This window comes from Moschus berezovskii, chromosome X (assembly GCF_049115385.1).
Source record: "Moschus berezovskii isolate FMDL1 chromosome X, NW_MosBer_1.0, whole genome shotgun sequence".
Lineage (NCBI taxonomy): Eukaryota > Metazoa > Chordata > Mammalia > Artiodactyla > Moschidae > Moschus > Moschus berezovskii.
Window position 1 is genome coordinate 115,383,700 of NC_142488.1, and position 144,179 is coordinate 115,527,878.

At 37.8% G+C, this 144,179-nt stretch overlaps 1 protein-coding gene across 1 annotated transcript; it reads right to left on the reverse strand.

Moving 5' to 3' along the window:
- Nucleotides 1-9,401: 9,401 nt before the first annotated feature.
- Nucleotides 9,402-94,507, reverse strand: LOC148773438 (teneurin-1-like). The gene is made up of 3 exons (XM_088834300.1): nt 94,234-94,507; nt 11,375-11,635; nt 9,402-9,568 (listed from the first exon to the last, which is right to left on the reverse strand). Exons 1-3 carry the CDS (start codon nt 94,448-94,450, stop codon nt 9,402-9,404), a joined length of 645 nt encoding a protein of 214 aa, XP_088690426.1. The 5' UTR covers nt 94,451-94,507.
- Between the last annotated feature and the right edge of the window lie 49,672 nt (nt 94,508-144,179).

The window sequence follows — 144,179 nt, forward strand, 5'->3', positions numbered from 1 at the left end:
AGATATGTTACATCTTAACTAGTATACTTAAAATACTATTTAATTAAGACTTGGTAACATGGAACATGCCTGTTTTAATTCAACCAAAATATCAAGTTTCATGGGTCGTTACAAAGCAGGAGTTCCCAACCTGTGGGATCTAATGCCTGATGACCTGAGGTGGAGCTGATGTAATAATAATAGAAATAAAGTGAAAGTGAAAGTCGCTCAATCGTGTCCACTCTTTGCTACCCCATGGACTATACAGTCCATGGAATTCTCGAGGCTAGAATACTGGAGTGGGTAGCCTTTCCCTTCTCCAGGGGATTTTCCCAACCCAGGGATCAAACCCAGGCCTCTCGCACTGCAGGCGGATCCTTTACCAGCTGAGTCACAATAGAAATAAAGTGCACAATAAATGTAATGCATCTGAATCATCCCTGAATCAACTGCCTTCCCCCAACCCTGTCCATGGAAAAATTATCTTCCAAGAAACTAGTTCCTGCTGCCAAAAAGGTAATTGCTGTTATAAAGGAACATGAGGTACTGTAAGCAAATTAACATGTTTTGGATTTTCTGTTTGCATCTATCATCTCCATATACTTCCATAAGCTATAAAATATAGATGGTTGAATTTGATCACTTAAAAATATAAAGCTCTATACCTACAAATACAAATGTACCATATGAACCTATTTCAAAAGGCGAATAACTAACTAGGAAAAATGCATAATATGTGTTCAAGGTTTTTTTTTTACCCTTTATATATAAAAAGTTCTTGAAAATTAATTAGCATGAAAACCTGTATTACACATATAGAATGGATAAACAGCAAGGTATACTGTATAACACAGAGAACACTATTCAATATCTTGGTACAAACCATAATGGAAAAGAATACAAAAAAGAATGTATGTATGTGGTGGCTCAGATGGTACAGAATCCGCCTGCAATGCAGCAGACCTGGGTCTGATCCCTGGCTTGGGAAGATCCCTTGGAGGAAAGCATGGCAACCCACTCCAGTATTCTTGCCTGGAGAATCCACATGGACAAAGGAGTCTGGCGGGCTAGAGTCCATGGGGTCACAAAGAGTTGGACACTACTGAGCAACTAAGCACACCTGTGTATAACTGAGTCATTTTAGTGTAGCATTGTAAATCAACTGTACTTCAATTAAAAATTAATTAAAAATGAAATATAAAAATATGAATAGAAAAATGGGTAAAGGATATCAACAGACATTTTAGAAAAAAAGTATATGGTCTATTAATATACAAAAAGATGCCCAAGTTCACTCAGTTAAATCACAGAATAATAGCACAAAATACCACATTTCATGTAGCAGATTGGGATATTTCATTCATTGCCAGTGTTGATAATGATACAGGAGAACACATGCATTGGTAGTGCTATATATAGCACTTCTAGGAAGAAAAATTGGTTTTGTAAAGGGGAATTTTGTATTATCTATAAAAATTGCTAAATGTACATATCCTTGGCCTATCACTTCTACTTCTAAGAAATTATCCAACAGCTGTGCAAAAACATGTGTGCAAAGATGTTAAGTACAGCATTGTTTTCAATATTAAAGCACTGGAAACTCAGATTTCCACAAACATAAGCCTACCTAAATAAAAAATGATACATAGAAAAGCAGAATACTATACAGCTATTAAAAAGAATAAGGCAGATCTATACTACAAACATGGGGAAATATCCACGATATAATCTTTAGTAGAAAAAAGTTATTGATTTTTTTTATATTATGCTATCCCATTTGTATATGTACAGAACATTTGGGGGGAATTATACATATTATACTGTTAATACTGGTTACCTCTCAAGAATGTCTTGATAATTTCTTGTCTTGCTGATACAATTGGAAGTCCTATCTGTGTATTTCCCAAAGTTATAATATTACCTAAAAGACATATTCCAGTTGATAATTTTTATTTTCTTGCATGTGGAGGCTGGAATATTTGTAATCCTGTGACTTCTATATTTTATACAGAAGCATAAAGAAGGATTTTTTCACTTTAAACATGTTTTTACTGTTTTAATTTTTAAAACATCAGCTGATATTACTTTAATACTAAAAAAAGTGGTCAAAATTACCTACTGAAAAGGAAAATATGAGCTTGTTATATTTAACTTTATAATGACTTGAAATTTCAATATCATCAAATCTGTTCTCAATTGTAAGAGTATCACAGTCATCCCAGAAGTGTCTCACCCACACATCAAGTAATCCCAATGACTTACATTCTTCCTCTGATCATGTAATGTTTTCAAAGGAGCCATTACAAAGTCAACTGCACTGTCTTATACATGTCTAATGGGTCCAACAGAGCCATTAGGATGTCAGTTATATGGCAGGGCTTCTGCCAAAGCTATTACCAAGTCATTGCATTGTTTCACACACTTCCTTTGACATTCAGATGGTTCCTGAGGAACTGTTTACATTGCTGTGGAAGTGTCCTGTATAACTTACACTAGCAGGGGAAAACAAAAAAGCAAAAGAAAAAAATGTAAAATAAACAAATTCCTTCTGTTAATTGCACATGAATGGTCCCACATGGTCAAACATCAGAAGGAATAACTCCTTATTTTGGCATAAACTATTATATGTCATTCAAGAAACTCAGGTATTAGGCTAGCTATTTTTTCACCACTCCTGATGTTCTGATGGAGCAATTCAGGTTCTGAGAATGACAAATGCATGGCTATGATGGTATGGTGTTTATTGGTAGCACATGGTATATTACCAGGTTTCTGCCGTATGCACTAAGAAGCAATGGGGAGTAGTAGTAATGGATTTTTTGGCTATCATGGGATTGTATCAGATAATCTACTACCTGTAAAGTTCCAAGCAGAGCATAGGGAGCTCAGCTGCCCAACAGTCATGGAAATCAACAAGGCCTCTGAGTAGTTGAAATCCCAGCTCTATCTTAAGGGGCTACTCCAATGACAATAGGAAATACAATAGTGCAGATTTAACCCTCAGCCAGGTCTGAAGTGCTTCACTGAATTTCCTCTCAGTCACCTCTACTCAGCAGAACAAGATTGTTGGCTATTAAAATGATATATGGGCTTCTCTGGTGGCCCAGATGGTAAAGAATCTGCCTTCAATGCGAGAGACCTGGGTTTGATCCCTGGGTCAGGAAGATCCCCTGGAGAAGGAAATGGCAACCCATTCCAGTATTCTTGCCTGGAGAATTCCATGGACAGAGGAACCTGGTGGGCTACAGTCTATGGAATCACAAAGAGTCGGACAGGACTGAGAGACTAACACTTTCACCTTCACTTTCAAAATGATATATTATTTAAGGTAAAAAATGTGCAAGGAAATGAGGTTGGCTGAATTCTGCTAGACTAGAGTTTCCTGGGATACTAGATGTTTCAGAAGCCACATTGCATGCCTGGTAAATCCTTGATAAAAGAGACTTCACCCTGGAGCATCTACCCCACAATACATGCATAATAAATTCTTGTTGTGTAACAGATAACCACCGGAGAAGGCAATGGCACCCCACTCCAGTACTCTTGCCTGGAAAATCCCATGGATGGAGGAGCCTGGTGGGCTGCAGTCCATGGGGTCGCTGAGGGTTGGACATGACTGAGCGACTTCATTTTCACTTTTCGATTTCATGCATTGGAGAAGGAAATGAAAACCTACGCCAGTGTTCTTGCCTGGAGAATCCCAGGGACGGGGGAGCCTGGTGGACTGCTGTCTATGGGGTTGCACAGAGTTGGACACGACTGAAGCGACTTAGCAGCAGCAACAGATAACCACAACTAAGATGTATTGAGCATTTAATATATAACAGGCGAACTGTAAGGTGCTATATATTCATTTTCTCATTTAATCCTCAAACACAAAAACAGAAATAGGTAATGTTTCCATTTGACGGACAAGCAAACTGAGACCTGGAAAGCTTTAGTTACCTGTTCAAGGACACACAGGAGTTAAGATGCAGAACCAGGGCACAAACGTAGGACTATCTTACACCACAATCCATTTTCTTAATCACTCACCATCAGAACAATGTTTAGATTGCACTAATATAATAATTTTTACTTTGATAAATGATTTCACATCCCTTGTGTCCTCATAGCAAGCTGCACATATTTTTTATTATGGTACTAAACTGTATTACAGTTAGCCTTTATTGTCTCCAGCGGACTTCTTTGGGTATATATGCCCACTTGACTCTGAATACCTGCATTGCAAACTGCTCCAAGAATCCAGTGGGTGGGTTCCCCAAAAGCAACATGTGTATTGCTTACTTTACTCCTTGGTTGTAGCTGATGGGACCAGTGGTACACATCTGACTCAAGCTGGAAAAAGTATTCTGTCTCACTGGAATTTAGAAAGGGCACTGAAAAATATCCAGTTAATCTCAACTTCTTTCCTGAACATAAGAAATATAAACTGGGGAACTGTATGAGGTTTTATGCTTGCCTTGTGGATGGAGATTTAGAGAAAGTAAATCTACAGAGACAGGACTGAAGGAAATGGATTCAGAAGCAAGAGGCAATTCTTCTAATCTAGTTCCTTCTTTTGTCCTGGTTCCATGAAGCATTCACATGCCCCTTTTTATAAATTTCTTTTTTAGGTTTAAGTTAGCTCAGTTGGTTTCTGTTACCTGCAATAACAACACTAAGGAATAATAAACAATTCTAATTCACAGGGCATCATTCTTGTCCTCTAGACTGTAATTCTAGAGAGAGTGAAAATTGTGTAGTGGTCATCTTTTATATATCCCCAGTCTCCAATATGGACTTCCCTTGTGGCTCAGTTGGTAAAGAATCCGCCTGCAATGAGGGAGGCTTGGGTTTGATCCCTGGGTTGGGAAGATCCCCTGGAGGAGGGCATGGCAATCCACTCCAGTATTCTTGCCTGGAGAATCCCCATGGACAGAGGAGCCTGGAGGGCTGCAGTCCATGGAGTCACAAAGAGTCAGACACGACTGAGTGACTAGGCCCAGCACAGCAGTCTCCAATACAAAGCCTGGCAAAGAGTAGTTGCTCAGTAAATACTGCTTATACAGAAATATCATTAACAACAAGAGTATAGCCATAGTAATTTCTTTGTGACATAGTTCATTAAAGGTTAAAAATGCCTTTCTTTAACTATTTCCTTCTATTTAGCACCTTGATAACACTTTCACATTTTCTAATCCAAATGTTTCATTTAGGCCACATGTGAAAAACATATTCCTGGAAATTGATTACTCAAATTTAGCTGCTAATGTAGTTTTTTTCTCCAACTTAACATAGAGTCAAATATCATTATTGAGGAACACTCTAACCACTGACGTTAATGCTCAAGTAGGCCTGCTGAGTTCTTCTAAGAAAAGCCCACTGTATCGCCTGTCAGAGGTAGAGTCGTGTGTTAGATGACAAGAGGTTTGACCCACTGTAGCGTTTCTATTCGGAGAAGGCAATGGCAAGCCACTCCAGTACTCTTGCCTAGAAAATCCCATGGACGGAGGAGCCTGGTAGGCTGCAGTCCATGGCGTCGCTAAGGGTCGGACACGACTGAGCGATTTCACTTTCACACATTGGAGAAGGAAATGGCAACCCACTCCAGTGTTCTTGCCTGGAGAATCCCAGGGACAGGGGAGCCTGGTGGGCTTCCATCTATGGGGTCACACAGAGTCGGACACGACTGAAGTGACTTAAGCAGCAGCAGCAGCAGCAGCGTTTCTATTAAGGGCTTCCCAGGTGGCATAGTTGGTAAAGAATCCGCCTGCCAATGTAGGAGATGCAAGGAATGTGGGTTTGATCCCCGGGTTAGGAAAATCTCCTGGGGAAGGGAATGGCTACCCACTCCAGTATTCTTGCCTGGAGATTCCTATGGACAGAAGAGCCTTGCGGGGTACAGTTCATGGGGTCACAAAGAGTTGGACACAACTGAGCAACTGAACATGCATGCAACATTTCTGTTTAGAGAAGAATTACAAAATATATTATCTCTCAGTTTTAACTTTTCCCTGAGAGTAAAGCATGGTGGTGGTGGTGGTTTAGTTGCTGTCGTGTCCAACTCTTGCAACCCCATGGACTGTAGCCTGCCAGGCTCCTCTGTCCATGGGATTTCCCAGGCAAAAATTCTGGAGTGGGTTGCCATGTCCTTCTCCCTAGGGAAATTCCCAATTTAGGGATCAAACCTGCATCTCCTACATACTATAGCCAGTTTCCTGCACTGCCGGTGGATTCTTTACTGACTGACCTACCAGGAAAGCCCAAAGAGTAAAGTATATTCTTCATTTTTTAGTACCTATCGTTCTCGAGATTCAGTGGCTAAGTACTGAAGAAAAAACGGTGAATAAACCAGGCTCTGTCTTCAGGTAGCTTCCCGAGTAGTACTTATTAAAAACCATTTTGAAGACAGAAGATAAACAACTCAAGTATGAGCCTGCAATGAATAACTACACTGGTAGTAACGTGAAATAGGAGTAGAAAAGGGGTAAAATGAACAAAGCATTATGACTGATATCAAAGTTTCCTGCTTATGGGCCTCAGGATGAAGCTAATTTGAGTAAATCTGCCATTTTCCTAACAGATGATTAAGCATCAACACACAACAAAGGGTGTGTTTTTGAGGATGTTTTTGAGGAAATGGAAATAAAGTGCATTCGTGTTCTGACTGTCCTCTGAAAACCAAGAAACCCACATTTTCTTCTGTTACCTGCTGCTCTCCCTTCCCTGTACTTCAGACCTCTCAGTTGGTTTCATTCGGAAAGTAAAGGTTATTTATTTTAATTTTTCATGGCTTAAAGCATATCAGAAACTTCAATTCAATTAAGGGTAACCAAACAGAGTTTACAAAAGTGAGAAAAAAATATAAATATTTTGAAAGGCTTGACCAATTAATTAAATGAAAGAAATAAGTCCTTACAGACATAATTTCAGAAATATAAGTAGAAAATGTAAGTCATAATAGCCTAGGATGAATAGAATTCAAAGTGTCTTTGAAATCACATCTCAAATCTTTCCCAGTTGAAAAACCTACTCAAATTAACAAATTCCCCTACTTTCACTTCTCTCCCAAATTTATAGGAGTGAAGCTTAAATCATCCTAAATAAACCCCATGATATTATATCATTGCATCACCAATAATCTAAAAATCAGAATATAAAGGAAGACAGAAACAAAATAAAATGTCATTGACACTAACTGAAGCACATTGATGGAGTGGCATGGAGTCTTAGGTTGTGAAGTATATAAATCCTAAAAAGTTTAAACTATTTTACTCTTTTCAAACATAGTATATACAAACTCAAATTACTGGAATAGATTCCCTGCTAGGCCTGCTTTCATGAATGCATGAGATCAATGAGAAATAAATATCAATATTTGCACACAAACATTAAGTTCAATTCATTGAAAATAACTTGTTTTTTCAAATTAACATGCTTTTAGAAAAACCATTTACACTCTCATCTCAACTCAAACCTCCTCTGTAAGAATCTATGGAAATGCTGAAGGCAGGCCAGGCCTGGTTATCACTGATTGAAAATTTATGGAATCTAAATTGGTAAAATCTTACACTAAGTCATAAATAAGATTCCAAATTGTATACTCCTTACTAAAAATTGCTAGCAGGAGCAGAGTAAAACTTACAGAACACTATCTGAGTAAAGTTGTTCATGTCTTATATTCATACATGATTCAAAGGAGCTAAAAAGTCTGGCTATTTGGAAAACAATCAATTGTATTTAGCTAACTTATTTCTAAATTGCTGTTTTAATGCTTCCTCCTATGTAAAATGCTGAAACAATAGAATCATTCTATAGATGGGTCATGAGGATGAAATGAGATAAAGATATTAAAAGTGTATTTGGAAATTGTGAAGTACTGATCAATAAGAATAATGAACATTCTGACTAACTTATATGATACAAGTGCTATCCTTTATATACATTCATTTATTCAATGATCACAAAATCTTAGAGGTAGATAGTAATATCCTCCCGGTTTTACAGATGATGAAATTCAGGTACAGAAACATTATACAACTTTCCCAACATCACACAGCTGGGATTTAAATCTAAGCTGGGACTTAAATCTAAGTCTGGCTTCACAGTACAAACTGTTTATCACTATGCTCTATTGAAATCCTCTCTGGAGGTGTACATTGGGCCAAAAGAGGCTGGCATTTAAACTTGTTTTTAGCAGACTGGATCACTTTTTACCTTGGCAGTCCTGCCCAATTTTGTGGTACCCTATCCAATTCCTGAAATAAACCAAAGGGAAACAAACCTATGAAGAAAAAGACAGGACACATATCCTTTACTCCTGAGTCTTCCAACTCGGTCTCAGTAAATACTGTTACATGACCAAGGTAGATGGCTGATTAGACGGAAGGCAAAATGAAGCTGCACAGCCCCAAACATTCCCGAAAGTTCCTAAAACCTCCAAGGGATATGGCCCATGAACACAGTACATATAGTGGTCATCACAGTAAGCAGTTCTCATGGTGGGGGAGGATAATGTGCATTTTGATAAAACTGGTTCTAATACATCTTCCCCCTGATACATTTCCCCCAGTTGCTAACAAATTTTGAGTCATTGCCCTGTGGTCAGATATGAGGGTTCCCCATCTCACAAAGTACTTGATTTTCATCAAAATCATTTATAACTATTGTTTTAAGTATCCCTCTGCAAAGGGGCAAAGCCAGTGAGCACAATGAAGACAAAAGTAAAAGGATACCAGTGTCCCCTCACTGAAGAATGACAACACATCTACAGAAAAGAATGAATGGCATCTCCTTCATTTGAAGGTGTTATTTGATAGAGACAGGGGTGTAGTGTGATTCTTAAGCCAAGCCAGAGCATTGGAAGGAAAAGCCCAAGGCCATTTGCTAGGTGGCATTGTAAAGTTATGACAGTATCTGAACTATACTACTACTAAGTCACTTCAGTTGTGTCCGACTCTGTGTGACCCCATAGATGGAAGCCCACCAGGCTCCCCAGTCCCTGGGATTCTCCAGGCAAGAACACTGGAGTGGGTTGCCATTTCCTTCTCCAATGTGTGAAAGTGAAAAGTGAAAGTGAAGTCGCTCAGTTGTGTCCGACCCTTAGCAACCCCACGGACTAAAACCTACCAGGCTCCTCCATCCATGGGATTTTCTAGGCAAGAATACTGGAGTGGCTTGCCATCTGTCCTCTATACAAGGGGTCAAATTTAATCATCAAAATTAGACAAAACTGCAAGCACAGAAACCTGAGGTTTAGCATAGTATACTAAATCAATGGCTGGAGTCATGCAAATTCTCTATTTGACCTTAAATGTTGTCTTTGTCCTCAGCTCCTCCCTCACCTCCTCACTGTTACCATCAACACACACCCATGAATTCTTCCAGAGGAAAACAAACCAACAAGCTATCAATAAACTAATCTTTGACAGGTTAATGAATCAGGCCTGCATGTTGTTTATCAGATGGGCAGGGTTGAACTGTGCAGGCTGGTTGTCAGAATGGGGTGAGGTTAAAAACAATTTGTCATCAAATATTTGGAAACACTTGCCTTGAGTAGACCCAGCTTGAGGCTCCATGTCACAGCAAACAGGAGAGAATTTAAAACCTGTAATAGCAAATATTTTTTACTAATTAATCCTTGTCCAACTCATCTGGGATTTTTCAATCTTTACTCTTCGTCCAGTAGTATTTTTTAAATAACAGATTCAATCAAAATACGATTCACATACCATAATGTTCACACTCTTAAAGTGGCTTTTAGTATTTTCAGAGTTGTGGAATTATTACCACTATCTAATTCCAGAGTAGTTTCATCACCCCAGAAGAAACCCCAGACCTAGGGTCTTGCAGGAGTAGAAGAACGGTTGAGCCTAGGGGGAACTCTTCCTTTTGTGAGGCATGAGGGCTTCCTAGGTGGCTCAGTGGTAAAGAATCTGCCTGCCAATGCAGGAGATGTGGGTTCTATCCCTGGGTTGGGAAGATCCCCTGGAGTAGGAAATGGCAACCCACTCCAGTATTCTTGTCTGGAAAATTCCATGGACAGAGAAGACTGGTGGGCTACAGTCCATGGGGTTGTACAAAGTCAGACATGACTGTGGACTTATGCATGTGCGTGGGGAGTGAGATAAGGGAGAACAAGAAGTCTTGGAAATAGAGGAGCCTCTCAATTACCTGATTTCACATAAATTTGGTTGTTATTTTTCTGGTTTGACAGTTAAAGCCCAGAAAACTGTAGGGACCAGAGCAGGGTTTCAAACATCCATGCTACTGCTCCTTCACTTACATGAATATGCATGACAGAGCTCAAGTATGTTCCCTTCTCACTTCCACACTTTACCTCCTCTATACTCTTGGTCAAACTCAGCATTGCATATATACATACATGAAAATAAACCTAAAAAATCCAGACCCTCAAGGATATTTGGTGAAATTACAAAGTGTAATGGCCTCTCATTTAGGAAATGATATTCTAACTAGTGGACAAATGTCATTCCTGATTATATCTTTGTAGCCAATGTACCCTCTGGGCTGAGGGAGGCAGAGGAGGACAGAACAGAAAGAACTGCAGGTACAGGGCTGCTGGCTACCTCTCTGGTACCTGAGAAAATACTAATTAGCCACTGCTGACAGACCAGGTCCCCAGTGCTGGGACCTATGAAATGTAGACAAACTGAATGATGAGAAGAGTAGATTAATGTGTTTAATAAGCATCAACGTGATTTCTGTGAAAGGACTTTATTCTTTCGTAGGGATAGAAAAGCAGGAAACAAAACAAATTAACCTCTTCCCAACAAATCAAAGTGACAAAAACTTTTCCATTTCTAAAAGTTGTAAGAAAATAATACATAATAATAATTTAATGATGCTGCCCTTGTTACTTATTGTCTGGCTGATGCTAATTCACTTTGTTTTTTTTTTAAATCATTTCAGCTTAATCTGGTTACTTTTCCTTTGTCTGTACACTTGACAGGTTAATCTGAATCAAAATAGAAAACACATACAGAATAGGCTTGGCTATACAGCTGTTCGCCTCATTGTTCATATATTGATACAAAGTCAAAATATATGAAATGAGTACTTCTAAAATAAATATCACTAGTATTTTACTGGAAAATAAAGATGAAAATAAAAGGTGAGTAATGAATAAGATATGCACAATATTGCTGATGATATAAGATTGATTTCCCTTGGGGGAACCACCAGAAATAAAAAGTACTTTATTTATTATTGTAAATGAATATGTCTATTTGCCTGATACTTAGGTACATGCCTTGTCCATGGGACCCTGCATTTTCATTTGGTATAGGAAATGAAAGATAGGCAGATATAAGGAAGGAAAAACAAATCAAAGGCTAAAACCTGCATTCTCTCTGGGTTTTCCATAAACTATTAATATAGATGGTTATATTACCGTTCTCTCCATCAGACTTCCTTTCATGGTCAGTGTCAGTCAAGGACAATGCGGAGTTGGCCCGGCTGGACAAACAGGAACTATGCTCTGATTTCATCCCCCGGATCCACATTCTCAGTGCATGGTCAGGGGAGGCAGCGCCTTCTGTCTCTGTGTCCACATCAGATCCCATCTCTAGTTGGTAGCCATGCCGGGAAACACTGTGCATGTCTGTCTGGTAGCCAGAGCACAGAGTGTGAGGAGTCTCACAGAATTCCATCTCTGAGAAGAAACAAAGTTCAGAGGAAAAATTTAGAAGGAAACAGAAATACCTGGTCAAATTCTACTTTTTTTGTCCTTATGTTCCCCTCCTCCATTGCTAGTATTTATGTCTTTGCAAAGTTAGAATTCTGGCCATTTTATTTATGGTAGCTAGGATTCTGTTCTTATTTTGTGTTTCTGTAGCTTAAAATTATGCTCCTGTTGATTCTTACAAGGTTCTGGAAAAAGCATGCCCAAAATAGCTTTATAGCTACAATTTTAGATTACACAAATGTAATGAAATAAGTGAGTATCGGGGAGTATAAAGTGTAGAGAGATGTCCTTTAAAAGATATTTCTCTTCTAGGAAGAATATATATGATCGTCAGAGCACTCCTATGCTTAAAATATTAAAATTATTGCCTTTTCTAAGTATTTCATATACCTTAGAGTTAAGAATACATAATTCAATGTGAAAACTGTGAGGAAAAAGCACTAAGATTAAATATACTTTTCAAAAGTATTTTTCCCAAACACATTAGTCTAAACTCTAAAATTATGAGTACTTAATATCACTATTTCCCATTGTCTCCAAAGAATATTGAGGCTGACTTTATTCTAGTTATTCTGTTTCATTCATTCTTTCAAGAAATACATAAAATCTTTCAATTGTACATTATACCTCAGCAGTGCTTTGAGGCTTGGATCCCCCCGACACCGCCGCCCCACCACCAAACTTCCCCTAAGCCTTAGAATCATAAAATATTTAGGATCTTAGAGATGATATAATGAATCCCCTCTGTCCACAGTTGAGGAAAATAAAGTCCAGAGGATAGACAGCACTGTCCATAGCGAATGTCAGGTAGCAACAGAGCCGTTTTTCCTAGAACATCTGCAACTGATGTCTGCTAACTCCAGTGTTCCTGCCTGGAGAATCCCAGGGACAGGGGAGCCTGGTGGGCTGCCGTCTATGGGGTCGCACAGAGTCGGACACGACTGAAGTAACTTAGCAGCAGCAGCAGCAACACCAAGGAAGCGCCATCAACTTACTGCGTGGATATCAGGCATTCATTCAGTTTTATAGTCAATTTTGCATTCAATTATGGCAAAGTGTCAAAAACGGGGAAAGATGCTTTAACAGACCTTAATAAGTTAATGAAAAATGACCACATGCCAAGACATATCATCTGAAATGTCCATGTAATACTTAGATAAGGTAATCCGGGGATGTTGTACACTATATGGGATTTTCTCAGACTGACATCAGAGACAGGGTATGTCATTTGGCCAGGAAGAAGCTTAACTGAGTGCATCTAATCCTTAGCACGTATCAATAAAATGCAAACCCTAAAATGAATTCAATTCTTTGAACACAGAAAGTGCTAGAATTTAGACTGACCATATTTAGACCAATTTAAACTGACTCTTCTAGAAAGACGAGTACAGAATACAAACAGGGTTTTTAAATGGCTATTTTTTGTGTGTGACATGTAATTGTCAAACAAGGGTTTAACAAATCAAATCTTAATGCTTATTCAATAGCCATTAGGTGCCCAGCACGGTGTTCTGTGAAACATGTTGCAGGCAAATAAAGCTACTATATTGTATTAGGGAAAGTAAATTATAAATTTTTTCAGGGTTATTCATCACTGTTGAGGATGTTGCTTATGATTTTTGTGATGAATGTCTTTAAGAGTAATTCTGTTTTTCTACCAAAATTTTCTAAATTCCAAAGGAGTGATGTTTTAAAAAATAGGCATGGTTTCCACATCACACACAAAACCATATGAAACTTGGCTTTTCCTCAACATAAGGCTAAAAGTAAAAATCCATATTTCCCAATATAAATCTTAGTGATCTAGAAAATTGTGATCAGTTAGTATTCATGCCTCTTAATTTCACAAAGCTATCCAATCCTGTGTAGTTGTTGCTGCAGAAACCTTGTCATGAAACTGTCAGCTTGGAGCTATAGGAAAGGAAGTTAATCTAGGCCTGCATTCACAACTTCCTTCCTTCCCCTAGACTACTGGTTCCCAAACTTCTGCATGCTTCAGAATCACCTGGAAGGTTTGTCATGACATAGGTTGCTGTGCCAGCCATCCCCCACCCTGTTTCAATGTCTCATTCAGCTGCCCTGAGGTAGAGCTAAAGAATCTACATTTCTCACAAGTTTGCAAGTAAAGGCTTATGCTATTTGTCCAGGGACCATACTTTGAAAACTTCTCCCCTACAGTTTTCTTAGAAATCAGTGGGAGCTAGGAAAATGGGAGAAGTCAGAGAGCAATCTTACTGTGGCATTACCAAAGATTTTGCAAGAACTCAAATTCTATTTGGACACCAGCAAGAAAGTTATTGAACTGAATTACTCTGAAGTGCCCCCCTCCCATCTGTTTGCATGGATTCAGGGCACTAATTAGGGAATTTACTTTTAAAAGCACAAAACTGCATTTATTTTCACTCATACAATGATATATGAGATGTGACTTTCCAAAGATTTTAATATACACATCTGAGTCATATTAAAGACATTCATTGGAAAAGGATGAGCAAATAAAAATAGACAGCTAATTTGTCACTTCAAATAATAAAATAATAGAAAAGTTCTTTTAAAATAACCACTGATGGATGTAAGCAGAATCCCTCTTTGTTAAAGTGATTTCCCCCCCCATTCAAAAAGAAACTTGAACATGGATTTGTTCCCATCTAAGGAAATGTGGTATCATATGATAAAAAATTATGTAAGATTTCTATTGGAACAATGATTTGACTGCAAAGACTAAACACCACATTCCCTAAACACAGTCAGATAAAAGTATACTTCCTTATCAATATGTAACTTTCAAAAGTAACAATCCAAGTAAGCTATCAGTTGCTTGTTTTCTGATGATAAAGAAAAAAGTTAAATAAATAAGTAAAGAAAGAAAAGGAAAAGTTTCACTTCTTTACAGTAAGTGATATTCATTGAACAGCCTCACTTCCCTTTCTTGAAATCAATGTTACCATTGTAAATTATTTCCTTAAAAATACAAATGTCTTGGTGATATTCAAAATTCCCATAGGATGTACTTTCTATAAAAGCACTTACAAGGTACCATAAGTGGATGTTTTTAGCCTTGCACATATAACCTTGTTACCTAAAATACTACTTTTTCCCAAGAGAAGATAAAGTTCAATTGGATTTAGTATAGATCTATTCTTACCAAAATGCTAACCACAAGAGAAATGTAAGTACAATCTTAGAATGTCTAAGATGTAAATGGATAGACTAGCAACATGAGAAACAACATCAGGAGTAAACAGACAAAGATGATCCCAAATGAATGATGTATGTAGGCCTCATGAACATGTATTTAATTCTGATTGAAAGGAAAAACTATTTTGCAGCCTTGTAGGAGACAAATCTGAGCAGATTAATAAAGAGTTGAAATCAGTTTTTAAAATGGGCAAGAGATTCAAAGAGATACTTCATAGAAAAAGATAAAGGAAGGAACAAACAAATGAAAAGATGCTCAACATCATTAGTCATTAGGAAAGTGCAAACTAAAACTATAATGAGATACCACTACACACTTACCAGAATGGTTAAAAAGTTCTGACCACATCAGCTGTGGAGCAACTACATACACTGCTGGTAAGAAAGTCAAATGGTACAATCATTTTGGAAAATAATCTGGCAGCTTCCTAAAGAGGTAAAGCTAAATTTAACAGGAGAACAAGGTACTTTGGGACATTTATCACAAAGAAATAAAAATTATTGTCCACACAAATATCTATATGAGGTTGTTCAGATACTTTACTTAGTAACAGCTAAGAATTAGAAACAACCCAAGTGTCCATGAATAGCTAATAGGATGAATCATCTGTGGTATGTGCATACTGTGGAATACTACTCAGTCAAAAAAAAGAACATTTGATATATAATAAGATGCATGGACCTCAAAATAATTATGGTGAGTGAAAAAAAAAGACCAACAGAAGGTATGTACACTGCATGTTTCCATTTAAATAAAATTCTATAAATGCAAACCTACCTGCAGTGATAGAAAGCCGATCAGTGGTTATGTCTAGGGGAAGAAAGTAAGGGAGAAATAGAGAAAAGAGGGGCACAAGGATAACTTTGGGATATCTAAACATCTGCCATCTTGACTGTGGCAATATTTACACATGTGTATGCTCCAGTGTTCTTGCCTGGAGAATCCCAGGGACAGGGGAGCCTGGTGGGCTGCCGTCTATGGGGTCGCACAGAGTCAGATGTGACTGAAGCAAATTAGCAGCAGCAGCAGCAGCATGCATACCAAAGTTTATCATATTGTACACTTTACGTTTGTGTAGTTTATTGTACTTCAATTATACCTCTATACTTATTGTTGTTTTCAGTGCACTGTACTCCATAAGATGGGCTTCCGAGGTGGCTCAGTGGTAAAGAATCCACCTGCCAAGCAGGAGACATGGGTTCAATCCCTGGGTCGGAAAGATTCCTTGGAGGAGGAAATGGTAACTCACTTCAGTACCCTTGCCTGGAAAATCCAATGGACAGAGAAGGCTAGTCGGCTGTAGTCCATGCAGTTGCAAAAGAGTTGGACATGACATAGGGACTAAACAACAACAACGATAAGCCCATAAGATAGAAAGAGAGTTAAGAGACTGAAGAACCCCTTAGTTTTCACAAGTGGAGCCAAGGGTCTCTGAGCCAGAAGGAGGCTCAGCTTTTTTCCTCAGAGTGGTAGAAAATACATGTAATGATGAACAAAAAGGTATTCAAAATGCTGTTTTGCTTATTTATAAGCTAAGAGGCACTCAAGGCTAAGTGACTCATGATTTGTCATTGGTCTTCTTGGCAGCATGTTCTTCGTAAGGAGCATAAGTTGAAAGTTAGTTTTAGAGGGGAAACTAAAGATGAAACTGATCACTGATGAGCTTTCAGCACCTAAGGGAACATTCTGTAGTTGGGAATCATGAGACTAAGTTGAGTGGATCTGGCATGAAGAATCACTATCAGTTCAGTTCATTTCAGTCGCTCAGTTGTGTCCAACTCTTTGCGACCCCATGAATCGCAGCACACCAGGCCTCCTTGTCTATCACCAACTCCCGGAGTTCACTCAAACTCATGTCCATCGAGTCGGTGATGCCATCCAGCCATCTCATTCTCTGTCATCCCCTTCTTCTCCTGCCCCCAATCCCTCCCAACATCAGAGTCTTTTCCAGTGAGTCAACTCTTCACATGAGGTGGCCAAAGTATTGGAGCTTCAGCATCAGTCTTTCCAATGAACACCCAGGACTGATCTCCTTTAGGATGGACTGGTTGGATCTCCTTGCAGTCCAAGGGACTTGCAAGAGTCTTCTCCAACACCGCAGTTCAAAAACATCAATTCTTCAGCGATCAGCTTTCTTCACAGTCCAACTCTCACATCCTTACACGACCACTGGAAAAACCATAGCCTTGACTAGATGGACCTTGGTTGGCAAAGTAATGTCTCTGCTTTTTAATATGCTATCTAGGTTGGTCACTATAGGCCTCTATTAATGCTAATGAGTTAATAATTTTTAAAAAATTCAATAATGTACTGAATAAAATGAACTACTATATATTCTTTATAAATCTAGGGATTGATCTTCAGGTGTTCAGCCTGAAGAAGCCATTTATCAAAACTTGAAAGAGAAAGTAATAGTTATTTATATCAGCATTTTTCTAGAAATGCCATTTCTGAGTTTCTGATAAACTCAAGTCTTTATTTTTCTTTCAATTCTACCTATCCACACTTCCTCTAAAAATGGAGCTTTAGGACATCACACTCCAAATAAATCATTGGAAGTCAAAAAGCATGATAAATCTTAGCCATAACCTGAGTGATTTGGAATATAACTTCCAAAGAATTTACTCTACTTCCAAAATAAAAAAGAGAGAGAGGTCATAAAATTATTATCCTTAATTACTGTAATTCATAACAAGCCTTATGGACTATATGCAAAGACAGGTGTTATTAATTAGCCATGTGATTTTTAGTTAAGTCACTTGCCTGGAAAATCCCATGGATGGCAGAGCCTGGTGGGCTGCAGTCCATGGGGTCGCTAAGAGTCAGACATGACTGAGTGACTTCACTTTCACTTTTCACTTTCATGCATTGGTGAAGGAAATGGCAACCCACTCCAGTATTCTTGCCTGGAGAATCCCAAGGATGGAGGAGCCTGGTGGGCTGCCATCTATGGGGTTGCACACGACTGAAGCAACTTAGCAGCAATATCTTGGGGCCTCAGTTTCCTCATTTGCAAAATGTTCAGGTCCAACTAGAAATAAATCTCTAGGTAAACTCTCTTGTAATAAAATTCTGTTAACTATAACTTAAGTCTGTTAGTGCAAAATGTCAAATGGTTAATATTTTCAAATGGGAAAAGTATTAGTGGTTTTATTGGTCAAGGTGCTATTCATATTTCTACTGTGAAGGATAATCAGTCACATTAGCTAAGTAAGATCTTGTCATGATTACAAGTCTTACTATGTTAAAGTATTGATACAGCCTAGGTATCCATTGTGAATTGTAAGATTATTGATAAACAGAGTACATAAACTATATCATGTAAAAAATCAATCTAGTAAATAGTTCCTCATGAAACATGAAATCATCAGTTTATGAACGCGGCTATTACAAAAATTATTCTATGGCAATGCATTGGAAATCCCATGGACAAAGGAGCTTGGCAGGCTACAGTCCATGGGGGTCATAAGAGTTGAACACGATTTAGCGACTAACCCATCACCACTCTATGGCACAGTGAATAAAAATTTACACAATTAAAAAATACTACACAGCCACTTAATAATTCATTACTGGCTCTAGGGAAAATTTCAATGAGTTATTACAGTCTTCAGCAAGAAATGGGAAGAAGGGAAGGAAGGATAGAAAAAAAAAGAGGGAGAGAGGGAAGAAGGAAGGAAGGCAGAAGGAAGGGAGGAAGAGAGATGGGGAGGGAGAGAAGAAGGTAGAAAGGAGCAACACCAGACAGCAGGCAAATAATTTTCACAACTGGGTACCATTTATATTTCTCAGTCTCGGGACTTTGAAAGGAAAATGATATCAAATTGTCAAACAAATCAGTTCATATAAGTTTACTTAAACACAGTTCTGCTGAACACCCACTCAATTTCAAGTCAAGAAAACAAAACAAAATAGACTTCTCTGATATCTCTTAGTCTTCGAAAATTAGCCTAATTTAACATCTTCACTTACTTTGTGAAAAAGCTTTATCAAATCCACAGTACTACACTAGGCCCTGAACAGAGTGAGTTAACAGGACCATTTCATGTCCTTTGGCAAGTTTCACAGAGAGCCTTTTTAAAGGTCCAAATGACAACAGAGTAATGAAGGTACACCACCCAGACCTGACCTTTATTTTTCTGCTCAGGCCACATCAGCCTTTTCTAGGGCACAGGAGTAATAGATGGAATGGTCCCACAAGCAAGTCTGGAGCCTGTCGATATCAGAGGACTTAAATAACTAAGCTTCCTGAAGCCTAGTCTCCCCACCTCACAGCTCCAAATGCACTCATTATCTCGGTACTCAGGACCTACCAATTTTGCCTTATTTAATTTTCAAGATTTCTCCATCTTGTCAGTGTAGTGAAAAAAAAAAGGCAAAAAACCTGGGCAGAATTAAAAGCCTAAAGTATGAACATTCATGCTTTGTGACCGATATTGGCTCACTGGAGCCATCCCAGAACACAGTTAAAAGACCATGTTAATGTTAGAAAGGATGCACTCCAAAGTATAGTAAGTTGTGAATGTATAAACATGGCTCAAACCAGAGAAGGGCAGAATTATGACATAATTCTTGGAGATGAGGTAGGAAGATGAGGATGTGAGGTATGAACTTGTAAGAAATCAAAAGGGACTTCAATCTTATTTAGACAGACATGAAAAGATCCTCCAGCAACCTAAGAAGGAAGGAAATATGATGTGGGAATAAACAATTTCTGTTTACTTCCCTGAACAAATATTCATCTTAGTGCAGGGTCCAGCTTAGACTGTACTCACAGAAAATGTGAGAATTTTACCTGAAGCTAATTTAGTTACCACAACAAAAAAGATGAGGCATGTTTTACAGCCTTCATGACAAGAGTCTAGAAAAAGATTCAGGGACTAGAAAAGATAGTGGGAGATCCTGGACTTCAATGGAAGTTTAGATCAATGAGAACCTGGGCAGGTTCCCTTTATTTCCACATTTCACATGAGACAGAGACTTCCTGGCCTAAATGAGAAATTTTCAGGGCTACTGAACACTGAAAATGCATGGTGCTCAATGGCTCTAAAAATTTCTCATTTCTTACCTATGCTGGTCCAATTTTCTGTCTATTCATATCACTTTGGAGCCTGAATCCTTATTGACCATTGTGGTCTTCCATGTATACTTTTGTATTTTCATTATGTTCACTAAGGATGTGAAGCTGTTTGTTTATTGTGTGTACTTTGTATGTATGCATGTGTGTGTGTGTATTAAACTGCATTAATCTGCAGCACAATACCATCTAAAGAAGTGAGAACAGTGAGCTAAGAGTTAAACGACTGGTTAAAACACTTACAAATACTTCAAACACATACTCTTTTTTTAAATTTATTTTAATTGGAGGCTAATTACTTTACAATATTGTATTGGTTTTGCCATACATTGACATGGAGCTGCCACGGGTATACATGTATTCCCCATCCTGAACCCCCTTCCCACTTCCCTCCCCATCGCATCCCTCTGGGTCATCCGAGTGCACCAGCTCCGAGCACCCTGTATCATACATCGAGCCTGGACTGGCGCTTCATTTCACATATGATAATATACACGTTTCAATGCCATTCTCCCAAATCATCCCACCCTTGCCCTCTCCCACAGAGTACCAAAGACTGTTCTATACAACTGAGTCTCTTTTGCTGTCTCGCATACAGGGTTATTGTTACCATCTTTCTAAATTCCATATATCTGCTTTAGTATAATGTATTGGTGTTTTCCTTTCTGGTTTACTTCACTCTGTGTAATTGGCTCCAGTTTCATCCACTTCATTAGAACTGATTCAAATGTATTCTTTTCAATGGCTGAGTAATATTCCATTCTGTATATGTATCACAACTTTCTTATCCATTCTTCTGCTAATGGACATTTAAGTTGCTTCCATGTCCTGGCTATTGTAAACAGTGCTGCAATGAACATTGGGGTGCATGAGTGTCTTTCAATTCTGGTTTCCTCGGTGTGTATGCCCAGCACTGGGATTGCTGGGTCGTATGGCAGTTCTATTTCCAGTTTTTTAAGGACTCTCCACACTGTTCTCCATAGTGGTTGTACTAGTTTGCATTCCCACCAACAGTGTCAGAGGGTTCCCTTTTCTCCACACCCTCTCCAGCATTTATTGCTTGTAGACTTTTGGATAGCAGCCATTCTTACTGGCGTGAAATGGTATCTCATTGTGGTTTTGATTTGCATTTCTCTGATAAAGAGTGATGTTGAGCATCTTTTCATGTGTTTGTTAGCCATCTTATGTCTTCTTTGGAGAAATGTCTGTTTAGTTCTTTGGCCCATTTTTTTTTTACTGGGTCTTTTATTTCTGGAATTGAGCTGCAGGAGTTGCTTGTATATTTTTGAGATTAATTCTTTGTTCGTTGCTTTGTTTGCTAGTATTTTCTCCCATTCTGAAGACTGTTTTGTCCCCTTGCTTGTAGTTTCCTTTGTTGTTGCAGAAGCTTTTAATTTTAATTGGATCCCATTTGTTTATTTTTGCTTTTATTTCCAATATTCTGGGAGGTGGGTCATGGAGGATCCTGCTGTGATTTATGTCAGAGACTGTTTTCCCTATGTTCTCCTCTAGGAGTTTTATAGTTTCTGGTCTTACGTTTAGATCTTTAATCCATTTTGAATTTATTTTTGTGTATGGTGTTAGAAAGTGTTCTAGTTTCATTCTTCTACAAGTGGTTGACCAGTTTTCCCAGCACCACTTGTTAAAGAGATTGTCTTTTCTCCATGGAATATTCTTGCCTCTTTTGTCAAAGATAAGGTGTCCATAGGTGTGTGGATTTATCTCTGGGCTTTCTATTTTGTTCCATTGATCTATATTTCTGTCTTTGTGCCAGTACCATACTGTCTTGATGACTATGGCTTTGTAGTAGAGCCTGAAGTCAGGCAGGTTGATTCCTCCAGTTCCATTCTTCTTACTCAAGATTGCTTTGGCTATTCAAAGTTTTTTGTATTTCCATAGAAACTGTGAAGTCATTTGTTCTAGTTCTTTGAAAAATACCGTGGGTAGCTTGATAGGAATTGCATTGAATCTACAGATTGCTTTAGGTAGTATACTCATTTTCACTATATTGATTCTTCCGATCCATGAACATGGTATATTTCTCCATCTATTAGTGTCCTCTCTGATTTCTTTCACCAGTGTTTTATAGTTTTCTATATATAGGTCTTTTGTTTCTTTAGGTAGATATATTCCTAAATATTTTATTCTTTACGTTGCAATCGTGAATGGAATTTTTTCCTTAATTTCTTTCTGTTTTCTCATTGTTAGTGTATAAGAATGCAAGGGATTTCTGTGTGTTGATTTTATATCCTGCAACTTTACTATATTCATTAATTAGCTCTAGTAATTTTCTTCTGGAGTCTTTAGGGCTTTCTATGTAGAGGATCCGGAAAAGGCAATGGCAAGCCACTCCAGTACTATTGCCAAGAAAATCCCATGGATGGAGGAGCCTGGTAGGCTGCAGTCCGTGGGGTCGCTAAGGGTCGGACACAACTGAGCGACTTCACTTTCACTTTTCACTTTCACACATTGGAGAAGGAAATGGCAACCCACTCCAGTGTTCTTGCCTGGAGAATCCCAGGGACGGGGGAGCCTGGTGGGCTTCCATCTATGGGGTCACACAGAGTCGGACACGACTGAAGTGACTTAGCAGCAGCATGTAGAGGATCACGTCATCTGCAAACAGTGAGAGTTTTACTTCTTCTTTTCCAATTTGGATTCCTTTTATTTCTCCCTCTTCTGTGATTGCTGTGGCCAAAACTATGTTGAACGGTAGTGGTGAGAGTAGGCACCCTTGTCTTGTTCCTCACTTTAGGGGAAATGGTTTCCATTTGTCACCATTGAGGATAATGTTTGCTGGGGGTTTGTCATATATAGCTTTTATTATGTTGAGGTATATTCCTTCTATTCCTGCTTTCTGGAAGGTTTTTATCATAAATGGATGTTGAATTTTGTCAAAGGCTTTCTCTGCATCTATTGAGATAATCATATGGTTTCTATCTTTCAATTTGTTAATGTGGTGTATTACATTGATTGATTTGCAGATATTGAAGAATTGCATCCCTGGGATAAAGCCCACTTGGTCATGATGTCTGATCTTTTTAATGTGTTGTTGGATTCTGATTGCTAGAATTTTGTTAAGGACTTTTGCCTCTATGTTCATCAGTGATACTGGCTTGTAGTTTTCTTTTTTGTGGCACCTTTGTCAGGTTTTGGTATTAGGGTGATGGTGGCCTCATAGAATGAGTTTGGAAGTTTACCTTCCTCAGCAATTTTCTGGAAGAGTTTGAGTAGGATAGGTGTTAGCTCTTCTCTAAATTTTTGGTAGAATTCAGCTGTGAAGCTGTCCGGTCCTGGGCTTTTGTTAGCTGGAAGATTTCTGATTACAGTTTCAATTTCTGTGCTTCTGATGGGCCTGTTAAGATTTTCTATTTCTTCCTGGTTCAGTTTTGGAAAGTTGTACTTTTCTAAGAATTTGTCCATTTCTTCCAAGTTGTCCATTTTACTGGCATATAATTGCTGATAGTAATCTCTCATGATCCTTTGTATTTCTGTGTTGTCTGTTGTGATCTCTCCATATTTTCTAATTTTGTTGATTTGATTTTGAATCTGGCTAATGGACTGTCAATTTTATTTATCTTCTCAAAGAACCAGCTTTTGGCTTTGTTGATTTTTGCTATGGTCTCTTTTGTTTCTTTTGCATTTATTTCTGCCCTAATTTTTAAGATTTCTTTCCTTTGACTAACACTGAGGTTCTTCATGTTTTCCTTTTCTAGTTACTTTAGGTGTGCTGCTGCTGCTGCTGCTGCTAGGTCACTTCAGTCGGGTCCGACTCTGTGTGACGCCATAGACGGCAGCCCACCAGGCTCCGCCATCCCTGGGATTCTCCAGGCAAGAACACTGGAGTGGGTTGCCATTTCCTTCTCCAATGCGTGAAAGTGAAAATTGAAAGTGAAGTCGCTCAGTCATGTCCGACTAGTAGCGACCCCATGGACTGTAGCCCACCAGGCTCCTCTGTCCATGGGATTTTCTAGGCAAGAGTACTGGAGTGGCTTGCCATTGCCTTCTCCATGCTTTAGGTGTAGGGTTAGGTTATTTAGTTGACTTTTTTCTTATTTCGTGAGGTAAGCCTGTATTGCTATGAACCTTCCCCCAGCACTGCTTTTACAGTGTCCCATAGGTTTTGGCTTGTTGTGTTTTCATTTTCATTCATTTCTATGCATATTTTGATTTCTTTTTTGATATCTTCTGTGATTTGTTGCTTATTCAGCAGTATGTTGTTCAGCCTCCATATGTTGGTATTTTTAATAGTTTTTCTCCTCTAATCGACATCTAATTTTACTGCATTGTGGTCAGAAAAGATGCTTGGAATGATTTCAATTTTTTTGAATTTACCAAGGTTAGATTTATGGCCCAGGATGTGATCTATCCTGGAAAAGGTTCCCTGTGCACTTGAGAAAAAGGTGAAATTCATTGTTTTGGGGTGCAATGTCCTATAGAGATCTATTAGGTCTAACTGGTCTATTGTATCATTTAAAGTTTGTGTTTCCTTGTTAATTTTCTATTTAGTTGATCTATACATAGGTGTGAGTCACGTATTAAAATCTCCCACTATTATTGTGTTTTTGTTAATTTCCCCTTTCATACTTGTTAGCATTTGCCTTATATATTGTGGCACTACTATATTGGGTGCATATATATTTATAATTGTCATATCTTCTTCTTGGATTGATCCTTTGATCATTATGTAGTGTCCTTCTTTGTCTCTTTTCACAGCCTTTGTTTAAAAGTCTATTTTATTTGATATGAGTATTGCTACTCCTGCTTTCTTTAAGTCTCTATTTACATGGAATACCTTTTTCCAGCCCTTCACTTTCAGTCTGTATGTGTCCCTCGTTTTGAGGTGGGTCTCTTGTAGACAACATATATAGGGGTCTTGTTTTGTATCCATTCAGCCAGTCTTTGTCTTTTGGTTGGGGCATTCAACCCATTTACATTTAAGGTAGTTATTGATAAGTATGATCCCGTTGCCATTTACTTTCTTGTTTTGGGTTCGAGTTTATACACCCTTTCTGTGTTTCCTGTCTAGAGAAGATCCTTTAACATTTGTTGGAGAGCTGGTTTGGTGGTGCTGAATTCTCTCAGCTTTTGCTTGTCTGTAAAGCTTTTGATTTCTCTTTCATATTTGAATGAGATCCTTGCTGGGTACAGTAATCTAGGCTGTAGGTTTTTTTCTTTCATCACTTTAAGTATGTCCTGCCATTCCCTTCTGGCCTGAAGAGTTTCTATTGAAAGATCAGCTGTTATGCTTACAGGAATCACCTTGTGTGTTATTTGTTGTTTTTCCCTTGCTGCTTATACTCTTAAAGGCAAACATTGTGACCTCTGTAACATTCTACTCTAATCTGTAAGCATTTATTTTGTGACAATTTGTGAAGAAATCAAGAGAGAACTGTGCACTAGAGTCACTGTCCACAAAGAACTACTGAGTAAATGGCATTCTGCTCCATTAAGGGATTCTTATCACCATCTTTCAAAGATGACCTATTTATTTTTGCCTCAGTATCTTTGGACATCTTGTGTCAACCACCTAGAATATGTCCCTGTGATTTTTCACCAGTTTAATTTCTAATATCTATCCTGGGTCAGTACCTTCACAAACTATTCTCCAACTTTCTCCCTCCTGACAATAACCTTATACCCTTCCTTACAGCAGTTCTAATCTTTACTACATGACTTTTATATTCTTTCTCTGTATGCATATTTTCTGTATTACCTGCTGAATTAGACCTCCTGACCCTAGTGTTTCCTAAATTTTTAGAATCTCCCAAAATCAAATGAGATAACTTCTGCAAAGTGTTGTATGATCTATGAGTGAAAGTCATTCAGCTGTGTCCAACTCTTTGCAATCCCATGGACCATACAGTTCATGGAATTCTCTAGGCCAGAATACTGGAGTGGGTAGCCTTTCCCTTCTCCCAGGGATTTTCCCAACCCAGGGATCGAACCCAGATCTCCCACATTGCAGGCAGATGGTTTACCAGCTGAGCCACAAGGGAAGCCCATGGTCTATGAAGGGCCATATAAATAAAAGGTAGTATTGCCATCCCTTCAGGCCTTAGAACAACTCTAGACAAGGAGTGATTAAAAAATAACAAAAAATTTAAAGTCAGTAGTTAATATAAAAGCAGTCTTGAAAAGGTTAAATTGTTTAATAAAATTCTGACACATACAAATTGGTTTTGTTCAACATAAAACAAGGCTGACCACTGCAAATTTAAAAATTGCTATTTTGGTATACAAGCTGTGAATTTCAAATAATCAGTGCTCTAGAAATTTGGCAAAAAGAGGATAGCAACCCACATGCCAAGGATTTAGTAAAAGAAAAAAAAACAATTTATAGCAGTGTTAAACTAATGGGGAACAAGTTCTCTGTATTGCTTTCCGATTGAAATAGTCTCACAAAGAAAGTTGTCCTCACTATTATTTTTGGATTAAGAATTGGAAAATGAATTCCTATTAAAATTCTTCAAAATACACACTAGGGTGTAGATCTGGGAAGTCTTTGATCAAACCAGTCACAAAGCACTGATAGAAGATGATCTTTCAGTTGACTTGAGTCAAAACTTCTGCTCTTACCCATCAGTTCCATCCTACATACCATATACAAATGACCACCTTGACAAGTTTATAGAGTATACTGGAGTGTGCAGGTGGCTCCTCTGAGAGACTGTTTTCATGAACTGAGAGATGTTTTTTTTTTGTTTGTTTTCAAAGAGAGAAGTAGTTGTCCAAATGGGCAAAAGTTGTGGAAAGAGCTTTTAGAATTCTCATTCAGTTCAGTTCAGTTAGTCGCTCAGTCGTGTCTGACTCTGCAACCCCATGAATCACAGCACGCCAGGCCTCCCTGTCCATCACCAACTCCCCCAGTTCACTCAAACTCAAGTCCATCAAGTCGGTGATGCCATCCAGCCATCTCATTCTCTGTCGTCACCTTCTCCTCCTGCCCCCAATCCCTCCCAGCATCAGAGTCTTTTCCAGTGAGTCAACTCGTCGCATGAGGTGGCCAAAGTATTGGAGTTTCAGCTTTAGCATCAGTCCTTCCAATGAACACCCAGGACTGATCTCCTTTAGAATGGACTGGTTGGATCTCCTTGCAGTCCAAGGGACTCTCAAGAGTCTTCTCCAGCACCACAGTTCAAAAGCATCAATTCTTCGGCAATCAGCTTTCTTCACAGTCCAACTCTCACATCCATACATGACCACTGGAAAAACCATAGCCTTGACTAGACGGACCTTGGTTGGCAAAGTAATGTCTTTGCTTTTTAATATACTATCTAGGTTGGTCATAACTTTCCTTCCAAGGAGTAAGCGTCTTTTAATTTCATGGCTGCAGTCAGCATCTGCAGTGATTTTGGAGCCCCACAAAATAAAGTCTGACACTTTTTCCACTGTTTCCCCATCTATTTCCCATGAAGTGATGGGACCGGATGCCATGATCTTTGTTTTCTGAATGTTGAGCTTCAAGCCAACCTTTTCACTCTCCTCTTTCACTTTCATCAAGAAGCTCTTTAGTTCCTCTTCACTTTCTGCCATAAGGGTGGTGTCATCTGCATATCTGAGGTTATTGATATTTCTCCCGGCAAACTTGATTCCAGCTTGTGCTTCTTCCAGCCCAGCGTTCCTCATGATGTACTCTGCATATAAGTTAAATAAGCAGGGTGACGATATACAAACTTGACATACTCCTTTTCCTATTTGGAACCAGTCTGTTGTTCCATGTCCAGTTCTAACTGTTGCTTCAGGCAGGTTTTAGAAAAGGCAGAGCAACCAGAGATCAAATTGCCAATATCCGCTGGATCATGGAGAAAGCAAGAGAGTTCCAGAAAAACATCTATTTCTGCTTCATTGACTATGCCAAAGCCTTTGACTGTGTGGATCACAATAAAATGGAAAATTCTGAAATAGATGGGAATACCAGACCACCTGACCTGCCTCTTGAGAAACTTGTTTGCAGGTCAGGAAGCAACAGTTAGAACTGGACATGGAACAACAGACTGGTTCCAAATAGGAAAAGGAGTAGGTCAAGGTTGTATATTGTCATCCCTGCTTATTTAACTTATATGCAGAGTACATCATGAGGAATGCTGGGCTGGAAGAAGCACAAGCTGGAATCAAGATTGCCGGGAGAAATAGCAATAACCTCAGATATGCAGATGACACCACCCTTATGGCAGAAAGTGAAGAGGAACTCAAAGGCCTCTTGATGAAAGTGAAAGAGGAGAGTGAAAAGGTTGGCTTGAAGCTCAACATTCAGAAAACAAAGATCGTGGCATCTAGTCCCATCACTTCATGGGAAATAGATGGGGAAACAGTGGAAACAGTGTCAGACTTTATTTTGTGGGGCTCCAAAATCACTGCAGATGCTGACTGCAGCCATGAAATTAAAAGACGCTTACTCCTTGGAAGGAAAGTTATGACCAACTTAGATAGTATATTAAAAAGCAGAGACATTACTTTGCCAACCAAGGTCCGTCTAGTCAAGGCTATGGTTTTTCCAGTGGTCATGTATGGATGTGAGAGTTGGACTGTGAAGAAAGCTGATTGCCGAAGAATTGATGCTTTTGAACTGTGGTGCTGGAGAAGACTCTTGAGAGTCCCTTGGACTGCAAGGAGATCCAACCAGTCCATTCTAAAGGAGATCAGTCCTGGGTGTTCATTGGAAGAACTGATGCTAAATTGAAACTCCAATACTTTGGCCACCTCATGCGACGAGTTGACTCACTGGAAAAGACTCTGATGCTGGGAGGGATTGGGGGCGGGAGGAGAAGGTGACGACAGAGAATGAGATGGCTGGATGGCATCACCAACTCGATGGACATGAGTTTGAGTGAACTCCGGGAGTTGGTGATCGACAGGAAGGCCTGGCGTGCTGTGATTCATGGGGTTGCAAAGAGTCGAACACGACTGAGTGACTAACTGAACTGATTAAGTATTCTTAGGTGTGAAGTGAAGTGAAAGTCACTCAATCGTGTCTGACTCTTTGCGACCCCATGGACTGTCCATGGAATTCTCCAGGCCAGAATACTGGAATGGGTAGCAGTTCCCTTCTCCAGGGGATCTTCCCAACCCAGGGATCAAATCCAGGTCTCCCACATTGCAGGCTGATTCTTGACCAGTTGAGCCACTAGGGAAACCCCCATGTCTTATAATGTTATACATACTTTTAGATAACTATTTACCCAATAGACATGAAATCACGTATTCATACAAAGACATGTACACAAATGCTCACAGCATTTTTATTCGTAATAGTCAAAAGTTAGAAATAGCTCAAATAGCCATCAACAGATGCATAACTGCATACTTCATAGAGTGGACTACTGTTGTTCTTCAGTTGCTAAGTCATGTCTTAATCTTTTCAACCCCATGGACTGTAGCATGCCAGGTTCCTCTGTCCTCCACTATCAGCTGGAGCAGCTGGAGTTTGTTCAAATTTTGTCCATTGAGTTGGTGATGCTATTTAGCCATCTCATCCTCTGCCACCCCCTTCTCCCTTTACCTTCAATCTCTCCCAGCATCACGGTCTTTTCAATGAGTCAGCTCTTCACATTAACTGGCCAAAGTATTGGAGCTTCTATTGAGCCATAAAAAGGAATAAACCATTGATATATGCAAAAACATGGATAAATATCAAACTATCTGAGTTTTTTTAAGGGTCGATAAGTCTACATACTCTATGCTTTCATTTATTCAAAACTCTACAAAATGCAAACAAATCTATTGTCACAGAAAGCAAATCCCAGGTGGCCTGGAGTGGAGATTGTTGGGAGTGGTAGAGGGAAAAGCATCATAGAGTGGCAAGAGAAAACTTTGAGAGGTTACTGATATATTCATTATGATGCTTGTGGTGTTTTCATGGGTCAAAATTTGCCAAATTTTACAGTATAAATATGTACAATTTATTATATATTAATTATACGTTGTGAAGAAAGCTGATTGCCGAAGAATTGATGTTTTTGAACTGTGGTGTTGGAGAAGACTCTTGAGAGTCCCTTGGACTGCAAGGAGATCCAACCAGTCCATTCTAAAGGAGATCAATCCTGGGTGTTCATTGGAAGGACTGATGCTAAAGCTGAAACTCCAATACTTTGGCCACCTCATGCAACGAGTTGACTCACTGGAAAAGACTCTGATGCTGGGAAAGGTTGGGGACGGGAGGAGAAGGGGACAACAGAGAATGAGATGGCTGGATGGCATCACCGACTCTGTGGACATGAGTTTGAGTGAACTCCGGGAGTTGGTGATGGACAGGGAGGCCTGGTGTGCTGTGATTCATGGGGTCGCGGAGAGTCGGACAGGGCTGAGCGACTGAACTGAACTGAAGCTAGGTTCTAGAAAATGGAGAAGAAAAGAGTGTTTCCTTTGCCTAATATAAATTTCCCAGTTGAATACTGGGAGCAATGAAACAAAGTAACAACTGATAAGACTGAAAAACCCATTTGTGTTTACAAACTGCCATAAGTGAAGGAAATGGCAGATGAATTTCTCTTGACTTGCCTTCCATTTTTCCTTCACCCTGGTAAAATCAGATGGGTTTCAATTCTGGACATTAAAATTCCTGAATGCTTTGATTGTCACAGACATGTAAAAATGATCAACAAATTAGGTTCAATCCTAATGTGCCAGGAAAGATTCATGGGCCAATCTGGGCTCAACAACAGAGTACTATGACAAATCAGGTGGACTCAATACTAGTGACACACATTTGCCATTCCCACCTTAACAGGTTAGTTGCCTTTATTTTATTCTATAGCTATAGATTTCTGATATAATCCTGACTAACTATTCCATCCAAATGCATGTTCTTTGTTGCAAAGAAGACTAGAAGAGAAGATATGATTAATTCAGTGCAGATGCAGCCCTACTCTTTAAACAACACACAAAAGCTACCTCTCACTAATGGGAGGTTATAATGTCCCCTTTGTTTACCACCAATTTCTGCAAGGGCTCTTTAGTAGCATCGTGTATATATATTCAATGGTAGAATGGGTTATTACCCAGAAACAGTTGCACAGTAGTCAAATACTCTAGTAATCAGAGCCAGTCTTGACCTCATTCTGAAGTACTAATAGAATTATTAGTACTGAACTAATAGAATTATTTTTGAGAGTTGTGTTTACATTACAATCCTACCTGTACAAACTCTTATTTAGAAAGAAAAGCCGTTCTCTATTTGCTGTGGAAATTGGGAAACTACCTGATTTATGAGGAAATTCATTTGTAGTTGATAAAGTACAAGGTTTCAGACTTAACCACTTGGACCAGCAATTCTGATTTCAAACCACACATTCTCCAGTCCTAGGGCACAAGCTGATGGAACTCAAGCTACATAGGGACATGCAGTAATTTCTTTGTTTGTTTTCTTTTTTTTTTTTGGTTTTACATATTGGGGAAGAAAGTACATCTGAGGCAGGAGATAGATGGGCCTCAGGCTGAGTAGCTGGGATCTGTCTCCTGTGGACAGAAACTCCAAGACAAAGATAATGACAGGAGCAAGGAGATAAAGACATCACATATTTCCCGTTCCTGAGGTCAAGGAGACCTCCCAAACTACACATGTGCAGAAAGGATCCTCAGGGGTCAGAGAAGGGATGGGGTGCCAGAGCATACTATGTTACATCAACTTCCTAAACACCCTTGCAGGAGAATTCATCTTGGCTAAAAGATGCTGGTGCACACAGGGGAGGGCCCCGAGTGAGACCAAATAATGGACTCAATGCAGGCAAATCAAGATGACAGGCCAGAGGGAACCCAGAAGAACTGCCTCCATATAAGTGATTCAATCTACCACAAAGGCACGACTCTCTCTGAGCCCACCTATGTGTGCTTTTTTTCCTCAGAGTAAACACTTTACTTGTTTCACCACTTTCCATCTCTTTGTTGAAAATCCTTTTTCCAAAGTAGATGTGCCAGGGCCTTGTCACCAGCCACTGGCAATTGTGGTCTAGTCACTAGGATCCGGCCCTCTCACTGCCATGGCCTGGCTTCAATCACTGGACAGGGAATTGAGATCCTGCTTCGAGGGGCCATAGACAGAGGGCACCCGAGATCACATCCAGATATGAATTTAGCATCTTCAACACACCAGGCCCTAAGACACATTATTTCTCACAGTATGTTCTGTGAGAAAAGGTATTATTGTCCCTATCCTCCAAACAAAGCAACTGAAGCTCAAAGAGAGTATATGTAAATTGTCCAAGACTACATAGATATCAAGTGGCAAGGTCAACTTCGAACAGTTATAAGACTGAGTCCTAATCACCTTATATAGCATATGAAATTCTAAGTAGCACATTCGAATGCACAGCCTACCTTTCCTCATTGGTACAATGTACATGTGGCTCATGCTAGAACTTTCTGTTTCTTGCCTTCCTAGGTTTCATTCAGTCCGCTTCTGTTTCCATCTGGATTTTCACAGCCAGTTGCCAAAACACTTTGAGGGATATGGCAGCTGGGAGAAAATGGGCATTTCCTTTGTCACTGACAGTATGAAAAAAAGATCCTTAAACTATGCATATATTTACTCACTGTTCTTATAAGAGGTTAATGTATTTTTACAACTTCTTTTGAAGTATTATTTCACTTTGTACTGATTCTTATGGATGCACTTCATCACCATCATGTCACTTTGACTCACTGAAAATAACAGTGATATTTTAGAGCACATTCCATGCTTCCTGACAACACAAACAATATCTGGGTCTACAGGCAGACAAAAGAAAATGTTGGCCTCTCCTGTGTTCAGATCCCTAGCTCATAGCAGCTGCCTTGAGGAGTTTTGAAGTTATTTAACATTTACAAAAATGAGAAGAATATTATTCATTGGGAAATGTGTGTTGGGGTATTACTTCAGCACATTATCACCCAGCCAGAGGAGACAATCAGATCAAAACTAGGGCATTTCCTGTTTACAAGGTAACATTACCATTTCAGGCTAAATAGATTGAGCCTAAATCTGTGATATACATTCAGAACTTAACATGTATCACAGCATTCAGAAAATGGCTTTGAGTTCAAAATACTCTAAAATTTTTGATTAAATGTTGCAGAAGTTTCTCTTTATTTTAAATTTATCAAGGAGGTATGAAATTAGATAAAGGCACACTTCTCTTTAGTGATCATTTAGTGCTAACACTGCAGGCAATTTCTACAAAATGCGTTTTCCAAAACCTCTTAAAGCTAGAAAGCAAATACAAACAGCAACAATAACATTAGTGCTTTTGAACTGGAAACTTCTATGGCCCATTTCCTTATTAACGCTGCCCTAAACATTTAACCCAAACAAGCAAATGAACATTTCAGGCACTTAAAAAACAATGCTCAATCTATATAAACAATTGCAATTGTGTTCATTTTACAGATTTTGGAAAGATGTGTGGGTGAATCAGTCTATGAGAATTGCCCAAGGACATTAATGATATAAGGACAGATGTAACACGAGTGGACACAATGCCTGAACAGTTGACTCCATCCAATCCCCAAATCATCATTTTTGGGGGAAAAAGATCCCACACAAACTGCTTGGTGAATATTCATTTTTGACATAGTTACTGGCTCTTTCACTGGTTCCAAGGTTTGTCCTAGACACAATTCTAAGTTAGGTCTCTTCCTTCTGTCTACCCACTTGCCCCTGAGCCTCCCCTACTTCATACCCAGCATCCATTATTTTTATGGTGTCACCTCCTTGACTAGAACTTTAACTCCATTTGTTTATTCTCTCTTTCTTTTTCAACTGTTCCTTTTTTGTGGACAGATTCCTCAGAGCAGAGCACAGTGCTAGCAAATCTGATAAAATGAAGCCAGGTTTATTTAGTACATTTACTTTCTCCAAACTCATGCCAAACTATATACTATCATTTTTACTAGAACACTCCCACTTTTAGTTTTCATACACTCAATTCATAAAATAAGCATTATTAAGCACCAACTGTATGATATGCACTATGATAGGATTCCGTCAGATAAGAAAGAATGGGAAAGACATGACCTCTCCCCTTGAAGGGCTGACAATCTAGTGCCAGCCTGGAAAATGATGACAGGACAAGGAGGAAGTCCCATGAAAAATTTATGCATAAAGGACTGTGGAGTCCCAGGGACATGAGGGACTCACCCTGCCTGGAAGATTGAAAATGGCTTCAGAGAAGAGTTGCACCTTAAAAAATGATGAATGTGACTCTGGAAAGTTAAAAACATGGTTAAGATCATTTCTATCAGAGAGAATCACATGTTTAAAGGCAATGGTCTATGTAAGGAAACGGTAAATTCAAAGAATAGCAAATTATTTGCTGTGTCTATGCCATAAGTGAAATTCTCCAAGCTAGGTTTCAGCATTATGAAAACTTCCAGATGTACAAGCTGGATTTAGAAAAGGCAGAGGAACCACTGATCAAATTGCCAACATCCACAGGATCATACAAAAAGCACGAGAATTCCAGAAAAACATTTATTTCTGCTCATTGAATACAGTAAAGCCTTTGAATATGTGAATTACAACAAACTGTGGAAAATTATTAAAGAGATGGTAATACCAGACCACGTTACCTGTCTCTTGAGAAACCCATGTGTGTCAAGAAGCAACAGTTAGAACTAGACATGGAACAATGGACTAGTTCAAAATTGGGAAAGGAGTATGTAAAGGTGGTATAGTCACCCTGCTTATTTAACTTACATGCAGAATATATCATGTGAAATGTTGGACTGGATGAATCACATCATGTGAACTGTTGGACTGGATGAATCACAAGCTGGAATTGAGATTGCTGGGAGAAATATCAATAACCTCAGATATGCAGATGCCACCACCGTAATGGCAGAAAGCAAAGAGAAACTAAAGAGCCTCTTGATGAGGGTGAAAAAAGAGAGTGAAAAAGCTGGCTTAAAACTCAAGATTCAAAAAGCGAAAATCATGGCATATGGTCCTATCACTTCATGGCAAATAGATGGGGAAAAATGGGACAGTGGCAGATTTTATTTTCTTGGGCTCCAAAATCACTGTGGACAGTGACTGTAGCCATGACATTAAAAGATGCTCCTTGAAGAAAAGCAATGACAAACCTAGACAGCATATTAAAAAGCAGAGACATCATTTTGCCTAAGGTCCGTATAGTCAAAGCAATGGTTTTAAAGTAGTCATACATGGATGTGAGAGTTGGACCATAAAGAAGGCTGAGGGATGAAGAATTAATACTTTTGAACTATGGTGTTGGAGAAGACTCTTGAGAGTCCCTTGGACAGCAAGATCAAACCAGTCAACCCTAAAAGAAATTAACCCTGAATATTCATTGGAAGGACTGATACTGAAGCTAAAACTCCAATACTTTGGCCACCTGATGCAAAGAGCTGACTTGTTAGAAAAGACCTTGATGTTGAAAAAGATTGAGGGCAGTAGGAGAAGGGGCAACAGAGGATGAAATGGTTGGATGGCATCACCGACTCAATAGACATGAGTCTGAGCAAACTCCAGGAAATAATGAAGGACAAGAAAGCCTGGTATGGTGCAGTCCATGGGTCACAAAGAGTTGGACAGGACTTAGTAACTGAACAACAACATGCTATGGGTATATGGGTTGAGAGGCTAGTTTGCAAAAGACCTTTCTTGCCTCAAATTATAACCCACTCTGCCTACTGTTCCTTATATGTAAGGGTGCCAGAATCATTATACACAATCAAATTTTAAGAACTTTTCAGAAGTCTATGAAACATCCTGGAAATTCTGGAGTTCTGAATCTTCCTCCAGAATGTAAGAAAATACATTTTTAAAGCAATTATATATTAACCATATAATGCGGCAAGTATTTTTACAGGTACTAGTAAAAAATCAATGAACAATACAGAGAAAAATCCCTGCCATTATGGGGCTCACATTCTACTTGGAATAAATTTGTAATAATGGTGTTCAGACCAAACTCAGTATAAGAATTACATAGATTTTCATCTGTACATTAATCTGTGTATTACTCTGGCTATTTCATCTGGGTATTCATTCAAGGTCCTTCCAGAGGTTTCATTAAACCTTGTCTACATGAAAGCAGTGACGTGCTGGAATTTAGCTTCTTGTAATACCTGAATCTACTCTGTGGAAACAATGTCTTCTGTGTATCCTCTGTCAGGGAGGTTGAGGACCTTGGGAAGCTAGGCTGAAGATGTGCTACATTTGACCCTGCTACATGTGTTCGGCTTGCTTCCAGAGAGATTTTTGGCTAAATACTTAAGAGGTCAAAATAATCTTGAGGGCAGGGGATGAAGGGGGAGGCCAGCCTTCAGTGACCGGGACTTGGTAGGGAGGACGAAGAGAAAAACTGAATTAATCCACAGTTTATCTATAGAATGATAAGCCTATCACTGTTCTACTTCATGCTATATAATCAATAATAATTTAAAAATCCCCATTCTGGATAGGATGTCCTACATAAATACCAAACAATATTTGCTCTAAAAGTTTCAAGTCTGCTCAGGGTTATTTAAAACAGTCAAATTGTGAACAGTTTAATTTTAGCATTAGGTTAAAATTACAGAAAGATAACTTTCACTCATCTAGGAAATCAGTTTTACTTCTTAGCCTACATAAAATTCAAATGGGCCTTAGGAGAGGTGTGAAAAGAAAACTGGTAAGGCCATTGGAATTCTAATTATTCATATATGAAATATATATATATATATATATAAAATCTACTGGTATATTTAAAATGCCACTGGATTTCAAATTCACAATTCAATAAAGAAGCCCTTTACAATAAGAATTAGTAGAACAATTTAAGTATTAACTTGGACTCATCGGTATGTAAAAAAATTAGAAAAACATTTATCATATTTTTTTTACTACAACTATTCATGTAAAAGAGATACTGGGTTTTTATAAGGAGAGGTAGCAACTTATGTCTACAATACAGTTATATAAATTCCTAACATGATTTCACACATAAATATTTCATTAATATAAATAAGGAAAAAAAGCCCACATTTTCCACCTACAATTCTTCATGTTAAAAAAGAAATATCCTAGTTCTCTTGGTAAGGTGACAGAAAACTATTAAGTCTTTGCACATACATTAATGGGGGGAGGGGTGACTAGGGCACCATTAAAGCAATTGGAACAAGCAATTTATAAAAAGCACCTCTTACTAGTTTGAAGAGTTAATATATTTCTCTCCTCTGAAATGAATGATTTCTTTTTAGTTGTTAGCAACATAAAAACCAGTACATAGCAGGCATTACGAGCAATGGGTCATCTTAATAAAAATGATTAATAGGTACGTATTTATATACATATATCCACATGCGCACACAACACACACAATGTGATTTCCAGCCATACCTTAACTTATGCTTTCTGAAACACAAGAGATTGCCTCCACTAGAATGTTGTGGTCCACTGGAGAAGGGAATGGCAAACCACTTCAGTATACTTGCCTTGAGAACCCCATGAACAGTATGAAAAGGCAAAATGATAGGATACTGAATGAGGAACTCTCCAGGTCGGTAGGTGCCCAGTATGCTACTGGAGATCAGTGGAGAAATACCTCCAGAAAGAATGAAGGGATGGAGCCAAAGCAAAAACAATACCCAGTTGTGGATGTGACTGGTGATAGAAGCAAGGTCCAGTGATGTAAAGAGCAATATTGCATAGGAACCTGGAATGTTAGGTCCATGAATCAAGGCAAATTGGAAGTGGTCAAACAGGAGATGGCAAGAGCGAACGTCGACATTCTAGGAATCAGTGAACTGAAATGGACTGGAATGGGTGAATTTAACTCAGATGACCATTATATCTACTACTGTGGGCAAGAATCCCTTAGAAGTAATGGAGTAGCCATCATGGTCAACAAAAGAGTCTGAAATGCAGTACTTGGATGCAATCTCAAAAATGAAAGAATGATCTCTGTTCATTTCCAAGGCAAACCAATCAATATTACAGTAATCCAAGCCTATGCCTCAACCAGTAACGCTGAAGAAGCCGAATTTGAACGGTTCTATGAAGACCTACAAGACCTTTTAGAACTAACACCCAAAAAAGATGTCCTTTTCATTATAGGGGACTGGAATGCAAAAATAGGAAGTCAAGAAACAACTGGAGTAACATGCAAATTTGGCCTTGGAGCATGGAATGAAGCAGGGCAAAGGTTAACAGAGTTTTGCCAAGAGAAAACACTAGTCATAGCAAACACCCTCTTTCAACAACACAAAAGAAGACTGTACACATGGACATCACCAGATGGTCAACACCGAAACAGATTGATTACATTCTTTGCAGCCAAAGATGGAGAAGCTGTATACAGTTAGCAAAAATAAATCCAGGAGCTGACTGTGGCTCAGATCATGAACTCCTTATTGCCAAATTCAGACTGAAATTGAAGAAAGTAGGTAAAACCACTAGATCATTCAGATATGACCTAAATCAAATTCCTTATGATTATACACTGGAAGTGAGAAATAGATTTAAGGGACTAGATCTGATAGAGGGCCTGATAAACTATGGATGGAGGTTCGTGACATTGTACAGGAGACAGGGATCAAGATAATCCCCATGGAAAAGAAATGCAAAAAAGCAAAATGGCTGTCTGGGGAGGCCTTAACAAATAGCTGTGAAAAGAAGACAAGTGAAAAGCAAAGGAGAAAAGGAAAGATATAAGCATCTGAATGCAGAGTTCCAAAGAATAGCAAGGAGAGATAAGAAAGCCTTTCTCAGGGATCAGTGCAAAGAAATAGAGGAAAACAACAGAATAGGAAAGATTAGAGATCTCTTCAAAAAAATTAGAGTTACCATGGGAACACTTCATGCAAAGATGGGCTCGATAAAGGACAGAAATGGTGTGGACCTAACAGAAGCAGAAGATATTAAGAAGAGGTGACAAGAATACACAGAAGAACTGTACAAAAAAGATATTCACGACAAAGATAATCATTGATGGTGTGATCACTCACCTAGAGCCAGACATCTTGGAATGTGAAATCAAGTGGGCCTTAGAAACCATCACTACGAACAAAGCTAGTGGAGGTGATGGAATTCCAGTTAAGCTATTTCAAATTCTGAAAGATGATACTGTGAAAGTGCTGCACTCAATATGCCAGCAAATTTGGAAAACTCAGCAGTGGCCACAGGACTGGAAAGGTCAGTTTTCATTCGAATCCCAAAGAAAGGCAATACCAAAGAATGCTCAAACTACTGCACAATTGCACTCATCTCACACGCTAGTAAAGTCATGCTCAAAATTCTCCAAGCCAGGCTTCAGCAATACATGAATCGTGAACTTCCAGATATTCAAGCTGCTTTTAGAAAAGGCAGAGGAACCAGAGATCAAATTGCCAATATCCGCTGGATCATGCAGAAAGCAAGAGAGTTCCAGAAAAAACATCTATTTCTGCTTTGACTATGTCAAAGCTTTTGATTGTGTGGATCACAATAAACTGTGGAAAATTCTGAAAGAGATGGGAATACCAGACCACCTGACCTGCCTCTTGAGAAACCTATATGCAGGTCAGGAAGCAACAGTTAGAACTAGACATGGAACAACAGACGGGTTCCAAATAGGAAAAGGAGTACGTCAAGGCTTGAATTGTCACCCTGCTTATTTAACTTATATGCAGAGTACATCATGAGGAACGCTGGGCTGGAAGAAGCACAAGCTGGAATCAAGACTGCCGGGAGAAATATCAATAACCTCAGATATGCAGATGACACCACCCTTATGGCAGAAACTGAAGAGGAACTCAAAAGCCTCTTGATGAAAGTGAAAGAGGAGAGTGAAAAAGTTGGCTTGAAATCAACATTCAGAAAACAAAGATCATGGCATCTGGTCCCATTACTTCATGGGAAATAGATGGGGAAACAGTGGAAAGTGTCAGACTTTATTTTGTGGGGCTCCAAAATCACTGCAGATGCTGACTGCGGCCATGAAATTAAAAGACACTTACTCCTTGGAAGGAAAGTTTTGACCAGCCTAGACAGCATATTAAAATGCAGAGACATTACTTTGCCAACAAAGGTCCATCTAGTCAAGGCTATGGTTTTTCCCCTGGTCATGTATGATGTGAGAGTTGGACTGTGAAGAAAGCTGATCGCCGAAGAATTGATGGTTTTGAACTGTGGTGCTGGAGAAGACTCTTGAGAGCCCCTTGGACTGCAAGGAGATCCAACCAGTCCATTCTAAAGGAGATCAGTCTTGGATGTTCATTGGAAGGACTGATGCTAACGCTGAAACTCCAATACTTTGGCCACCTCATGCGAAGAGTTGACTCACTGCAAAAGACTCTGATGCTGGGAGTAATTGGGGGCAGGAGAAGAAGGGGATGACGGAGAATGAGATGGCTGGATGGCATCACCGACTCGATGGACATGAGTTTGAGTGAACTCCGTGAGTTGGTGATGGACAGGGAGGCCTGGTGTGCTGTGATTCATGGGGTCGCAAAGAGTCAGACACGACTGAGTGAATGAACCGAGAATGTTCTCTAAAATCAGGAGCCAAGCTCCATCCAGGGATAAAGATGACAAGTTGATGACTGATCTTCATTGGATGTCATAGAACCTTCTGATCCCTACCAAAATAACAACAATAATAACAACAACAATAACAAACCATCATTCTAATGCTTGAAAATGAAAGTGGTAGTCGCTCAGTTGTGTCCACCCCTTTGTGACCCCACAGACTGTAGCCTGCCAGGCTCCTCTGTCCATGGAATTCTCAAGGCAAATATACTAGAGAGGGTAGTCATTCCCTAACCCAGGGATCAAACCCAGGTCTCCTGCATCTCCTGCATTGGCAGGCAGATTCTTTACCACTGAGCCACCTGGGAAGCCTTATTCTAAGCTTACCATGTGACAAACACTATGCTATATACTTTGCATATATTATGCATTTAATCCTAACAATAACCCTCTGAGACAGGTATTAGTATTATCATGAATTAACAAATGAGGAAACTGAGAAGAGGTTAAAATACTTGACTATAGCCACCACTTCTAGTAAGAGGTGAAGTTAAATTTCAAATCCCAGTCATCTGTATTTAACTCCTGTTCCTTCTAACACCTGTCCCCCAATGGCTCAGCAGTAAAGAATTTGCCTGCAATGCAGGAGATGCGGGAGACATGGGTTCAACCACTGGGTTGGAAAGATCACCTGGAGAAGAGAACAACTACTTACTCCACTATTCTTGCCCGGAGAATTCCATGGGCAGAGGAACCTGACAGGCTGTGGTCCATGGGTTCGCAAAGAGTTGGACACTACTGAAGCGACTGAGCATACACACACACATGCATGCACACACTTCTAACTGTATACTCAGTCAGTCAGTCAGTTCAGTCGCTCAGTCGTGTCCGACTCTTTGCGACCCCATGAATCACAGCACGGCAGGCCTCCCTGTCCATCACCAACTCCCGGAGTTCACTCAAACTCATGTGCATCGAGTCGGTGATGCCATCCAGGCATCTCATTCTCTGTCGTCCCCGTCTCCTCCCACCCCCAATCCCTCCTAGCATCAGAGTCTTTTCCAGTGAGTCAACTCGTCACATGAGATGGCCAAAGTACTGGAGTTTCAGCTTTAGCATCATGGAGGCCTTACAAATAGCTGTGAAAAGAAGAGAAGTGAAAAGCAAAGGAGAAAAGGAAAGATATAAGCATCTGAATGCAGAGTTTCAACGAATAGCAAGGAGAGATAAGAAAGCCTTCCTCAGCGATCAATGCAAAGAAATAGAGGAAAACAACAGAATAGGAAAAACAAGAGATCTTTTCAAGAAAATTAGAGATATCAAAGGAACATTTCATGCAAAGATGGGCTCAATAAAGGACAGAAATGGTATGGACCTAACAGAAGCAGAAGATATTAAGAAGAGGTGGCAAGAATACACAGAAAAACTGTACAAAAAAGATCTTCACGACGAAGATAATCACGATGGCGTGATCACTCACCTGGAGCCAGACATCTTGGAATGTGAACTGTATACTACCGAGTAGCAAAAAAGGTTATGAATTCACTTTGTTACAGGTAAAATGAACTCTTAGTATATGGAAAGCTAGTGGTGGTAGCAAAGGATAGTCGAAGCTAACATAGTCTCTAATATTAAGAAACTTAATTTCAAATTAGAGATATAAGATATAACTACATACACATGGTAGAATATACAACTGGAGCCTAATGAACGGTCCAGATAATAAGTACTAGGAGAGCATGGAGGAGAGAATGGTCAGAAAAATGGGTTAGTGACATTTTATGGTGATGGTAGATTAAGCTAGGATTTAATGAATGGGTAGGTTTGAAAGAGTAGAGGGAAGAGTTTAGACTCAATTCTGTGCTCCATATTCGTATATTCAACTATTCATCAGTCATCTAACTTAGCTATGTAAAGTGAAAGTGAAAGTGAAGTCGCTCAGTGGTATCTGACTCTTTGCAACTCCATGGACTGTAGCCTACCACACTTCTCTGTCTATGGGATTTTCCAGGCAAGAGTACTGGAGTGGGTTGCCATTTCCTTCTCCAGAGGATCTTCCCGACCCAGGGATCGAACCCAGGTCTTCCGCATTGTAGGCAGATGCTTTACCATCTGAGCCACAAGGTAAGTCCTATGTAAAAGCTACCTTAAATACGAAGAAAATGTGCAAAGCTAATATGACTATCATTGCCTCCAAATCCAACCCTCCTTTTGCCACTGCATTTTAGTTTCTTGTGTATAAACCTGAGACCTAGACCAAGGAGTCTTCCTGCCAACCCCAGATTCAACACATCAAATCTGGTCATTTTTATCTCTTAATTATACCTTGAACCTATCCAGTTCTTTCCTTTCCACTTTCAACAATCCCTGGTTTAAATGAATGCAATAACCTAACTGGTCCCCTTGCTTCTAATCTTGTTCCCCTTCTAATACATTCTCTGCATAGCCAAAAAACATATGATAAAATTAACCTCATCTCCCCTTGTCAATACTTTCCTGTAATGTTCAGGGTAAATCTCAAAGTCCTTAATATACTGTTCAAAGCCTCTATATGACCTGGCTTGCTATTTCTCTACCCTCTTTCTCTCTTCCTCTAGCAATACTGCACTTCTTCCACTTTTTCATCCTCCTCTTCACCTCATGATATATGTGCATACTGTTCCCTCTTTTCCTTCTCATTGCTTTACTCCTTACCTGGTTAAGTCCTTCTTCTCTATGAGATGATAGCTCACTTCTTTGGCCTTTCAACCTGGATGAGATCCTTCTTTCTTCATAGCACTTATCACAATGATAATTTCAGGATTATTTACATAATTATGCAATGACCGTCTAAAATGACCAGAATGTGAATTCCTTGAGAATAGCGACCATGACTGTCTTAATCATCATTGTATATAGCCATTTCAAAAATAACTTTTTATACAAAGAAGCATCAATATATATTTGGTGAATAAAGGAATGCATTGGGAATGCATACTAAGCTAAGACAGTAGTATAAGCAGACAGTGGGAATGAGAATGCCAGACCTAGGGAATTGATGATAGCCCGAGAGTAGCTTCAACACATAGTTCTTTGCTCAGGAAAATAACCAGCTTTTCTGGATTATAGAATTCATACAGAGGGTAAAGAGAAACTAAAGAGCCTCTTGATGAGGATGAAAGAGGAGAGTGAAAAAGCTGGCTTAATATTCAATATTCAGAAAACTAAGATCATGGTATCTGATTTCATAACTTCAAGGCAAATAGAAGGGGAAAAAGTGACAGGGAATAGAAAGGGAATTGGTGACAGACTTTATTTCTTAGGCTTCAAAATCACTGCAGACAATGACTGCAGCCATGAAATTAAAAGATGCTTGCTCCTTGGAAAGAAATCTATGGCAAACCTAGACAGTACATTAAAAAAGCAGAGACATTACTTTGCCAACAAACCAGTCAAGCTATGGTTTTTCCAGTACTCATGTAAGGATGTGAGAGACGGACCATAAAGAAGGCTGAGCACCAAAGAATTGATGCTTTCAAACTGTGGTGCTGGAGAAGACTTTTCAGAGTCCCTTGGACAGTCAGGAGATCAAACCAATTAATCCTAAAGGAAATCAACCCTGAATATTCATTGGAAAGACTGATGCTGAAGCTCTAATACTTTGGCCACCTGATGCAAAGAGCCGACTCATTGGGAAAGGCCCTGATACTGGGAAAGATTGAGGGTAGGAGGAGAAGGGGGCCACAGAGGATAAGATGGTTGGATGGCATCACCAACTCAATGTACATGAATTTGAGCAAACTCTGGGAGATAGTGAAGGACAGGGAAGCTTGGTGTGCTGCAGTCCATGTGGCTGCAAAGACTGGGACATGACTTAGTGGCTGAACAACAACAACGTAAACAGTGAAAGGGCTTCTCAGGTGGTGCAGTGGCAAAAAGTTCACCTGCCAATGCAGGAGACAAAGGAGATGAGGGTTCAATCCTTGGGTCAAGAAGAATACCCTGGAGAAAGAAATGTTAACTCACTCCCGTATTCCTGCCTAGAAAATCCCATGAACAGAAGAGCCTGGTGGGCTACAGTCCATGGGGTCACAAAGAATCAAACACAACTGACCATGAACAACACAAAATAGAGGGTGAAAAGAAAGATGATACTGTGAAGGAAGATTGTGAAGGATCTTAATAAGGTAAGTATTTCAGAATTTATTCTATAGGCAATAATAGAGAACAACTGAAGGCTTGAGGTGGTTCAGACCTGCCTCTTGGTTATCTGTTGCTCTCACGATTGCTTGTGTGTTCTCCATTTTAGCCAGGAGTGTCCAAATATCTGGCCTTACCTTCAGTATATATGGACCAGCTGTGTTTGGAGACATTCCTACCCAATGGAACTGCCACATGTTTGAATGACTGACTCACTGATTTCCCCAGTGACCATATCTATCTATAGTCTCACTTCTTTAAGGAAACCGTTCTTTTTACCACTATTTCAGAGTTCTGATTGAAAAAAAGAAGCTCCTATCTGTTTTGCAGTCTTAGCCACAGTGACTGTTTAAGAGGTGGACACCTGATCTAGTCTGGGACTTAGGCCAGGCCAATCCACATGTCCTCAGGTTTTCTTTTTTTTTTTAATGTTTATTGCAAGTAGGTAGAAGAGACCCTTTCCTCTTAGTCTGCCACATAGGTTGACAGCCCAGAGCAGTCAGCACTGGCCAGATGTACTGACCAGATTTCCAATTTGTACAAAATGAAGGTGATATGCAGAGAGAGAGCTAGGCATAAGAAGGAGTCTTGATAGTGCTCAAGTCAATGTTTTCAGCCTGTGTACTAGCTTTCCTTAAGACCACGTCCACCTTGTTGAATGGATACTAGCCAATAAAAATTTGTCTTCTCTTAAGCTAGTTGGCATTGGGTTTCCATCATTGCAATCAGAGTCCTGATTGCTAAAAAATATTCAGGGGAAATAGGCATAGAGTTGGATTTGGGAAACGTCTTCATGGTCAAGTCTCTGCTAATGGATGTTTGTATCCCATCCCTTATCCCCACACAAATTTACTGGCTCTTGTTTTTTTACTTGAATTTTTAACTGTCCTTGGGTATATCACCTATACATCAGGACCAAGGGGAGAGCCTGGTCCATAATCAGTGCCTTATAACTATCTATTGAATTGAACTCTGATAGATTCCTCCTGTAGATTTTTAATCTTCTTATTATTTCAACTCCAATAAGCCTGGTTGATGAGCTTGTTCTGCTAGTTGACCACACTATCCTGCTGCCTTCTAATATGATCTTACTCTGGACACCCCTGTCTAACTTATTCACCATTTGCTTCCTTCTAGTACATTCAATCAGAGAAGGCAATGGCAAGCCACTCCAGTACTATTGCCTAGAAAATCCCATGGATGGAGGAGCCTGGTAGGCTGCAGTCCGTGGGGTCGCTAAGGGTCGGACACGACTGAGCAGCTTCACTTTCAATTTTCACTTTCCACTTTCACACATTGGAGAAGGAAATGGCAACCCACTCCAGTGTTCTTGCCTGGAGAATCCCAGGGATGGGGGAGCCTGGTGGGCTTCCGTCTATGGGGTCACACAGAGTCGGACACGACTGAAGTGACTTAGCAGCAGTAGCAGTAGCAGTACATTCAATGGCTCATCTGACTCTCTCAGCTTTATCAAGAAAAATTAAGTCACTTGGTTCAACACTACTCTGTAGTAGCCAAGTCATGTATATGCTCAGGGCTCTCTGCTGCTGCTGCTGCTAAGTCACTTCAGTAGTGTCCGACTCTGTGTGACCCCATAGACGGAAGCCCACCAGGTTCCCCCGTCCCTGGGATTCTCCAGGCAAGAACACTGGAGTGGGTTGCCATTTCCTTCTCTAATGTGTGAAAGTGAAGTCGCTCAGTCGTGTCCGACCCTTAGTGACCCCACAGACTGCAGCCTACCAGGCTCCTCCATCCATGGGATTTTCTAGGCAAGAGTACTGGAGTAGCTTGCCATTGCCTTCTCCGCAGGGCTCTCTATACTCTGACATTAGCTCTGCCCCTAGGAATGAAACAGAAAGGGAATATCAAGCTTATAAGATCTGGTCTCAAAATCTCAAACCAACTTTCTGATGCTGGTTTCTCAGTTAAAGTTAACCAAACAGAAAACTTGTCTACATTTTTCCTTCTTTCTATCCAAACTCTTTGGACTGAGTTTCATATCCTGGCTTGGGCTGTCTCTGAAGTATAGGAATTAATGTTTACATGTAAGAATTTAGGAAGAGGAAGACATCTCAATGAAGATATTGAGAACTTGAGTCAGAGAGTAGCCAATTTTCTAACAGAAGCAAGGAAAAGTGTCATGTTGGGGTTCTAAGCATGAAGAGAAATTCTAAGAAAAATATACTGCCCATTAGCTATTCAGCCAAGTGAAAGAGGTCTTACTCAACTCAATGTCAAGGAAGAGATCGGAACTGACATTCAGTAAGGGTCTATTTTGTGCTAAGAAAGAGTTTTATATATATATATATATTTCACATTTAAAGATATAATCATCACAATGACTCAGAGAGGTACCCATTATTAACTTTATTTTACACACGAGAGAACATGGTTAAGCTAAGTACCCTGGCATTGTCAATTTTTAAAAATGGAGCTACAATTTGATCACATATCTATTTGTGATATGAACAGACTCTGAAGTCTGTTCCTGCCTAGCCTGAATAAGCCAAACCTTCAAGTACCTACACTTCAACAACTATTCAGTATTTGAATATTGTCCTTAAATTCAAGTAATTTTTTTTTTTTTGCATAGAAAGACCCTGTATACAAGACAGCAAAAGAGACACAGATGTGTCTTTTTTCGACTCTGTGGGAGAGGGCGAGGGTGGGATGATTTGGGAGAATGGCATTGAAACATGTATATTATCATATGTGAATTGAATCGCCAGTCCAGGTTTGATGCATGATATGGGATGCTCGGGGCTGGTGTACTGGGATGAACCAGAGGGATGGGATGGGGAGGGAAGTGGGAGGGGGGTTCAAGATGGGGAACGCATGTACACCCAGGGCAGATACATGTCAATGTATGGCAAGACCAATATAATACTTTAAAGTAATTAGCCTCCAATTAAAATAAATTAAAAAACAATTAAAAGTTGATAAAAAAAAAAGAAAGACCAACCTCTCTGTATTTGTCTGTTGAAAGTTAAAATCACTTTTCAAGGTTTACTTCAAATTGTCTCATTTCAAAGTTTTGGTCTAACCAATTAGTGTTGTAACTAGAGTTTTATTTTACTCATTACTAAATAGTCATTATTAAATGCCTTATAGTTTTTCTCTGTTTTGTCTCTTTCTTCTATTACCAGAGAGTCATAGAGTGAAGGCTTAAGAATGTTTCTCAGATATCTCACAGAAAAGGAGTCATTTTAAAAAGACTTTCAATAATTGAAGGTTGAATTTTTATAAGAAAATATGGTTAACTCTGAATCAATCCAAAATATGGATTTTACATGAATTCCTCACTCTCTAAGCATCATGTTAACTGATATATATATGATAAGTTCTGCAACTCATCTCTCACCTCTCAATACTATATCATGGACTTTTTCCATGTCAGGATATATGTATCTGCTTTTTTTAATTTTGTTGTTGTTCAGTGGCCAAGTCATGTCCAACTCTTTGCAACCCCATGGACTGTAGCACACCAGGATCCCCTGTCCTTCACTATCCTGGAGTTTACTCAAATTTATATCCATTGAGTTAGTAATACTACCTAACCATTTCATCCTCTGCCACCAATACTTGCAAGGAATTCCATTATCTGATGATATCATAATTTATTAACCAGACTTTCATGTTTAGCTTGTTTTGAAGTATTTACTATTACAATCAAGGTTCAATCACTATCCTTATACACACATCTTTCTGCACTCTTGCTATTTTTATGTAAGTTAAACTCCTGAAAACCTGATTGCTGGTCACAGCACATATGCCTTTTAAGATTTGTTAGATTCTGCCAAGTTATGCTATGAAAGATTATTCTAACTCACATTCCTACCCAACAGTGTGCCCAAGCGCCACCTTCCTTACGTCCTTAGAAACAGTAGATTTTATCAGCCATCTTTTTGTTCCTTTTGCCAAATATGAAGGTAAAAATGCTATTTCATTCTTATTTGCATTTTATTTATATGTATTTACATTTGTATTCTTTTTATTTGAGTGTCTTTTTATATATTTATTGGTAATACGTAATTCTTTCATTTGTGTATGGAATGTTCTAGCCTGTTTCATTGTAGATGTGCCAAATATTATCTCAGCCTATTGCTTCTCCTTGTTGCTTGTGTGTGTTAGTCGCTCAATCCTGTCCGACTCTTTGGGAGCCAATGGACTGTAGCCCGACAGGTTCCTCTGTCCATGGAATTCTCCAGGCAAGAATACTGGAGTGGGTTGCCATTCCCTTCTCCAGGGGATCGTCCCGAGCCAGGGACTGAACCCAGGTCGCCTGCATTACAGGCAGATTCTTTACTGTCTGAGCCACCAGGGAAGCCCTGGTGCTTGTTGCTTATGCATGTTCAATTTTTACGTCATCAAATCTGCCCATTTTTGTCCTTTATAGGTTCTGGGTCTCATGCTTCACTTAGGAAGGCCTTCTATGTAACAGGATTATTTTTACACATTTTCCCTTTAACCCCACCTTCCCTTCATTAATGACTGAATTATTCTAGCAACTGAGGCTCTGACTCCATCAAGAGAGATCTACTCACCAAGAGCCATTGCTGCTTATTTCTCTTTCTCAGTCCACTTATACTATACGTTTTTTTTTATTACCTAAAAATTTATCATTATAATGATTCAAACAATACAGATGTTCATAAAGACAAAATGAATTAATAGGTCCTTCTCTGCCTCCTCCAATCCCATTACAAGGCAACTGATATTCATCATAGAGTGAGTGGCTATCTTTCCTTACCTTTCTGTAGGCCAATAAACATATAAATATATAGACACATATGAAAAGACTTTCCTCTTATTTTTATGTAAATGAGATAGTTTATAAATTATATTATATTTGTTTATTTTACTTAATGATATAAGATGGGAATGTATGAGAGTGATGTGTGTGTGTGTGTGTGTGTGCCAAGTCACTTCAATCTTTGCGACTCCCTGGACCACAGCCTGCTAGGCTCCTCTGTCCACGGGATTCTCCAGGCAAGAATACTGGAGTGGGTTGCCATGCCCTCCTCCAGGGGATCTTCCCCACCCAGGGACTGAACCTCAGTCTGCTATGTCTCTTGCATTGCAGACAGACTCTTTACCACTAGCGTCACCTGGGGAGCCCATGAGAGTAATATACTTTATGAATTCAGGCATGTCCTTAAACATCTCTCTCTCTACAGATCGAACAGGTGAATGCTATCCTGATTGAGTTATAATAAGATGCTTGGATTGAAGTCTTTTTTCCTTGGAAATTTCTAGATGCTATTATATTCTAGCTTCTATGATAGAGATGAGGAAACCAATACTGTCTTAATTTTTTCCTGTGTAGATAAGAAAAATACCCAATATCTCTAGATAAGAGATAACCAATACCTGTCTTAATTTTTTTCTTTGCTATTTCTGCCAGAAAACCTGCAAGATTTTCTCATTATTTTTGGAGTTCAGGAAATTTATCAATGTATGTTTAAGTGTAAAACAAAGAACTTATTTTCTATACATCTTTTTGTGGAGACAACTTTTAGCTTTTAAATTCTTTAAATAATTTTAGCTAGCTATGTATGACTACTTTCATGTGATATATGTATTTTTTCTTTTTCTGTTCCCCTGAGTTGCAAGTTGCTTCCAATATTTCCTTAAATTCATTTAATGCCTTAACATTTCCTTTGTGATGTTTTTAACCACACCCTTAGGTTTTTATATGAAGTAATCTCAGTTTTGTTTATTTTTGAAAAATTTTAAATGCTTAGACTTCATTTTTGATACAAAAATTATTTATTAAAAATATTTTATGGTTACAAGATTCTATTTTTTAAAATATTTTTATTGTCCATTTCTAAACTTTATAAATTTCATCAGAGAATGTTACCTGTCAGTTCGCTACTTGGGAATTGATCAAGGTTTTTCCTATGGCAAAGTACACAGTCAGTTTTTGTAAAGGGCCCAGGGCATAAGACATGAATGTGCATTCTTTTCCACTGGAGTATACAATTATATGTATTTGTCAAAATATTAGGCCAAGTTTCTTAATTATGTTATTCAAATACATTGTATTATTTTTGCCACCTATTTTTCAAATTCTGACAGCTCTATTCCACAACTGTCTTTGTAGTTTTACCAAATGCTTCACATATCATTCAAATAGTTAATATAATAAATATTTATTCAATAAATGAATACATGTAGGTTCTATTTCAAGCTTTTGGCCTTAAATACCACTTTATTTGATATTGGTTTCTCTCCACTCACTATTTATTGGAAGTTTTCTTGCACCTCTTTTTCCATTCCTTTATTTTAAAACATTGTCACCATTTTGTTTAATGTTTCTCTCTTATATGTGTTCCTAGTTAAAATGTTATAAATCTGTGTGTTTTATTCTGGGAATAAGAGATATCAGTTCAGTTCAGTTCAGTTCAGTCGCTCAGTCGTGTCCGACTCTCCGCGACCCCATGAATCACAGCACGCCAGGCCTCCCTGTCCATCACCAACTCCCGGAGTTCACTCAAACTCATGTCCACAGAGTCGGTGATGCCATCCAGCCATCTCATTCTCAGCTCACTTTTATTATTGTGAAAATCCCAATGTTTTAATCAGTGTAATAATTAGTATTCATTATATTTGTTGTTGGCAGAATAATGGCCCCTCCAAAGATGTCTATGTCCTAATCCCCAGAACCTGTAAATATATTAGGATTCATGGCAAAGGGGAATTAATATCTCAGATGGAATTAAGGTTGCTAATCAACTGACCTTAAAATAGGGAGACCATCCTGGATTACCTAAGTGTATCTAATGTAATCTCAAGGCCCTTAAAAATAGAAGTGAGGCAGAAAAGGAGACAAACGGAGACAGAACGTTGGAAAAAGGATCAAAGAGACTTAATTTTGCTACTTTTGAAGGTGGAGGAAGGGGCCATGAACCAAGGAATGTGAAGAGCCTTCAGAAGCTGGAAAAGGCAAGGAATCAGATTATCTTCTAGAAGTTTTAAAGAGAAACATGGCATTGCCAATACCCTGATGCTAGCCCAGTGAGACTTATTTAAAACTTCTGACTTCCAGAACTGTAAGATAACAGATTTTTATTGTTTAAACCCAGTAAGTTTGTGGTGATTTATTACAGCAGCAAGAGAAAACTAATACAATATTTTAAAACGCAGATAACAGTATGTTTCCAAATAACTGGGGGCAGAGGGGAGGGGCTGTTGGGATAATTAGAAAATGTCAATTCAAGAATTAAATAAGGATATTAATATTCATCTTTGTTATTTATTCTTTCCATTTCCCTATTTAATTTTTTTTAATTAAAAAATTTATTGGAAGATAATTGCTTTACAATATTGTGCTGGTTTCTGCCATACATCAAAATGAATCAGCCACAGGTATACATACGTCTTTACCATCTTGAACCTCCCTCCTATTCCCCACCCCGTCTCACCCCTCTAGGTTGTCACAGAGCACTGGGTTGAACTCCCTGTGTCACACAGCAAATTTAATATGGCTTTTCCTCCCTTATCTTCTGCTTCACAGCAATTTGTAACTTTACTGGTATCTTTATTTAATAGTATATATCAATCCAAATAAACAAAAGATTTCAGTTATAGTGGCCCATTCCTCAAACAGTAATACTAATGGGAGTTTTACTATCTTTTTAATGTATAACCAACACATAACATTAGGGTTAGTCCCACAGACAGAGTAACAGGAAATTGGTGAAATCTAACCTTATTTTACTTTCACATCCCCATTTTACTGTCCCTTTCCTTTATCCCTAACCAAGGATAGACTGTCCAAGGCTCTCCACCAAAGCCATCCCAGACATGACCTTCCTGGTGACTCTCTTATATCTGGACCCAATTGTTCTCTCTCCCCTGAAGAGTTACCTGTTCTGTGTCCTGCATCTCCAAGGACTTGCTCTATGCTCCATAACACTTTGGCATGCAAACCAATGAAAGATTTCATCCTGTTAATGAAGCCTAGATTTAGAAAAGACAGAGGAACAGAGATCAAATTGCCAACATCTGTTGTATCATCAAAAAAGCAAGAGAGTTCCAGAAAAATATCTATTTCTGCTTCATCGACTATGCCAAAGCCTTTGGCTGTGTGGATCACAACAAACTGTGGAAAATTCTTAAAGAGATGGGAATACCAGACAGCCTGACCTGCCTCCTGAGAAATCTGTATGCAGGTCAAGAAGCAACAGTTAGAACTGGACATGAAACAACAGATTGGTTCCAAATTGGGAAAGGAGTAGGTGAAAGCTGTATATTGTCACCCTGCTTATTTAACTTATATGCAGAGTACATCATGAGAAATGCGGGACTGGGCCTCTCCTTTGGGGTCAGCCCACCTTCATGCCTCCAGGGTGTACTTTCCTTTGCTTGCTGAATAAAATTCTGAACTGTAACAGAGCTGTAACACTGGTCTGCTGTTTCAAATCTTTGCTGCGGCAAGAAAATTTCACACTCCCTCAGTATATCTGGTGCCTTTTCTTGGATTTAACCTGGCTGAAACAACCTTGGTTCAGACCCCGTGAGGTGGAGGCCAAGCCCAGCAGAAGCCCAACAAGGCAAAAGCTCTCTCTGTGGAAGCTGAATGTGAAGAAAAACCAGCGCAGCAGAAGGAACAAGAAACTCAGCGTGCTGGAAACCAGGACAGCAAAAACAAACTCAGCAGAAAGCTCACATGGCTCAGCCTCAGATTCCAGACCTCCAGTTAAGGTCAACAAGCTATAATATGCAGTGCCAGTTCCACAAGGATATATAAAACTACACCCGACCATGGAAAATATCATTCACCCTTAGATGGACACTGCTATACGGACTCTGAGACTTGAGACTCGCAAGAGCAGAGGGGAGTGGGGGGGTGTGGCAGAGGGAGTGGGGAATGCCCCTAGCTGACCCAGCTCAGCAGGAAGTAGCCAGAGAGACCTCGACACCCCTACTCCAAAGGAATTGTGTTTCCCATCTATTGAGGGGGGAATGTTAGGTAGTTAGTATAGGAAAAAGGAGTCCAAAATGGTGGTGTCTAAAAGACAAAGAAAGGGAAAAGCCTTCAAAAACGAGAATGAAAGAATATGTGCAGACCGGAATGAAAACTTCAGGTGAAACAAAAAAGCCCTCTTCATGGCTAGCCCAATTTGCACAGGGCAGGCTCACGGTGGGGAGGAGATAAACTTATAAAAGGAGGAAGCCAAGATGGATTGAGGCCTCTCCTTTGGGGTTGGCCCACCTTCATGCCTTGAGGGTGTACTTTCCTTTGCTTGCCAAATAAAACCCTGAGCTGTAAGGAGCTGTAAAAAAAAAAAAAAAAAGAAAGAAAGAAAACAAACAAATGCTGGACTGGATGAAGCACAAGTTGGAATTAAGATTGCCAGGAGAAATATCAATTACCTCAGATATGCAGATGACAGCATCCTTATGGCAGAAAGTGAAGAAGAACTAAGGAGCCTCTTGATGAAAGTAAAAGAGGAGAATGAAAAAGTTGGATTAAAACTCAACATTCAGAAAACTAAGATCATGGCATCTGGTCCCATCACTTAATGGCAAAGAGATGGGGAAACAGTGGAAACAGTGGCTGACTTTATTTTCTTGGGCTCCAAAATCACTGCAGATGGTGACTGCAGTCATGAAATTAAAAGATGCTTGTTCCTTGGAAGAAAAGTTATGACCAACTTAGACAGCATATTAAAAAGCAGAGATATTACTTTGCCAACAAAGGTCCATCTAGTCAAAGCTATGGTTTTTCCAGTGGTCATGTATGGATGTGAGATTTGGATTATATCGAAAGCTGAGTGCTGAAGAACTGATGATTTTGAACTGTGGTGTTGGAGAAGACTCTTGAGAGTCCCTTGGACTGCAAGGAGATCCAACCAGTCCATCCTAAAGGAAATCATTCCTGAATACTCATTGGAAGGACTGATGCTGAAGCTGAAACTCCAATACTTTGGCCACCTGATGCAAAGAACTGACTCATTTGAAATGATCCTGATGCTGGGAAAGATTGAAGGCAGGTGGAGAAGAGGACGACAGAGGATGAGATGGTTGAATGGCATCACCGACTCAATGGACATGAGTTTGAGTAAGCTCTTGGAGTTGGTGATGGACAGGGAAGCCTGGCATGCAGTCCATGGGGTTGCAAAGAGTCGGACATGACTGAGCAACTGAACTGAACTGAACTGAATGAAGCCTATATTATTTATATATGGGACGATGGCTTCACCTTTTTTCTTAAGTGGTTTGCTTTCCAAAAGGGAACAATAACTACACTCAAAGAAATGACTCTCTAAGGCTGGGAATCCCAGGCATTGTGGCATGCTACATAGGGAAACATTTGGGGCTGGAATGAGGGAAAGGGACTCCATGTCATACTTCACCATGCACTATGTAAGTGAGCTCCTACTACACTTGTGTGAAATCAAATAAGTAACAAGAGTATGACCCACTAAACAGGACTTAGAGGCTATTGTGCCTCAGGGCAGCTCTAGGACAACTATATGGACAGATAATCGGGGTTGTGAGCTGACAAAACAACTTGTACCTACAACATTAAACACAACTGTAATTCACTCTGCATCTAGCAGAGATTCCATTGTTTATCACTATAAAATAAAAGCTGTAAAAACATAAATATTAAGAGAAATAATTGAATATAATAATGCAATAGGGTACCTTATATCACAGAATACTAATAAAACCTTTTATATTATAGAAATACATTTTAATAATGCTATGCTTAAGAATAATTATACTTTGAATGATTTTCATGAAAGAGTTCTTTTACTACACCCCTTTCTGTATTATCATTGGATTTCTCTCCTCACCAATATTAGCTTAATAAATTATTTGGATTTTAAAGGCTAGGGTGAATAATAGGCTTAACTAAAACATGGACTTCTAAACTGGCTTTCATGCTTCTATATTGGCAGAATTTAACTACCATTATGAATGACTTGCTAATTATGCTGCTTTTTTTTGTATGCATGCTTGAGACTTAACATGTTTAGCATGTTTCATGTTTTCTTTTCCTTCATAAAGACTCACTGGATCATATTTTTAAGTAGAAAAATAAAGGAGAAAGTGTGCAGCCTTGATTATCATTTACATGGCTGCTAAACCATAAAAAATATACAAAGTGAGAAATATATGAAGGAAGAAAACTTACTGAAACATAACTAAGGCTGTCAAATAGTTAAAAGCTAAAAAGAAAAATAACATTTAAAACTGAATTTTCAACACTAGATTATATTTTGGAATTGGAAGGGGCTTCTCAGACCATATGTTCCATCAAGTGACACATTCAAATACCGGCATGGACCAGGTACATAAGTTAACATAAGTAAGGGAAGTGGGTAGGTTACAGCTGTAAGAATTGGTGGATAGTCAGAAAATATATTCTGTCTGAAAGAGGTGCTACTGCTCAGCTGCAGCTGGTGTTGAAAAGTGGTAATACAGGCCGGGTGGGGGGGTGCCAGACTTTCTAATACTTAAAGACAAATTGGAAATCAATAATTTTATATGAAATCATTTACTTTTCAATACTGATAATTACTTCAGTTTTTAAAATGCTACTATCTGCAAGACATATAGAGTGCATAAGATACCAGATTTAAATTTCTGATCAAGTCCAACCTTTTTCTCTTGCAGAAAGGAATACGGAAACATCAATGGAATCATATAAGTGCTTAGCCATATGTAGTAGAAAGAAAATGGGTTTCAAATTCAGGTAGATCTGAGTTTCAATTCTAATTTTGTTATACAGCCACTATGTAACCTTAGGCAAGTATCTTAAACTCTGAGTCTAGTTTCCTTCTCTTTAAAATAAAGATAATAATATATATTACATAAGATACTTATAAAGATTATATAAACATAACATGTGGGAGATGCCTATAGTGAATCTTGACACATAGAAATCATGTACTATTCTAGCCTCATTCATCACTCTATGTCCCTACCCTGCTTTGTTTTTTATCCAATAGTAATTCTTTGAACTTGTAAATATGTCCCACCTCCTACTAGAAAGTTTCATTAGGGTAGGAAATTTGTCTATTTTTTTCACTGTTTTATTTCAGGCTCTAAAAAGTATTGGCAGGCATATAATAGATATTGAATAAATATAGACTGAATAGATTAATGTTTTCAACCAACAATAATATCTTTGATGCCTTCCCTTTAATGAATAAACAAATGCAAGTACATGCATGTGTATGTTGCTTAAGCTTATAATGCAAGTTAATAACTGTACCTTGAACTTAAATTCATATCAACTTCCTTCTTCAGTATTATTTTCATAGTGTTAATGAAATCTGCAAAAATTATGTGATGTCCAACGTGGATATAGTTCTCTTTTGAGTTTATAAAGAACACAACCTTTGAGGGAAGAAGCCATTCAAAAACAGTCTATTTCTTTCACTTCTACTGAATTTGATGGTTAAAAGCACTTAGAGTACTCTATTGATTCTTGCAGGCTTTCCATCCTGACAAAAAGTCTATTCACTGGCTTTATGAATCATAATAATAACTCTACATATATCTAGCTTTTTGTACTTAAAAATACTGTTAAATGAACACTAATAACTATAAATTTCAACTGAATTGCACATCAACCCTGTGAAGTAAATAGGGCTGAAACTATTTTCCTCATGTTACAAAGATCAGAGACATCCAGTGACAAGTACCTTACCTAAAAGTCACAGCATGAATAACTAAAAGATCTAGCAGTAGACTACAGTTCTAAAGTGGCATTTTATATCCACAGGATCTAGCCAGGACTTTCTCGCTATAGCCATCACTAGTGTATCCTACAATCTAGATTTTCCCTGCCCCTCACCCCTTATGTAAAAACTCACATATCCGAGGTCCTAGTTGCAATCCCAGTTACCACTTATACCTCTAGTTATTATTAATTTAACAGACTTTACTGACCACAGCCAGATGAGGGACACAAAAAGGAACAAAACAAGGATCTGCCCTCAAGAGATTTCAGTCATCAGTGTAACATCAGTTTTTAGTCTAGGTAAAATACTAAATACTTGTTGTTCCTTGCAACAAGTGTTTTGCCTTAAGAAATTATGTAAGGAGGGGAAGAGGTAAAGATGATTGCTACCTATTAAAATCCCCTAGGGAGCTTTTAAGGGGGCTTCCCAGGTGGTGCTAGTGGTAAAGAACCCGCTAGACAATGCAGGAGACATAAGAGACGTGGGTTTGATCCCTGAGTCGGGAAGATCCCCTGGAGAATGAACTGGCAACCCACTCTAGTATTCTTGCCTGGAGAATCCCATGGAAAGAAGAGCCTGGTGGGACACAGTCCATGGGGTCACACAGAGTTGGACATGACTGAAGAGATTTAGCATGCATGCAGGGAGCTTTGGAAAATATCAAAGCTTGAATTAATCTAGGGTAGAGTCTGGGCAGTTAAATTTTTGGAAAGTTCTTATAGACATCCTAATGTGCAGGCAGAGCAGAGAACCAGTGGTCTAAGGGAAAGAAATCATGCTGTAGGGAAAGAATGTGCATGCGTGCTAAGTTGCTTCAGTCGTGGCTGACTCTTTGCGAGTCTATGGACTGTAGCCCCACAGGCTCCCCTGTCCATGGGATTTCTCAGGCAAGAATACTGGAGTGGGTTGCCATGCCCTCCTCCAGGAGATCTCCTTGACCCAAGGATTGAACCCACGTCTCTTGCATCTCCTGCATTGGCAGGTGGATTCTTTACCACTGAACCACAGGGAAGAACAAAGGAAGGTAAAAGACAAACAAGTAAAGATATACTTGACTTCTTTTACCCTTACAGTGTCATTTATCATTAACCTCTTTGTGATATCAATTATCTTTAAAAGGTTTTCACTGAAGAACTAGCTTTCATGAGTCTTCATTTCCAAATTTTTTTAAAGAAAAGTATTTCCCTCAAATCGAGCAATCAGTTTTCCTTTGATGATGATATAAATATAACCAAGTTGACACAAAGTTTGACAGGGAAATAACCATGTGCATGAATCAAAAGTGAAATAAATAATTATCTTAATGTTTAGACATAATTCCAGTAATATTTAGTTTATGTCCTGAGTTCTCCAGAGTGCCCAACTTCTTATTCTAGTTTCTCTTTCTTTGGGATGGCACATATTTGCTTTTCTATTTTCAAGTACATCCTGGGTTTTGGGTCATTCACCTAAATTAGTTTGATTTGCCTATATTTTCCTCTTGAAACATCTTGTTTCTTCTAAAAAAGAAACCAAAAAAAAAAAAAAAAGCAAAAACTGACAGAAATCTCCATCTTTTTATATGCTTCACTTTTCTATAGCAAGAGTTGCCATGATATTTCATCAGCCTTAGGTGGAGAAATTTTGAGAGGTAGCTCTAATAAAAAGGAATGATAATTCCTAAAAGAAAATTTCTAGAAAAATCACACTTGAAAACTGGAGGTTTTCTCAACTGAGATAAATGCATGGTCCCTCTAACAACTGAATCTAGGACTTTGTTGGGAGTGGTCTGCATGACTTCTTTAAAAGGTGAGATGGAAGTCAAATATGTGCTTCTTTTACAGCTACAATATTTTTATAACTTTCTCTCCCCTCTCTAATCTGTCCAGTATATCAGTATCATATTCACCTTCTTAAAATATTCCCTTAATGATCATGGTATACTCCTATCTTGCAACTATCAATGGTCCCCCATTTCTCAATATATTTAATTCAAAATATTTGACCTATTTGTTAAGGTCCTTTGATAATCTGGCCAAACCTTATTTTCCATTGATCTCAAACCTGTCTTCCATGCCAATCAAACTGGTCTCCTTGTTGTACTATGAAAATACCAAGTTTCTTCTTTGCCTTCCTTTGAATTATTTTCCTCACAAACAGATATCCTTTTTGCACTCTGTTTCTTTAACCTTTACCATGTTTTGAGTTAATATGACAAGTTCTATTTCCTTCATGAAGACGGCCCCAATCAATTGAACTAACTGATCTCTCCCTTTGCTAATATCATAAAATACTCACCCCTCCCCCTCCACGGCATTTGCTTTAATATAGCTTTGTCACTATTTTAGTTGCTTTAAGTGTGTCAGCCTGTTTCCCAAACTAGACTATAAAGTATTTGAGGAGATCCTGTATGGCACTTGTTTTACACCCACCTCATTGATAGCTGGGTGTTCAGTGCATGGTCAAGGCATAATAAATATTTGCTGACTGCTAACTGATTGCTGGTGTTGTCCTGTAGCCTGGGCCTATAGACACTGTCAGTTCTGTCAACAGAGGCTATGAAATTTCTGCCAGAGATTATGTCTGCATAAAAATAAGCCTCTGGCATAAATTGTGATAACTGCCACTAGAGAATTCACCTGCAGGAAAGGGACCTCAGGCATATTACTTGGTGCTCTAGGAGGCTCTTATGCCAGCTTTTCCACTGTCATAATACAGCTAAGCCATGTGCTAATGGGATGATGTGAATTTCTTAAATAATTCACTGTAAATCTCTACCTCCTTAGTTTTCTGACATGGCTTTGGCATTCTAATTTCCAATAAGCTATGCCCTAGACTAGCCATGGATTACAAATACGTGGAAAAGTTGGACATACTCTGAAAGTCAAGAATTTAGCATTATAAAGAAACACTTTATTTTCTGTGAAAACTCTTTTTAAATTTAAATGTTCTATTTCATTCTGCATGAGTAAAATAAGTCCAAGGTTTCACTGACATATCTATTTAGAAGGTAAAGAATGTAACTCGAAGATCTAGAACTATGAATTCTTCTCTTTGAACACTCTCTCTTTACTCATACTCTTTTCCTCAATTAATTTACTCATCTATACTGTAACCCCTAATTCCCAGACCCTGCCCCAGTCTCCAAGTTTCTCTGTGTCCCTCTTTCTGTATCTGTCTCTCCTTGTCTTTGTTTCTCTGCCCCTCTCCCTTTCCATCTGTCTCTGCCCCCTGGCCCCCCAAACTTCACTCACCTCCCCAGGTACACTGCAACCCACGGTGATACACTTGACACTTCATGAATGTATTTCTTGGGAGTTCCCTAGAGGTCTAGTGGTTAGGATTCCATGCTTCCACTGCCAGGGCCTGGGTCCCTTTTTGGGGAACTAAGATCCCACAAGCTGTGCAGTATTGCAAAAAAAAAAAAATTCTTTTAATGTATTTCTCTAAAGCTTAAATTTTCATGTTCTCTTAATTCTTTCATTCATTTTACATTGACGCAGAGTAAAACTTCAATAAAAGTGGGAGTTATTGTTATTATTATCCTAAAACTCTATCAGAAGACAAACCTGTTTTCTGCACTGTGCATTCATCACATTTACTGAAGTCCCTGAAAACCCTCATGAGAAAAGCTCTTCCACTCACACCATTCACTCCTCTGAGGCACTCACTAAAGACGCCTACCTTCCTCTAACTGTGACCACACACACATTCATTTTATGCACCCTCCATTAGGTACCCGAGGGGCACCCATGTCACCCTTATCCATCTAGTGTCTTCAAAATATACGTAAGTCTTTTATTTGCCTGCATTCTGTCTCACTCAGTCCAGGTCCCTTGATTACTCGAGTGTTAGAACAGTATGCTTGCTTCTTCTCAAGGGTCCCACGCACTGTGAGGGCTCAGTAAATGTTGTTATACTGAGAGTCAAGTGCACGCCTGAAAGTTCCTCTTTAAAGCTGACTCTCAAATATCTACAAAATGCCCAAGGGAACCCAACAGAGGAATAGGTAAGATTGAGCAGCAGAGCTTATTAAAAATGATCTTGGCCTGTGATACAATTTCTTTTGGACTGGATTTTTCCTTAGGCTTAGGACACATGCTAATTCTCTCAGCTGCTTTAATCATGTAGATATTAAACAACGTGGGGGCATCAAATAGTTCTTTAGAGTTATGAGAAGTACACGCTATGAATAGAAACAAGGGAGGATAAAAGCCAAGCATGTGGTGACTGGCAGTCCCAGCAGCAGGTGTCTTGACTGAGGACAGACCCCCAAGATCTACTGGAAAATGCAAAAATGGAGATACCCAAAGCTGTCACAGAAGAAGGCTTCAAAACTCCATCCAAATAAAAAATGGGTACAGACTTTCATAGAGACTTTTGAAAGGAAAATGTTAAGTTTGTCTGAATTGTAAATGCAATCCATTGGAAAAGATATTTTCCCTTTTAAAAACTCAACCCAAAACTCAAAGGCAAAAAAAAAAAAAGTCCAACAACAACAATAACATTTCAACAGAATATGAAGTCCAACGAGGGAGGTTGACAGCCAAAGCTTTTTTTAAAGTAATGGTAGCCAGGAAAGAAGATGATGGGTTGTAAGAATTCACCACCTGGAAAAGGGAGTTACCTGGGGAGTGACAGCTGCCATAGGAAAAGTAGAACAAACACACCTGCTGTCAGGCACACCTGTTCTTTTCAGGGAGAGGAACCATGAGGCTGAAACAGCAGAAAAGACCCAAGTCCAAGATAGGATGCCTCTTGTGACCCTGAAATATTGTCCCTAATTCCTCTGGAGTTATTTCCTTGGCAGGGATGGCTGCAAAGTAGCCACACAAAGTTCCATGCGAGTCTTGCAAATTTCATAGTATCTCAAGTTGTTTTTCTGGCAGAGGGAAATTCCTTAAAGGCATGAGCAGAAGAGGGAGGGAAACATTTTTCTGGCTTTCATTGGAGAAAGAAGATAAATTGTCACTTGTCATATTAAAATATTATGTGAAGGTGTTGGAGCTGAGATGGCATGAGGCCTACAGAGACGGGCAGGGTAGAAAGAGGTAGGGGGGAGAGCAGGTACAATCACCCTGCCCCCTTCCCGACACACTGGCCAGAAGGCCCTTCATCATCACAGAAGTGCTTGACCTTTAAGTGTAGATGGTCACTTGTGAACATGCCATAGTTTCTGGTTCCACAAAGTTACTACTTCATCATTGATGCCTGCAAAAGTCGAAGTCTGAGCTTCCACAGTCACCCAGAGAATTTTGCAGCACCATGAAAATAAATCAGACCAAAAGGGCAAGATAGCTCTGTAACAGATTAGCTATACTAGCTTTGTAAACACTCACAAGGCCTTACAGGAAAGCCTGCTGCCAGCAGATAAGCCAAACTAGAGTTCAATATCAGTGGCAATATTTTGTTCTGCCTTGTAAAAAAAAAATGATATAGTAAGGGATGGAACTAATTGAGGCAGTGGCAATAGTGAGATAGAAGGAATTTTTAATGTAACTTACATAACAGCCTGAAGATGGACTAAAAAAAAAATCTAATATTTCTGAGCACCCACTAGGTCCTCTCTGGTAGGTACTGTAATGAATTCAAAAGACCTCTATGTCAATACAATTAAAACTATTTACAGTTCCTGCCCTTAAGGAAGCCATCATTTCTTTGGGGAGACACGCTTTATAACCAATGCTTAAGCTAGTAAATAGTCAACAGCAAGACTGAATGTCAGACAATAAAAACCAAAGGAGTTCATAGAAAGCAGTGCACGATACATGCGGGAAGATTTTTATCAAAGACTGGAGACTCGAGTTAGGTCTTGAGGGATGGGTAGGGTTTATAAATGCAACAAAGAATCCCAGAAAGAATGTTTGTAATGAAAACTCAGGGGAAATATAAGATTCCAAATATGACCTTTAGCGTGTCAGTTATTATGTTTACTCTTGAATATACAAATCAGTGAAGATTTTCTTATTAATACGAAGATTAAAGTCTCTAGAGATTAAAATGAAATTTATCACAATTCATGTGAGTTTTTTTTCTAAACTTGCAGAGAACACAAACAGAAAACATTAATTTAATTTTTTTACTTTAATTAAATTTCAGGTATCTCTGCATTCTTCAGTTCAAGATCACAATCAGTGCCAGAGTAGAAAAGTCCCAAGAGGTGTCTCTGAATGTGTTCCATAATAAAGTCACTACACTGGGGGAATTTATGTTCAAATCAATCATAAATTCTATTTAAAAATAATCCCAGGAGTAACCATAAAACCAAATCCTCCAACTCTATAGATTCTGGCTTGATTATCCATGTGGTAGCACTAGAGAAAATTAACCCCTGGTTTTCATAGAATCCTCCCAGATTTTTATTTGGGGACTGGGGCAGCAATATTATCCAGTTTGTACTTCACCTTTCCTTTCAATCACCAGCTCTCTTAAGAAGGTGTTAATGAGTAGCCAGAAGGCCAAAGGCTTGCAGCCACTAAAAGAAAGGCACCCACAGTCCACCAACTGGGAAAGCCCTTTTTCAACAACCCAAAGTTGTGAGATTCTGACTCACCAGACAGAACATACCTATGATTTCAAAGAGGCTAAATAAATCTAAAGACGTATCAAGGGTGATTAGAGCAATCTTGAGTGACTTCTCAACTTACAAACAATATTCAATTCAGTATTTCAAGAGGGATTAGATATTATCCATTGTTCATTTTTAAAAGATGGGTAAAATCCTCTTTAATGTTCTACAAATCCATAATTTGTTAAAATACCAACAGGCTTTGTTAGAAATTTACCACTAGTGAAAAAATACATGTAAGACAAATTAATTGCAAAGTTAAAATTTGGAGAGGAAAAGCTTAAGCTATTTAAAATAAGTTTTTAAAAAGTGTTTTTTTTTTTGTTCTGTTTTGTTTTTAGAAGTGTATTATTTGCAATATTGTTGGTGTTTTACCCAGCTAGAGTGGGTTCTTTATTTTTTTACTTTACAATATTGTATTGGTTTTGCCATACATTGACATGAATTTTAAAAGCATGTATTTACATTCCAACAATTGATAATCATTCTTATCTTTTCACTAAAGCAGACACCAAAGAACCTGTTTGGCCACACTTTATTTACCCAGTTTAAGTTCCTCTACATTAAAAAATCATGTTGTCATATTTTGTTCCATAATATTTATATGGTTACATAATAATATGTATACTATTTAGCATGATATATTTTCAATAGAAATAATTTCACATTTGTACATTTAGTCCCTAGGTCGTGTCTGACTCTTTGAGACCCATGCAGTCCACCAGGCTCCTCTGCCCATGGGATTTTCCAGGCAAGAATACTGGAGTGAGTTGCCATTTCCTTCTCCCAATTTCACATTATCTCATACCTTTTCATTACTAAAAAAGGTATTTGCACATGGTTTGGTTCAGTTCAGTCGCTGTCGTGTCCGACTCTTTGAGACCTTACGGACTACAGCACGCCAGGCCTCCCTATCCATCGCCAACTCCCGGAGTTTGCTCAAACTCATGTCCATTGAGTCGGTGAAGTCATCCAACCATCTCATTATCTGTTGTCCCCTTCTCCTCCCTCCCCTTCAATCTTTCCCAGCATCAGGGTCTTTTCAAATGAGTCAGTTCTTCACATCAGGTGGCCAAAGTATTGGAGTTTCAGTTTCAGCATCAGTCCTTCCAATGAGTATTCAGGAATGATTTCCTTTAGGATGGACTGGTTGGATCTCCTTACAGTCCAAGGGACTCTCAAGAGTCTTCTCCAACACCACAGTTCAAAAGCATCAATTCTTCAGCGCTCAACTTTCGATATAATCCAAATCTCACATCCATACATGACCACTGGAAAAACCATAGCTTTGACTAGACGGGCCTTTGTTGGCAAAGTAATGTCTCTGCTTTTTAATATGCTGCCTAAGTTGGTCATAACTTTTCTTCAAAGAAGCAAGTGTCTCTTAATTTCATGGCTGCAGTCACCATCTGCAGTGATTTTGGAGCCCAAGAAAATAAAGTCTGTCACTGTTACCACTGTTTCCCCATCTACTTCCCATGAACTGATGGGACCAGATGCCATGATCTTAGTTTTCTGAATGTTGAGCTTCAAGCCAACTTTTTTTTTTAATTGGAGGCTAATTATTTTACAATATTATATTGGTTGGTTTTGCCATACATTGACATGAATCCACCCCAGGTTTACATGAGTTTCCCTTCCTGAACCCCCCTCCCACCTCCCTCCTCCCCTTATCCTCCCTCTGTGTCATCCCCGTGCACCAGCCCCAAGCATCCTGTATCATGTGTCGAACCTGGACTGGTGATAGACTCCTCTCTTTCACTTTCATCAAGAGGCACTTTAGTTGCACATGGTAAACATTTCCAAAAGAATAAAAAAATTACAGGCTGAAAAGTGATACTTCCTCTATCCCTGTTCCTAAGTACTACTCCCCATAGGTAACAATTAAGAGTATTTGTGTATCTTTTATGAATATAGACACCTATATGTGTTTGTATTTTTGTGTGTGCACCTTTGTATATGTGGATCAAAGTATAGTGCATGTGTATTTTTTGAGTGTATGTATAATATACTTCAAATAAAATTGGGGAACTTTTCACATATACTATTCTATACTTTGATAATTTTGTGTAACAATATAATATCTTGGAGATATATCCACCCACATCCTTTTTAAGGGTTGCATAGTATTCCATTATATGTAGGAATTTATTAAAAAAAAAAAAAAACAGTCCCTATTGGTAGAGATTTAAGATTATTACATTTTGTTTTTGTCAGATATAAGCACAATGTTCCCCCAAAGAGATTGCGTGGACTTGCATTACAGAAGAATACCTGATTCTCTATATTTTAGGTTAATAAAATAGTAATTCTTACTAATATATTCAAACATTTTGATGAACTTCTCAACTGGTCTAAATTAGTGAGAACCAATCACTATACAATATTTTCCTTTTATTTTGAAGACACTGCTATTACTGTAACATAATTTGCCCTCTTTGCTGGTTTTCAGCTCATTTATACTGTTTTTTGGCATCTCAGGGAGAGGAAGAAGATGAAAACTGTGTTGTTCTCTGCTTTTGTATTATTTCTGATACACAATTTGTGAGTAGCTGCTCTTCCTAGTATGTACAAAAACTAGAAACAATGATGGCAGAACAGGTAGCAAATCAATAGTGCAGCTGAACAGAGAGTCAGTCTGGCGAAGGACAGGACAATAGAAGCAAAGGCCTATGAGATTATCAAAGTAATTAATTATGAACAGTTAATTTTTCCTATTTCCCCAAAACACTATTATGTCCAGTAGAAGAAAATGAAAATATAAATGGTTTAGGAGGTAAAGAGAATATGACCACAACCATTCTTTTGAAAGACTATATGTTAATGTTGCCCTATAATGTTAAACTGGCTGTTTAATTGCACTTATTGAAGGATTGCTTCATATGATTCCCTGTGAATTAAGGGGGAGATAATAACTGAGCAGAATTGGGGTAAAAACACAATCTCTCTGGGAATAAAATACTCTTTTGTAATAAGTAGACAATTCAGGGGGTTAAATTAATGCTTTGAAGGCACCACTTGGACTGTACATTCACAGCACACTTATAATATTTGTAAATGAAAAGTAACAGTGGAATTGATTATTTAGACAGGTCACTTTTCTCAGTCTAATTCCCCATCTGTAAAACTAGATGGCTATGCTAGATGATTTCTAACAGCTATTTTACTTCTATGATTCTAATACTGAGGACATACTCAATAATCATAGTATATAGCCATAAAATATTGTGATCAGAAAAATACTAAAATGCTCCTTTGCAGATTTGTCATAAGTCCATTATTGCCACAATTTTCTCTAATAAACATAGTTTAGAATGCTTTCTGCTCCCCTATGCCTGGCAAGATTTTACTTTTGAACCTAACTCCGGTATTATATCTTCCAGGAGTCCTTCCCTTACCCTCTGAACCCCCTATTTAGTTAGATGTTTCTTCTACTACTGTCACCACACTATATTTTAAATTATTCATATTTTTTCAGCTTCCTCATTAGACTATAATAAACTCCTTATTAGCAGTGACTATGAGTTATTATTCCTAGTGCTCAGTATAATACCTGCCACACAGCAGAGTCTAAACAAACGTCTGCTGAATTAAAGCATGACAGTTAAACCACTCTTGTCAATTATTTTATAGTGGAAACTCTGAAACTTCTACATCATTGCCTCGTAAATGAAAATACTTATTTATATTCTTAGATATTGAATGAATATCTCTAATGAAGATGTTTAAAACAAAATTCTTGATTCATAGCCTAAAACTCATTCATTTCTTAGTCTTCATATCAGTGCTCCAGCCAGAAACCTGACTCATTCTTGATTCTTTCCTCTCCCTCTCTGCTCCAATATAACCCAGAACAGAAAGTCTTGAAGGTTGTATCTCCAGAATATACCTCAATTTGGTCCACTCCCTCTAGGTTCACCTATTACATGAACCTCTGCAATAACTTTATAATTGATTTCTGCTATCCATCTTTTGTATTCTCCAGTCATTATCCAAACAACAGCCAAAGTACTCTTTAAAACATGTAACCCCCCTCCTAACCCTAATTAAAATTCATCAGCATCTTCCCACTACCCTTAAGTGAAAGACTAAAATCTTTAGCACGCCGTATAGAGCCCTAGACATGGCCTTTTCCTATCTCCCCAGCTTCAGCAAGTAACACCTTTCCCCTCTCTCTTTGCACTACAGCCACAGTGGTCTCTTTCAAGTTACTGAAACATACCAAACATTTTCATACCTTTGAGACTTTGCATATGCTGTTCCCCCTACACAGAGTGCTGTTCCTGGTTCTTCACCTGCTTGACTCTTCCTTACTATCTTATCTCAATTTAAAGATGACTTTTTTATTTTATTTATTTAGTTTTTTGTTTTTTTTGGTTGCTCTGGGTCTTCATTGCTGTGCGCAGGGTCAGTAGTTGTGGCACATGGGCTTTAGTTGCCTGCAGCATGTGAAACCTTCATGTATCAGGGATCGATCCTGTATCCCCTGCATTGGCAGGTGGCTTTTCATCCACCACACCACCAGGGGAGTCCTAAAGAGGAATTTAGATAGACCATCCCTGAGCACACTAGGTAGATCTCTAGAGTTATCATCCTATCTTCTAACAACACAATCTATTGGTTACCTTCATAGTAGTGTTTGCTGTCTATATCCCCTAGTAGACCACGAGCTTAATGAAGGTAGGGTATATATTCTTTCATTTACCACAACACTCAGCACATATATTTCAGTATGTTGAAATGTAATGCTAAGCAAATGCTTAATCAATACAGATTGAAAGTACAATAATGATGACTACCTTTGCTGCAAAACCAAAAGATGGCTAATTATGAGGGTGGGGTACTCTTAATAAACAGATCTTTAGTGGCTAGTCACAAGTCTTAAAATGACTTAATTATTAAGCACTTATCCACCACACCTCACACATAAATACTGGCAAGAACCACTGAAAACATTCACGCATTTATATATTCACTTATTCATTAAACAAACGATATAGTAACATGCAATCAATGACAACTATGAAAATCGATATATAGAAATGCTGTTATCATAAATGGATGGATCCAGTCAAAAATCAAATGGAACTATTGTTTATTTACTTTTTGGTGAATTATATTTAAGTGCCTGTAAATCTCTCCACAGGTATGTGTTTATTCTTCCTATAAATGGAGAATAGACTCTATATGTGGATAGTAGCATCTGTAGATTTTACTTTATTTTTCCTGTTATAAGAGTGCCTATTGCAATGCTCAGCAAACAAATGATGCTCAGGTTGGAGTGACTCACTGTATTAACAGACACAGACCATGAACTTTTCCATTATGAAATTCAGACTAAGATTCAAATGGAGAATTTCCCTGAGAAAGCACAGATACAAAAAACCCTAATGAGAACTAGAAAGTCAGTGATGATGGGCACAATCGCACTGGGGAAGCACTGTCATGTGGCACTGAATGCACCTTCACATTGAATTTGGGGCTGCTACTAGGCTCAACACTGTACATATATGAAGTTTGATTATCCCTTCTAGTAGCTTACCATCCAAGATGCTGATTATATTGTAAAGAACATAAATAAATCAAGGGCTATTATTCATGCTGCCTCATACAGCAACTCAATGGGCTATGTCATTGCAGTATATTATTTGTTATTGAATTTCCTCATTTTCATCTTCCAAGCTGACTTTTATCAATACTATTACAGCTTCTTTTTATTTATAGGTTCTATTAATCTTGACTGTGTATTGTTTGCATTATGGAGTGGTCTGAAGTGTTTCTATTAAAATGATTAACATTTTTTTTTACTGAGATTAAGCCAAAATACTAAAGAAAATACATTATGATATAACTCCCCCCCCCAATTTTTGTCCAACCCAATATGTTGGTGCAAAGAAAAACATAATTTAATTTCACCTGTAAACAACCCATTGCCCATAACATAATAAAACACAAAAACAATATAAACTCATAAATGCTTGGACATGGGTGCCTTCCTCAAAAGAGTATAGCAATGAGGTAATATTTGACCATAGAGAGAAAGTAAGATTTGGAAAATATCCTCTTAAAGATAGTAACATCCTTACAATTTCAATTTCAAATTATAAGGACAAACGAGTAATTCAAACTGTTTTCAATAATAAAAAGGATTTTAAGAGTGCCCTCATAATTTTTCTGCCTATGAGATGTCAAGTATCTGGTTTATTTAAACTGTTCGACTTTCGATAGACTATTTCAGTATCATATAAACATTGCCTAAAAATGATCTTTACAATGAGCAGGCCTGTAATATGTGTGGATGACTACCACAATTTCAGTTTTCACAATAGCCACAGTAAATGATTTGCCTCTAGCAACTCCATCTTCTTACATATCAGGAGAGAAACATAGTTTAATAAATTTGAATTGGTACCAAAAGAAGAATTGCATAAGGATGACAATAGTGAGAACCATGGTAAAATGGAAGAACTATTTTTGAAATCTCTTTTCTTCATGTAGAAGACAACTGAGAGTTTGTACAATTACTGAAAAGGTGAAAACTGCATTTGTGGATTTCTTAGTGAACATAATCTCTCCAGATTCCTGGCTAAATTATAAAACTGCAGCATTCTGGTAAGTAATTGTATATACATCAATGCTCAAATGAAGGCATTCTGTAGACGTTGTATGCACAATAAATCACCATCTGTACTTGGCCCTTGGAGTCTATTTGAATGCCCATTCAGTCCAAGGAGGCTGGCTAGATATGTCATTGATTTTCTTCTTCAGTGCCATCCCTGGGAAAAAGGCCAATGTTTAATAATGGAAAAGATCACAATTTTAAAAGTGAGGGAGGAAAAGAGAGGGTGTTTTGAACCCACATCAGCAAGTTCCCAGAAACTAGGTACATTAACAAAGTATTCATGGATGTAGGTTAGATATAACTAAAACTATAATAGTTAATATTCATCTGAACAAGAAAGGGCATTACAACACCTTTAACTAGAAAATCTCACCCTGATAATGATCTCTTACCCTTCTACCTATTAGATTTTATCATGACTGTAAAATCTACTCTTCAACTTGGTGGTTCAAAACCAACAGGACTGAAGACATCTTTCTATTCTCCCAGTCTGTCAGCCCCATTCTGTTTTAGTTTCTTCAGTCTATAAATAGCCAGAAACATCTTGTTTATTATCAATCTCCCTTTACTAGAGTGTAAGCTCTTGGAAGTAGGGACCATAGGGATTGTGTCTATGTTTTTCATCACTGTATGATCAACATCTAGAACAAGACATGGCACATTCTAAGCATCCAACAAATACTTATTGAATTGATGTAATGAATTGCCACAGTTGATCAGTTCATGTGTGAACACCTGACCCAAACTTTATCAGTCAAAGTACATTTCACAGATCCCACTCCTTGTTATAATTGATGAATCCAGGAGTGGACAACTGAACCATGCAGGGATAATCTGTCCTTGTTTACTGTTTTTGGACTTACAGCCCATAGAATAGAATCCTTTCCTCTCAGGATGGCTAGAACTCTAAGTGGAGAAGCTCATGTGCCCTTACCAGTCATGTTTCTCACTCTGTGGAGAAACTCTGTGTGCATAAAAGAAAATGAAGCTTAAAGACCACTAGAAAGATTTAAAGACCATGCTGGGAATATATGGTTCACTAGCTCTAGTTGTTTTGGATGTCAGTTACAACATTACTTTTCCAAAGTTTGATATTCAAAATTTTTTTCTAAAATTTTCTCAACCAATAAGTTCCCTCTTTCTACTTCAGTTTCTTTGAGTTGACAGTGTCACTTACAACCAAGATCCTAATTTACATGCTAACTTTTTCTGCAATCCTAATAGCATTTAGCATATTTGTTCCTAGTCTGTTCAATGTCTTAATGATTCACTCTGCTAATGTCTTACTCCATTCACAACCCTCTCTCATTGAATCTTGGTAAATGACCTTGTCTCCTACTTAACATCAAAAATAGATGTTACAAGACATCACAAATTCCTTCTTTCATGTTTTGGAGACTAACTCTTCTTTTTTTTCTTTTTAAAAAAATTTTAATTGGAGGCTAATTACTTTACAATAGAGACTAACTCTTCCATCAGTATTCTGGATCTTTACTCCAACTTTTTTTGTATAAGAGGGGATACTGTTATTCCCTCTTTCTGGATTCTTTGTTCTTTCTTGACTTCTGTAATACCATTTTGTCTTCATTCTCCATCTAGTTCTCTAACTACTCAGCATTTTTCGTGAGCACCTTTTCCTACTGGTCTTCTCTGGTGGCTCAGATGGTAAAGAATCTTCCTGCAATGCAGAAGACCCGGATTCCACCCCTGACTTGGGAAGATCCCCTGGAGCAGGAAATGGCTTCTCCAGTGTCTCCACTCCACTGTCTTGCCTGGAGAATCCCACGGACAGAGAAGCCTGGCGAGCTGCAGTTCATAGGGTCGCAAGGAGTCGGACCCAACTGAGCCACTAACACTTTCACTTTCACCTCTTCCTACCAGCCTTTTAAATGTTTGTATACACTATGGTTTTGTCCATATGTTATTTTTCTGCATTCTCCTCATTATATATGCTCTTCCTCTGTGATCATATCTAATCTTATGTATGATTTAAGCATCAACAACTCCCAAATACATTTTCCAGCACCATTATTCCAAGTTTATATCTAACTTCATGCTAGATATTTCTACCTGAAAAACCTGCAAAGTCTTGTTCAAATGAGAACACTTTTTCTCCAAAACTATGCCTTTCTTCGGAGAAGGCAATGGCAAGCCACTCCAGTACTAGAAAATCCCATGGACGGGGGAGCCTGGTGGGTTGCAGTCCATGGGGTCGCTACGAGTCTGATGTGGCTGAGCGACTTCACTTTCACTTTTCACTTTCACACATTGGAGAAGGAAATGGCAACCCACTCCAGTGTTCTTGCCTGGAGAATCCCAGGGACGGGGGAGCCTGGTGGGCTTCCGTCTATGGGGTCACGCAGAGTTGGACACGACTGAAGTGACTTAGCAGCAGCAGCAGCATGCCTTTCTCGCTTCCCTACCTTGATGGTTAGCACCACTCTTCATTCATTTACCAAAGATGGAAACCTTCACTCTTCTCTCTTCTTCATCACCCACATCCAGTCAGTCACCAGATCCTGCTAATTCTAGTTTCTCTCTTATGTATGTCTCCTTTTTCTTTACTCAGAAAGTCAATGCTTATGTTAAGCTCTTCATCATCTCTTCCTCTAGATTATTGCAATGCCTTCCTAACTGGGAACTTTTTAACCTGTCATTTATTTTCCAATATGCCCACTACATTCCCAACAGAAACCACAAACGTTAGGAAATTTCCCCCAAAGTAAAGGAGTGTGCTTAAAGCACACCAAAGTCCACCCTTAAGTCAACACATTTTCCCCCTACCAGGCTCATTATAAATGATTTGAAAGTATACCTTTGAATGTTTCAAAGTTATTTTTATAAGGCTGTAATTAAATAAGTAAACTAGAAGTCTATTAGTAGCAATAAGAAGTCACTGAATACTGGTAGCAGCATTAGACAAAGAGGTAAAACAGTGGAGAAAAAGTTATGGAAATGTAATTTAGAGAATTAAGTTCTCACCTGACTTCCTGTTACAATTTGGATATTGCTAGAGTTCAGTCACTTCTTCTGAACCATATCTCCATGTAGACCAAGCCCAATATTATATGATTAGCATATACTGGAAGTCATTGCTGTTCTCTTGTATCTTAACACAGGCATCAAGAAATATCACCAGTTTTATTATTTTTATTTCAAATAGATGTGAGTCTTGTCATTTTCTAAGGTCTGTTCTTCAAATGAGGAATTATAAAGAAGAATCTCAGAAATGAGTATTTCAGTTTTAGGAGACTAAGGAGGATCAGACAGGGCAGTGCCAAAAAGAAAATCATCACACAGAGACATTGTTGATTATCCTAGCAAATCTCCCTTTCCATTTTACTTTTCTTCTTTGGTTCAAAGATTCTCTCTGGAGGCAGAAGGGAGGGCTGTACATTTCAAATTATTTTTAGGACTTTGATTAACTGTGCCACAAGACCCCAGGTGACTATTAATATACTAGTAAAGGCAGTTAAAAGAAGACCTAAGGTCATTCAGTGAGTGAATGAAGCAAAATTGAAAGCATGAGTCTTGACCCAGTGATGTGATCTTTCCGGTAGACAATATAGTAAAGGCAATCCAAAAGGGGGCAAATGGGAATAAGGGACACTATCTGCACAAAAGGTTAGAAGACAAGGCTGTTCAGCATGGAATGCTGTATTAAAAGAACTTACCAAGTGAACTTTCAATGCATTCATTCCATCTCAATAAAGCACAATCCTGTTACAACACAGACCACGATTATAAGGCTACAGATACACTGTAGAGAAAATCCTGTGCCTTGAAATACAAAGGCTCAGTAAGACAAAAGCCAAAATAAAAGTTACCAGTCATGCTTCCAAACATCAGCTTTACAAAGGAATGCTGCTGTATTTAATTTGTGATTGCGACCAAAAGGAAATTCTGTGAATAGTAAATGTTCCATAAATCCTTGTCCAATTGAATTATCTAATTGGCTAATGTCAATTTTTTAATGTTTAAGGAGCATTTAGGAGTATACATTGATCAGCTAGAAAGTACTTCTCATCCAAAGAAAACCGGAAGCTCATGCCATATAGTTTACCAAGGTTTTCAAAAGAGGAGACAAACATTTATAAGATTGCTGTTAATTATGTTTCCACTTCTCATGAATTGTTTACTTTTATTATTTACCTCTGTCTTGAATGGTATTGAAGCAAGCCATGTAAGTCCCTTTGTCAACTGCCAGAACTATAATTCTCCATAATTAATCAGTAAAAAGAGAATTAAGTATTGCTTCTTTAGAATTAGGAAAAACCTGCTGCTGATAAATTGACTGCATTAAGAAATTAACATACCAGTAAATGATTGATCATTATAATTATCTGAATTTGCATTTCTAGAATTCTACTGAAAGAACTCAAAATCACTCTTCTAAGATATTTTTAGCCGCATTCCGCAACTGGATAAAATGCACAAGAGATGTATTACTTTTTATTATACTTAGAAGTTCAAGCATTGTTTTTTAAGTGTTCACCCCTGGATTTAAATAAATAAAATAATCCAATGTTTTAAAACACAAACTTCATATCAGATTATACCAGCTAAATTTTTTATCTGCCTTGACATATAAAAGAACAATTCATCAGTATGTCATGAATCACAAAGGATTATAAGTCACCCAACTATAGGGCATCTTGATTAAAAAACTAGAGAAGAACAGACTATTTCAATAAAAATTATTTGGCAGTTGCAAGCATCATTATACAGGTGGCCCATGAAAATTTTACTGAAGAGTAAATAAAATAGAGTAAGTGCCACCCAAGAAACACCATTCTCAGTCAGAGCTAAAAGCAATTACTTGTCTTTGATGATACATAATAAGTATTGATAACAATAACTAATAATTATTGAGAGCTAACTATGTACCAGACACTCATCCAGCAGGTTTGCCTTAATTCAATAAATATTTATCAGATGCCTAATATGTTCCAGGAAATGTTCCGAGGATTCAAAAGAAATCAAATCAGACAAAAATTTCCTGCTCTCATAGGACTTAATTCTAGTGGAGGAGATAGAAAATAAATGAGTAAAATAAAATGCAATAAAAACATAAATAAATATGCATTTAATTATTTTATCTTATAGACACATAGTAAGAATAAATATATAAAATATAAATTTTAAGAAAGCAAAATAGTATGTCAGATGGTGATAAGAAAGATGAGCATAGTAACTCACTTGGTCTCAGATAGTCATTGTTTGTACTTGTGGTTCCAGTGTGTTTTTTTCCCTGGTGCACTCTTTCACTTTCAAAAATGTCCCAGTTTGGACAATAAATATACAGTCACCTGAGTGATAAGTACTATAAAAAAAAGCAGAAAAGGAGCATATGTGTGGAAGATTTTAATTTTCAGTAGCATGGTCAGGAAATGTCCACTGAGGTGACATTTGAGTATGGACCTGCATCAGGTGAGAGAGCAAACCTGGGAGTTATTAAGGGGGAGAACACTCCAGACAGAGGAAATAGCAACTGCAAAGGCCCTAGGGCAGAAAAATGCCTGTACTGAGAACCATCACAGAGGCTAATGTGTTGTTAGCAGGAGGAGTAAACAAGTTAGTAGTAGGCGAGGTCACAAATATAAAGAAAGACCACATTATGTAGACGCTGGTGTTCTGAGTGAGATGGGGAGCCGTTGCAGTTTGTGATGGGGTGCACATGATCTGCCTTAGGTTTTAAAATTATCATTCTGACAGTTATATTGAGAATAAATGTAGGGGTACAAGGGCAGAAGCAGGGACATAGGTAAGAAAACTACTGCAAAAATCAATATGAAAAAGGAGACTGGCTTAGACTTGGATATTCACAGAGGAAGTGAAAGAAATTAAGATTCTGAATATATTTTGAAGGTAGAGATGACAAGGTCTCCTGATAAAATAGATGAGGTTAGTGACCACACCAAGGATTTTGATAAGAGACCCTGGAAAGAGCTGTCATAATCTGAGACAGAGAAGTCAGCTTTTGGAGGGAGGATTTGGGGTTTGGTTTTGAACAACATCTCAGTCAGTTCTCCCCAAAAAGAAGAACCTGAGACAAGAGATTCTGTTGCCAGGAGTGAACTTTGGGAAGTGATGCCCAAACAGGAATGGAGGATCAGTAAGAGTGCAATAGAGGAGTAAGGAAAGTCAATCGAAGGGTGAGTTTTTGAGCTGGTCGCAGCTATGGGTAACTGATGCTTACTCTTACTGGAGACCCTCCAAGGAAAAATGCCTGGAAGACCATCTGCTTGAACTTAGAAGAGAGAGGCATTCGCGACTGACTTCCTGTCTCTTTTAGGTCAGGAGTTGTCCTATTCTATATTAACTCTCATACTTCCAGGTTTACACATGCTGCAGACTGACTGAGTGGCCATAGGCATTCCACACAGAGGTAGCAGAAAAGGCAGGAGATGAGGTATTGTTAGCGTACATATGCACACAGCTGGTAGCTGCAGCAACAGCTGGAATAAAATGGTTGGATGAGAGAATGTGTGGTGGAGAACAAGAGGTATCTGGTATAGATATATTAAGTTTGAGATACTTATCAGCCACCCAAGTGGAGATGAAAAATAGCCAGTTGAATATACGAATCTGAATTTGATGGGAAAGTTCCAAACCAGAACTGTGAATTTTTTCCAGCATATAAACAATATTAATATCATGAGACAAAATGACAGGACCAAGGGAATAAGTGTATCAAAGAAAAGAGACAAAGTCTTCAGGCCCCCCAAGATTTCATGGTTGGGAAGATGGGGAAGATCCAACAGAGAAGCATAGGATGACTCAGAAGCAATGTTGGGCTTCATGTAGATTATTAGTAGAGAATGAAATGATGCAATGTTCAGACATTGAAAAACACCTGTCAGTAGTCTGTAGATTAATAGACCACTTTAATGAGTTGGAAGGAAGGAGAAAAGAAAAGTCAGGTGGTATGAATTTCAAAAGAAGAAAGGCTGTTAAACTGAAGGCTGGAATAAACTGTTTATCAATGAGTACATTACTTCTGGCTCAGTTAATTCAAGTACTTAAGAGCATAATGCTAGAAAGAATAAAGTCAAGAATTTGATCTTAATTCTAGATAGCTATTCTGACAAAGAAAGGAACACTGTTGTATGGCCATAGCATACACTACAGTCTTGCACAGGCATACTGGCCTGATGCTAATCACAGTGGATTCCTGACATTAAAGAGCAGAAGGTGCAGGGTGTTTTCCTACATCAAAGTCATACAAATACTTCTGATGGTAGGTAAGGAGCATCATCTTTTATTACAGACCTATTTGAACATCAGCTACTATATCTGATGAATGAATTTTGTATATAGTATATTGATTAAGAACATGACCTTTAGTATCCAGCAAACATATGTTCAGGTCTCAACTGGGCCACTTACTAGATGTGTCATATTGGGAAAGGGAACTTTCTTAAGTCTCAGTTTCATCACCTGTAAACTGGGATTATAAGTATGTCAAAATGTCATAGGGTTGTCTTAAAATTCATGCTTAGCACAGTGTCTGGCACATAATAAACATTCAGTTCAGTTCAGTCACTCAGTCATGTCCGATTCTCTGCGACCCCATGAATCATACACGCCAGGCCTCCCTGCCCATCACCAACTCCCGGAGTTCACTCAAACATTATCTCTCATTATTCTTGAGAATGAGAAAACAGGAGCATTTATTTGCTGAAATATAATTGTCTACTGAGTCCCACCCTGCTGTCTTTGTTAGCCTAGAAGCATTTTTCTGCAGCAGCTTTCAACTTTATTTTAAACTTGAAAACTCACCAGAGACTGATTTCTGTTTTGTTTCAGCTTTTCAGAAGTCACCTATGAAGTTAAGCCTCTTATGTGGATTAAGTCAATGGCAATATTGATTTGGGCTTTTTATGAGCCACCAATTCTAGTTATCATAACCCTTCAAGGAAGAAAGAAAAATCCCCTAGAAGATTAGAAACTCTCCCATTCTCACTCTGAGTAGACTAAATGGTAAAATAATCCAGTGGATGCTTAGTTAGGAAGGCCATCAGGATAATAAAGAGCAATATTTCCATTTATTCAAACTACAACATCAATAGAATGTGCCTCCTATAGTCTACCAGCAAAGGGAAGTGTTCAGATAAATGTATTCAATTTTTAACAGTTCCTGGGAACTCGCAACATAACAGACACATTAATATGTACAGAGTTTTGAATATATATATGAGTGTGCAATGATAGTAACTGAATGAGACTGGATCATACAACTTTTCAAATGGGCTTGTGGTATGAAGGCAATGAAAGGTGATGAAGAATCCAACAGGCTAACACTCATCTTCTGATGAAAGGTCACTAAGATCCCCATCTTTGAGGTCAATGTCATCAGCATGTATTAGAGGGAGTACATGCTAAACTGCTTTGGATAGTGTGTAGAGACCTACATATAATGTAACAAAAGCCATGATGCTTCTAGTAGATCATAGCAGAATAAGACTCTTCTAATCTAATTGCATGACTTCAATACTGAAAAAGATGGATGTTAGAAATTAGATTTTCAGCAATACTTTTTCCTAGTAGCTCAGCTGGTAAAGCGGAGAAGGCAATGGCACCCCACTCCAGTACTCTTGCCTGAAAAATCCCATGGACGGAGGAACCTGGCAGGCTGCAGTCCATGGGGTCGCTAAGAGTCGGGCATGACTGAGCACTTCACTTTCTCTTTTCACTCTCATGCATCAGAGAAGGAAATGGCAACCCACTCTAGTGTTCTTGCCTGGAGAATCCCAGGGACAGGGGAGCCTGGTCGGCTGCCATCTATGGGGTCGCACAGAGTTGGACACGACTGAAGTGACTTAGCAGCAGCAGCAGCTGATAAAGAATCTGCCTGCAGTGCAGGAGACCTGGGTTTGATCTCTGAGTTGGGAAGATCACCTGGAGAAGGGAAAGGCTACTCACTCTAGTATTCTGGCCCTGGAGAATTCCACAGACTGTATAGTCCATAGTCCATGGGGTTGCAAAGAGTCAGACATGACTAAGCAACTTTCAGTACTCTTTCAGTTTTTAAAATGTTTATTATCTGGTGTTAATCATGTCGTTTTTAGCAGAGATATTCTCAAGAAGATCTGAAAACCATTCTCTGGCGTTCCACAGCAGTTTAATTGGAGATCTTACAGTCACTGTGACAGAACCAAGAAGTTTTTGTTAAACCTGTTTCCACTATTGCTGTTGCTCATCCATATAGTTAAGTTACAAAGCAAATGGATGAGATTCTACAATCCTCAATGAACTCAGACTGACTGGTGTGGCCATAGCATGCACCCTTATTCCCATGCATAAAGTTTTACTTCATTCATTTTCATGTTATTTCCAGTGACACAATTTCCTAGATCCTAAGAACGGGCAGGAAATGACTATCTGAAAATGACTATAATTGGCATTCTGTGAGTGGAAGGCACCTGTGAAAAGATTTGACAACTGGGAATAATATTTGTGTCCCAGCAGCTTTCAGAATGATTTATGTATACAATCTCAGTTGATCCTCTGTACCACAGTAAGCAAATATTACCTTCACTTTACATAAGAGAAACAAAACCTTGTAGAAGTTATCTTATTAAAAGAAAAATTGTATCTTCAGAACTTACGTATGTAGCAAAGTCTACAAGAGTTTAAAAAAAAAAAAAGAGTCCCTGCCCTCAAGAAGTTCACAGTTTAGCTGGTGAAATAAACAAGTTAATAGTCAATTACAATTAACAGTGATTGGTGCTTTGGTAGGAATATGTACGAGTGCTGTAGATCAGAGGGGCATCAAGCTGAGACTGCACAGGACCAAGAAAAGCTTTCCAGAGCAGGCAGTATCCAGACAGAGGCCTGAAGGTGGAGCAAGACCTCGCCAGGTGAGGAGAGGGGAAAAGCAGCGTAATAACAATACTTGGGGCATAGACGAAAGTTGGTGCAAGTGAACCTAGGGCTCTACCAGCATTTGGAATCAAGAGGAAGAATTTTATCAGCTCCAAAAACCATAAAGAAATAAGGGACCATGCCGGTAGGGTTGGTAAAGTGGTATAGCTGGATGGTATACCACACAAAGGAGCAGAACTTCTGTTTTATTGAGGTTTGTTGGTTTCTAACATAAGGGTTTTAGTGCTGCAGTGGGAACCGAGGTTTGTGGAGTGTGAGAAAGTAAAGAGTAGCTGAGTAGCTCTAAGAAAGTGGCTGAATGAGAAATAGTGGCCTCAGAGGAGAGTCATGTCTGAGGCAGGATGGAAGGTATGCGGAACTGCCTGAGAGAGCTGCAGGGGAAGGGGTGTTCAAAGCTTCATTAGTTGAATTCAATGCATTCATTCTGTAATGATGGTCTGCTAAGCTATTAACTAAAAGAGCAATTTGAATTTAAATCACTGTTTCTTCAGTATTCTTTTTCTCTTATACCATCCTGAATAATTCATTACCAAATATATCAAAACCAAGATATGCAACTTTTTAATTCAACTTACAAATATTTGTTCAATGACTGGCTCACTATGTGTCAAATATTGCACTATATAAAAATGTCCAGTTACTGGTTAATGACATCTGATTTTACTCCATAATCTTCAAGGACAGGACAAGGGGAAAAGAGTTTAAAGTTCTCTCTGTGGAATTCTGGTAAAAAACGCTTAGCAGTATACATTGTCAAACACTAGAAAATGGTAGAAATTCCTTGATGCCTTCAAAATCAATAATCAATAAATACTTATTGAATGCTTCCTCTGGAAAACAATGAGTAACTGAGTTGAACTTTGGTGAGACTTAGGGTATAAAGGATGAATAATTAGAATCGCTGTGCTTACACAGGGAGGAAAAAAAATCAACACATTGCACTTCCACAGAAGCTTGGTGATACAACTGAAATAGAATCAAATTTCACAAAACTCATAGAGGGGTAGGTTTAGTGTGGTCCTGCCTGAAGGCATGTTTTCTGAAGGTCCTTGGCAGCCTTGTGATTCAATTTTAAGTGCTTTGAACTTTGGTTCAGAACCTGAGTAATAAAAACTGCTTAATTGGGTTCCTTTCACAGCTTCTATTTTTTTAAGCGTATTTTAGCAGAAGTTCAAGTGTTCTACCAAGAGAATGACTTATGAGAGTTTGTTTCGTGTATTGAAAAGGTAACTTTCTGATGGCACTCTTCTTGAATCTGGACATCACATAAGATTACAAATCCAGGACAACAGCCCTCCACAGTATTCTTAGGAAGGCAGAATTCTAAGTGGGCTCCAAACTTTACATTGAAATGTACATTTCAATCTGACAATATTTAAATATGTGCAAGTAAGAATTGCAAATCAACCTTCTAGATAATCCTATTAGTACAGTAGAACCACAATTAAAATTATAAATACTAGGAAGTCTCATTTAATTGAAGTTATCTCCCTCTCCACTCACCATTGGCAGTTGGCGTTGATAAACAACACAAAGTCACCTCTGAGCTTTCTGTTTCTTTATTTCTACATTGAGGCCATTCTTCATTGGCTTTTGCATCCACAGTCTAGTACAATAAAACTGGAAGTAACTGATCAGAGTAACACCCTCCTCATCCACAGAAAGTCATTTACACCAATTCCCCAGCTAAATTCAACTCTACAAACTAAGGCATGGAAAAAAGAAAACTCATATATTTTAAACAGCTTTTTGTCAGTGAATTTTAGGCTAACTGTTAGCTGCAAAAGGTTTTGAACTTACATTTCAATTTTATCTAAACTTGTTATTTATGGTATGGCAAAGACCAGAAACCATTCAGACAAAACATCATATACTAAAACTATCAAATACTCTTCTATGAAAAGTAAAAGAAATACATAGCAATCAAGGTGGCCAAAATTCAAATTTGAGCCTCTTACAAATTTACCTTACCAGAAGAGAAATGCTAAGTACAATGCATTGAATAAATTCATTTGTTCAATAATATTCATCAAGCACCTATAATTGGTCAAATATTGTTCTATGCTCTAAAGTTAATTCCAAAAGTATGGTGGCAGAAAAGATAGCATAGCCAGCCCAATTGTGTTTTTAAGTCCAGTATCCATACATTTGATAGATTCAATAGCCCATTGACCAGATATACTGACCCTACCAATCACAGTGTGGTTTGGAAAGAACATGCTGACTGACAGACCTGGCAGTGGGGTGGATACAGCAGAAATCAGCTATATTGTTCTCTGTATAAGAGCTGTGTGTGAGGGAAACAATTTAGGAACATAGCTTGTCAGCCACTAACACTTGTCGAGCATACTTGGAGCTTAGGGCATTTGGAGTGGGAAATTATGGGAAAAATAGAAGGCATAAGTGACCATGTATGAATTTTAGATGCTACTCCATATAGCTTCTCTTCTGTTTTTGCCTCTCCATTTTTGTACATAAGTATGTCTTGTTTAATAAAATGCAATCAATAGGAAAAAAATTAGAGAGCCATTCCATTAAAAATTAATCTACCTCAATATTTCTTTAAATTATATATATAAATTGTATAAATATAAAACTATAAATTATGTTATATACATATAATGATCACAAAATATAATATAAACATGTGTATTTATACACAGAAAATGTATAATAATATTATGTATTTCCTGTGACTCTCATTTTTCAACACTACAGATAACTTTTTTCCAATTAGTGAAGGTGATTTTGTACCTTCACTATAAGGTACTACAAGGTGTTTATTGATACACCTGATATCAATATAATATTTGAGACATGTTAGCATTCAGCCTACTTGCATGTCAATGTGATAATTTTTTAAAGTGTTCTCAAAACTCTGGACCTGAACCATTACCAAGGAGACATAATTGGACTTTAGTAGTGAAATCTTGTAAATGTCTTAGTTGAGGGTAGAGAAATGAATCTTACCTTAAACCTGTAAATTCTAGGAAAGGTTTGGGTGTGTCCTTATTAAATTATTTTTATTTTTTTGCCTGTGAGCTCATTTCTAACTTATTCTTCCATGATATAAAAAGACACAAAGGGTCATTGCTCAAACAGTTAAAGACTCAAGAGTAATAAAATTAAATACTTCATATGTTACAGGAATGACTGTCACCAAAATAGCACTGCATATGGTCCAGTTTATACTGACAGGACAGCAGAATTCTCAGCTTTTAGTATAAAAGGCTTCAAGTGAGAATATTTCCAAGGTTCAAGGGGATTCAAGATTTATCTTCTGTCACCTCTAGACCCTTTCAGAATTATAACGAGAAAGAAAAGTGCCAAAAATAAATAGAACTTATTTGTATATGGAGCTAGTTCTGTATCACAGATGACCAAAAAAGCAGAATAACCATTTTCTGACAGGATGATTTCCTGACAGGACATGTTGGCATTACCTCACAGTCATTCCTTTGCAGATATTTAAAACTGCTTTGCTGTTCACATAAATATAAAGCTACATTTTGAAATGCCAATTCTGAAATCTTATTCAAATCTTTGTAATAAAAGAGAATCAACATGTAACATGGATACTGTCTCAATCAATTCTATGGACCTTTCAAGATGCATGGCTTCCCTTTTAGGTATTGAACCAAATCCATGCCCTTTCACTTCACTTTCTAGGTTTAGCAACTGCTTTCTTCTATATTTCAACAACCTCCCTTTTTCATCAATCTTCAGTAGTCTCTTTGCTTCAGCCAAGTTATCTATCATGCTTGTCATTCAAATGGTCTGACTTACCCATGTCTGGCCTTTGAGTTAACCATATAATAAATGAGCCCTAAAGAGTTAAAAAGGAAAAGAACAAAGCTTTTTTTTCCCCGTTTTCACCACCCCCGGGGTATATATCCCCTTTGAGCTTGCCCTGTAGCTGAAGCAATTCAAACAGAGAAACCAAATTATGTACCTAAAAAGAGGACAGTTGCTTTGTTTCCCAGGGCATAGTCATCTCTGTGACACTCAGCCAGGAAGCCAGTCTTTCACTTCTGAAATTATGTAGATCCGCAAAGGAAAATACATAATTCCACAGTGTAAAGAGTTATTTATGAAGGAAACTCCAGAATTATTCTTCATACTGTGGTGTAGATTTTAATCTAGGTTGAGGAAGAAGCATTAAAGGGTTAAACACAGTATTAAGCAAAGTGAGCTCAGGGATAGACAGTTGAAATGGATGAGTGTGCAGAGGTAAGAGATATTTTCAGACTGAGAGCAAAAGACCATGCAGCCTCAAAAGCTGCAAGGCTGAAGTGGGAAACTGACCTAGCTATTCCTGGATAAAGAGTGTCCATAGATAAGAGAGATTGGTCAAAGGTAAAACCACACTGTGTAATATGTCTATAATTAGTGGTAACTACTTCCCTGGTGGCTCAGATGGTAAAAGCATCTGCCTACAATGCAGGAGACCTGGGTTCAATTCCTGGGTTGGAAAGATCCCCTGAAGAAGGAAGTGGCAACCCACTCCAGTATTCTTGCCTGGAAAATTCCATGGACAGAGGAGCCTGGTAGGCTACAGTCCATGGGGTCACAAAGAGTCGGACACGATTGAGCCACTTCACTTCACTATGTATTGTTTTATGAAGCTACTTAGAGAATCTATACAGAGAATTTGCTGTATAGATTAAAATCTATATAGAGAATTATATAGGGCTATTATGAAATATAACCCCACTAGGTGAATCCTACCATTTGATAATATTTTGGTATCTAGGAGGTGATGAACTGTGACTGATAGTGGCTACCTATGTGTGTGTTTGTGGTTAGTCATTCAGTTGTGTCTGACTTTGCGATTCCATGCACTACAGCTCAGCAGGCTCCTCTGTCCATGAGATTTTCCGGGCAGGAATACTGGAGTGGGTTGCCATTTCCTCTTTCAGGGGATCTTCCCAACCCAGGGATAGGACCCGCATCTCCTGCATTGGCAGGCTGATTCTTTACCACCGAGCCACCTGGAGAGATGTGGTTACCTACACTCATAGCTTAATGATGAAGAGTAAAGTGGAGTTTTACAGAAGTGAGGACTTCTGAAGGATGCATGAAGGTGCAATTTCTATAGTGCATCTCTGTAAATAGCCTTCCTCCATTTTTGCAACTATTTGGCTCCCTTCCCTTCTCCGAAGTCAGGTTCCAAACTTACGTGTACAATATGTATTTTTGTACACATCAGCCTAACTTGAAATCATTTGTATGTAGAGGTGTGTTATATAAAAGTCTATATAAGGAAATATCATCTCCCTTGTCAGAAACAAAATGCAGACCATCTGTAGATTTAGCACTAGGTAGAAAACTTCCCAGTTGATGATGAACACAGTAAATCAAGGTGACTCAGTGCCAAGGGAAGGTGAAATTCAGGGGCTGAGCCTTCCACCTTCAAAAGCTTTTCCTTGTAGCTTCTACTTTTAGTACTAAATCGTGTAAGATCTACGCTGCATTAGCTAGGGGGAGATGAAATTCCCTTAGCAGAGAATCTTAACCCACGGTCCACAGATACAGAAGGACTTCAAGCTTCCTGAAACCCTTGAAATACATGGCTGATATTGTATGAATGTGCGTTTTTTTTTTTTTTCTGAAAAAAGATTCAGAGCTTTGATCAGATTCTCAAAGCATTTAGTAGTCCTCTGCCCCTCTGTCCTCTACTATGAAGAGCCATTACTCTGGGCATTGGGAGATGTTGATGGATTTTCAGAAGAACGGTATGATCTGATTTGTGTTTACAGAGATCACTGCTAACAATATGGAGGAACATCTAGAGTTACCTTTTCATTAGAAAAAGAAATTATAACATATAAAGTAAATATCCTATCTCCCTCAGATATATTACAGAGTGGTGTCCCCCCAAATAAAGAATTTCCAACTTCAGTTTGGCACTCAATACTACTTGTAAATCATTTTTGCAAATGAGAACAAATATTTAAAGCATGGAGTACAGTGTGGATATCATGTACTAGAGCTGCATCTAACAGTGTAGATGGAAGAACATAGGCTTTAATCAGTCATGAATTTATATTTTAGCTCTGCTATTTACTCAAGCTATGTACTTCTATAAAATAGGGGTCATGATGCTTATCTCCACATCACAGGGTTATGAGAAGGACTAAAGAAAAGTGATATGTGAACCTACTCAGCAGATTACTTGACACATTGTTGTTTAGTCGCTCAGTCATGTCCAACTCTTTGGCTACCCCATTGTGTAACCTCTTGAGTAGCCTGCCAAACTCCTCTGTCCATGAGACTTCCCAGGCACGAATACTAGAGTGGGTTGCCATTCCCTTCTCCAGGGGATCTTCCCTACCCATGGATCGAACCTGGGTCTCCTACATTGGCAGGTGGATTCTTTACTATCTGAGCCACCAGGGAAGCCCACTTGGCATATAATGGTCAATAATATTAATTGTCATTAATATTTCCACATCTCCATCTTCAGTTCTGCCTCACCTGAGCTGAAGATATTTATGTACACTCCATCTTGGCCAGGTTGAAAACCTCCCCTGTTACTCATATAAAGCTCTTGACTTGATGCCCACTTTCAGCAGACAGCCTTCTCTCTCCTTTATCCAAGACATGAAATTCAATTCTTGCCACTCCATTTTGGAATTTACCTCCTGTCTGAGAGGAAGCACAGAACTCTTTCAAAGCCTTTCCTTCTACCTGAGATTCTGAAATATTCTCCAATACAGCCTTATTTCAGTCAGTACATTCATTTGTACTCACTCTTCAAGTCCTTGTGATTTGGTGTCATTCTCTAAGATTACTGGAACTGTTTATCATCTTGAATGCACACTGCACAATGGAATCTTCTCAGGGATTTGTTTTTAATGCTTGGGTCCCACCACTAAAAATTCGGATTTAATTGGTCCGAGGAGCAGTGTTGGCACTGGGATTTGTGAAACCCCAGGTAATTTTAATGTCTAACTAAGGTAGAGAATCTCTGGTCCAAAGCCAGCAATGACCTTCTAATGGCCTTTTTTTTTCTTTTTCTCGATTTTCATTCTACTGGCTAATTGTGAAATCTTTGACTGTTTAGTTACCTCTTCCCACTGGAAAGCCTCTCCCCTTCCCTTTGATTTTTCTCTGACATCTCAAGACCAGCCTTTATCTTCTACCCATTATTTTAAATTCATAGTTCTCTCCGGGTATTACATTTGGCATTCTTTATTTCTGACTGTACATGTTCTTACTGGATGATCTTTTCTACTCTTGCTACTTCAGGAACCACCTATTTCTAGATGATCACACACACACACACACACACACACACACACACACACACCATTTCCTTGAACTTGAGATCTAAATTTGGAGCTATGTCTGCATACAGTGACAGCAGTGGGACCTAATGTCAGACTTCCTGGGTTCCAATATCCCAGTCCTATTACTTACTATCTCTGTAATACTGGGTAAGTTATTTAGCATTTCTGATTCTCACTTTACTCATCTGTAAAATAGGGATAATAATGATCCCAACCTCATAGCATATTAGGAAGATTAAATAACACAATCCATCGAAAGTACCTTACTCAGTGCCTGGTGCTTAATAAATGTTAGATGTTTCACTTATAATCATTGTTATCATTCCACAAGCAGAGTACATGGTTCTAGACTCTCATAGTACTTTACATATACCACTTCTGTAACATTAATCATATAGCAGTACTGTAGCTGGTTTATATCTGCCTTCCTTAATGTCCTCTGAATTCTTTGAGGGGAAAGATTGCTTTTCGTTCATCTGTATCTTCAGAGTTTAACTTGGCAGAACTTGGCACAGATAAGCAGACCACAGATAGGAAATAGGTTTCATCTCTCTTGCCAACTCTAATTGATTGACAATGTTTGCACAGAATAATGTGTAGATAAGGATGTGAGGCCACAGTTGGGCTCAGCAGGAAAGAGTTCCACGATTTGATTAGGGACGTTTGCTGTGCTACAGGTAGAGGGTACAGTGCATAAATGCCATGGATACTCCATAGCAGTTTTAGATGCTACATAAATAACCATTTATCGATTAACTTTTCATAAACAAATGATACTAGCCGAAAGACATGAACCAGTTGGAGTTGTTGCTAAATAACTTACTTTTCTCTTATAGCTTAAAATTTTGGGCAGTCATTATAGATTTTTATGCTAGAAACTTGTGACAACTAGAAGCATAACATGCTTACAGCAGAAAATTCATCACAGGTGATCAAATGTGGTTGAAATTTTCATTTTACAGGCCTTGCTACATCATATTACGCCTGCCATCTGTGATATTTCCCATATAAATACAGATTTGGAGTATTCAGAAAGAATCTGAATTCTTTCAAGATTTTTGTGAGAACTGTTGTCCAAACTGTTTAGATATAAGCCAACAATAGTTTATACTATTGATAAGTGCTTGAAATTAGAGTCAAGATGTGCTTTTCAAATCTGGACTTCTGTCTCCACCTTGAACCCACAAATGGCAATACTGTTTGAGCAGCTTCTGCTGTGGGATGAAATAGCTTATTAGTCAGGGGCAATGAGGAGGGAAATAAGAGTCATCTGTGCCCATTTATTTCAAGATGCACTTCATTCACCTAGCAGAGTACCTGGAACACTTGACACTAAATGAATGTTTAACGCATAAATGAGTAAATGAAAAAATGGATGGAGGGAGGGAGGGATGGATAAATGGGAAGATAGGTGGATGGATGGATGACAGATTAGCTTTGATTCCATGTAATCTTGGTAAATTCAGATTGGCAATTTTACTTTCTTTCCACCAGATGGCAATAATGTGAGATTTAGGTTTAGGTTGCAATACAGAAAGCAGAAAACAAACAAAAACCGTATTAGGAGAAAGAGAAGCCACAAAAGAGAGGTCAAGAAGGAAGAAATGAAATGCTTGTGTCAGATGCAGTTCTCAAGAATCTATGGTCCCGTGGGATTTGTAACAGATCTTCCTCACACCATTTGTTATGCATGGGTGACTTTCATTCATAATCACTTTTCAGTAAAGCAGCTATATTCAAAACCAATCTTATTATAAAAATCATAGGGCAATTCTCATAACTAAAATTATTATCTTTTATTTATAATATCCACACATTTTCATTCATTTTATAATCATTTCTTAGTTAATTGATGCCTCACTTGGAAGTGAGGCTGCTTGGGAACAACTGCTAGCCTGTGTGCCTCCAGGAAATGTACCCCAGCTATTAGACCTGCCAAAAATCATATAAAATAAGCTTGCCTAAGGCTCATTCATCCTATTAGCAAAGAATTGCGTGTAATATTAGATTACTGTCCATCTCTTAATTAGGAAGCTTTTGGAAAATAAGAAAACTGGTTTTAAAATCCAGTGCTTTGTGTACATAGTGGGGATGGGGATGGGTTCTGGTTTTTTGGCAAACAGAGATAAGAATATGAAGATTTTAAATAGGATCAAGTATTTCCTCTTATTAATATTTCCCCAAGCAAGTCCTGAATTGAATGACACAGTAAGTTCCCTAAAAAGTGGAAAAAACAAGACTCAGAAATATTTCATTATAAATATTGAATATGATATAGCATATCATTTGCCCCTTACTAAAGAAAATCAGAACACAAAGGCTTTTTAAACCTCCTTGTAAAACCTTGGTCACTGAACACAAAAGAAGATGAAAAGGATTTTAGGGAAGCAAATGAAAGGAAACTAACAATTACTGAGTTCCTAAACACTTTCACACTTATGATCACAATTAATACTCACAACAACCTCATGATGTACATATGGGAGGCAGTGTAGCACAGTGAACAATGGAAACTTTGGAGTCATAGACTTGATTTCCAATGCCAACTCTTACTACTTCTTGGCTATAAAAACCGGCAAGTTATTTCTCTCCGAGCCTCAGTTACCTCATTGGTAAACTGAAGATAACATCTCATCTCATAAGGCATTCGTGAGGAGTAAACAGAAGCATCTAGTAGAGCCCTGGAACACAGCAGGTACTATTCAAGTTTTATTTTATTATTATTACTACTTTTATTTTTTCTACTGCGATTACGGTATTGATGATGATGAAGTCAACTCTGCAGTCAACTTTATAGGCTCAGAGAGCTGAAGTAACTTGCTTAAAGCTGCACAGTTAGTGAGCTTAAAAGGCATCTAGCACAGTGTCTGATACTATAGCAGGTGCCCAGTCAAACTTATGTTAACTTTCTTCTTTCCTATCTTAAAACTCAATGATTTTCTGAGAATTTTATTCCTTAAAAATAATGAGTCAGGTCACCTCTAGCTAGTTCGATGCAAGATGCTACCATATATTTGTGAAAATCAAGAACATTTTCTTATACATAAAGGTATACATGGACCAAAATAACACAGAGGATTCCAGACTTCACAAAAAAAAAAAAAAAAAGATGACTGGGGGCCCACAATTTTGCCTGATGTAGGTTAATTCATTTCTCCCCTAAAGAGACACATATGTTCCCTCCTAGGTGTCTAAAAAGATCATGAAGTCAGTGACAAGAAGACCCTAACTTTCCAAACTCTCACTTCCTGGATCTTTATACTTGACATATTTCAATATAGCAAATGATGGTGCTAGTTAAAATAGGTCAAAAACATGTTTATTTCAGTTCATGGATGACAGATTCCGGTTTTGGTCCTTAATTTTTTTCAGGTCTCACTCTATACATTCTCCCTGGGTAATCTCATCCATCTCCAGGCATCTCCTACTATATAAGACACCAGTGAACTCAAGTCTATTTATTTCAACAGTCCAGATCTTTCCTGAAGTCTAGACACACATTAACAACTGCTTGGCAGGAAAATCCACCTGGATGTCACCCAAGCAACTTCAACCTAACATGTTCAGAAAGAAACTCATTCCCTTTCAAACCCACTCCTCCTATTTTTCTCCTCTTGGTAAATGGATCACCATTCTCCAAGTTTTCTGACTTGAAATTCAGAATCATCTTTGACTTTGTTATCTCTTTCAAACTCGACAAGTAATCAATTACTAAGGCTTATCAATTCTACCACACTAATACCTCTTGAATATGTTTCTTCACCTCTACTGATACAGCCAGAGTTTAGACATTCATCACCATCCTTAGCCTGGGCTAATTCAGTGGCTTCATAGATTGTCTCCCTGCATCCAATTTCCCCCAGTTGCAATCAATCTTCTACACTGCTGCTTACACATCTACAATACTCTTCACTTCTCATCCGAAAAATTATAAGTCATCAGGAAATTCTCTATTACTTAAAAGCTTTTTTAAAAAATGTTTAAAGGAAAAAAAGGAACTCCTAACTTGGGCATGGAAGACTTTTTGTTATCTGATGCCAACGCACCAATTTTCATATTGAAATTTTCATCATGCTAAGCCTTTTCACGGTTTTATGCTTTTGCACCTGCTAACCTACCCTCTGGGCTTCCCTGATAGCTCAGTTTGTAAAGAATCTGCCTGCAATGCAGGAGACCTGGGTTCGATTCCTGGGTGGGGAAGATCCACTGGGAAAGAACCTGCCCTCTTGGAATGTCCTTTTCCTGAGTGTGTGTGTGTGTGTACAGTCACTCAATCATATCTAACTCTTTGTGACCCTATGGACTGTAACCCACCAGGTTCCTCTGTCCATTGGATTTCCCAGGCAAGAATACTGGAGTAGGTTGCCATTTCTTCCTCCAGGGGATCTTCCCCATCCAGGGATCGAAACTGCATCTCCTGTATTAGCAGGCTAATTCTTACCATCTACCACCTGGGAAGCCCTCATCCTTTTCCTGGTAAACTCTTATTCAAATGTGAAAAAATTGATCAAATATCACTTTTCTATGGACCCTGATTCACCCATGTACTTCCATAGCACTTTATTAATCTGCAAATGTACCTGCTACATTTAAGTGAAATGATTTGTCAGATGTCTATTTTCTCCACAACATTATGGGTTTCCTACAAGCAGAAACTATCATGGTCATCTACATCCCAAGCATCTGACTTGAAGCCTGACACATAGCAAGTGCTCAATAAAAGCTTATTGAATAATAATAGGCTATTAAAGAGAAATTAGGATGACATTTTAGAAGACAAACTTTCTCTCATCTCAAAATTTATTTTGAGCACAATGCATGCAGACAAAATCTGACTAGGTCTTTATACTGACTCAATATAAAATCTCTTATATTTTTAGAACAAACTGTCATCAGTAGTGCATTCTTATTTAAATTCACAACATTATTAGGTCAAGCACTCTATACACTGATTCTATAAGCCACAACTCACAATTATAAGTTCATATTCTGTAAAGACAACCTTACAGAGAAATATTGATGGTAATTACACATTGCTTAAAGCATAATAGAGCCAAAAAATTTCCCATATGAAAATATTTCCCAATTTCCAGTTACGTAGAAGAAAAAATTACTCATAACAAAGTTGCAGTCTTCAGCAGACTAAATAGGGAAGACTAAAATGGAGTTCTAGAAAAGACAGATATAAAACTTTTACCAAGTATGCTAAGAGCTAAAACATTAGTGCTTTTTTGCATTTCTTTTTCTTGGGGATGGTCTTGCTCCCTGTCTTCTGTACAATATCACAAACCTTCATCCATAGAGTGTCCCTTGGACTGCAAGGAGATCCAACCAGTCCATCCTAAAGGAAATCAGTCCTGAATATTCACTGGAAGGACTGATGTTGAAGCTGAAACTCCAATATTTTGGTCACCTGATGTGAAGAGCTGACCCATTTGAAAAGACCCTGATGCTGGGAAAGATTGAAGGCAGGAGGAGAAGGGGATGACAGAGGATGAGATGGTTGGATGGCATTACTGTCTCAATGGACATGAGTTTGAGTAAACTCTGGGAGTTGGTGATGGACAGGGAGGCCTGGCGTGCTGCAGTCCATGGGGTCGCAAAGAGTCGAATACGACTGAATGACTGAACTGAACTGAAAACATTAGTAACATAGTTAATATAAATATTTAGTGTATATCTAAATGTTGGTATGAATATCTTAAATTTTGGCTCAATTTAAAATTTTTCTAATGTAAGATTCCAATAAAGCAATTTTCATTTGTAATAATTTTACATGGTCTGTGGTGGTCCCTGAGAATTTGCATTTCTAACAAGTCACTAGGTGATTCTGCTGCACCAGGGTCCATGCTTTGAGAACCATTGATCTAGATAATCAAATCATTTTTTAAAAAGATCTCCACACAGACTTATTGCTTTTTTAAAAAAGTAATCAGTGCCAACATCAGTATCTCTTTTTTTTTCCTATGAAGTGAAAATGGGGTCTAATACCACTTCTCTATCATCTGAAAAGAAATAAGGAAATCATATTTCTATCTACCTGTTTTCTACTTATTAGAAACTATCTTGTCAACCCACAATTGAGGAATTAAGGTTGTCCAAAGGATATGCCCCACATCATGGCTGTGGTAGAGAGGGTTCCAACCAATTCTTACCTTCCCTTTGCACTGTGCTGCACAAGGTTTCAGCGTTCTGTCGACAAACTTTCTGGACCTTTGCTTGGTAATCTCCACTAACCTTTTTACAGCTCTTTTGATGCTGAAGATTTATTTGAGACTTTCGTCCCATATAGGCAATGGCTTGAAAAGCACTTAGCTGTTTACTTTTCATCTTACTATAAATGATTTATCTTTCAGTCTGTAAATGGCTATTTGTAGGATTAGACAAATTTTGAATGCTCTGATAAGAGGATTGTTGCATGCAAACTCATGCATAATCCGTAAAAAGCACATGTAACCTACAACCACAGTTAGGATTGGCATATGAAACAGATTCACTAAGCATATGTAAGAAGTACGAATTGTTAACCAATTAACATCAGCAAATTTGTTTCTGAAACATAAGTTTATGCACACAACTATTCCCTACTGAGAAATCATATTAGCTATAAAAATCCAATAAAAACATACCTTGGGTAGATTTCTCGATTTCTTTCCTCGTCCTACTCTGGCTATTGTAATTCATCCTCAGCTCTTGGTTATATTCATGCAGAGTTTCTCTGGAGTTGTATGACTGTCTTGGTTTTCTTCCATCTTCACTCTCATCGGAAGAACTGGTATAAGCTAGGTCCATTTCATGCTTGACTTTTGACAGAGGCTGGTAGGGTTTGCAGTCTGTTTGCTCCATCTCTGATGAAGCAAGCTCAGTTTCATGAAAAAAGGAAGCAGAACTCCTTTAGTGTAAGCGGTCCTGAAAGAGGGATGGAAAAACACAAGCTTGCTTAGATTTGTCCTTTTGCAAGAAAATGCATCTGGCAGATTCACAATTGGTCCTGATAATACTATCAAAGGAGGGGAGCCAAAGACAAACTGCATGACATGAAACTAGCCTGGGGCAATGATAACACTATGTTCCATGCATACTTCATCAAGCATTTAGGATTAAGCTGGAGGTAGCAGTATCAGAAAATACTTAAGTATAAAAAGAGACAGCCTTCAAAAATATTTGTAACGGAATACAAATAAAGGACTGTGTTGTTCTATGGTGTGTGCATGTTTTTAATGTTAAAGTCTGTGGTCAGATTTTTAAAAAATTATAAGATTTGAAAGTGGCCAGAAGTACAAATATTAACCCAGCACATCCTACATTTGAAATGAAAACTGGTAAGAGAACTACATTCAGAAAGAAACACGTTCTTGCCTCTGGTTTAATATTGCATTTAAGAAAGGGGCTCCGAGGAAGAGAATGAATCTGAGTTAGAGACGCTCATGAAATAAAGTGTCCTTAAGGGGGACTGAGCTCTTTGTGTTCATATTGTGGCTTCTGCGCCTCCGGCTTGCAGAGCATTTTTAATGAGTTAGGTGGTGGTAAATTTTTGTTCTTCATAGTACCGAGAGGATATAAACAGCACTTCTAGTGAGTATACTGGTGTAGAAACAGCAGGATCTAAATCGGGTTTAGAAATAGAAATTTAAAACTTCATGATAAATCATTGAAAGAAATCCCCTTCCCCACAGAAAGCTGAGCTAGGAGTCATAAGGCTCTTAAGACCAGTAGCGACTTTATCCCCCTTACTGAGCACAGAGCAGTTTGAGAAGCTCAAACACCATCTGAGATGTCAAAGTCTTCTGAAAAGTTTTAAGTCCTGTAAACATGAGCTTATTTTCATTCTATATATTATTTTATCATCATTTTCCTGCACTGTTGCAACTTTGCAACTTGGTCCTTTCATACAATGTTAAAGAAACTTAGCTTGAAACCAAACAAGGCCATGATTTTATTTTGCAGTGAAAATGACTCCCTGATTTTTCTTCAGCTCTTCACTATATGCATTTTCAAAGAAATCTACTGACATCTGGATGGTGTCTCCTTTGTCACGTACAGTATCTCACTTTTGGGAATTTCTATCACATGTATAGCAAAAAGAACATTGAAATCACCCTGTAAAGCTGATAGATTGACTGATGAGCATTCAAAGGTATACAATGTTTCGTAGCATGAACAGTTTCACTAGTTGAGGCCTTATTTCCCTAACCATATATTAAGGTCCTTGAAGACAGACTCTGAGTCTTATGCATCTTTATATACCCCATACCACTGAGCACTACTCTAGGCACATACATAGTAAAAACTATTTAAGTTCTGAACCCACAAATTCCATAAGTGGTCTATGGAGGCACCTTGTTTGCTTGAATTGATATCAGAGCTGAGCATTCTTGGAGAGAAAGCAGATAAATGAATATATACTGGTGATTCAGCAACAATCTAAGTTCATGCCATCTTACATACTGAATCTAATATCCTCAATTCACAGCTCCAGACTAGGTCCCTCCCCTGTGCCACAGACTTGAGTATCCAACAGCTTTCTCAGTGTATCTACTTAGATATCTAAAAGGTATCTCAAATGTATTGTGTTCAAAACTGAACTCCTGATTCCCACCCCTTCCCCACTTTTTCTTTCATAGTCTTCTCTTTCTTGGTAAAAGGCAACTTCATTATTTTGTTTGCTCAAGCCACAGACTCTGAAGTCATGCTTGATTTCCATCTTTCACATCCCACATACAATCCATCAGTTCATTCTGTTGGTACTACCTTTAAAATATATCCAGAATCCAAAGGCATCCTCTACCTCCCCAATACCACGTCAGAATTATTGCCAAAGCCTAATTGATCCGCCGGTTTATACCACTGCTCCCTTATATATAGCACATTCCTCACACTCCAGACAGAATGAAGCTTTTAAATCTAAGTCATATCATCTCTTTTTGGCTCAAAAGCATTATTGGCACCTTCAGTTCAGTCGCTCAGTCATGTCCTTAAAAAAAAAAAGCTGCAATTCTTACAGTGACCTAGGTGGACTCCTACAATGTCCACCTTTCCCCACCGTAACCTCTCCAAACTCATCCTCTGATATTTCTTCTTATGTCACCCACTCCAGATGTATTGGGTTGGCCAAAAAGCTTGTTTGGGTTTTCATAAGGTGTTATGGAAAAACCCGAATGAAGTTTCTGGCCAACTTTATATTAGCCTCCTTGCTATTTCCGAAAATACCAGGCACAATTCCACCTCAGGGCCTTTGCAACCTCTCATTGTAAACCACTAAAAAATGTCATTTTTCATCCTCCTTCCTGTCTTTCACAGAACTTGTCACTAAATGGTATACTGTATATTTTATTTGTTTATTGTCTGCCACCTGTCTCTCCCATCGAAAATGTAACCTTCATGAAAGTCGATATTTTTATCTGTTCTATTCATTTCTATATTCCTAAAATGAGCACAGTGCCTTGCATATAGTACATATTTGATCAATATCTGCTAAATGAATTGAGTAAACCAATGTCAAGACTTACAGAAGGGGCTAGAGAAAATATAGAATGAATAGACCATAGTCTCTGTACCCAAGGAACTCACAGTTGTAATATAAGTGATAACAAACAACTCTACTACAAAGTAGAATGGAATACCTCACTAAAAACAAAACAAAGTACTATCTAAGCATCAAAGTTGAAGGTACTGGGAAAGGATTGCTTATTTGTTTACCACCACCACCATCATTACAACCACTGAAATTCCAATAAGCATCTAAGGCCAAATTTAATCTCTTTCTTTTTAGGTTCCCATAGCATGTTCTTCAGAAGGTAGACAGTTGTGTGGATTTTAGGCCTTGAAAGTGAAAGTAAAAATGTTAGTTGCTCAGTCATGTCTGACTCTTTGCTGCTCCATGGACTGTAGTCTGCCAGTTTCCTCTGCCCATAGAATTCTCGAGGCAAGAATACTGAAGTGAGTTGCCATTCCCTTCTCCAAGGGATCTTCCTGATCAAATCCTGGGTCTCATGCTTTACAGGCAGATTCCTTACTGTCTGAGCCATTAGGGAAGCCCCTTGATTTAGCTACAAACAGTGCATGGTGAGAAATGTACCAATAACAGACTTCTGAGATGCATCATTGCAGCTGAAGATTGGACTTTCACCCAGAAAAGGAGACATCAATAACATTTATTTCACTTCATTTTAACCAACACATACAGTTCTTTGTTTATTAAAGACTGAAAGTTTACTGAGCAGGGATGGAGAGTTATTTTCCACATAAGGTCATTGATAATGGAAAAATATCAAACAAGAATCTTATAATTAAAAATAAAAATAAAATGTTTAATAAAATGTCATAATATGGAGATAAATAGGTATTGTTCTACTTTCTAAACACACTTCCCAACTCTTACTTGCTCTTTCAGTGAAGTATTTGGTTCACTCTGCCTGGGATTAATATAGCAGAGATATGGTCAAAATCATGCTCCCTGTTAAGTCTCAGTTGGTTATAAACTTACACCACTCAAATCTGTCAATTTAAATTTAAAAATGAAAACCATTTCACTTCTAATGCCTAACATTGTGTTTTGGTTACTATCATTTATCATTTAAAATCTCCTCTATTTTTACGTATAGAAATTTAGACATTCTTCTTTCCCTCAATATATGTATTTGCAACACGAAAATGAGATGAGGAGAGAGAGAGGTGCCTATATCCATTCTGAACCATACTTAATGTCCTCATCACAGCTATTCACAGCTATAATCATTGAGTGTACCCCGGAAACAATCTTACACCACAAATTGGTAAAAAAAAAAAAAAAAAACAAGAGAAAATAATCCTTCCCTGCTTCCTGACCCTCAAACACAATTTCTTATCTTAAAATTTACATCAGTGGACCCAGATGGCAGAAAATACATTCCAGTTCTCTTTAACAAGATAAACTCCAAGGTGACTTCAGAGGAGACCCAAGGAGGTTCTATGTTTATTTCTTTAGTTACCATAAGGCTAGGGAGAGACAACTTGGTGTGGGGAAATTACTCGCCTTGCAATGGTAGGATTATCAAGACCACAAGGAAGCAGCAGCAGCCACAGCAGTAACTACCTCACAGCAGGTATCACGCCTACCAGTCACTGTCCTAAATGCTTTTCACATATTAAATCTTTTCATTCTTACAGCACCCTATGAGGTAGGTACTATTTTTATAGTTATTCTATAAAGAAAACCAAGGAACAGAGCAGTTAGGTGACTTGCCCAAGGTCACACAGCTAGTAACTAGCAGTACAGCTGAGATTTCAATTCATACAATCTGTCTCCAAAGACCACACTCCATCACTGTTCCACTTTGTCTTTCAGAAGAATACTGGGAAGAGTGGCCTAAGGTACACAACCCTCCCCTCTCTTGGAGCCTCTAGTTTATCTCAAGGTCATAGGAGATTAGATTATCTCAAAGAGCTCCTCCAACTCTAAAATCCCATGACTGTATATGAAATTGAAGGGAAGTTTAGATTGACTGACCCAAAAATGGTGGGTATATTCAAAGCCAATTTTGCATTCCCCTCCCCTCAGCTCCCTTTTCTTCCTTTCCTGTCCCTTTCTCCAACCCTTCACACTCATTCCAGTCTACTACAGGGTAGTGTAAGTAAACTATTGCTTTTGAATCCATGGGTCTGTGTATACATCTATGTGTTGAGCATAACCTCCCTTCCTTTTTATCTATTCTGTTATTTTCTTTCCATATTTTGTTCTTTAACATATGGCTGCCCTCTCATATTGGAAAACAGATCTGTCCTACTCATAGGAACTGTTCACAAGTTTGGGCTTTCACTAAAAAGGCTAACTCTACCCTAGAGAAAAAAATAAAGCACATTACCCAAGGAAAACAGGCCTTCTTAGCACACCAGACAAGAGCAAATGAGAGTACCAAGTACCTGGAGAATACCTAGCAAAGGGGGATAGTACTCTTTGGAATTATTACAATAATTTGTCTTTAATAATGACCTTTTATTTTAATGCAGATTGACTGATTCAGAAAACATTACACTTAGAAAGTGAATGTGAACTCTTGGCTGACTCTTCTCTCATCTTTCTTTGTTTTTCTTAAGCAAATACTTCAGTACTGAACTGTCATGGGGGGTGGGAATAGCTTTAAAGTAGCGTAATTGCTTGAGGGAGAAAGCTCCCCTATAATCTTACCAGCCAAGTAAGAGTTACTGCTGTCACTCTGGCCCATTTCCTTATAGTCCTAATGTACACATATATTTTTTCACGTTCTCTACGTCTCTGTAGATGTTCTTTGCATGTTTCTGTAGAATTTGTGTAACAATCATTTTTAATGACAGTATAGTATGGATGTATCATAATTTACACACCCATTCCCCTATTACTGGGTATTTTTATTCTTCCCTTTCTATTTACAAGTATTATAACTGGAGCCATATAAAAATAACATGAACATCTTCAATATTTTTTATTATTTCCTTAGGGTAGATTCCAAGTAGTTGAATTAAATGAGCAAAAGGTTTGAACATTTTTGTGGCTTTGGAGGACTGTAATGATTTACACTGCTGTCAGCAATGTGTGGGAACACTCTTCTTCAGTTGTACCCTGATCATCTTTGAGTATTTCTTTTTAATGTTTATTTGAAATAAGTAAATGAAAGGATCTTCTTCCTTTAATTTCCATTTCCTTGATTATTACTGAGGCTGGACATTTTCTCTGCATGTGTTTTCTAGTTCTGTTTTCTCCCCTGTGAACTATTTATGGGTTTTGTGTCTTTATCGAGTGGGGACCTTACTGAGTTTTTAAAAAATTAAACTTTATTGGTACAATATAGCAAATAAATTAAGCCTTTGTAATATTTGCTGAAACTATCTTTCATAGTTTGCTGTTTGCCCTTTTTATTTTTCCCCTTTTTAGATGAAGGAACATTATACTAAGAAGAAAGCAGATCAGTGGCTGGACAGAAATCAGTTGCTTTAGATGTTTTAGAAAAATATGACAAACTTGATAAAAGTAAGAGTCTTTCTGAAAACAATTTGTTAGTATCTAATTACACTCCAGCTGTTTGATTGACCTAATTTACTTATATACCAAATAAATTCTAGCTTGATGGAATTATATTATTTAAAAAAAATACCTATCAATGTGTGTATGATGATATCATATGGCTTTTGTGATGGAATCGGCCAAGTATTATGGGGTTTCATGGATACTGTCATAACATTCTACTAAATAAAAAGAGAAGTAAATCATCATTTTTCAGGAGACAGGCTAAGAATATTACGTACTGCATACTGGTCTTCTTATCCAGGAAATGATACCTGTAGAAGTAGACTGCTTTTTGTGGTACATAGATATTCTGTTATATCAGAGATAGCACTCAAGAGTTGAAATGAAATTCTGTCTACTTGTATTGGTTTACATGAGCTTGTTTAACGTAACTGTTTTATTAGTGCTTTCAAAATCTTAAAATGGGAGCATGAAAGGTCCCTGCTGGAAAAATATTCTTTCAAAACAACTGATTTGACTCAGTTGTGAGAACAGCTGCAGTGGATTTCCTCATAGCACCCCGGCAGGTGCTTCAGGCCATTTTGAAAGAGAAAAATGAAAGTCATTTAATTCCACAACTAAATAGTGATGATTAATTAATCTAACATCTCTTCCTGTATAGGCTCTGTTTCCCGCCCCCTCCCCAGCTTCTTGTGTCTATTTGTTCTCATTATTTTTGGATAAAAACTCTAAACATTTTTATGGAAATGAATGCTAGATCACATTAGGCAAACAGGGAGAGAGAATGAAAAAGGCGGTGTTGCTTTCGGGCTCCACAAAAACACTCTAACCTGGAAAATGATTTTTATTTAACCAGAACCATGAGAAAGTTGGTATTGTGTGAATTCTGAGGCACTTTTGACATGTTGTAGGAGTGATGTGGACTTTCTTGAGTTTTACACATTCATAAGTGAATGGTCTGTATCTTGTGCCTTTGTTGGTTTTCTGTGAGCTGTAGTTTCTGGGAAATGAGCAGCTCTCATTCCTGTACCTCTTGTAATCCAGTCATTCGTGTGCCTCCTTCATGAGGATTCAGTGAGGCTGTGGTGCTGTTATCCCTCTGATAGGAACTCTAACTCAGTGTGAAGCCCCAAAGATCTGTTACTTATTTTTATTTTATATTGTACTATATTTTATTTACAGTGTTGTGTTTGTTTTAGGTATATAGCAAAGTGATACAGTTATATATATATATATATATATGAATTAACAAAAGCAGTTCCTGTCTTTTGATGGGGAGCTTGGGGTTTATAATATAAATGGCATTATTTTGAGAGAGGGATAACTTAGGTATGGCATTGGGTTTTTTTTCTTTTTGCAGCTTGAGGCAGTTGTAAAATAACTTAATGTAGCTTTTTGCAGCTGTGTATTCTACAGTATTTTTTTCATTTGGTGAAATTGTAACTGTTAATGTTTTGGCATTGTGCTTTGTACCATTTATTAAATAAAAATTAAAAAAAATAAAAGAAAAGAAAAAATCAAGAATTTTAGATCAATTATTTTGGACACTTATTCTCATTTTATACTCTCCATTGCTACTTAGGAAATTTGGACTCCAAAACTCACACACAGACATACGGTCAAAGATTTTGGGAACTGGAACAATATATATCATAACTTTAAAGATTTATTGAGTATTTCATAATATCCCATTAGATAAATGGCAACAACTTACTTCATGCCCAAATGAGGGCCCAGAATCTCTGGTTCATATTTCACATTCAATGAGCAGGATTTTTTTTTAATTGTGTATAACTACTTCTAAACTACTTTTAGAAAAGGCAGAGGAACCAGAGATCAAATTGCAAACATCTGCTGGATCATTGAAAAAGCAAGAGTTCCAGAAAAACACCTATTTCTGCTTTATTGACTATGCCAAATCCTTTGACTATGTGGATCACAATAAACTGTGGAAAATTCTGAAAGAGATGGGAATACCAGACCACCTGACCTGCCTCTTGAGAAACCTGTATGCAGGTCAGGAAGCAATTAGAACTGGACATGGAACAACAGACTGGTTCCAAATAGGAAAAGGAGTGCGCCAAGGCTGTATATTGTCACCCTGCTTATTTAACTTATATGCAGAGTACATCATGAGAAACGCTGGGCTGGAGGAAGCACAAGCTGGAATCAAGATTGCCGGGAGAAATATCAATAACCTCAGATATGCAGATGATACCACCATTATGGCAGAAAGTAAGAGCCTCTTGATGAAAGTGAAAGAGGAGAGTGAAAATGTTGGCTTAAAGCTCAACATTCAGAAAACTAAGATCATGGCATCCGGTCCCATCACTTCATGGAAAATAGACGGGGAAACAGTGGAAACAGTGGCTGACTTTATTTTTCTAGGCTCCAAAATCACTGTAGATGGTCATTGCAGCCATGAAATTAAAAGACGCTTACTCCTTGGAAGGAAAGTTATGACCAACCTAGACAGCATATTAAAAAGCAGAGACATTATTTTGTCAACAATAGTCCGTCTAATCAAGGCTATGGTTTTTCCAGCGGTCATGTATGGATGTGAGAGTTGGACTATAAAGAAAGCTGAATGCATAAGAATTGATGCTTTTGAACTGTGGTGTTGGATAAGACTCTTGCGAGTCCCTTGGACTGCAAGGAGATCCAACCAGTCCATCCTAAATTTGAAAAGACCCTGATGCTGGGAAAGATTGAAGGCAGGAGGAGAAGGGGACGACAGAGGATGAGATAGTTGAATGGCATCACCGACTCGATGGACATGGGTTTGGGTGGACTCCGGGAGTTGGTGATGGACAGGGAGGCCTGGCATGCTGCGGTTCATGGGGTCGCAAAGAGTCGGACATGACTGAACTGAACTGAATTTAGCATACTTATGTAATTTGAAAATAATAATACATCTCTTGAGTTGTATTGATATCTGTCTCCAGCACACCATCTCTTCTGAACTCCAGCAACTACCTAAAGTAATTTCAAATTGTCTTTCTCTTATAACTTCTCAATATCCTTTGTGGTATATTATGTAAATCAGCTAAACACTTAATACAGGGAACAATATTCAAGAAAATTGAAGGTAACAATGTATAAAAGCCTTTTTAGTCTTTGGAGAAGAACAATATCTGCTTATTTCCCTAAGTAAACAATCATATTCAATTCATTTTTCTTACAATGAAATCCACTGGGGTTCTGTAAATTTCATAGTAATTTTAGCATTAACACACTTATCCAAAATGTAGCATCACATTGAATACAGTATCTTGAAAAGTAATAGGCTTTAAATATGATATTAAACAACCAGAGATATCAATTTCTTTCATAGTTTGCCAATAGCAAATATTAATCATAGCTTTCTATTGCTATCCATTAGTGCATTGAAATTTGCACAGTAACTCAAGTTTCATGTAAAAACAGTTGGGAACAGAAACATTTTCACTTCTCACTACTTGAACTTCATTTTCAATTATGTTAAGTATTATGTGGAAAAGGAGCTACTCCAGTTAACATAACATATGCTACAAACATGTAGATGCTTTAGTGACTTAATTGTAGAGGTGGATACAGGGGTTAATAATAATTGCTGAGGTTTGCACCAAGTATTTTGCTCCTTTGGGCAAATGCTAACCATTTCAAAGGCAGCAGGCTATATTATAATAGAAAGAGCCCTATGAGAGAATCCTAAAATGTATGTTCCAGACCCAGCTTTATGACAAAGTAGCATGCCACCATTTCTTTCCTCTAAAGTGTGGAAAATATCTATGAGCCTCACAGGGCTGTTATGGTTAGTGCATGAAATTAAAAAAAAAAAAAACAAGTACCAGAGGCAAGCCCCCAGTATACGTTCAAGTTGTCAGCTTGCTTAAATAGTCATTCTTCTCTTTCTTCTCCTCCTTATCATTATTATTATCATCAGAAGTTAAAGGACTAAAAAGATGATCCAGCCACTATTTTAAGCAATTTACATCCATGATTGCACTTAATCCTCAAAAATTTCATAAGATACGCTTTCCTCATTTACAGATTAAAAAACAGAAGCACTGAAAGGTTAAGTAATTTCACCAAGATCACACAGCTAATGGAGCTAGTATTCAAACCCAAAATGTCCAGCTCTAGAGCCCGTACTCTTAAAAACAAGAACACATGTACACCCGGGGCAGATTCATGTCAATGTATGGCAAAACCAATACAACAATGTAAAGTAATTAGCCTCCAATTAAAGTAAATAAACTAAAAAAATAAAAAGATTCAGAGGAAGGTGCTAGAAATGAGTGAGAAACTTAGGCAAGATTTTAGTTTGCAGCTTAGAAGGAGACAAAGTGGCTTCTAGACCCTATAGAGAACCTGCAAGTTATTACCTATGTAACAAAGGGAATACGCTTCATGGACCAGGATGGTATAAGAAGATGTCTTAAAAAGAGAAATTTAGATCTAAGTGGAAGAATCCTACAATGCCAAGAGTGAAACCAGTAAAACTCTACAAACATGGCTGTTCTGCAAACATGGGGACTTCCCTGGTGGCTCAGATGGTTAAGAGTCTGCCTGCAGTGCAGGAGACCTGGGTTCAATCTCTGGGTCGGGAATATCCCCTTGAGAAGGAAACGGCAACCCACTCCAGTACTCTTGCCTAGAAAATCACATTGGTGGAGGAGCCTGGCAGGCTACAGTCCATGGGGTCGCAAAGAGTCAGACACGACTGAGCGACTGAACTGACCTGCATAATTTTACATGGATTGTACATGGATGTGATAACAGTTGGGTATACTGGGTTAAATAAAATATATTTTTAAAATTAATTTCACCTATTTTTCCCTTTTTCAGCATGGCTTCCAGAATTTTCTGCATTATAGTTCTATTAACCAGTGGGAGTCTAAATCTAACATCCAGTTTATAGAAAGTACTAGGGGCAGAGAAACCTATCACATAATGCAACAGGAATGTAAAGAGAAAAATCAAGAGAGCAAGAAATGATCACGTTTCCTCAACAAATAAATTGCAAGGAAAAAATTAACAGTGGGAAGGGAAATACAAGAATTGAAAAAGATTTAAGAGACAAAGCTATAAATCCTCATGTACACATTTTATTAGGATTCTCATGAGAACAAATGAAAAAACTATACGTATATTTATGAGATAGTCCCAGAAATCTGAAAATGTACAGCACATCTGATGATCTTAAGGATTTATTGTTTAATTGTCTATTTTTAAGGTAGAGCGTCTGCCTACAATGTGGGCGACCTGGGCTCGATCCCTGGGCCGGGAAGATACTCTGGAGAAGAAAATGGCAACCCACTCCAATATTCTTGCCTGGAAAATCCCATGGATGGAGGAGCCCGGTAAGCTACAGTCCATGGGGTCACAAAGGGTTGGACATGACTGAGCAACTTCGTCTATTTTTAAGGTGCATCATGAGTTTGAGTGAACTCCGGGAGTTGGTGATGGACAGGGAGGCCTGGTGTGCTGTGATTCATGGGGTCGCAAAGAGTCAGACATGACTGAGCGACTGAACTGAACTGAACTGATGGTATAATTAGGTTAAGGATGAATCTTCATATCTTATAGCCATCTGCTAAAGTTTTATGGATGAAATGATATGATATCTTGTACTTACTTCATTGGGGAACACATGTACACCTGGGGCAGATTCATGTCAATGTATGGCAAAACCAATACCATATTGTAAAGTAATTAGCTTCCAATTAAAAAAAATAAATTAAAAAAAATCTAGTGAGGCAAGAGATGCACATGAGTCAGGTGTAAATAAAGCAAGACAGTCCATGAACTGAAAATTAATGAAGTTATTTGATGGCTAAATGCTGGGTTCAGTCAATCATGCTCTTTACTTACACATAAGTTTAAAATATTAGATACTAAAAGGCTAAAATAGCTTCAGAGAAATTTTAATGATTTGGGAAAACCCTAGAATACAATGTTACATGGAAAAAAAAGATACAAAATGGAAATTAATTGTGAAAAAATATTAAATCTAGTTTCATGGGAAAAGGGTTTGATTACAGAGAACTTTCTATTAAATTTCTTATAATTAAGTTCTATTAATTTTTAACCAGAAAAGCAGTACCCCTCATACACAGAGGTTTATTATCAATTATTTTTTAAAACATTAAAAACTGAAAGGAAATACATCAAAATACTAATGACAATTATCTCTGTATTGTATTGTGTGATTTTTTATTTTCTATTTTCCCTGTTCTCTACATTAAGGATATATTACCTTTTCATCAGAATATTAGCAATGAAAAGTTTTGTGTAGGAAACATGAAATATTTACTGTCCTTTCTGCTTTTCCAATCGATGTTCATATAAATGTATGGCTACTCAGCCATTCATTAGAAGGTACATATAAAGAGTATTTTGCATTTTGCAAAGTACTTTAGACATTTTCAACTTTTAAATCTCACATACAGCATTACAATTTATACACTTACACTCGTCTGACATAGTCCATTGCCAGGATGTTATTACTCCCACTTTCACATGAGAAAACAGAACCTCAAATATTTGCAAAACACAGCAAGGCAGTAGTAGCAAACTTTGGATGAGAACACAGGTTTCATTATTCCTAGTCTGCTGCTCTTTCCACTGTAACATGTTACCTCCCATAAAGAGTATCAAACTCAGCACACTATTAATTTGGCAAATAACTAACTTAGGCCCACATGAATTCAAGTTATTTACATCAATTAACTGCACTATCCATTTTCCTTAACTGCAACTCAGAGCCATGTGCAGCAAAGACACTCTCAGATGAAATAACAGGAAGCAGTAGAATTTTGTGACATATGGCATGCTTGCCGATGAAATCAAAGGTATGTTTCATGCCAGTTTTTGGTCTGCAAAGTGTCTTTCATTTCACTAAGAGGTATACTCCATGCCAGGAAATACACAACCTTTCAGCCCATTCTTTTGAAAACTAAACCTGTGAGAGCATGGACTTGGCATGACTTGACGGAATACTGAATGCAATATGCTTGACCCATTTGTGGGTACAAATTATCCAGATTCTCCACTGTGGAGAAGGACTCTAGGTTGTCATCTGGATTAGCCATCAGTTCAAGAAAAGCGGGGATATAACTGAGCCTAAGCTTTATCTCTGGCTAGAGAATGGGGATTTATCATTTCAGAAAATGAAAGTCACTTCCAGAAAAGAAAATAAAAATTTAAACCAGGAAGCAACCAAGAATACTAAAAGCATAGGGCAAAAGTAGCTAAAGGCTCCTATGCAGAATAATATTTTTGCCCTTGGGGGTTGCAAAACCTCTAAGTAGACCTTAGTTTGACACAAAGGATCTAATCATTGCAAGAGATACTACTTCTCTAACAGGGAAGGAAGATGCTAGAGAGCAGGGCACTGTGGAATATCTGAAGAAGACATTTCTGTAGATTTTTAAGAATAAGAAAATTTTACTTCATCAGCTACAGGAACCTTTGCTATCATTTTAATAGAAACTCTCAGGAAAAATAATTTCTGTTTAAGCGAAGGGGTAAAGGGGTTCATGGGTGAGACAGAGGACTTTTCCAGAAATATCACTATCACTTTGGATGACTTGGTTCCCTAACTGTATAGTTAATCATTTTTATTTGGTAAATCTTGTCTTAGCATGAAAATGACACCTTACTGGCAAGTTGTTTTGTATAGGAGAAGAAATGACATATTCGGCAGTTCAGTGTAAGTGCAGATGTTGGCAAAAGGGAGGAGGATGTATCCTCAAATACCTCTATTATAAAAGAATGAGAAGAAGTATATTGGAGAAAGGTCTTAAGTCAGACAGACCTGGGTTCTATTATCAGCTTTTCCATTCCCTTAACTTCATGTTTGCTCATCTATAAAATTAGAATAATAATATCTACCTTGTAATTTTGATGTGAGAATTAACAAAAACATATGCTGGATGTGTTTGGTAGCAAAAATATTTGAGAGTATGCACATCATCAAAGTATCAACAATGGATAGATGATAGAATACTTATGTTGATTATTAGGTAATAGCACTAAGGCAAGTTTTGATTATTTTCTTTGTATTGTCTTATTTTTTTCTTATAATGAACACATTCTAATAGTATAATGAGAAAAAGAATATCACATACAATTTTAAAATAATACATGTGAAGTTCCTATTCTAGTGTGGGGAACACAGTAAAGATTCATTCCTTATTGGTGGCTGCCATCATTGTCATTAATATCATCATCATCTCACACTTCCTAATACAAGTGTGAAAATGGAGGTCTAGAGAGATTTGGTAGCGTACTTAATTCCATGTATCTCAGAAGCAAGTAAAATGCCTAACATACTGCTTGAAATGTACACATATAAAAACACATCTCATTTCATGAATCATGAATAAGTAGATTTGGTTGAATAAGTCACCAACCTAAACGTGAGCAACACACAGGCCCTCATTCAATCAGACTGCTTAAAATGGAGCAAAATTTTGGCAGGGGGAAAATGTATGCAAGAAGTTATATAAAGATTTTACAGAGAGTCATAAAATCACATTAAGAAAAGGAAGGGATTTCCAATATTAAAAATTAAAGAATAACAATGCTCTTCAATAATAATTTACCAAATGCTTACAGATTTCAATTGGTAAAGTTTCTCTCTCTCTCTCTCAATCTTGTATAGGTACTTGCATGCCCACTCCTACAGCCACACCCACAATCCCTTCCACTGGCTCCTTCAGAACTCCAGTGGCTTGTTGCTGCTTGCAGACTGAATAAATGATCCTACTGTAGCACATTTCCTGCATTCCTACTCTAAACATATCACTCTTTCTCTCTTTCACCAAAGGTTACTTGATCTGTCTGTATATCCCTTTCTGGAATCATTCATCCCTTTTCCAGATGTTACCTGTCAACAACTTATTCAAAGTGATTAATGACTAATCAGACCTAAATGGCTTATCCATACTAGAAGTTAACTTTTCCAGAGGCCATTTCAAAATTTAGCATCTTTGACTGAAGGTACTAATTTCTAGTTTTGAAACTTAAGTCACATAGTAGACCATTAAAGAAGCTGTCCTGTGACTAGAGTGCTTTCCTTTGTGCCTCTGAAGGCAAAGATTTCCAGCAACCACCGAATTTACAGGGCTGCCTTCTAGCCAGACATGATTCTTTAAGCCTTAGGGCAGAGACAGGACTGACCTGAATCCTCACGGAATATCTTCCATGGATAAGTGAGGAGAATTGAGCTCATCTCTAGATAGAAACTAACAATGATAAAACTTTCCCTTCTACAGCCTCAGAGGGGCTCAGTGTTATATCCCTGGTTGCTTGAACATATGAATTAACACTGCTGAATAAGATTAAGAATTTGAATCTTAAAGAATTAAGAATCTTTACCTTCCTACAGCTGGTAAAGAATCCGCCTGCAAGGCAGGAGACCCCAGTTTGATTCCTGGGTCAGGAAGTTCCCCTGGAGAAGGGATAGACTACCCACTCCAATATTCTTGGGTTTCCCTAGTGGCTCAGTTGGTAAAGACACCTGCAATGTAGGAGACCTGGGTTCGATCCTTGCATGAGGAAGATTCCCTGAAGGAGGGCATGGCAACCCACTCTAGTATTCTTGCCTGGAGAATCCCCATGGACAGGGGAGCCTGGGGGGTTACAGTCCATGGAGTTGCAAAGAGTTGGACATGACTGAGTGACTAAGCAGAGCACAGCACATAAATTGTATTCATGTGCTTATATAAAATTTCTCTAACAGGATTTAGTGACACAAAGGCAGAGTTCTTTTCCCCCTCTGCCAAAGCTGTAAGAGTCCTGAAGAAGATACTGGCCTCAAGTTACTGAGAAGGAATTGGTATTTCTACTATTTTTTTTCCCACGGAGTCTCATTTGGTGTCTGTTTCAAATATTTAAGGCCCACACTAACTGACTCTGACCCTTTTGTCTTGAAGAAAGCATGTGATTACAGTCAACTCTCTGTGTTCTGGCATTCTGTCAAGAAATCTCTATTGATTGAGGCTTCAGCCAATTGTCTACTATAATAGACAATTCTAATGGTGACCCTGAAGAAGAGTCTCAACTGGAGGTAGGCATCTTCTGAATATCCAAAGAAAGACAATACTCCTTGAAGTTTTACACTAAATATAGTTTACCAAATTCTCATTCCTTGGAAGTGGTACAAAGCATAATATTTCATTAAGCTGGGCATCTGGTTATGTAATCATACAGAATTTATAAAAACACCACTATCATCAAGGCACAGACCTCTTGTGCAGGTTCAGTGGCTCATTCGTGTCAGACTCTTTTGACCCCACAGGCTGTAGCCCACCATGCTTCTCTGTTCATCGGATTTTCCAGGAGAAAACTGGAGTGGGTTTCCATTTTCTCCTCCAGGGGATCAACCCAACCCAGGGATCGAACTTGAATCTTCCTCAGCTCCTGCACTGTCAGGCAGATTCTTTACCACTGAGCCACCTGGGAAGCCCCCTGAATCGCCCTCTAGGCCCACTATAACTTTCTTTGATGCAGTGTCACCTTAAAGCATTTACTCATGAGCAACTGTGACTAACACATGGGTGACATCCACTATACTTAGAGATAAGTAGTCATTTATATCTCTAAGGTATCTTGACATCAGAATACACATAGGTTGACAAATGCGGCATGAGCTGTAATCATTTACAAACTCCTTGTCACAAAAAATGAACTGTGTGCGGGTAATCTGCAATGCTGTCAGTGTTTCATATACTACATAGCTTGGGCCTCCAATGTGTTTAATTAAGAGAATATTATAAACACTAATTGGCTGCGTTTAATTTTTAAAGCAATTTAAAGTTCATAGTTTAAGGGGAAAAAAACTAAAAACAATAGACCTAGTCTTTGTGCAATGTAATTAACGTTTGGGAAGTAGTCACTGAAGCACAGTATAATGAGGTTGACAAGTCAGTAGCCTCTCTATACAACATCACAATGCAAACATCATTTTAAAAAGCATGGAAAATTAAATATGGCACATCAAATATACTGAGCTGCAGTGGCAGTGATAGGGGATATCTGGTAGTTAAAAGTTTGCAGTCTCTAACCAATGTTCAGGATATAGGTTAGGAAAAAACGCTGTACAAAGCAGACACAGGGGGAAATATAAGGAGGGGTGGTCACATTATTTTGTTCAATAATAATACTAATACTAGTTCTATTCAAAAATCAGATAATCAGATATATATTAAAGAAGGAATTATTTCATGTTTTATTTCTTATATTCCCTTTTCCTTGACCTAAGACCTTTCAATGAAAATGAAATATTAATGTACATTTTGCGGGGGAAAGGGTAGCCCAATTGTATCACATAATATACTTTTGAATTTTTTTAAACCTTTCTGAGCATGATGGTCAGGGTGACATTTCTCCTTTTAATTAAGAAATGAAATGGAGTTGTCACTTTCATCTAATACTTAAACTTTATGCTGAGGAACAATTTGAAAGCCTCCTGGACTCTTTCAAGTGTCGAAGCTGCTGTCATAGGGTTTACTTGATCGTACACCACTGTCTTTAAGGCAGTCTCTTATACACACTTCCCTCTGAATACAAGATAATATAATATGCAACAATCTTAGAAGCACTTACAGCTTTGAATCCTTACAGAGAATATTTAAATGGCTTTTCCATGAAATAAGGGCCTTCCCAGTGGATATATCTCAGCTGTCTCACCAGCAGGCCTTAAGCTGCTATATGTCTTCTTACACTTCAGTGGAATTAACTGTACACCTTGCCCTACGACATTCCTTCACTACATCCTTCACCTAGATCTGGGTTCCTTATAAATCCATAATCTTAGAAAAACTTAAAGTTTTCCTGTGTTTCTCTTACACTATACTTTACCTTTCTTTCTCAAGAATGTTTCTTAGTATGCCAAACTGAGATCCCATGATAATAATACTAACCATCATTTTAAACATGTAAAGAATATCAATAGAAGTTCATGATCACAGTCTCTGCAATTAGCCTAATTTAAAAAAGAATCAGGTGGCTTTCCTATTAAACACTTGACTGAAATCTCACTCCTATGTACCTATGCTATTTAAAAAAATATTAAGGAAAGTTATATATACGAAGATGTTCATCTCAGCATTGTTTAGAGAACTGAAATATTTGGGGGAAAATCCAATGGGTTAAAGTAGGGAAATAGCTATATTATGGTATACCACTTGATTTGTTATAATGCCATCATTAATAGTGAAGATAAATAAAACTGTGCAGAGACTTAAAAACATATATATGATACAATTTTAACTGAAGGAAAAAGAAATACATCCTATTGTTTGTAACTAAGTCAGAACAAATCTGTGCATAAAAAGGACCAAATGGAAACACCTAAAAATGACCAAATGAAAATGCATGAAATAGACAGTAGATAATCTTAACTGTACCATACTCCCCACATGCTCTCCATTTTATATATATCTTTTTATCTTAAAAGATCGCATAAGGTTATCTTCAAAGATATTTATGTAATTTCAGCTAAAGATTTCATACTTCCTAACTACCTTTATGTTTCTTTCCCTAGGAATTTAGAAGACAACCTCTAGAGCCATGAACTCTGGCTGATTAACTCAAGCATTTACATTACCATGAGATTATTGGTTGTTCCTCAAACAATCTGAAAACTTACTGTAGCTTAAAGTTCAAAGTGGTAGCTATTTTTGGAGTCAGGTTTGATTGACTCAAGATAATGGATTGTTTCTTACTGATTAAAAATTCACTGAAAGAAAATAGCAGTAGTTTATACGAGGGAAAAAAAAAATGTTTTCCTGTCACAGATACAGAGAACAGTACAGGAACCAAGAACTCCCAGATGTTCAAGCTGGATTTAGAAAAGGCAGAGAAACCAGAGATCAAATTGCCAACATCTATTGGATCACAGAAAGGCCAAGAGCATTCCAGAAAGACAACTACTTCTGCTTCATTAACTACACTAAAGCCTTTGACTGTGTGGATCACAACAAACTGTGGAAAATTCTTCTTTTAATTAATTCCTTTATTTTAATTAGAGGAGAATTACTTTACAACACTGTGATGGTTTTTGCATACATCAACATGAATCAGCCACGGGTAAAAATATCCCCCTATCCTGAAACCCCCTCCCACATCCCTCCCCACCCCATCCCTCTGGGTTGTCACAGAGCACCAGCTTTGAGTGCCCTGTTTCATGCATTGAACTTGCACTGGTCATCTATTTTACATATGGTAATATACGTGTTTCAGTGCTAGTCTCTCAAATGATCCCACCCTTGCCTTCTCCCACAGAGACCAAAGGTCTGTTTTTTACATCTGTGTCTCTTTTGCTGCCTTGCATATAAGATCTTTCTAAATTCTATATATATGCATTAATATACAGTATTGCTGTTTCTCTTTCTGACTTACTTCACTCTGTATAATAGGTTCTAGTTTATTCTACCTCATTAGAACTGATTCGTGTTCCTTTTTATAAATAGCATGTTAAAAAGCAGAGACATTACTTTGCCAACAAAGGTCTGTCTAGTCAAGGCTATAGTTTTTCCAGTGGTCATGTATGGATGTGAGAGTTGGACTGTGAAGAAGGCTGATCGCTGAAGAATTGATGCTTTTGAACTGTGGTGCTAGAGAAGACTCTTGAGAGTCCTTTGGACTGCAGGGAGATCCAACCAGTCCATTCTAAAGGAGATCAGTCCTGGGTGTTCACTGGAAGGACTGATGCTAAAGCTGAAACTCCAATACTTTGGTCACCTCATGCGAAGAGTTGACTCACTGGAAAAGACTCTGATGCTGGGAGGGATTGGGGGCAGGAGGAGAAGGGGATGACAGAGAATGAGATGGATGGATGGCATCACCGACTCGATGGACATGAGTTTGAGCAAGCTTCAGGAGATGGTGAAGGACATGCAAGCCTGGTGTGCTGTAGTCCATGGGGTCGCAAAGAGTTGACCACGACTAAGCAACTGAACAACAACAATAGAGAACAGATTTGTGGTTGCCAAAGGGGGAGAGGGAGGGAAGGATTGGAATTTTATGATTATCAGATGCAAACTAGCATATATAAGATGGACAAACAATGATTTCCTAATGTATAGCACAAGGATCTACAGTATATTCAATATCCTGTGATAACCCATAATGGAAAAAATATGAAAATGAATATATATATATATATATGACTGAATCACTTTGATGTACAGCAGAAATCAACACAATCCTTTAAATCAACTATTCCTTAATACAATATATTTTAAAAATGATTACTTTGGGGTAATTTTAGAATTTTGGGAAGGATGGAGTGGAGGACTGTTGAAGAGAGGGACAAACAAGTGCCTAGACTTTAGGAAGCACTGGCTATGGAACTTGAAATTTACCTATTTCTTCACCACCACCAAATAAAGTGGAAGACATATCAGAAATGAAGGTAAAGGTATAAATACAGATCCCACAGACATTGACTAGGATAATGATAGCTTTACAGCAATAAAAATATAGATAAAATGGGAAAAAATTTTTTATATTGGCAAATTTATAATAGAAGCAATAGAATTGGCAAATTTATACAAGATACAATAGAAAATCTAATTACCCTCATATCTATTAAAGACATTGAACTTGTAGTTTTCAAACTAATTTCAAAAAGTTTTGACCTAGATGATTTTATTTGTGGATTCTATCAAACATTTAAAAACTAAATAATAACCATCTTAGACTATTTCAGAAAATAGAAGAGGAAATATTCTTAACTCATTTTTTAAGGCAAGTATAATACCAATACCCAAACTTGACAAGGACATTACAAGAAAAAAATCATGCATCATTTTCTGTCATAAACATAGATATTATCAAAGGTAATCAAGCAGTATATAAAGAGTAAATCATAAGTACATAGGGTTTATCACAGGGATGCAAGATGAGTATAGCATTCAAAAACTAATCAATGTTATTCACACTCTTGAGAGGATAAAAGATAACATCATTTGATCACCTCAAAAAGTACAGAAAATATTTGACAAAGCTTTTAACACTCAATTAAGTTTAAAAAAAAAACTTTTGTCAAGTATATATAAAAAAGGGAAATTTCTCAACCTGAAAAGGGTATCTATAAAACATTTATGGTTAATATAATACTTAATCATTACAGACTAAAAATTTTTGTCCTAAGATGAGGAACAAAAAAAGGATGTATGGACTCACAACTTCTAGTCATCATGTCCTACAGGTCCTAGACTATGCAAGAAGGTAAACAAAAATATAAAATAAAAGAGATACAGGTTTTTGAAGAAGGAAGTAAAACTGTTTTTATTTGCAAATTACAGGACTATATAGAGAATCCTGTGGGCTTCCCTGGGGGCTCAGATGGTAAAGAGTCTGCCTGCAATGCAGGAGACCCTGGTTTGATTCCTGGGTGGCGAAGATCCCCTGGTGGAGTGCATGGCAACCCACTCCAGTATTCTTGCCTGGAGAATTCCATGCACAAAGGAGCCTGGTAGGCTACAGTCCGTGGAGTCTCAAAGAGTCAGATGTGACTGACTGAGCAACTAGCACACACATATAGAGAATCCCAATGTGCTAACAAATTAGCTACTAGAAACTAAACAGTGAATTTAGAAGGGTCACATGATTTATGATCAATATATGAAAATCAGTGTCATTTCTTCATACTAGCAACAAAAAACTGGAAAATTAAATCTAAAATGCCAGTAACTATAGCATAAACTAAAATATAAAATATTGAAGAAAAACTTTAACAGAAATGTGCAAGACTTCCTTGCTTAAAACTATGAGATGTTACTGAGAGAAATTAAGCAATATTTAGATAAGTATTAAAAAATACTATGTTCATGGATATATATCATTAAGATGTTCAGTTCAGTTGCTCAGTCGTGTCCAACTCTTTGCGACCCCATGAATTATAGCACGCCAGGCCTCCCTGTCCATCACCAACTCCCAGAGGTCACTCAAACTCATGTCCATCGAGTCGCTGATGCCATCCAGCCATCTCATCCTCTGTCGTCCCCTTCTCCTCCCGCCCCCAACCTTTCCTAGCATCAGAGTCTTTTCCAGTGAGTCAACTCGTCGCATGAGGTGGCCAAAGTATTGCAGTTTCAGCTTTAGCATCAGTCCTTCCAATGAACACCCAGGATTGATCTCCTTTAGAATGGACTGGTTGGATCTCCTTGCAGTCCAATTCTCCCAAATTGCTTCCTCAATTGAAATAACAGCCTTTTTTTCTAGTAACTGACAAGCTAATTTTAAAATTTAGGTGGAAAAACACATAGCTCAGAATAGTCAGAATGAAAAAGAGCAATGTTGAAGGAGTTATGCTACTTGATTTTAAAGTGCATTACAAGATGACAATAACCAAGAATGTATAGCATTGATATAAGAAAAGACAAATAGACCAATGGAACAAAATGGTAGCAGTTTCTTAAAAAAGCCTTTGTGAGAAAAAAAAAATCTGAGACCCCAGATTTGGCTTGAGAATATATAAAACTGTATTCATTTATTTACAATTTTTATACTCCCCATAGCACCTTTCATTGTTCTGGTACATAGCTGGTGTTCATCAAACATTTGTTGAATAAATCTATCTTAAGCATTTAATGTAATTAATTCTCTGTGGTACTTGATATCATCATATTATTTGGAAATAATCTAATTCCATCAACCTAAAAATTAATCATCTATGTATAAAAGCAGATTATGTGCATATATCTTGGCAAGGTAAAATTAGCAAACTTTTTAAATCTGTGGTAATATACTTCTTATGACCTCTTTTTAAAAAAATATAGTTTTTAAAGGTTACTCTTATGACCTCTTAAAGATATAATTGACCAAAATGGAATACACCATGGTGAATTAATCTGAGGCCTCGTGGAGAACAGAAGGGTATACAGTGAGATATTTTTCTCCTCTTCTAAGATGTTCCACTACATGCTCTCCTTCCCAATACAAAAAGAAAAATTACATTCAATGTGGCATACTGTAGGCACTACAAACAAACATTTCATAGGAATACATTCTGGACAAACTCAACTTCAATTCAAATCCTAGTTAATTAATCTAATTTCAAAGCACCATTCATCTTATTAAGCTTAGCCATTCATCTTTGCCCAAATGGGCTTGAGGTTTTGCTCTAGAGGATCCACAAATCTAATAATAATTTAAAACAAAACAAAATAAAAACTAAGGAATGACAGCCATGGATAATAACTCTTGGCTTTTTAAAAATTACTCATCAAAGCTGGCACAACACATAGAGTAGGCAGCTGTCTATATGGTGTCACTCTTGAGATATATACATCACACCCTTCCTCCCCACCCCTACAACTGCAGCTTGGCACTGATTCTGGCTTTCTCACCCTCAAGTTTCATTCTTTTGCCTTAAGGGATTATCTCCAGAATTGCTCCATTAAAATGCAAATAAAGTATGTAGGAGGAGTGACACATTAACATACAGTAATTATCTGCTGCTATCATCCTATCAGGATTAATTTATCAGCTGTCCAGCAGAAATAAAAGGCCTGAGGGTTTCTAACTTAGGAAAGACACATCTGAATGTGGGTGGAGCTAAGGATGAGCCTAGGTGTAGAAACCTAGGTAGAACACCATGGTGGGGAGGGGGGCTGTTGAACAGCAAAAGACCAGCCTTCATTTCCTCAACCAATAATCTTCCATTGAGTGCCTATAACAAGACAGCCACCACGTTAGTCATTGAGCCTAGAAACAATAATAAATTTATGTTTCACCTTCATCATAGGCATGGAGAACTGGTGCCCGGAAAAACAGAGAATGTACCTCCCTCATAAAATTGTGGAAAGGAATGAATGTGATAATGCATGTTGAGGGCTTAATATAGTGCCTGGCATGGTATAAGATATGCTAGCAAATTTGGAAAACTCAGCAGTGGTCACAGCACTGGAAAAAGTCAGTTTTTATTCCAAGCCCAAAGAAAGGCAATGCCAAAGAATGTTCAAACTATCATACAATTGCATTCATTTCACATGCTAGCAAGATTATACTCAAAATCCTTCAAGCTAGGGCTTCAGCAATATGTGAATAGAAAATGTCGATGTACAAGCTGAATTTAGAAAATGCAGAGGAACCAGAGATCAAATTGCCAATATCTACTGGATCATAGAAAAAGCAAGGGTATTCCAGAAAAACATTGCTGACTATGCTAAAGCCTTTGTGTGGATCAACAGCAAACTGTGGAAAATTCTTAAAGAGATGGGAATACAAGATCACCTTACCTGTCTTCTGAGAAACCTGTGTGCAGGACAAGAAGCAACAGTTAGAACGTTACATGAACAACTGACTGGTTCCAAATTGGGAAAGGAGTACATACAGGCTGTATATTGTCACCCTGCTTCTTTAACTTATATGCAGAGTCAAAGTGTGAAAGTGTCAGTTGCTCAGTTGTATCCAACTCTTTGTGACCCCATGGTCTGTCCATGGAATTCTCCAGGCAAGAATACTGGAGTGGGTTGCCATTCCCTTTTCCAGGGTATCTTGCCGACCCAGGGATTGAACCTGTGTCTACTGCATTGCAGGCAGTTTCTTTACCGTTTGAGCCACCTGGGAAGTCCTATATGCAGAGTACATCCTGTGAAATGCTGGGCTGGATGACTCCCAAGCTGGAATCTAGATTGCTGGGAGAAATATCAACAACCTCAGATATAAAGACGATACCATTCTAACGGCAGAAAGCAAAGAGAAACTAAAGAGCCTCTTGATGGGGGTGAAAGAGGAGAGTGAAAAATCTGGCTTAAAACTCAACATTCAAAAAACTGTTTACCTATGCTTCTGACAGATCTGCTATAGAGTGGCAGTTCCCATGACCTACTTCTTAGACTTCAGAAGGCAGCTGCAGGTCCAGGTTGTTACCTGTACCTGTGACCAACTGGCTTAAATCAAAGGATCCTAAGACTCCCTCCTTTGGTTCACTTCATTTGCTAGAGTGGCTTACAGAACTCTGAGAAACATTTTACTTAGTGACTACTGGTTTATTATAAAAGGATATAACTCAGAAGCAACTAGATGGAAGAGATGCACAGGACAAAGTAGGGGGAAAGTGCAGAGCTTCCATGCCCTCTCCTAGTTCCTCTACATGTTCACCAACATGGTAGCTCTCTGAACCCCATGCTTTTGGCTTTTAATGGAAGTTTTATTATATAGGCATGATGCATGATTAATTAAATCTTTGGCCTTTGGTGATTGAACTCAATCTCCAGCCCCTTTTCCTAGCCCTAGAAGTCAGAGGAGTGGACTGAAGTTACAACCCGTAGTTGCAGGATTGGTTTTCCTGGCAACCAGTCTCCATATTTAAGTGAGGTCCAAAAGTCACCTCATAAACATAACAAGAGACACCTTTATTGCTCTCATCATAGCTTAGGAAATGCCAAGGATTTTAGGAGCTCTGTGCCAGTAAAAGTGGATGAAGACTAAATATCTATTTCTTACTATAAATTGCAACATCACAATTATCTATTATCATTGAGTGGTAGTTAATTAAGAATTTCTGGAAGTGAAAGGAAATGTTGAAATAGGTCCAAAACACATAAAATAATATCAAGAAGGGATTTCATGAAAGAGATAGGGTATTTAAGATATGCTCATAAAACTAATTAGTTATTATAGATTGAACATATCCTATGTGTCAGGCACTACGGTCTTCAGCTTTTATTCATTACTCATTTAAGTCTTACAGCCCCTCTATAAGAAAGGGACTATTATTCCCATTTTATACACAAGGAAACTGAGGTTTACAGAAGGTGAAATAACTTGCTCACAGTCACACCATAAGTGGAAGAACCATGATATAAATATCAGTATAGGGAACAGTATGAGTTAATGCAGTGTGGTGGAAATATGCTGATGCTTTTCACAGAATGCTGAGGAGGTCCGTTTGTCAAGTAGAGGGACAGTATAGGAGAGCATGGAGTGATAAGGCTAGGAAGGGACATGACATCTGTATGATTGGCATGACATCTGTATGATTGGGAATTTTGTTGTTGTGCGGAGAGTTTGAACATAATTTGATAGACTTGCCCTATTGGGAAGAAGGGTATGAGAGGGGAGGTGGGAGAGAGGTAAAAATGGATTTCACTCCTACTTAAGAATCTACAGGACTGCTGCTGCTAAGTCACTTCAGTCGTGTCCGACTCTGTATGACCCCATAGATGGAAGCCCACCAAGCTCCCCTGTCCCTGGGATTCTCCAGGCAAGAACACTGGAGTGGGTTGCCATTTCCTTCTCCGGTTAGCCCTATACAAAGGGATACTTGTTGCCGCTTCTGTGTCTTCCCTGAAATATCTGGAATATCTTCCCCTCAGGGCAACCATTCAGCAACCATCTCTATTTCTTTCCAAAGGACTGTTCAGTGCAGGAATTTCAGGTCTGAAAGGGATAGTGAGAAAGGGATACAGCTGGGGGACAGCACAGCTCACCACAGGGAAGGTTATGTACACGTAAGGATGGCTCTGCTCTCTTCTGATGGATTCGTATTTATTTGTGAGAGTGTAAGTGGTGTGTGTGTGTTTGTGGTAGAGAGAAAGAGCATTCAATTCATGTAGCAAAGCTGTTTTAATGACTGTTTCTATCATTTTTAGTCAAATGATGGAAAAAGGGAAATCTGTACCTCTTATTATTCTGCCTCAAGAACGATAAAATACTTGACTCCGTGTTCTTTTATATGAGCAGCCAGTGTCACTAGGACCCCACATTTGTGTTCGATGCTCCCCCTCCCATCCCTGAATCTGGGATCAATTAGACAAGTGGAATCATTTTTAAAAGCCATAAGTGACTCAAGTGTCTGGCATCAAATCAGTTTTGGTGCTGGACTTGCTCTAACTCTGTGAACTCAATATTTCACTATGGCTCCTTTACAATTAAGCCCCATCTATGTTCGTGGCTCTAGAGACAAGTCTTTGACTTCCCTCCTTATACTCCCTAGTCTACATTTCCCTGGGCATGGGTAGTATCTTCACTCTAGTACTTTTGGGGAAATGGGAACCTGTTGCTGAACCCCATCATCTCAGCTAAACCTAACATTTAGTGACTAACAGCATACCTAGATATCCATCACTGGCATTCTTTGCTACATGTTAAACTTGCTTATTAAGATTTTTATTTACTGCTCAGTTTCCCTGAGGACCATTCCCTACATGTCTAGACTTTTCTTCTGTTTATTTCCCAAAGTCAAGACTTTCCTGGGTTTTGTAATGCTCTGTCTACTTTCTCTCTTTTGTCTGGGCTCTTTAGTTTGCCTTCACTGCTGGTCATGTTCCACTCATCATAGGGTTGGGGTGAGTGGCTTTGATTCAGTGCTAGAGGAAAACATTTGCTCAGAATTGGGGTAAACTAAGATCTGATAAACTCTTTTCTTTCCCCCCTCCAACCATCTCAGTCTATAGTATTCAGTTAATATTAAATAACAATAATATAGCATGAAGTAAAAGTATCTCATTTAATAAATCATGGAAATATCGACCTACCTGTCTCAAATTGAAAGAATTTCATGAAAAATATTTTTGCTTTTAGGTTTTGCTTTCTCCCATTCATTCATGACAAGTCATAAAGAATGGAAATTAACTAGTATTTCATAAGGATGAAAATGGGTATGATTCGATTAAAATTTTTACTTTTCCCTGATATACTCAATTATTCACCCAATTGCCATAGTCCATATACTCGGAAGCCTCATTTTGCACATCAATTACATAAGTCATGTTCAAACGTAGATAACCCTTGATCATTCCTGTTAATAGTGAGGAGCAGAAAAACATTTCATCAATAGCACATTACTCAAAATCTAAATCTACTGAATCTGGGGAGTACATTATACGATGCTTCTACTCCACTCCTACAAAACATTTATTGAGCAGTGGCTATAGACAAAATATATACCAGTTAAGGATGTGAGGAAGCTATTTCAGAAACATTTGAGTGTCAAGTATAAAGTCAAATGAGAAGTAAATACAGACAATTTGGGACTTCTCTGGTAGTCCAGTGGTTAGGACTCCACACTCCCAATGGAGAGGGCCTGGGGTTGGATCCCTGGTCAGGGAACTAGATCCTGCATGCCTCAACTAAGACCCAGTGCAGCCAAAAAGAAAAAAATACAGATAATTCATAAAGTTAAGAATAAGAATTTTTCCACAAAAAGTTAATAAAATTAACATGTCCAAAACATTAAGTTGAAAAAGCAGATTACAATAGAATATTCTTCATATAGTTTTATTTCCCCAAATGTGCATGTATACACATATCATTTTGGTAGCTGAACTGTCTCACTAGTCTGAGGCTACAAAACAGAAGCAGTGGCAACATCCATTACTGGAACAGGAAGTAACATATGCAAAAACAATAACTTCTATTCCAAAAGGGCCTAGTACAGCCCTCATTTCACAATGATACTTCTGATTTGCTTTGTTTATACATTGTTGGGTAATCCATACCTTCCTGATCATCACCCATTAAGTTGGCACAGAGTCTGTTATATTCATAATTCATATAGCTATGTCTATTCATGTCTACTGCATCAATTAATTTTACTGATTTGACTCATTAACTGAATACATAATCGGTTCTTCATTGAATTGACTGATTAGTTTCTGCAATTGGTCAAGTCAGTTGGTAGGTTCATGTTGACATGGTCTAAGGATGATTTATCTGATAACTGAAGTACAATGCTTTAATACAACTACAACAGCTAAGTGGAGTAGTTGCAACAAGAGGCTATATGTTTCACAAAGCCAAAAACACTGTCCAGGTCTTTACAGAAAAAACTTGCTAACCTCTGCTCTAGAGGAGACCAAGACCTTAATGAACCACCACCTCTATTTTATAGATTAGGGAATTGAGGCCCAAACAGGTTAAATGACTTAAACTCAATATATCTGACTTAAAAATGCATGGTCTTTGTCAACCTCCTGGCCCCCTACCCAAATAATCACAATTCTTCTAGTATTCTTCAGGTCAAGGAATGACATAACATCTACCTAGTTAGATAAGCCTGAAATTCACAAGTCATCTGACATACCCCTCTATATCATCCCTAGATCCAGTCTAAGCACTTCTAATTCGGTGTTCTCCCTATTGAATCTTTCCACTTCTCTCCACTGCCACCATCCTACTGCAACCTGCCACATCACTCTGCTGTACCACTGCAACAGTCTCCTAGGTGGTTACCCTGCTTCTCCTTTGGTCCTGCTCTGATTTGCTCTTCATGCTGTAGTCTGAGTGATGTGTTGACACTGCAAATCTGATGACAACTTACCTTTGCCAAAGACTCTTCTATGGTGTCTTAGGATGAACAACAGTCTTTAATGTGACCCAAACAGCCTTATACGATCTAGCCTCTGCAGATCTCTGCAGTCTCATCTTGTCCCACCTGCATTCTTTCTCCCTCTGCTCTAATCATTCTAATTGTTTTCAGTCCCTTAAACTTGCCAAGCTCCTTCATACCACCAGGCCTTTGCACATGCTTTTCCTGTATCTGGCTTGATTTTCCCTCTCCCCCTTTGCTTAATTTGTATCTTCAGGCTTTAGTCATCACTTCCTTGGGAAAGCCTATTCTGATTTTCCTGACTTGTTCAAATTCCCTTGTTATATGCTCTTATTTAGCACTGTCTTTCCTTTCATGTACTTATCATGGGTACAGTATTATGGTATAGATGTGTGATTATTTTAAGAATGTCTGTCTTCACCACTGGACTGTAAGTTCCATCAGGTCAGGGATCCTGTCTATTTTATTTTACTGTAGCCCCAATACCCAGCCCAATGCCTGCCCTTAGCTCATATGTGCCTGTGCATGCTAAGTCACTTCAGTTGTGTCCGACTCTTTGTGACCCTATGAACTGTAGCTAACCAGGCTCCTCTGTCCATGGAGTGGGTTGCCATGCCCTCCTTCAGGAGATCTTCTCGACCCACGGACTGAACCTGCATCTCTTATGTCTCCTGCATTGGCAGGCTGGTTCTCTACCACAAGTGCCACCTGGGAAGCCCGCCTTAACTCAATAAATATTAATTTAGTAAATTAATGCATGAATTTCCAGAAGTTCACAAAGTTAGCGTCCAAGTTTCCTGAGTCCTAGTTCAGAACTTATCATGGCACAATGTTGCTTCTACTTAGGCCAACAACACAGGATTGGAGCATTTTCCTATTTCTTGGCTTCAAATTAACCCTTAACTTCTGCCAACTGGTACATATAAGTATGACATCTTTCACCACGGGGAGTATACGAATGCATCAGCAACTCAGTGTCATTAGTAGAAAAATGAATCATATGCTTTAAAGAGTGTCAGTACAATACTGGTATATTTAAAATGGATAATCAACAAGGACCTATTGTATAGAACAGGGAACTCTGCTCAATGTTATGTGGCAGCCTGGATGGGAGGGGAGTTTGTGGGAGAATGGATACATGTATATGTGTGACTGAGTTCCTTCACCGTTCACCTGAAACAATGTTAATCGGCTATCAGTTCAGTTCAGTTCAGTCGCTCACGTGTCGCTCAGTCGTGTCCGACTCTGCGACCCCATGAATCACAGCACGCCAATACCACAACACAAAATAAAAAATTTAAAGTTTGGGGAAAAAAAAGAATGTGAGTACAAAGTATCTTTATTATCATTAAAGGAGTATGTATATACCTGAATTTTAAAGGTAAGTAAATAAACCATAAAAGGAAGTAAGTAAACCATAAAAGGAATGAAGGCAATACTAGTACAAGTATATTTAAGTTCCTTTTCAAAGGTTTTTCCTCAATACTTTTAGATTTCTGACCTGGGTTTCTGAATTTGTCTCTAAAATGCCTAGTGCTTTTATAGAAACATCACAAACAACCTTTCACAGACTAAGTCGTTATTTATTTGGAAGGAAAAAATAAAACAGAACACCGTTCTTCCATTAAAAAAAAACATAAGCGGAAATGCGTACATTTTTAGACATTTAAAGTTCACTTACATAATAAAGAAAATTTATGAAATGCTTTTCTGGAAAAACTACTTATAGAAGGTTTTTATTTTAAACTAATAGGTAGACTTTTAAGAGTGAAATCTGAGAATTGTGCATATTCTTTAGAGAATCCAAGTTATAATCCTGAAGTACTATAATCATCTAATAGATGCCAGATCTTTCAAATTCCTTAATCCTTCTCCATATTAACTTTTTGACCTAGCTTTTTGCCAACACTTAAGTTCCTGAAAATATTTTAGTGACACAAAAACCTAATTTATTCAAGCTGTTTTATGTTAGCAACTATCTTACATATGTAGTTTAGTTCTGAGTAGTCCATATGAAAACATATGTCTAATACAGCACTCCTAAAAATAGATATTCCAGTCGAAAGTCCAATTTTATTTTCTGGATTTCAGGATTAGAAACCTAACAGCTGCTTACCAACAGATTCCATGTTAAATCAGGAGGGGATTTACTGATTCCATTACAATTAAAAGGCAAATAACCAAATAATCAAAAACAAACAAACAAAAACACCACCACCACCATAAGAAACAACCATTTTTATCTTTCCAGAATAACATTGCATTTTCAAATGAAATTCAATACCATATTTCATTCATCATGAAATTCTCACCTTCTCAAAATCCTCCTTATGGCAGGCAATATCTACTTGTCAAATAACAGTTTCAAAGGTACAGCAGGCCAATCAACTACTTGATCATAGGTCAGTAAATGTTGTTTATAAGCTTATCACTGTGCCGGGTACTTTGGAGGATTTCTAAGTGCATAAGATGTGGTCCTTGACATCTTAGCCATTATAATTTTACTGAAAAGATCTACCTTTGCAAAATATTTATCATCTAGCCACCAGCATTTAGCACCTAGACTCAAAGAAGTTAAAGAAAAGAGAGAAAGCATAGTGGAGACTATACTACAAGGAAAACTTTGAAGAAAAGGTGGGATTTCACCTTAGTGTCTATATTTTAAAAGACAGGTAGTTTGAAAACACAGAAGTATGAAGACAACAGTAAAGTACAAGGAAAGCTAGGAAAAAGAGGAGCATACTTGGTTTATTAAGCAACTATCTTGTGTAGGGAACATGCATGGGAATTTATGAAAGGAAAAGGCAAATTGGGATCAGATTTTGGAAGGCCTCAAATGCTAGTAGATTAAGGAGTTTGAATTTGAGCCAATAGCAATTACAACTCTATTCCAAAACCTCTCCAAAACACAACTTTAGCTGAGATTACCATTTGTCTATGGCCCTGAGATACAGCTAATTCCAACTCTTCAAGGTGAATGAGCTAAATAATAGTACAGAATATGGTAAGTATAATTAATTAAAGAGAGAAAGCTTTTTAATTTTATGTTGGGGCAACTGGATGCTCAACTATAGAAGTGAAATCCAAATGGCAGCAAATAAATTGGATCACAGGAGAGTCCAGCCCAGATTAAATACGGGTCCTCTTAAATCTCACTTTAAAACCAAATGTCAAGTATCAACAAACACAGATGTACATAGTGATTAGGCTGTTTCATTACTTTGTGTAATGAGAAATCTCAAAACAGAACATTATTCTGCAGAGACAAAAGGTCTCAGTTTAATGTGTTTTAACCTTACTGCTGTGCTCTCGTCAGGAATGCTTCCATTAATTTGGGTCCCATGAATGATAAGAATTTTGACAACGTGCTCTGTCAAATGTCAGAGTCTCAAATTTCCTGGTACATGTAGTAATAGGTGTGAGGCAGTGGTTCTGGATACCACAAGAAGATACAGAGGAGACCTGAACACAAATTGGGCTGTAATTTTCTACTTTAGATCTGATTGTTCCCTTGTCCCATTTTCAACATGGCTAGTATGGTTGTTCAAGTAGAATGACCTCTGACCATTTATTCAACCACCCTGGAAAGGCTCCATCACCTAAACCACTCTGGTTTCATCTATATATAATACAAGGTCAAGGCAGTGATCCCTGACTTGTTTATTAATAGCATCAGTTGTCCATGTTCATTTTACAAGGGATGAGTTTTCAATTGCTTCACCTGTGATTCTATACTATGGCCAATCACCCTGTGATTTCAAATTGGAGAGTTTCATTTCAGCAAAAAAAAATTTGTTTCCCACAAGTGCTTTTCTGGTTGCTGCCAGTTCTTCAATGTAGCTCATTATGGTTTATTGTTATTTATTAATGTAATTTACATGATGGTAGATACCATAAAGACATATAGTCTCTGACTTCAATGAGCGTAATAGGACATAAGCATTGAAACTGGCATCAAGGGGTTTGAAGCTGGAACAGAATTAAATAAGCTACTGAAAGCTACTGAGAGGTTTCAAGAGAAAGCTTAGAAACAAATAGAGACGATTTTAGTAGGAATGTTGAGCGTGGTCCACTTAATGTAAGATGACTGGGATCCAAAATATGAAATGTGACCACAGGATTTGAGAAAAGAGGGTAGACATGAACAAGGATTTATAAAGAACCAATATTGATAATAACAAGAGCAGCTAATATTTATTGAATATTTGCTGCATGGCAGGTTCGATATATAGCTGCTTTCTATGTATTCTCATTTAGTATTCATAGCATCCTATAAGACAGACCTTATTATAACCATTTGACTTATAGGAAAAGGTAGGCACAGAGAACTCAAGTAAGTTGCCTGAGGTTAAATGTTGGGTTGAGTCATGAGGTAACATTCTGGTTGAGGCAATAAGATATACAATTTGGATATACAATTTCACACATGCCTTCTGAGAGCACAGCAACCATGGATTATTTTTAACCATACAGTAAAAGTTATACAAATGAATGAGGATTGTCTTGTTCAATCTCAGGGAGCTATACATGTATTACACCGATGCAAACACTTCCAAAACTCTTTTTATTGACTGTGCTCAAACCTGAAACATCCTATTCACTAGTGGAGACCTTCTATCCTTGGGGTGAAGTTTTAATATTGTAAACATCTAAAAAAAAAAATAAGTTGGAATAAAGTCTGTCAAACGAAGTATGCTTTCAAGCTACATAATTTCATTCGGGATCAAGAACATAATGTGACATGAAGAAATGAGATGGAATTTTTCCCTGAAAGTATTCCCCCCAAATTCTGGAGCAGTGGCAGCACCTGTAAAATCAGCAATAACTTCCTAGAAGGAAACCTATCTCTATAAATGCTGGTTCTAGTATGTACATTCATATTAAAGTGCTAATATTTATATTAAAATTAAAAGGTTATACACTTTACATCACATATTTTATGAAAGACCATTGCTGCTGCTAAGTCGCTTCAGTCGTGTCCAACTCTGTGAGACCCCATAGACAGCAGCCTACCAGGCTCCCCCATCCCTGGGATTCTCCAGGCAAGAACACTGGAGTGGGTTGCCATTTCCTTCTCCAAAGCATGAAAGTGAAAAGTGAAAGTGAAGTCACTCAGTCGTGTTCGACTGGTAGCGACCCCATGAACTGCAGCCTACCAGGCTCCTCTGTCCATGGGATTCTCCAGGCAAGAGTACTGGAGTGGGGCACCATTGCCTTCTCTGATGAAAGACTATTAGAGAATAATAATTCCTATGTATGAGCTATCCAAGCACAGACACATTATAAATACTATGTGAATTCAAATGATGTAGAGATCAACATGGGCTAGACTAGTTGACAAGGGCTTTATGGAAGGATGACCTGGGCTTAAAGAATGAGTAGAATTTCACTGAGCAAGGGAAAAGATCCTCCATGTAGGGTAGAGGAATCTGATTTGATGAATTAATACAAGTGGACTTGAAAAAGATTCTAATCCATGAAACAGAAGCCCTCCTGAAACTCATTTTAAAATCAAACATCAACAAAAGCAGATGTCAATATTAGAGAAGAGTGAGAGACAGATATAGACAGTATGGTAGAGCCAGGTCAGAGCGGGAGGAGGGCTGCCAAATGAATGCTTGCTAGGGAGTTGCAGCATGATCTAAAGTTAGCCTATTATCCCTCCACCTGTGATTTTGTAAGTCTCAAGGATCTGTCAAGGCCCACTAATAAATGTCTTGCTCTACAAAGGCAATTTAAGAAAAAAAAGAAAAAGAAAAGTAACATGGATACTTCAAATTCTTTCTCCTTTGAGTAAAGGCCCTCCCACTGACCTTGCTTTAAAGACAGGGTGAGCTGGCAAGATCGAAAAGGGGCCATCAGCACCTCCTAGATAAGCTTTTAGAAATGCCTTATTGGCTTTCAAAAGGATGAATGGGTTTTCAGGTAGAATTCAGTAAATGCAGAGAATTCTTTTACCAAGGATGAGTTTGCTGGTTATTGGATAATTATTTGCCCTAAAAAAACCTTGCTATTTCCTTAATTAAAGTAAATACTTGGCTTATACTGGTCTACAGCAAATCTTTAAAATGCAAGATAATAATGAATCCTATTTTTCAGTGCATTGTAAATCATATTAGTAACTTCTGGTGCTCTCCAGGTTTAATAGGTGATAGTTTATTATTCATGTTCAGCATAAACTAAGTCATTAAAATTACAAATTTACAAGTAAGCTACAAAATTATGCTTATCTTCAAGATGATGGTTTTTAATAATTGAAAATACTATCTGACCTACAGCAAGGGAAATGTTGAAACTTGAAAGTTCATCTGAAATTCATGGTTGAGAATAACAGAAGTCTTTGAACTCTGGGGCCATCTTTTAATTTATGTCAGAATAGAAAAACATAGAATAAATAAACAAAGAAAACTACATTTTTTTCTGGAATTTATAGTTCCAGAATTCCTTTAAAAACCATCATACTTTCAAAATACACGTTACAAATATGAGAGGAGCCACATTAATGGACATCAAGTTAAAGAGTCTGGTATGAACAGATGATATTTGCCTTAATATCAAAATAGGAAGTCTTATTTTTTTTTATTTTGCGCCAAATGATAAACTGTATGGAAAATTCTAATACCTGTTTGAGTCTGCTTCTTCACATAAAATTAGAAATGACCTGTACCTGTGGTATTTGTTGCAGCCACATAGTTTCTTGCTGGCCAGCAAGCCCAACCACCTGAGAAGTATATTCTGAAATAAAGCCTTTCCCAAACTCACCTTGAGCTGCTAACTCTATGAGTTTTTTGAGACTTTCTAGGTTTTGAGACTTCCAAAAGCTTCTAATCACAACCAGAGACTGACTCCACCAGAGTTCGATTTACTGTAGCTGGAATGAGCTTGCTTTTCTCCCCCCCATCCGTTTCAATTCAAATTAGTGCCTTGATTAAATTCCAGATTGGACTTTTTTACAAGCCTGCCAATGGCTTGCCCACTGTTCTAAGAGTGTATTCCAGTCATCCAGTACCTACATGTGTGACCTTGTTTTTATTTTTGTCTAATTTCAATTCTTTTCTAAGTCTGCGGTATATCTGAAAGGGTCCTTGTATATATAAATTTATGAGATGAAGAGGGGAGCCAAGCATCAGAGACAGTGAATAATTATGGATTAACTAAAACACCCCTCCAGCCTTCCTTGCAAGGTAACAGGAAGCAAGGCATACTATAGCTAGGTACCTTTTACCATCTCTTCTGGTCCCGTAATATCCTTTCCATATGAGACAGGACACAGTTGGCTAACTGTGTAAGGTGAGATTTACTGACAGAAATGATGTCTTAGAACTATTTTCTAGATCTCAGTTTCCTTGTCTGTAAAATGAGGTGGTTGGGACCAAATGATGTCCAAATTCTTGCCCCTGCTTTAACCATCTATGATTTAACCCACTTTAAATCTGCTCTACTATTTAATCATCTACACACATGTAGAAAATTATCAACAAACATGATAGGCACTGCACAGACAAAGAGATATACGATTCCAAAGGTGACTAGACACCTAGTTAGAGAAATAAGTAAGATACGTCCATATATGGATACAAAACAATGCAGGGTAGGAAAAGGCTATGTACCAAAACAAGAGGCATGGGAGCATAGAGTGGAATCCCTTAACTCCACTCCCATCAGTCCACACTGGACTAAGAAGTAAGCAAACAAACTTTCATTGTGTTTAACCACTGGGATCTGAGGGTGGTTTGTTACAGCAGTAAGTATTAGTTACCCTAACTTCGTATATACTTCTACATATACCTTTATCTCTACCTCTATTTGTCCAAAGAGATTAAACATACACACAACAAAATTCAAGTCAAAACCTGAGGCTCTGCAGCTTCCCTGGTGGCTCAGACAGTAGACAAAAATTGTATACTATTTAAGGTATACACGTTGTACACCTTAAATAGTATACAATTTGTCTGTCAATTATACTTCAATAGAGCTAAAAAAATAGCCTCAACACTTAATTGCTGTACATTTGACTCACAAAAGTAAGCCCTTTCCAAGTGGGTTTCAGTTAAAATGTTTCATATAGATTTAGATGAAAATAAAGTAAAAGAAGAAAATGAACCATATTCATAAGACTTGCTTCTTCCTTTTTTCTCTTTACTAGACTCTGTTATAGCAACTGCCTGAGAAATCCCAGAAAATGGATCCTTCCTTTAAAAACCCAAGTGATTCTACTAATTAATGGGCCCTCTGGTTTCTACAATTCACCTCTTCAAAAAATGACTTAACTTTACTGTCCCAAGAGGCTTTTTAAATGGAACTGGGAATCTTTCACAGTCCTAATTGCTCTAGAATGGAATAAATTAAAAGTAGGCAGGAAAGGAAACATTGTAAATGATAAAAACTACTGCAATACTAATTCAACATACAAAGTGAGAACATGCCCTTGATTTGCCAACAAGACAGCATCAGTAAATCTCATACCACAGCTGTCATGATTAGAAATGGCCATGGTCTCTATGAAGCCAGAAGCTTCTACCATTTTTGAATGGGGCAACAGAAAGAGGGAGAAGGTTTGAGGAAGTTACCTGTGATGCTATGTCTCTTTCTGTGTTTCCATGAACATTTGGGAAGAACTTCTGCCAAGTGTTAGCATATAAAAAGAAATACGAGCAACAGAATGGCCTTCCTCATTAAGAAATGTTAAGAACAGAGGGTTATATTGCTTTGCATTTAGAATGCATCTATAATGCCAAGTATGCAATTAGAGAAAAGTTCCCAAATTTCCATTTCCTCATCAATTCCCCCCGTATGGAAATATTAATAATTCGCCACTAATTCAAAATAGCGGATTGTAGAGACTTGTGAATCCCTCTGAAGCTTGATTTAGAATTTTATTTTCAAGTTATAAGATATTAGGCACCTCTGCCATAAAGTCTTAGGGGAGAGAGTTTGGGCTGCTTTATAATTTTTGGAAGACAGCCTGATGACTACGGGTTTCTTTCGCTTTTTACCAAAACTAAGAAGGATGTTTTTACTTCAGTAGCCAGTTCTGGTTAAATAGTAACTGAACCCAAATCTGTGATCCAATAATTTCAGTGCTTTTATATATGCTGCGGGCATGGAGATGGGATTTACCCACCATCCATAGATAAGCAGACCCTGCTAGAGAATATCCTTGTCACAAAAAAAACAAGATAAAAAGCTGTTCACAGCAATTCAGATGTGTCTAAAAATACATGCACAATGAAAGGTTCTTACTGCATGGCGGAAGTCTGCCTTGTGTGGATGGGACCACTGAGGTATGCAGCAAGGCTCTCAGGTCATTAAGAGAGCAGACACTTTTGCAGCTCCTACCCTACTCTACTCAACCTGTGTAAACAGTGCTCCAAAGATGGAGAAGGAGCAATCATTTAGGGGACCTCTAACAACACAGATTTCTAGACTGTGCCCCGAGAGTGCCTAATTCAGTGAGTCTGGGGTAGGATCTGTGGATTTGCATTTCAAGCAAGTTCTGGGTGATGCCAATGCAGCTGGTTCAAGGAACATTCTTTGAGAATTACTGTGCTAGAGCATGGTCATAATGAGCCTGAGGTTTTAAGTTGAAATCTCATTTCAATCAGTTGGTTTTACACAGAGAAAAATTCTGATGTGATCACCCTAACTAGATATGACAGTTCAACATATGTCTGCTCTAGGTTACAGGGAGGACAAGATGGCAAAATAGGCATGCTTCTTTGTAATCTTATGCCCTGTTCTGCACAATCATGCAAACATGTCTGAATTATGATTGCTGCTTTACATACAAAAAGTATACCCTTCTTTTGAATTTTTGAAACTTTTAATTCTGAAAATTTTCAAACATACATTAAAATAGGATAGTATAATAGACACCCACATACCTATTACCTAGGTTGAATATTTACTAAATTTGTTTATCTTTTTGCTGGAGTATTTAAAGTGATATCTCTTCCCTAAATATTTCTGTATATAAAAAGAATGTAACATTTTATACTGTACTTTTACTTTCAAAATGTTTACATTTCTACTATTTTTTCCAATATCCAGGGCAAGAGATCTTATGATTTTTGGTCTGAAGTAGACAAAAAAGAGACAAAAAACAACAAAAATTTAAGAAATATTCAAATGACTGATCCAGGGCAAGTTTGTAACTGAACAGAACTGATGGATCCCTTTTTTGTGTCAGACATTGGGCTAGGCACTAGGATAGTAATGGCAACTTGCCTTCCTCTTAGCTCTATGCCCTTTCCAGGAAACTAAGCTGCTGGTCAAAATTCATTCCAGAAGAATACTGAAAGGAATTAGACTGGGTCAGCATTAGCCAAAGTGTGTTTCACATAATACTCATTGTCTAGGATGTTAATAGATGTAACACACAGCCACAAAAATACTTCTGTGGTCAAATAAACAGGTTTCTTTATTGCAGAACTTTATACAGCCTCTAATTAACTAATATACATTGGGAATCTCCAAGATAATATTATGGTTACTATGCAATATTTCTCCCCATTTTATTAAGCGATAAACTTTTGATTGTTGTTGCTCTGTGTGTGTGTGTGTTGCTTTTGTTGTTTAGGGAGCATCTCTAGAAAATATTTTGATAAATGTTCCACTAGGAGAATCTAGGATTTGCTTTACTTTATATGCTCAAGAAAACTTTCAATTAAAAATGATGCAATATTCCAATGATAGAAACTAAGATTCTTGTCCACTTTCAAATATTAAAATTAATATTTGACTACCCATGTAGAAGTGAATTGGCTCCTTACAACTTTAAAGTAATAAAGTAGATTTTCAAATTAAATATATTTATAACTGTACTTTAAAATAAGAGCATCATACAATTATAATAATTTAATCACACCATCATACCCAGAGACAGTTTTTTAGATTTTAATAATTTAATTAAACTGTTCTTTTTGATATATATCTTGATAAGCTCATTATAGTAAATTGGAAGAGACTTAGATATTCACAGAAGAGTATAATAATTATACTTGCAAAAAAACACTGTAAATCAAGTGAGAACTATATTTAACCTGAATTATACTTTGTTATCCTTAAAAATCAATTTATATGAAAGCTAAAGGAAGGAAACATGAAAACACTGATATAGTACAAGACCAAAGATGGGTGTGCATGAGATCAAAGCAATTCATGGATATTAGCTGAGGTCATTTGGCATCTATTTCATTGATTAACATGGTATTTTAGCTTTATTTAAATATATTCAAGATGGCCTGGGCAATAAGGTGGTCAAGTATCCAAGTATCTGAAAGCTGGGCATTGTGTAGATTGGTTACCTAGTTAACAGGCAATATTTCACTTTTTCTATGATGCTTTTTTTTTTTAAATCAGAAAGAACACTGAAATGTTCAAAATCTAAAATTCTGTCCAGTGATGGCTGAGGAAAAAGCTTCAGAAATGTCCTTTATGATGTTACTTAATCTTACACCTCAATGTCCTTCATCTCCAAAGCAGCTGGTAACCTTTTAGGTTTCTATGATGATAAACAGAAAAGACAAAACTGATTGTCTCAAAAGTCAAGCTGTCAAGGCAAATGGAGATGGGCAGTCATAAGTGAAAAGTAACTATAAAATGATTGCTTTAGGTTAGAATTTTAGACATTTTATCTAAATTTCATTGATGTATAAATTTTAAGACAGACGATGAATTTTAAAGTGAGTTTGATAAATATCTTAGTATTTAATTTTAATAATAAGGGGTACTTAATACTTTAATGTGCAATAACCTTAAAATACATAATTTATATCACAGTAACCACTAAAGATCCTGATTCTTCATTTCTGCCCTTGGTTAACATGAAGAACTGATATTGGATGTCTAATTAATTTGTAAAAATGGTGTTTTCATAACTTTCTACCAAAAAATTTCATGAGGTAATTTGCATTTTTCTTGATTTAGGAGGCCAGGATATGCCACAATGATAAATGATGGTGTGCACTTGAGTGATATTATGTGATAAACTCAGAAATCAGTTTATGTTTGGTATTTATTTTAGGTTGATTAAATCAAAGGGTAAAGATTTCTGAGTTACAGTGCTCTCGAACTTGAGAAAAATCAATAAGTCCTAGTTAACTGGCAGGCAACGGCCTAACCAGATTAAGTGTACGAACCCTGGGCTACTACAGCATTTCAGTAAGCTTAATCCACAATTGAATGATACAATACAAAACATGGCTATTAACTATTTCTTTGCATGATGCTAAATCTATAATTTGGGTGAAAATAAAACAAATATCTATAAGGAGAATTAATACATATCTCTAAGCTTCAGTTCAGTTCAGTCACTCAGTCGTGACCGACTCTTTGCGACCCCATGAATCATAGCACGCCAGGCCTCCCTGTCCATCACCAACTCCCGGAGTTCACTCAAACTCATGTCCATCGAGTCGGTGATGCCATCCAGCCATCTCATTCTCTGTCGTCCCCTTCTCCTCCCGCCCCCAATCCTTCCCAGCATCAGAGTCTATTCCAGTGAGTCAACTCTTTGCATGAGGTGGCCAAAGTATTGGAGTTTAAGCTTTAGCATCAGACCTTCCAATGAGCGACTGACCTGAACTGAAGCTTCTTACCTGGAGCTCTAATTGCCTAGATACCAATCTTCTCATAAAAATTTCCTCCTTTAAATCTAATAGTTCAAATATCAGTATGCACTTGAAACACAGAAATGTACAATATTGTAATTTTTAAATTAACTCAATAGAGATAGAAAAACAAGCTATCGCACACTGAGTGGCCCATCACTTCCCTAGACCTGGGAATGAGCCTTCCCAGCACCACGGGACACAATGGCCATGAAATGGTGTCACATGGTCAGATATGTGGCTATGAAGGGACCCTGCTGACTGGAAGTTGGTACTTGCCAGCTGCCTCTACAAAGATTACATCATGACCATTGCAAACTGCTGACCTTCAACACCCCCTGAAAGAAGTTCAGGGTGAAAATCAGGAATGAGGCACTCTGTGCTCTGAAAAAAAAAAAAAAAACAACTGGCAGAACAGGCCTTCAGATAGTTAGATCTTTTCAGAAAAAGGTTTTATGAGTTCCAATTCTTGCATCTTCTCATGCCTAGTAAAACACTGACGTCATTAATGGTGAAATCTGCTTTGGCTATTAAAAAAATTTTTTTATTTTACAATTAAAAGTCAAAATAGAGTAGCTATGGTTTCAGACATCCTGGGAAATAACTATTTCCCAGATATCCCGAAAAATGATATTATGGGTGTGATTTCAGATTAGACGCTGTGACCTAATGTAGAACTTAATGCTCCTGTAATGCATTTTTGCTTCTGTACGTTGCTTGCTGCTCGTAAAACCAAAGTTACTCCATTTTAAGATAAGGTTGTTTTTAAGTAAAGATTCCTAAAATTGTTCTTGAAAAAAAAAATTAAAAAAAAACAACAAGCTATAGTTTATACTAAAGAATATGATCTGATCCTCAGTAGTTTAACCAGATATCGCTCCACTCTGAATTTTAGCTTTTTCATCTGCAAAATGGGAATAATATAATTATCACCCTGTGTTGAAAAGATACATTGAGAAAAAATGCAAGGTATTATATTATTACATTTGTTAACAATAAAAGGTTTTTCAGATGTGTATGTGGCCATCTTTAAAGGCAGCAGTCTTCTGCTTACCTATAAAGGGCTCAAAGAGCTGGTCAAATTAGGGGAGGAAGGTAGAAGGTAATGGAATTATTTTAAAAGGCAAACTTGTTTCTTTGTTTTCATGTGTACCAGTGGTTTCCAAACTGAAGCTTTCTATATGTCCAGAAGAATGGAAAGCTATAATTTTGTGATACACATTAAAATAACTATGTAACTATTATTTAACCTTTGTTGAAGTTACATTAAAGAAACATTGATTTAGCCAAAAAAGAAAAGAGAAAAATTTAAATAGGTAGCTTGATTGAATACTTGCCTGTTCACTGATTGGTTTTGGCATCTCATAGACCACTGATTCTCAATCAGGGGCCTAATTAATTCTCCAGGGGTGGAATTCAAAATCTCAAGAACAATGTTATATGGAGTGTAACTTGAAAAAGCATACTTACTATCATAATATAATTTTACAGTTGTAAAATGAAAAAGATAAAATATTTTCATAAGAGAATCTACATAACACTCTCAGTGGAGTTCAGGGATGTAAGTTTTATGTTTCTTAAGAGGAGATATGTGTTTGAATAGGTTAAAAAATAGTTCAAAGGTTTAGCTGCAGCTCCCAAAACCCTCTGGGAAAAGGTTTCTGTTATGCCTGGATCACTAATCTGTTAACAGGTCCTGTAAATGGCTAGCATTAGCAACTGGCCCACAGTGATGCTCTGAAGATTCGTTAACACACATTGAAGAGACAGTGAGCAAAGCAATCACCACCACTATTAAAATCGAGCAATGAAGAGCAGGCTGTCAAAAAGCAAATCAAGACAGGCTTGGGTGTTTTACGTGATAGATAATCTCAGACTGCCAGGTTTAGCAAATAAACCCCAGTTGGGACATACTTACACTAAAAAGAAATATTAATTGTTTTTCTGATGTTACAATTTACTGGGTACCTGGCATTTTATCTGGCAACACTTAGTGAAACCATCCTTCCAGTGCATCAATAAAATAACACTTCCCAAGGGATTATTCAATATATCATAAGAGCATATATGTAATATATCAGAGCAAGTAATTCAACTTGATCATTTATTCAGAAAATTTTCTTGCTTCCAATGTTGCCCAACAGCTCTTTAATGAGAAAAAGCTCTGCCGTACATTAGTTTTAGATGTCACCGCTGAGCTCCAACCTATGCTAGGCATAGCAAATAAAGAAACTGACCCCTTTATGGAGAAATCATTAACCTTAAAAGATTCATATATATGCTTTTATATTTATACTTTCTTTGTTTTGAGAGTGCAGCCTTACACTGGGATAGAGTCTAAATAGCCAGTCACCTACTCAACCCAAGTCATTGAAAATTAGGATTGAGGAAGCAAGGTAAATTAATTAAAAGAAACATGGTACAGTAGAGAAAGGGCTTCCCAGGTGGCACTAGAGGTAAAGAACCTGCCTGCTGTTGCAGGAGACATAAGAGACATGGGTTCAATCCCTGGGTCGGGAAGATCCCCTAGAGGAGGACACGGCAACTCACTCCAGTATTCTTACCTGGAGAATGCCATGGAAAGAGGAGCCTGGAGGGCTATAGTCCATGGGGTCACAAAGAGTGGGACAGGACTGAAGTGACTTCCATGCACGCACACAGTAGAGGAAAGGGCAGTGAGTAGAAGGGGATTCAAGAAACCAGAGTTCTTTCCTCTTCTAACATTCCCTGTTGTGTGACCATGTAGAAGTCATTTTATCTTTTTGGGCCCCAGGTTCAAAAATAGTAAGTAATAATGAGTTAGACTAGTGACTCACTCATCAACTGTTTACTGAGCACCTTTTATATACTAGACCCAGAGCTAGGCAGTTGAGACACTACTCTCAAGGGGTCCAGAATCAACTATGCTTCTAGTTCAAATATTCTACAATTTGAATTTTGAAATGAATTTTCAAGTCTTATCTATAGCAGGAAAAAAATCTCTAAAACTCACATTGTTACTTATCCAAGCTTTTCTAAATTTCTTGTAAAAGTTTGAGTGACTTAAAAATTAAAACCAGACTATCTCTGTGGTCAATTTCCTAACTCCTTCCTCAAAGGTAATATTAAGCCATCTAAAATTAACTAAGTTACAAACTTTAAAGATAATGAAACTGCAGTCTTTGAAGTTTGCATGCTTTTTTAGAGTGTGCCACAACTGTAATGTTAAAGTGTAGAAAAATTTTAAATATTGTTTTATTAAGAATTACTTGACTTATAGGTCACATGTAAAGCAGTTTAAAGGCCTTATTGACAAGCGCGTCTTTGCAGACTAATATGAGTGGACAGATCTTAGCTTGTCAGTTCAGCTTGGATGAAAACATACAATTAACAGATTGAACAAGCAATATAGATGTTTTCCATCAACCTTTGACAAATGAAAGGTAAGCAGGGCTGTATAACTCTCATAAATTGCTGACTTTTTTATGCTGAGCCTTGTGTTATATTGAAAACACTTTACATCTGTGAATGGAAAATGAAAATCCTGTCAACCATAGCCAAATGTGTTTTGCACAAAAGATGATGTGTACTACTTCACTATGGACATAAAGTCAATGAACAGCCCAGAAACTCAGGCCACTGCAGGTGAGCATTTTAAGCATTAGTGCCAGGGAAGCTCAAAAATAAAAACAGAAAGCAAGACAAAAAATAAACCAAACAAACCCCACTGAATTGCAGATTTATGCTGACTAATTCTATGCTCAAAGAACAATTCACCTTTTAAAAATAAACCAGTAATAATACTGATATTTACACATGTTGCATTACTTTGAAAAAAGGAAGCCAAAAAAATTAAGTATGGGTACTCATGTGTGATGCTACATAAAATCAATCATATTCTCTATTTTGATCATGACGTTTCAGATGGAAAATTTTGTTCTGATTATATTACCTAAGTAGCACATATTAAACCATCTTATTTTATCAGACAGAAATAACGTTGTCTATTGTGGATATTAATTAGTAGTGAGATATTTATAATTACAGGTATGGTTTAAGATGAAATGGTATAATAAAGTGAGCAATTTGAACATTTGAAACAAAAGGTCTGAATGCAAGGACCTATCTTCACAATTCTCGGTGTATTTGGGTAAGCTACTTGAACTCTCTGAATCCCAAATCTTCTTTTCTACAAAATGGGGATATTATTAGGACCCACACCACATGAGGTTCAAATGGTTTGATATATGTGAAAACATTCCACAACTCTTAAGAGTTATAAAATGTTCATCATAATCTAACAAAAATAATGATAGCAATAAAATCCACGCCCTAATTGTCCCTCAAAGGTGTTTTTGAGTATTGGTTGGAAAACACAGGTTGGATTTCAATATGGAGCAAAATCATCAGTTCAGTTCAGTCGCTCAGTCGTGTCCGACTCTCCGCGACCCCATGAATCACAGCACGCCAGGCCTCCCTGTCCATCACCAACTCCCGGAGCTCACTCAAACTCATGTCCACAGAGTTGGTGATGCCATCCAGCCATCTCATTCTCAGTCGTCCCCTTCTGCTCCCGCCCCCAACCTTTCCCAGCATCAGAGTCTTTTCCAGTGAGTCAACTCTTTGCATGAGGTGGCCAAAGTATTGGAGTTTCAGCTTTAGCATCAGTCCTTCCAATGAACACCCAGGATTGATCTCCTTTAGAATGGACTGGTTGGATATCCTGGAGCAAAATCATATAGTCTCTAAAAAGAAAGCTGCCTCTATACTGGGGTTAATTTCACATATGTCCATGTATCTTCTTTATTAACTCCTCATTACTAGCTCCTTCTCATTGCTCATGTCTCAGCTCAAAAGCCACTCCTCAGGGAGACCTTCACTCACCATATAGTAGTATGTCTTATCTCAGTCTCTATGGAATTACCTGTTTTATTTTTTTATTACATGAAACACATTGCTTCCTGAAATAAGCTTTTTTAAAATACGGTTATCATCTATCTTCCCCCACAGGAATGTGAGCTCCAGAAAGGCAGATAACCTATTTGTCTTGTCCACATGTTTACCTCTGTATTCCCAGTAGCTACATAAATACTTGGCATATAGAAGGATTTCATAAATATTTGCTAAATAAACAAATGAAAAGATCTGCTAACTCTATGAAGCAATATAACTACTACTTCTTCTTCTTCTTTTTTTTTTTTTTTAAGAAAGGCCTTGGGCCTGTTGTTTCTGGGCTCAAATGTTTCCAAACTTGTTCCCTAGAAGGTTTTTCTAAGTGGAAGGTCGAGGGTTTTTTCATAGTCAAATGCTTCAAAATTCAAGTTAATTCTCCAGGTGAGTAATTAGGATAAAACTTAATTCTTCAGATGAATTCTAAAGAATTGATTATTTCTCCAGAGGCCATTGGGCTGCATTTAAATCACCATTTCACTGTGGACTCAGAATGATCCAATTTACAAATCCCCATGAATCAAATTAACTAGATAACTGCCAAAATGTAATCCCATTCCGGGAGTGAAGTATCTGGTTTTAGTGTCTACATTAGTTAAATGAACTCCATTAGTTAAACTTCACTTCCATTTGTACATTTTTAAGATAGCCTACGTTGCAAGTTTTTAGTCCTAAAAATGGCTGTGGTCCTAATATCTGCCTAATTTTCCTTGTATTATTCAAAATTTAATATTCCATTCTTTGTTCCCCACCAACACGGAATTAATTCACTACACATTTACCCCATAGGGATATAAATATCTCACCAAGGCTTTATGTTGTGATTGTAAATAAATTACCAAAATTTTCTCTATGACTCATTGTTAATAAAATGTAACTTTTATTTGAACTGGTTGATGTTATGTAAATTTTAAGGAAATTAAAGTTTTTGCCTTAGAAAACTGTTTTATGGTCTTAGAAAATTTATTGAGCTTTTGTTGGGCTATTAAAAATTCACCCCAGGGATTATACACATGAGTTAAAGACAAACAATTATTTTGCCTGTGCTTCTTACCAGGTCTTAGGTGCAATTCCTATATCATTTATCCTTTTTCTTTCAGTAAAGACTTTTACATTTATATTTGCATTTCAGTTCCTATTCCCTATAGTTTTCTATGAATGTGGACAATTATGGTAGGAATTATTGTTCTATTCTTGTGCATTAGCACCTGTTACCATTATAAGGCCTGCAAGCAAATAGCTCAGAAATAACAGCAACAGATTTAGAAATGAAAATTTTAACGTTTCTGTGCTTATATCACACTGCTTTTCCCCTAGCAGGTTTCTTTATGAGGACCATTTCATCAATCCACTAAATCAGGGGTTGGTGTATATATATATATATATATTTTTTTTTTCTGTAAAGAATTAGATAGTAAATTTTTTAGGTTTTTCAGTTTATATAGAATCTGTCATACACAACTCTTCCTTTGCAGTGTGAAAGCAGAAAGTGTGTAAGTAAATGAACATAAAGCCTTGTTTAGGGGTACAGAAATTGGAATTTTCATATAATTTTACATATCACAAATTATTATCCTTTTGATTTTTTTGTTTGTTTCAACCATTCAAAAATCATTCTTAGCTCGCAAACCACATACACACACACCAAAAAAAAAAAACAAAAAACAAAAAAAACACAGGAGGCAGGCTGCATATGGCTGAGGATTGTAGTTTGCCCAACCCTGCTCTAAGTTGTGACACTTGTACATGCCAGAAATTGTTATTCTTTTTTCCTCTGACGATGATACAGCACTAAAAAATTAAGGAAGTTATAGCAAGTTCTAGCACAATTTATGGTCACTCATTCATTCAGCAAATTATTTGTTGAGTGTCTATTTAGAAATGAATGTGGCTAACTCCTCGTGTGTAAATTTTGTCATGTGTAATTTTGTCCACCCCAGTATTCAAATATTGATATGCGTCTCACCCTTGTGGGGCAAATAATAAGTTAATAAGTCTTTCCACAAGGAAAAGGGCCTCACTTTACAGTTTAGTGACTCTACACTCAGTGGCTGAAAGGCCCAAAGAAAGTAAATTTGTAGAAAAAATAAAACCAGAGCCTTATAGGTTTCAATCTTCTTAATATTGACTTATCTAGTGTCCTATACAAAGAGGAAACCAAAGAACCAGCAGAAGTGGTGCTCAGGGTTCAGTATAATCAGGTTGAATACAAGATGAAAGCTTTCAGATTAAAATGTATAAAATATAAAAATCATGTTTTAAGTTAACTCCTCGGAGATTCAGGTGACATTATGATATGGGGGCCAAGTAGCAAAATTCTTACAGTAAATAGAGTTTGATGCTTAGTCTTAGCAACTTCAGTAACAGCCCAATGCTCTAAAACCTCCAGTCTTAAATATTATATATAATGAACCCTTTAAAGAACATTTCTATGCCTACTACAAAATTACTTTTAGAAATTTCTGTTTAGCATCCCAAGCATCAAGGGGCTTAATTAATTTAGAGTAAGGCACTTTCTACTAAAATAGACCATTTATCCCTCCAAGGTATGAGTTAAAGTACAATTGATTTTATAATATTCGAGAAACTTAGGTCTGCAATAAATGTGCATATATTCTCTGTGGATCCCCAATAAATAAAACTTAATTCTATAAGACTTTTTCATTAATCTTTTGTGTGTTCAGTGATCTTTTAAAATGTAGATTTATTACAAATCACATATTCTACATATTGAGTGTACAGAAATAATATGCAGGATTAAAGGAATAAGTGGTCCTC

Bases quoted from the DNA above. Each gene is read 5' to 3' on its own strand.
- LOC148773438 (XM_088834300.1), bottom strand. From the start codon at position 94,450: ATGGAGCAAACAGACTGCAAACCCTACCAGCCTCTGTCAAAAGTCAAG. The intron at 11,636-94,233 runs GTATGTTTTTAT...GTTTCTTCTCAG, and splicing joins AATCGAGAAATCTACCCAAG to AGATGGAATTCTGTGAGACT. The intron at 9,569-11,374 runs GTAATATAACCA...TTGCTATTACAG, and splicing joins GAAGTCTGATGGAGAGAACG to GTTTTAAATTCTCTCCTGTT.